General features: G+C 37.8%; 1 protein-coding gene across 8 annotated transcripts; it reads left to right on the top strand.

Moving 5' to 3' along the window:
- Positions 1–24,131: 24,131 nt before the first annotated feature.
- On the top strand, positions 24,132–85,436 carry PTPRC (protein tyrosine phosphatase receptor type C). 8 transcript variants are annotated; one of them, XM_080623966.1, is made up of 32 exons: positions 24,132–24,190; positions 24,276–24,393; positions 57,369–57,464; positions 59,289–59,315; positions 59,766–59,903; positions 60,679–60,765; positions 62,106–62,138; positions 62,942–63,160; positions 63,727–63,834; positions 64,693–64,839; positions 65,610–65,735; positions 67,093–67,248; positions 68,201–68,397; positions 70,313–70,373; positions 70,951–71,059; positions 72,156–72,187; positions 73,177–73,292; positions 73,823–73,913; positions 74,010–74,086; positions 74,360–74,396; positions 74,750–74,847; positions 75,801–75,926; positions 77,050–77,207; positions 77,684–77,819; positions 78,538–78,687; positions 79,158–79,248; positions 79,606–79,739; positions 80,728–80,862; positions 81,191–81,313; positions 81,853–82,031; positions 82,668–82,803; positions 84,024–85,435. In XM_080623966.1, the coding sequence occupies exons 2-32, from the start codon at positions 24,327–24,329 to the stop codon at positions 84,294–84,296; spliced, it is 3,663 nt and encodes a 1,220-aa protein (XP_080480092.1). In that variant the 5' UTR covers positions 24,132–24,190; positions 24,276–24,326; the 3' UTR covers positions 84,297–85,435. The 8 variants fall into 8 exon arrangements, with proteins under 8 accessions (XP_080480092.1, XP_080480095.1, XP_080480096.1 ...); XM_080623969.1 differs by lacking the exon at positions 59,766–59,903 and having other exon boundaries at positions 84,024–85,434; XM_080623967.1 differs by lacking the exons at positions 24,132–24,190; positions 24,276–24,393 and adding an exon at positions 55,294–55,408 and having other exon boundaries at positions 57,372–57,464; positions 84,024–85,436.
- The last annotated feature ends 30,929 nt before the right edge of the window (positions 85,437–116,365 follow it).

Genomic DNA, 116,365 nt, shown 5'->3' with positions numbered 1-116,365 from the left:
TAAAGCTTTAAAATCAGCGGCATGTCAGGCAGGGCAGCTGGCATAGATGCTTTTGTGTGTCAGTGTGTGCCTTTTGTTTTGTTGCTCTAGAAAGCCCCAAGTAAGGAAAAGCAGGGTGCACACCTGCATAGCTTCCTACATCACGATGGGGACTGCTTTAATTATGAAAATGGAGCATCTTCAAACAGGGTAAGATCTATCACGTTGAGAAAGAGAAGTGGGCTTCTGTTAGGGTTAATGTCAAAAGGTCTTTGTGCATAAATTAAAATGTATGCAGTAAAAACCGTCACACATTTCTCAAAGGCATGGTCTTTTTCCTCTGAATTCAACAACTATGCTTGTATTAAAAGAAAAATAGTGACAAACTTTGTACTGAAGTTGTAATTATGTCTGCAAGCTAGCATTCTTGCTATAGCATTTTCTGACAGCAACATTCTCACCCTGTTGACATTGGCGCACTTGACCCCAGCAGCCTGAATTTCACCCAGAGGCCTGAAAAATATGGGAACAAATAGGTAAGTAAAGATAAATAAACATTAAAATATTGCCAGGGGTGGGTTACTGCCATACTGTTCGGGTGAGCTTATTGACTGTTGGCCAAATCTGTCTACACAGCCCCAGCTTCAGCTGGCATAGCAGTCCCTATATTGAACACTTACCTATAAAGCAACTCATATTTTTCCCTAAATTGGGTCTGTGTCTAGATATGACTCATTATGTTTTCAACTGTGTTTGGGTTAGCATTCAGAGAAAGCCAGTATGAGCTGTGTGTTTAATTATTTTTTTTCTAAAAATCTCTTCAACTCCCAGGAGGAAAATTAAGGCAAAAATATGTATCCGTGTATACTTTTTTCCTCACTACCGATGTGATAGTTCAGCTAATGTTAATAATAAGAAAAAATGTGTGGGAAAAGCTGTAGTCTTTAAAACTTTCATATTAATTTATAACTTGACCAGCATTATAGTCATGATTATTTCCTGTTCTCAGTGTTTGGTGTGTTCATCCCACCTAGCATATTGCTCATTCGCTGCCCCAGTGGCATAGGGTAGGGAATCAAAAAAGCAAAAGTGAGAAAACCTGTGGGGCAAGATAAAACCAATATAAAAAATGAGGGGAAGAGGTGAGGGTGTGTGTGTGTGAAGTGATGCAAAGGCAGCCACACATCACCTCCCATGAGCAGAGCAATGCACAGTCAGCCTCCAAATAGTGACTACCGTGTAAAAATCCCCAGTTTTATTGCTGAGTCTGGCATTACATGGCATGCAGTATCCCTTTGGTCAACTGTCCTGCAGTATCCCTAGGTTGCTGTCCTGGCTGTTCCCCCTTCCAGCCTCTTGCCCACCCCAGCCTGCTTCCTGAGGTGGCAGAGTGAGGAACAGAGAAAGCCTTGACACCCTGCAAGCACTCTTCAGCAACACCTAAGACGTTGGTGTGCTATCAACACAGTTATAGTGACAAGCCCGCAATGTATGGGCTGCGATGAAGCAATGAATGCCATCCCAGCCAGACCCAGCATGCAATATTGTTTAATTTAAACCAATATTTCCTCTTTATCTTTTTTTTTTTTCCTGTTTTTGCCAGTGCAGCTATTTGCTGTCTTCTTTCCCACCTTTCTGTGCAAAGAGCGTGCCTCTTCCCGTATTACATCCTCTTGAAGATTTTCTAATATTGCTGCCTTCCGCAAAAGACTTCTGCAGCCTCACGAGCTTATGTGTGCAGGCGGGGAAGGGAAGTGGGGAGTCATGTAAGTGTATTTTGAACTATGTAGGCTAACCAACAACTCGCATCCATGTTGCAGCTCAACATTTGCTTGGAGAAAACCAATCAGAAAACTTCAATGCTGTGCTGTCTCAGATTTACCGAGATGAACAAAGAACAGGTCAACTTTGCAGCCTAGAGGAGCTAAACCTGTACTGTAATTATGTGCTACTGCTTTGTATATAGCTCAAGGTCATTTAAACAATTTGCTGACCTTTGATAAAATCTTAATTCTCTACTCAGTCATTTCATTGTATTTCATTCCAGCTCTGAGCAACTGGGAAAGAAAAAAAGGAATAGAATTTCCTTTATTTTCTACTGAAAATATTAGTACTACAATTGGAAGAAGGAAAATTGGTTGTGGGTTGTTTTGTTCTGTGTGGGTCTTTTTTTTTTTTCTTTCATTCTTCATAAAGCAAGTGAGTATTTAGAAAGGTAAAACACAAACCTAGGGTGGAAAAAAATATGAATACTGACTGTTTTTAAGGGCGGAGTAGACATTGCCTTAGCTAAGCTAGTGCCTGACATCATTCCTGATGCAATTATGAAGGCGAAGGAGGTGTTTTTCTCCTTGTTTTATAAGGTCTCTTTTGAATTAGTGCTCCTAAAACAAGAAATGTGTATATGTACTTGTGCTATTGCATGTGTACGTAAGCAAGCAGGAGTTTGTGCACTGAAATTTCAAATCTCTGTTTCTTCACTTTCCAATGCCTTCTAGGATTTTTGGTTTAATTATATATATATATATATAAAAAAAAGAACCTCCCTTCATAAAAAAAAGGAACATTGACTAATTTTAGCCTATTCACCATCTTACATCATGTCTCCAGTATTTCTGTTTCTCTTGCTGCTCATGTGGCTGTGAGAGGCAAGTCTTGAGAGTCAGGCAGTTCCTCATCTTCAAGGGGAAAAGACTTGTCAAGCCCTCATGCAGTAAACACACTTCTTTTGAAGCAAGTCTGTCAGTAACTCATAGGGGCTTGAGTTTTGCTTTGTAAAAAGTAATTCTGCTGATCAGGATCTCTGTTTTATGGAAAGCATTTGTCCCCTTTACGGGCTTGGAAAAAGGGTTGAAAAATTCACCATTAGTTTTGGTTTTCTGTCAAAGACTTCACTTGCAAGTAATATCAGATCTTGGCTAAACTAAGCCCAATTATCGCACATTAAATGTGTCCTGACTTCTAGTGTCAGACTTTAAAAGCTGGGTGATTTGTGTTGCTGCATGCAGAGTGTGGAAAAGCACCAGCACATCTGCATGCAGCACACTTCACATTCTACCATGAGGAATATTGCTCTTTTATCCAGCAAGGAGATGTACCTAAGGCCTTCCTGATAGGTTTTACTTATATTTTGAGGGCAGCCACTGCAAAAATTACCTCAGATTATCTTCTGTGAGCCAGCGCTGGTGAATATTTTGGGCAATGGCATGATGCGTCATCAACCAGTGTTCCCAATCCAGTACTATAATTTTTTTTAAGCATTACTTTATACATTCTGTAGTCCTTCAGATGCAAAGATTATGGCAGAACTATGCAGAAAAACATGGTGATCATAATCAGAGAGTTAGGGCTAGCTAATGCATACAGAAAAGCAGCACTGTGCACGGGTGGCCTTGTACATGGAAGAAAGCCGTCACCAGTAAAGGCAAGTAAAGCTTGGGGTGCAGTAGAGCCCCCTTCTCCTTGTGTTACTTGTGCCTGTTGCTTGTGCCTGCTAGTCAGGCCTCGAGCTGTCAGGCTAATCCCACCGATGGGGAGGAAGATGTGAGGTGAGGGAGAGAGATGTGAGGTTATGAGCCTGGTTTGAGGTAGGGGGATTGGGAACGGGAAGACAGAGCTGGTGGGAGCCAGATGCAGAGAAATGGGGACCTTCACAATGCCTTCCCAGAGGAAGAGTGAGACTCGGCTCTAAACCTTGCTTTTGGCTCAGTGTTGTTTGAGATTGTCCTTAGTGTGGGATGAAAAACAACAGGAGTGGTGATCAGATGTAGGTCAAAGATGTCATGTGTCATTGTCCTGGAAGCGTAGAAGACTGAAAAGGCACATTTCTGACAGGAGCTGTGCTTTTAATGGTGGATCTTGGAGCAGGGCCCACCATGGGAGAGCCCCTCCATGTCTCCCTCAGCTGCTGTGTGGAGACATTGGGCCTCTGTTTCTGTGATTATTGGACAGAAGTTTTAGGGGTCAAACTTTGTCTGGAAGATGCAAAGAACAAAGAGGAACTAAGTATTGTACAGCAGGAACATTTTGGGAGTTCCTTGTCTACCCACAGGAACTATTTTCTGGCCCTGTGGAGAGCCATGGGATTTTTGGTTTCATGCAGCATTTCAAAGGGGAATTTCTGACTACGGATCCATGCTGTTCTGAAGTCATCACAGGAGCAAGGCAAGTGACTTTTTTTTTAAATAGCTTTATTTTTGATATACAATGGATCTTCATTAACATGCAGTTATTGTTAATATGAAAAGTTTTCTCTAGGAAACACATGGTCAGACAGGAGCTGCTGGAAACGACAATATAGACAAATTATTATCAATTTGGTTATTCTGAGCAGCTGCCCAATTTATCTTTGAAATAAATACCTGAAAAGATTTCTTTTCCTAGAGAAATAAATGGAATTAGACTACCATGAAAGCATCAAAGTGTCTCTGTATTTCTGTCTGAGGATATTGTGAATATTTGCATTGCTCTTTTTTTGACACTATGGGTAACAGCAGAAGCAGCATGGATTAAACTTTCTCTTGCAGAGCACAGGCTGTAATAGGAGCCTCTCAAAAGGAAAAAAAAACCATTTCTTTGAAAAACCTCAGAAGATACACTAAAAAAAGAAGCCTCACGCTTATGGTAAGGTAACCCTTGATAAAAGGCTACACAATATTAGCTCCCGAAACCCTCTTGAAATTAAATTAAATCCATTGAAATTCTTTAGTAAAGGCCTAGCAGGTAATGGCTTTTATTCTGTCAGTGTGCCCTACTGGATCTTTTCCTTCCAAACTGCCTGAGATCCTCCTCTTAATAGCAGAGGTGATTGTAGATATGTGTCCTAGAATTCAGAATATTGCAGCAGTTCAGCTGTCCATTTCACTTCTCTCCCTTTACTAGGTAGGGGTGAGCTCCTTATGCCAAAGTACTGAGAATCTCAGAAATTCTTTTTCTACCTCTTTCTGACCACTTGACTCCTCCTTGCCTTCAGAACAAAAATGACGTTGGCTTTATGAAATAACCTGTGATAGTATGGAGAGCAATGCCTGTGTTTTGTTGGTGCCAGCAGCTCCCTCAGTGCTGGCTGTCCAGATCCTCGTGTTCAGTATGACTTTCAGACAGGCTTCTGCATGCATAGCACTGCCAGCCCATTCACTCACCCACTCATGCAGCTGTGTCTTTATCAATCCCACTTGGAAAGGAGAGGGATTGAAATGGTGATGAAAAGACAAGGCTTTCTACCTGTGAGCTTAAGTGAAGTGTGATGGGAAGCACTCACCTGTCTGCATCAAATAACTGTGTTGTTACAGCATCAAGCTTTTTGCATGTTGTGCAAACTGCCTGTAATAGCAACAGGTTGATATATTTTTCATAATGTGCGTACTATATCCTGTGTACTCCAGGAAAAAACAGGAATATGTTTTATTATGCTGGGGACTATTTTGAAGAATTACAGTTAGAGCACTATAATTTCCCTGCAATTTCCCAGTATAAATCATCTCCTCTATCTTCAATACCAGTGTTTTCTTCTGACCCTCTCACATTTCTGTTTTTTGCAGAGCTGCAGTATGTGAAACACTCGTTATTACAAGCAATGATGATACTGAAGAAATAACAAGACTCTACAGCATAGATAGTTGTGTCAATAGGTATGTGAATTAAAGGGTGGGAGGGGAGCTGGCGGTAAGAGAACTGACACTTTACAGTAACTTTGACTTCCTTTATACAAGTTTTTGCTGTTTTGAAGTTTGAAGATTAAAAATACAAAGGGATGTCTTGCTTATGGGAACCTTCACCCTCCCCAGACAGTATCTGATAGGCTTGTTACCAAAAAGCCAAAGGTTTGTGTGAAATTATTCTTATGCCTGTGGCTAGATGTATGTTGTGCTGTTAATGGGCTCACGAATCTTAATCACATCTTAACACTCTCCCTTGTCAAAGAATGTGTGTTTATTTTGGAAAACTGACCTGAAAAATAATTTTGCAAGGGAAACCCTCAGTAGAGCATGATATAAGCATACTGAATTTTAGCAGCATTTAAAAATGAAGATTCTTTAGTCCCTTGTCTATCAGCAATTTGAGGTCTGAAGGAGCAGATTAATAGTGTTTGGCAAAGTGGTGTCCTCACTCCCCAGAGGCAAAACTATAGGTGATATGGCATGGCAAAACCTTTACCACACAGTCCATGAACAGCCTGTCTGTGTCCTGGTCTTGAGATGCAGGTATGACCTGGTTTTTTCCTGTACTGCATGATGCCTTTCAAGTTGTCTAACAGCTATAGGCAGAAGTGGGTAACAAGCAGTGCGTCCATGTTACTTTAATGAGTGAAGTTTCATTTCTAGCATTTGTTCAAGGGACATAAAGCAGCATACATCTAGCCTCTAAATGCTTCCTAAAGCTAGCACTCATATTCACGTGGGAAATGGAAAGGCCTGAGAGGCTGTATTTCTTCCTATGAAATCACCAAGACCTCAGTTAAATGCTTTCAGGCCTATGGTTTTCAGTAATGTTACTAAATCACAGTCTCTGCACAGAAACCTTAGAGTGGAGCAAAGGAATGGTTGGAAGATTTCATTGCATTTACTGCAGTGATTACACAGACTCTTAATGCTCAGAGTTATAGTATAAGGTGAGTGGCAGTAGGTTCTGCATTTGCAGGAATTAAAAAAATCATTAAAAAGAATGTTTCACATTAAAAAGAATGTTTCAAAGCAGAACTATTTCAGATTTCTATTAAGGATGGAATGACGAGGAAAAAGGCAGATAGGGTCACTCAGGAGTAGCATAAATGAAAACCTTTCCTTCTCTTCTGAAATCATAATGTAAAAGATTTCTTCTTCATAGATTGTTCATTCCAGAGGTGGTGGTCTTGTTTGTATTTTATTCACTTGGCTTTTATTCTTGTTTGTTTTCTAGTGAAATGTAATAAAAATGGAAAGAATTTCTAACAGTTTTGGTATGGAGTGTGCCTAGGTCTCTATCAGTGATTGGTATTGACTTTAAAGATTGTTACCCATCTTTTTCTCTCTCCCTATGATTTGTATTGGACTGTTCTGTTAAGTCATATGCCAGGATTAAGAGATTAGTTTTGAAAGCCCTCCCCCCACACTGCATAGTTTGAAGTTCCTCTGCTGTCTTTATATTATCATCCATGGTATTACTATTGATAAAATAATGGTATTGGAAGTATATACTTCTATTTTTGGAAACAAGAAATGCTGGAAATATTATTATGTCAAAAATGCCATATTAAATAGGCAGGAAATATCTATATTTATCTGTAAAAAAATAACAAAGCAAAGTTTAATGAAATTAAAAAAAAAAAAAAAAAGCATTGCATTAAGTATGGAGGTCTGGCTTTTCAGAAAAAATACATTTAATGTGCCCCAAATGAACTTCATGCAAAATTCTGCCAACTGCTTTCAGTTATAGCTTGCATGTAAATCTGTAAACTCTAGATATTAAAAGTTGGTTACTGGTTCATAACCATCCTTAGAAGTCACCATCCAAATGTCTACAAGAAGTAATGTCACTTCAGAGTTGTATCATTTCAGAGCTAACTTGTTAATTACATGGAGAATAATTAGGTGATACTTATGTCTGTAATCTTCTTAGTCAGCTGTGTAGATCATTGCAACTACAGAACCTTGATTTTTTTCATAGCATTTGAATGCTGCACATGATGTATAGAAAAATGGATAATTATATTTTTGCTCTTCATATATACATGATTTTAAACAGCATGAAGCATTCAGCTAGTGTAATTCATTCTGTTCTTATCTCAACCCACTGGTTTCACCTTTTCTTTTTGATTCTCTTCCCCATCCCACTGTGAGGGGGAGTGGAGGGGAGTGAATGAGCTGCTGCAAAGTATTTAGTTGTTGGCTGCGCTTAAACCATGACTCAAATCAGGGAAGAATCCTCTGTGAATGTGCAGTGGTTGGTGTGTACGTGTGTTGGTGTGTACGTGTGCTCGTGTGTACGTGTGCTCGTGTGTACGTGTGCTCATGTGTACGTGTGCTCGTGTGTGCATGTGCATACACGTGTTGATGAAAAGCTTTATCACTCCTACTCTGTGCTGCAAAAATAATTTTAAAGTGTCCCCCTCTCTTCCTGAAGCATCCTTGGGCTAATTCCAGAGATCAGAAGAAAACATAAAGGTGGGAGGCAGAAAGCAGAAGTATTTATACATAAACCATAAGGGGGGGGAAAGGTTTTTTAAAAGAAAAACTAAAAAGAAATGCAATGATACTGCTTATCTGTATCTTTTATCTTTTCTGCCCTTCTGTTCCTGAAATACAGTTTTAATATGTTCACAAAGTTGATTTGAAACATGACGCAATAAGAGACTATAGAGCACTAACTATCTCAGTGATACCAAAGAGTATGTAGGTTTCAATGGGTTCTGAGTAAAAATAACAAGACGTAGGCTTTTTAATCTGGATAGCTATTTGTGGAATGAAGTGTGTATATACATGTGTGTGTATGTGTCTGTATAGACATGTACAAATAGTTATATAAGTGTCAGCAAAAGCTGCTCAATTACATGCTAATACATCTCTAGTGTTTATTGAGTGCATTTTAAATGAAGTTTTTCTTTCCATATGGACTGTATTTTCAAGCTCCTTTTCTTTCTGCCCTTCACCTCATTGGAGTACTCATTTTCTTTGTACAGAAGACCAGCAGGAGGTCTGTAAAATGACTTTTTTGCAGTAAGGACTAGAGGATTTGGCCTATAGTTTTAGTGTAGACGAAAGAAATAATGGATTTCTTTAAAAAAAACCCAAAGAAAATCAGGACCATTCTGTTCAATACTACATCATTGTTTCCAGTAATTGCCTTGTACAGGTTACAAGTCTTTCCAGTTTATGTAAATACATTAAGTTCTAAAAATCCCTTATAGCTGTGAGGTGGGACCTTTTGAAGGTGTTCTTTTGAAGGCTCATGGGTCTCTTAAACACACATTTTTTTTCTTGAAAGTCAATCTTGTAGACTCTCTGTCACAAATCCTTCTTGTTAGGAATTCTGCTTGAAGAGCTGTTTGAATTTCAATATCAGGTATTTCAAACAAATGCATTTAATGCCTCAGTATATGTTCTTGTGGTCACTCATTGGCCCAAAATAAAAAAGGGAACCTCTGATAATTTGAAATCTATTTCTAGCAACCCTTTGAAGAAAAAATTAAAACAAAATCTAAGGTTTTTATAGTTACTCCTGGAAACTAGGAAAAGGGAAAGTAACTGTAAGCAAACTTCCAATTTTTGAAGCTGGTGAAAACAAAAAAAAAATCCCAATTGTACAAAAAATACCCAGATTTAGAAAGCAACTTTCCATACCTTCCGCAAGCACTTGGTGAAACTCTTCTGGTTCATATTTATGCAATGGTGTTACAAAATAACTTAGGCTAGGAAAGCTCTCAGGACATCATTTGCCTCTATCCTTTGATTAGAGCAGGGCTTACTTCACCATTGCTCACAGCCCTTTCTAATTGAGTTTTGACTCTGAGGATGGTTGTTCCACGGCTGCTTTGGGCAGCTCATTCTATTGGATGACTGAGCTTGTGAAATTTGGCTCTTAAAGTAGCCATATTTTTGCTTGATGTGATTGGTGTCTGTTCCTCATCGTTTCAGTTTGCACCTCTGATAAGCATTTGACACCATCTTCTCTATAATCACAAACCAGGTAGTTGAAGACAGCAATAACATCTCCTTTTGGCTTTTTTTCTTTTCTGCTTCATCATGTGCTCCAATTCACTATACTTTTATAAATAAGATAAATGAGAGGTGCAAAACTCTGTAACAGAAAACAATGCAATAACATATAGGTAGGTTTGTCTTGACTCCTAAATAGAGCAAAAAATTATAAGCATATCTGTCATTATCAGTTTAAGCTGTCAAGTGAATAACAGTTGTATTTAAGTTTTCTGTAGTGAAATTTTAGTCTAGCAGATTTTATTGATCACAGGACAAACGGTCTGGTTTACACATTATGCAGGAGTGAGGCCATAAGGTTCTGAAGCAGTTACATCTGAATTTCTTTCTGTATGGCTGTTTTGCTTGATGTAATGCTGAAAATTCTGATATGCTATAGTGCAAAGGTTTTGTGGGCTACAAATCTGGAAAGAGAAAATCTACTTTTAAAGATTGGATATGGAGAAAAAAATATAATCTCAAGAAAGTGTTTTAATAAAAGCTAGCCTTTTTGCTCAGTCTCTCTGCACTTGTGGACTTAAGGAAATACATACCACAGATTTAAAGCCTTTAGCTGTAAGACAATTGAGGGAGCACTTAGATTACTTGAAATCTTCTCTGGCTTATGTTGAATTGTTACAAGATTCGTACAGTTCAAGGACACCATCTTGTTGTTAAGAAAACCAGACGTGAACTTGCTTCTTGAAGTCCAGCCACATTTTTATGGTCAGGGTCTCCAGGAAGGAGAATCATAAATCTGGAATGTTATAAAATATTTTCCCATAATTCAAGGTCAATCTATAAATCTGAGTTACCAGGTCTTTTGCTAGATATGAGTTTTCCCTGGTTCTTAGAGCTTAAAGCTTCCAAGAGGTGACCCTTTAAATGCTATCAACATTAATTTTAGCAGCAAATGTGAACATTAACCTGGCTAAGCTGGGTAGTATGAGTTGCCTAAAAGTAGTATATGATCAAAGGTTTTTCATGTAACATGGAACCTAAAACATATTCCATGTTACACAAATGCAGAACATGTAAAATATCCTCTTAGCCTGATACTCTTTCCATCTAAAAATGATAACTATTTTGCAAATTCAGACGTGTGCATACTCATGTACATGTTCCTATATACACACTGAGGATCCTGTGTATCACTGCCCCTTTGAAATACTCCTTGGTATTTCCTACATGCCTATAGAACCAAGTGTAGAGCACAGCAACCTGGCACCTAAATGGAGTTGCGTGTAGTGAAGCACATTGTACCAGCATTCATGCTTTCTCTGCTGAGATTATTACCAGCATCTTGCTTTCATCTGCAGTGCTCTGAGTCATCACCAGTTCTTACTTCATGATCTACTTTTCTCCTCTGCTCTCCTCCTCCCACTTCCTTCCCACACACATTTGCATTGTTCTTCCAGAAGACCTATGCTGCATTGAGCTGGATTAATCAAAGTGTGCATTTCCCTGAACAGTAGCATGGTTAGGTGACATCCGGTGAAAAAAGAAAGACGCTGTCAGTGCTTGTCCCCAGTTTAGGTGAAGGACAGCATAGACCTCTGTGCTAATAATACAGTATGTCTTCCAAAGATTAAAATGTTCAAAGTATTCCAAAGAATGCTGCAGAATTTGCCATAAACAGCTTTGGCTTTCTAAACACAGAAAACCCAACCTCACTCCTCATTAGCTGGTAAGGGAAGGAAGAGACACTAGCAACTGTGTCTACAGTAAGTAGATTGAAATGTGTGGCTAAACTGCAAGCCAAAACACACTGAGACATAACATGCATCCTATTGAATGCACTATGAAAAAGTGGTCTTAGGGAGGGTTGTCTAATGAACCATTTTGTTCTGTACAACATATTCAAGTTCTATCATGTCAACAGGAAGCCATCACTAAGCTAAAAAAGCAGCTGTGGCCCAGGCAGAGGGAAAGATGTGCTCTCAGCACTTGGACTGGACAGAACTTCAAATTTCTGGACACTTCTGGTAACCCCTCCACTGCCCTGGAGTAGGGTTCATTGGTCCTTCAAGGACCTGGAAGTTAGTGTCATGTATGCTTTAGTTCAGTGCAAACTTCACATCATCCAATGTATCATGACAAGAGCTAAGAAACCAGCTTATCAATTTTAGAAGGACCTGAGGCAACTGACTGAAAAAGTTTTACTGGATCTTCAAAGTAGTCTTTAGATGAGAATTTGTGTAGTATTTATCTGTCACTGTGCATTTCTACTTTGAGTAAGAAAGTGCTGTCTCCTGTGGCACTTCAAATACAAAGCCAGACTGGTGACAAGGGGCTTGGTACCTCTGATGTACACAGTGAAATCAGAGATACTAATTAGATTGTCCCCAAAGGACCAGTGTTTACAAATCAAAGGTAAGAATTACAATCCAAAGGTAAGAAGGCATGCACTGAGATAAAAGGTGTCAATATGTTAAACTGAAGTTGGAGAGTGTGGGTTTGGATATTAACACCTCTGTTTTCAGCTCCCAGAATATTTCTTAACTTCAGGGACATTCAGAAAGTCCATCTTTAAAGAGATCTACCAGAGACAACTTGAGTGAAAGCGTTGCTTCACCGATGTATCTTGGATTTCACTTAGCCAGAAAAGGTGGTTATATTCAGGCCCCAGTTATGAATTTGTAGCTCTGCCCAATTGCTGGGCTTTGGTAATTATCATACAGGAACCAGAAAGTGAAACTGGCTCGGAAAGCTGAGAGCAGCATCACTTTGCAGGCTAAGCTGAGGCAAAAGCAGAAAGCAGCACTCAGGAATTTTTGGTGATTTTCAGTTATATCAACTTCAATTACAGCTTTTGGGGTCCTAACAGTCCTAATCTGACAGTCTTGAAAACACTATTGCTGATCTTTCATGGCGTAATTGACAGTAAAGGCATTAAACGTATCTAATGTTGCAGCTAAACAAAACTTCCTTCCAATACGTGAAGTACTGATAAACGCAGCATAAAAAGTAGTACCACCCATATTTTAAGTGGGTATTTGCTTGAATTTAAAATAAATAATCAATTTGACAAAGCAATTGTTTATTATTTTTCCATTTTTGCTTTTACTTGATCAATAAACAATTTTAAGAGGTTTTGAAGATTGGTGTGTATAATTTATGACTGTTTTTACATAATCTAACTGTTGTAGATTGTGAAAACTGTTTTTTTTTCTTAATGAAGTTGAATATGAATGAAAGCATAAAACTCTTTAAAGTAAATAAATGGGTAAAGATGCATGATCTTCAGAGTATTCATGTGGTTGGATGGTTGTGCAAAGAATATGCGCATTTTCAGCTTCTCAACTTTCCAACACTGAACTAGGACATATGTCATACTTTCTCAAAAACACTTTTTCTACTTCCTGTTACCCCTTAGAGCAGAGCAGAGGCCACTGTGGAAACAGCAGAGAAAAGCTCTTCCCACCTTATTTTGGAACTTCTCTTTTCTTACCCTGCTTGTGTTTCTCATGCAAAGAAAAGGGAATAAAGACTGAACTCCCTACCTAACCCCAAGCGCCTCAAAGTCAAAGGTCTGATTGGAGCTTGGTTTCCTCAGGACTGTTACTTGGCACTCTCACTGTCTGAGTATTGTAATAGTATGCAAAAGATTTTTTCCAGGAAGTGTAAGTCTGACCTTAAATGTTGATGATTTAAGAAGATGAGCTATCTGTGAAGAGTAGTGAGCAAGTTTAGATATTGGAAGATATTTTTTCAGGCAAGTGTGGGGAAACCTGGAGAAAGGAAGGTTTCAACGCAAGGAATAGCATGAAGGATTTTCTGGGTCAGAGACAGTGGAGGGCAGGCTGGTCTTATCTTGAATTCAATAATCATGTGTTTTTAAATTTTGTGCCTGTTTACAGTAGAAGAAGAAAAGGAAAATGAACAGATCACTTTTCTTAGCAAAACTTCTTTGTGAATCTCTATTTTTCCATACTGGTTAGTCTTTTCCACCTAAAATGACAGGGTACTGGAGGAGGGGATAAAATCTGTCAGAAACTTCGCCCCTCTAGAATGCATTCCTTTGATGAGTGTGGGCCATCTTACTGAACATCAGCAAGCTGAAAATAAAGGTGGGATGTCAAACTGGAATGAGGTTGATATCTTTGTCGGTACACTTTTTTTCTGAAGGACAAACCTTAATTTTTGTTTACCAGTTTACAGGCTTGATAGACTAACTTTGCTTTAGGAACTGTAATGTTTAGCTCACAACTCTGGGTTTGTTTGTTTGTTTGTTTTTTTGAATAAAAACAATTTTTAAATGATGCCTTTATATTTTAACCCAGAATTTCATAAACTCTAAAGCGGATCTTCTTATGAGTAAATGACACACAGAGCCTCTTGCTAAATAATTCTTGCATGGGGTTTCATCTTCTGTGATATTTCCTAACTTGCTGACTCTAGGAAATAGCACTTATTGTAAAGCAGAAAGAGGATGTGTATGCTGATTTTGGGAGGGGAAGAGCACATCACATTACCTCACTATGTCAGCCTGAGTTTGATATTGGAAAAAATGAGCTATTCTTGCTGTGCCAAAATTTAGGTTGCTAACCTTTTATCACGTTTCAGAACAAACTGAAGAAATAATAGCAATAGTAGGCCTTTTTATTTTTTTTCTTGTTGACAGAGATTGGATTTTTGGCAGTGTAAACTTGAGCACATAGAAAATTAGCAATTGTGACATTGTGATATTTCTTTGAGATACGTGAAAGGATTTTTTGTCTTGAAACAGAGGAATCTGATACTGTTTTAACCCTGTTGCGATCCAGTTGTTACATACTCTGAGAATTCTAGGTGTTTTGGGAATATGGACTGTTTCAGCATGATAGATTACAAGCTTTCCCTCTTACCATCCTCTTCTGGCTATTTTTTGATGACTTTATTGTGTTGCATGCAGCAAATGAATTGTATGTGTTTATAAGGTCCCAGCAATATTTTTCTTGAGCTTTTCTAACACATTTTTCTAACACAAGGCCAGGTTGGATAAGGCCTTGGGTGGCATGGTTTAGTGTGAGGTGTTCCTGCCCATGGCAGGGGGGGTTGGAACTAGATGATCTTAAGGTCCTTTCCAACCCTAACTATTCTATGATTCTAATTAAAATGACCAATTTGTTCTAAATGTCTTTAAGCTTTTATTACAAAATATCCTACAGTGAAATAGTAATAAGCTATAAAACAAAAATAATGAAACAAATCTTTTTATTTCAGAGTGTTTAATTTCCCTGTGCTGTCTTTTCTTTTACCTGTCTTTAAATCACTCAAGCATTTACTTGGCGCTTTGCCACAGTTTGTCTCATACAAGAGCCTACTGTTTACCTGGCTGTTACTTTAAAAGCATATATTTCCACTATTTCTGCACCTCTGTTTGCTGACTTTAATTATGCCCATTAACAAGAGGTGATAGAGCAGCATTTGAAGTTGCATAATTGACTTTATATAAAACTCATTTTAGTCCTTTAAATGAAATTGAAATGCTTGCTTAATTGAGTCCAACTTTTGCTCAGATTTACCTTCTGCATTTCTCATTCAGACCCTCACCTGTCTACCCAACTAGGGTGATTTTCACAGAACTTTCTGAATACGATAGGAGTTTGGAAAAGGCCAAATTAATATTTATCTAGAAAGACCAGCCCGAGGGTCTTAATTTTTTATTGACTAATCTAGTATTGTCTTCAGTTTTTCTCTTCCATTGTTGTTTTTAATCTGCAGTAAATGTTTTCTGTGTCCTAGGACAAATAACATTCTTAATTAAATGAAAGGATAAAATCAGTTTGGAGGTGGCAGACAAAATGAGAAGGCTGATAGTTTTGTAAATTTGGATTTAGTGTAACTGTTATTGCAGGCAACTAATCAATTTGAAATATTTTGTCCATGAAGTGCATCTAATAGGCAGCACGTAACTTTTTCCCATGCTACTGCAATGCATCTCACATATTTTTTACTTCTGTTCTGTCCCCTCTTCCCACATTTCTTACTGGTATTGTGAAAGTTATTATTATTTTTTTTAACTTTGACTCATTTTATGTCAGTCAAGGAAGATGGATGGTAATATCAGATTCTGTTATCACTTCTACTAATGGAGCAAATAAGCCAGATACGTGGACTTTCAGAAGACTTCATAGAACATATTTCTGGGACAATACTTTTAAAAATATATTTCAAAATGTATGTTCCAGGGTGTAGGTTTTTGGGATTTTCACTGTTACAGGAATGTTTTGATGATACATAAACTTCTCAGAAAAAGTTGCGTCTGCTTATAGTGAACTGGTTTTCAATCTTTCCTTCTATTATTTTATTTATATATTTTATATTTATATTATTTATGATATTCTTTCTAACTATTTTTCTGTAAAGAAGCTTTGAATTTACTGCCTGTTCTAATTACTTTGTTGTTTTTTATAGTGTGAGAATAAACAAAGCCAGCCAGTGTATCTTTGGACAGACTTTTTCTGAGTATCAGCATTATGAACATTTAAAGATGGCTTAGAGTGTGTATGTGTGTAACATATAAATTGAAGAGCTTACAGGCAGGGAAACTGAGGGAGAGAGATGTGCAAGACCCTGATGTGCAAGGTAAGTCTATGGGATCAGTCTGGTTTCTTAACTGTTTCAAACTACAAGATGGGTATTATGAGTTAAGATTATAAAAATCTTCTGGACTCTTGTAGCTTTATGGCAATAGTTTCTTGACAAGCCACTGAGGGAGAAGTAATGCCTGCCATGTATGTTCCTTGGAGACTTCTGGCTAACCCATTTGGACATCCCCAGAGAGAAAAATCATGTCAAAATGTGGAGAAGGGTAAGAGATGTGCTATCAGAAGATGACCGACAGCATCGCTGTAAGCAGACCAGCCTTCTAGGTAAATATTTGTGGTTTATGCTCATAAATACCTTGCTCAAAGGCATTTTTGTGCTTCCATGTCATGATGACTGCTATCAGCTGTGGGAATATATTTCTATTCCAAAAATAATCATAATTTGGATGTTAGGAATATCAAATATGAAGTTATCCTGTATCTTATTGGAAAAATTAACACAAATGCTCTTGTCATCTGACAGATAGCAAAACACTGGGAGGACTTGCAGACCACAGCTAATTGTGTATGACAATGAATCTGGCATCCTAGGTGGGAAGCAGTCCATGTGGAAGCAGAAAACTGTGTTAGAATCAAACAATACAGAAGTTAATGTCACATAAGATACATACTGGGGAAAAACTGAAAATGGACAGAGAACCTGCAGAAAGCAAGCTGATTGACTCGTTAAGACACAGACTAACCAGCAGTTAGCTCAGAAGTATCATATTGCAGAAAGATAGTCCAACATAGAGGTTCAGAAGCCTACCCTGACAGTGGTCATGGCTTGCTTTAGCTAAAGCTGTGTTTTATATAAAACAAAAAAAAAAAATAGAAAAAAAAATCCTCACCCTGTGATTTTGGAATGAACAGGCATGTCTTTAAGTATATTATAGAGCACACAGGAAAAAACGTCCAAGAGATAAGGGAATGTCCTGTGAACTGCAGTGAAGTACGTGAGTGCCATTTTGGAACCAAAATGGAAATACTATGGGAAAGATTGTTTCCGTTGGCATTTTCTTCTTTTTCTGTGTGGGCTCTTTTGTGTTGGCTGGCGTTACTATTGCTTTGACTCTAGTTCTGTCAGGACTTCTGCAAACGTGACACAACTATGACTTTCGTATAGTGTAGGTAAGACAGCATTTACTGCAGAGTGTCATATAGTCATGTGTGATTTTGCATGTTATTTGGGAAAATTAACTAGCAGACACAGCTTCACTGGTAGGAAGCAATTAGTGAGCAAGTAATCTGTTTTGCTAAAGGCAGGGTGGATTTGGTAGAGGTAATAGGGCAGATCCCACACAGAGGGAGCTTGCTTAGTACGTTCTTCTGAGGTGGTAGTCCTGTTTCAGTGTGATTGCGCAGAGCACAGCTCCCCGCCTGGCATTCACCTCATTGCTTTTTAAAGCTGTGTTTGTTCATTTGCTGAGACAAAGTTATATTAGTGTCTATAAGAATCAAGAAGTTAGTACTAGGAAAAAATGAAACTGGAAAAAAGGAATATCAGAGTAAAAGAAGGAAAAATATGCCATTGTTGAAGGGCTCTTCTGAATGAGATTTGCTGTCCATGGGCAGCAAATATTCAAATAAATGTTCTCTCTCCTTTTCATTTTCCCCTTTAAACCGGATGGTGGAAAGAATTGAAGAAAAGACACAATGGGTAAGAATGTTTATTCGACATTTCATAGTGTAAAATGAACTCATTCATTGTGCAATTTTTGAATGCCATATAAAAAGCTAAATCCTGAGCTGTTCTCAGCATCAACCATTCCTGCAGAACCATGAAGAGATGTTTAGCATAAATCTGACTCTGTGCTTATGGGTGTGCTGCCACCATCTAAGGGCACAAAATTATAAGGGGGCATGTTATAGCTATTCCAGGACACACAATTTCAGAATAACTGTGCCCAGTGTTTTTCTGAAATGATTTTATGTGTAAGCAAGAAATAAGTGTGTGGCACTTCTGAGAGCTTATCATAGATTTATTGCTCATTTTGGGCCAGATAGTGAGTAGTGCCTCAAGGATACCAAAATATGATCCCTGTCCTGAACAGGTACAGCTTAGATCATACAGGCAACCTATGAAGCAAAAATGTCAAATCATCATTGCCTGAGGGTTGATAGCAGCATAGCAGTATGCCTGCACAAAAAGCTGTATTGTTTACTCTTGACCTTAAAATAATTTGATCTGATTTGACAAATTAAGGAGAAATGTTTTCTTTCTTCAAGTAGTTCTTGGCAATTGCAAACAAGCGAGAAAAAGTATGTGCAAAATAGATTCCTTAGCAAATATTCAATAACAAGAAAAGAGTATTATATCATATATTCTCTAGCATGAATAATGTTTTCACAGTAAGGCTGTCAAATTTATTTTACAGGATGAAATGCATTATGGAGGTAGTTTCCTTGATTTAAACAGAGTTGCCCTTGGGATGAATTTATCTTGTGTCTATTAGGGTTTTCTAAGGTGTGTGCCTTCAGATTCTTTGGAACTGCTTAATTCTGATGTGCAGCCATGCTGAATATCAGCGTAACTGAGCTGAGCCATAAGAGCTGACTTCCATGCAAGGAAAATTATGCAAAGCAAAGAAAGTCTGCATAATTTCAAGTCCAAGTGATGTATGGAATATGCAGAGAAATTAATATATATTTTTTTTTAAATTTCATGCTCTGTACTTTGTTCTTTCAAGGCCCCTGGACAAGAAGAGACCAAAGATTGGTTTTCGAGAATACATTTCTTGAGAAAACTAATTTATACAACATTTTGTAAACACGTTAAAATAAAACAGCATCAAGTTTAAGTACTGGTGGAGAACATCATTGTCTGAATTAAAAGACAAAACCAACAACAAACAAACCCAGCCAAACAACACCACTTCCCTCCCCCAAAATGTAATCCAGTTAAAATTCTTTGTGATAAATGCCAAAGCAACACCATGTTGACTTTGAAAATCTGGACTTGGAAGTTGTGTTGGATAAGGCATGCTGCTATTTGAAAATACTTCTCTGCTGAAGCTATTATATATTTGCAGATAAATTAACCACCCAGATCTAGTTTAAAACTTTAAAACAAAGAAAATGGAAAGGCAAGCAACAAATGAAACAAACTCACAAGAAATAACAGAAACATAAAGCAAGTTGCATTTCAGAACTAGCAATCTAGCTAATATTTTACAGGGATATATGCAGGCTATAATCTGCTTCAGCACCTAAAATACATCACAACTGGCTTTGATTGACAGTTGCCAAAACCAGCTTGGCTTTACTGTGAGAGTGAAATTAAGTCACAAAGAAATATACTATTGGAGTCTGTATATTCAAATACTCTATCCTTGCAATAGATTTCTGAAACAGATGATATAAGGAGGGAGAAAAATCAAATTACTCTATGGAAAGATGCAATGAAAATTCTGGTTTTTATTTGCATTGATTTACATGCCACATACGTCCCACATGACATATGCTGCTAATGACACTGCAGCATTAGAGCACAGAGTTGTGATCCCCAAAACAGTACACACGCCTATCCTCCTGCACAGTCTCTCATCACATCAGACAAAAATGCTGTAGTTACTCAGTGACTGACAGTGCAAAAACTCTGCCCAGATCCCAGACAATCTTAGAGCTTGCTGAGAGAGACCAGGACCTCTGATAGCCTCCACAATCACTATCACCTTCATTTTTACCAGGAGGTATGTCTGTAGCTTGGTTTTGTAAGTTGTGCTGCACAAAGGCATCAGATTATAGAGTGCACTGGGCATGGCATGATCCTCAAACACTACTACACAAAGCGTGTCACATTTTTTTCTTCTGAAGGTACTTAGCAGTGGTCCTGCTTGGCCAGGTCTTATGACACTGTGTAGGCAAAAGCAGAGCAGAGGAAGAGAAAATTCAGCTGAACATGCTTGATTCTGTGGTCAAGATTTCGTTTTGCAGAGTATTTCACCAACTTTCAAACAAAACCAAATGGACAGCCTGGGCTGTACTTACTCTTGCAGGAGCTCACAGGAAATGAAATCACCCATGAAGGTAATTTCATTCAAGTGGGAAACCTGTAAAAAGGGGCCACAGCCTTTTTAATACATCTAAGAGGAAGGATGAGCAACAGCTGGAGTGTAAAAAGGTACCCACATAGGCTAGATAAACATAAGCGCTTCTCCATAGCTACCTGCTCTACAATAGCTTTACTAAGAGGCAGTTCAGGGTGCATGGCATCTTGCCTTTTGCAGTACAGACTCCTGTCTTCTTTCCTCCATCCAAGCAACAATGACATCTGTGTCTGTCTAAGGCAAGGGAGAGGAAGGAGCACACATGACACCTGTGCCCCAGAACAACTCCATCATATGCTAATGAAGCTAAAAAATCCCCTACTACTCTTTGGGGAGAAGCCAAGGTGTTGGTTCCTATTTCAGTGAAGGGTAGAGAAAACTAGAGAACAGCCATAAAAACCACCACCCTCTACCCTAGAGGCTGAGAAAGCATGGACTCTTCATCCTTTTAAGCAACTTTGACACTCACCTTTTGTACCCCAGAGTGTTCCCTCTCTCTGCCTGGAACCACAAGGGAACAGACTGGAAAGATGAGAGAAAGGCAAGTGTAGCAGTAATCAGGGTATGAGCAGCAGTTTCATACAGCCACAAGCCAAATAAATGTGTCCCAGCTTGGATTGTTGTGAATTGCCCCCAAAAGATTGGGCATCTGCCCTCAGGTATCAAACAACAGCCATGCTTACCCTGCACACTAACACTTACTGGGCCTGTGCCACCCAAAACCTACCATTCCACGGTGTTCAATGCCACAGGAACTGTTACTGAAAGCTGTCAATTTCATATGATTTCCACTACGAATGTAGCCTGCATATATCCCTGTAAAATATTTATGCTCAGTTCCACCCTGTGTTCATTTCCCCAAGAGTTTAGTCAAATAACAATGGGGCAAGGGTAGAGTATCTGAATATACAGACTCCAATAGTATATTTCTTTGTGACTTAATTTCACTCTCACAGTAAAGCCAAGCTGGTTTTGGCAACAGTCAATCAAAGCCAGTTGTGATGTATTCTAGGTGCTGAAGCTGATTGTAGCCTGCATATATCCCTGTAAAATATATCTGCAAATATATAATAGCTTCAGCATAGAAGTATTTTCAAATGGTATAATTAGTGTCATATAACAAACATTTATGTCTTAAATCACTTTAAATTCATATAATATTAATCTATTTTCTGGTTATTATTTCAGTGTATTTTCATGTAAAATTGTGTGAATTGCTTCAGACTGATATACACAAAGTTTTGGTATGAAGCAGGAGGCATATATTTGTGGTATCTTCCAATGGCTTCACATGTAAATTGAGAGGGAAACTGATTGTTATTGGCACTTTATATTTTAAATTTTATTGCAGTTGTGATATAATTATCCTTTGAGCTGGAATTTAACTGCACGGAATATAGAGATATTTATGGTAATTTAACAAATGACTGTATTGCAAGATAGTTAAATTGAACAAGATTTAACCTTCTTGCAGGTGGGTTGTTTGTTTTGTTTTGTTTTGCTTCTTCCTTTGGGGTATTTTAGCTCTTCTCGTAACTTACAAAAAAGTGAAACTTCCAAAGAGATGGATAATTTAAGCATTTACATATTTTATAATGCCATTTTAGGAATCCTTAACAGTACAAATGCTGGTTCTGGTTTTGCTTCTTTCCAGCACAAGGGAAGTATACCACTATAGTTATGACTGACATAATTATTTGGTTGATTAAAGATTAAGGCTGTGTCCTGAGAAAGGGTTTATTTTAAAAGCCCATTTCTTAATCTGCAATAGAGTGAATTAATTCGCTCCCACTCCTTCAGAAGTTGAGGTTCAGTCTGCAGCTTTTGATAAATTAATAGATTATGGTTAGACCAGTGTATTTACACCCCATATATTATTTTCTATTTGTGGCTTACCCAGAATTAATCATAAATGTTTTTAAGGCTATTAGAACACATAAAGTCTCCTTCCAAACATAAACTGCAGTCTTCTTCCGAAGGATAAACCCAAAAACCTGATCTCATCCTTCTGCACTATCTCTCATAAAGCATCAGGCAAAAATGATGTGCAGAGTGCACTGTAGGAATTTCCCCTTTAAACAGTCTTCTCTTTCTGGTCCAACTGCTTTTATGGAGCATGTTTTCCATTCAGCAAGTCTACAACAACCACTTTCTGACCTTCCTGTGGCTGAGAGGAACTGAACTGCCCTCCTTCGTTAACTAGTAGAGCTGAGATTACTCAGTGGGTTCTGAAGGCCTGGCATATACACAGCTTTATATCTTGTGACCTATGATCTAATGCAAATGCTAGCAGAGTACACTGATTCCCTTTGATTCTATGCTTTTTGCTTAAATCTGAACTTTCTTTCGTGTAAATTTCAGCTTTGTGTATGTAGTTGATAATTACCTGCTTTCAAAGGGTCATTATCAGGGGAGGAATCTTTAGAAAGTTTGCTTTTTGTAACATATATATTTCCTCCTCCTTCTTAGACCAGGTCCGCAGCAGTTCTGAGGACTGGGGGAGGTCAGGTAGAAATGGCTCCTGATTCTTGTTGGAGCCTGGGTCTTGTTGAGATCCTTTAAGTGAAATTCTCCACAGGATAACTGTTGTACTCTATTCATCAGATGGAACACTTCAGTCCTTCTGTTATCCTGGTTTTGTGTAGGATAACAGGGACTAAGATGTCAGTGCTGCAGAAAATGTATGGCTACAGTCCAAATTCAATTTGTGACAACTCCAGGATGATGAAATTACTGTATATGAAAGTTGGAGTCTCTGGAGTGTCAGAGTGCTATCTCTATGTCAGTTTTGTTCTGAACACATTTACAACATAATTATTATTACAGCTATTTTGCATAGATACATACTGCTTAGAAAGGTAAGCTAAGATTTTTGCCTGTGTTGTAAGGCTTAACTCAAAGTGGGATGTAAAGAAAGCTGGATTTAATCTTATGAGGAGATTGATTCTCTTATGTCATCTGTGAATTGTTATGTGAATTTGTGCAACGTTTTCCTATGTGATACTTAGGAATTCTTTCTCTTAGGAAGGACTTATGATATGAAGAATAAGCACAAATATATTCTCCTTTATTTGTCTTGTGGCAGGATTCTGCTTGTTCTTTTAAAACTTTTGAAAACACCAATAAGAGAGGCAATCCAAATGTTTATTCCATTTGTAATGCACTGTACAACAGACATGCATCATCAAGTTGTTGAATATTATCTCAGGTCATGCAGTGAGAGAAAATGTCTTTGGTGTACCTTGCATTGACTCCAGAAAAGGGACCACAATCATCTGGCACTGTCATGATAAAGAATTGCACTGAGCTATCTAATTAGGAACCAAACATTACAGAAAACGGGACTAAATTGCCTCCATCCATTTGTTGTGTATTATTGTTATATGTAGGATTGCATGCATCCTTGCAGAAAGATTCAGAAATATATCCCACATTTAAAGGGTTTTCATTGAATCAACAGTCACTTCACTCGATGATGCGTCTTTTTATGAAGGCCTTGTTGCTAGTATAAGGATTTTGTTGACTGATGGTTTGGGTTTCTCTTTCTCTCAGAAATCTTAAGAAGCATCCATAACATAGAATGTTAGTTAGCTTCCATAACATAGGTGCTCAGTGAACATGTGTAATAAAAAAGTGAATATGAAGAATGATTTTGTTAAATCCAGATCTTTGCCAAATCTTGTTTAGCTCCTCAGTAGAAAGAAATAGCTGAAAAAACCCTGTTTTGTTTGAATTAAGGAAGCTGAGCATTACTGCAGCAACTTGAGAAAAAACCTCTTGACTTCCTGGAACTAAAAGAATTTTTTTTTTTGAAGAAGTAATTGTCTCTGACATCACTAAACTGCATAGTGAGTTTGCGAGTGGTTAGTTCGGGGTAACAGAGGAAGCAACTCCTTCACAGATAAGCAGGCAGTGCAATGTAGGTGCCTAGTTATTCTCCTTTCTGGTTCAAGTTTTGCAGAGAAATTCTTTTGCAGACAGATAACACTTATTTTGCTTTCCAGAGAGACACACATGCTGTTTCATAAGGATACGCCTGATTTCCAGAAATAACCATGTTTTTGTGGCTTAAACTCTTAGCATTTGGTGTTGCATTTCTGAGACAGGATGCTTTTGTCAAAGGTAGGTAGAAATTAATATATCTTTCTCACCTTTTGATCTCTGAATGTCCTCTGTAGAAGTAAAAGAAATGAAAGCTTTGCAAAGTGGAGGAATAACAATTTTTTTCAGAAACTAGAATGCAATTGTATGCAATGGTGTCAGAACGTAGAAGATTGATGCATAATGCACAAGGCTAAAATGTCTTCCGCATGGTCATACATGAGAGCTGTACGAACCATTTAGAAAGAAAAAAGATTTGTAGTTGTATTTGAAAAAGAATACATATAGATCGCTTATGAACGTGTTCAATACAGTCTTTATGTTTGGTTTGACCTCATGATGCAGAACTTTGTTTTCAGTGTTTAAATCTTTAAGAAGAAAATCTTCAAGAAGAAAATCTTCAAGAAGAAAATCTTCCCTTCCATTTTAGCCACTCCCTGATCTCGGATTCTGGTTACAGTTCCTCAAATTTTGATATTTATTGCAGTGGGGTTAGTAAAAAAAAAATCTAAACATTGTAGGTTAATCTCTATAGTTGGTATTTTTTATTATTTTTTCAAAATATAATTTATTTATTTTATAAAAACCGCTTCTTAAAGAGCCTTCAAAGTTTTTAATTGTCTGCTCAATTACCTCACTGCAGATGAGTTTGTCACTTTTTTAATTTTCTGAGAGAATGGTAGGTCTCAAGAGGCTGATCTTGCCAAACATGTTAGGTGTAACAGATAATGTGAGTAGCAAGAAAAGCAATTAATTTGAGGTAACACTTTATATAAAGACAAAATGCATCTATGTTTAAGAAAGTCTTTTTGAAAGGAACATGCAGCATTCTATATATTTGTACCCTTCATCAGTTTTGCTAGTGAATGTAATTTGGGATAGTTAAGGCAGACACAAAAGCTTTTCTCTAAAGTAATATTCACCCTAAAAAGTGGCTTGAAACATATATTCTGAAATGGCAGCAGATTATATGCAGGGCTGAAACCTTTTTTTACATAAATTGAATTTATGAGTGCTTCTATCATCATGTCACTATGGTAACTCCAGGTTTATACTGATGTAAGCAAGAAAATGATCTGCCTTTAGCTGATAACCAGCTAAGAAGAACATTTGAAGCATGAGCATTAGTTCTCTTGTCCTCAAAGTCTCTGAAGAGAGGCAGCACTGAATAAATCTGATCAGTAGCTGTTGGATACTGTAAGAAAACAAGTGAGTGCTGTACTGTAGAGGAAAAGAACAAAATCTCTTGCTTTTCCTGTCCCCATTTTTTTTTTTTTTTATTCTTTCTTTTTTTAATCTGCTGTCCTACTTTCCATTTTATCAGTCTTTCTGAGACTTCCCACTGCTCCCTTTTCTCCAGAAAGGGCAGGTTACTGTCTGCTCTCTCAGCCACCTCCACAGTCAGTTGATGTGTTAGCTAACAGAGAGGGTAGCAGTATTTTATTTCAAGTAATAGTTATTTTCTCTGTCCACACACAGTGGTTTAGCTTGAGCCAGTTCCTCTGTATATGCTTCTACTAAACTGAAGAGCCTCAAAGAAATAACATTTTAACTCTTGTCTAGTATGGTTAAAGCAATAAACAGCCTCACACTGTAGTATCAAGTACTCAATTTCACACCCTTGTTTTCACCATGTAGTTTGGCACAGAGATCGATTCTCCTGTCAGGGTGCCAGAACCTTTATATTTCATCTTTGCAGTGTAGATTACTCTGCCTCATAGCTATAGGTGACTGGTCTTCTAGGGAGGGGTTTGTTAATTGTGGAGCAGCATTTGGAAAAGGTGATGTGGTTTTATGGCAAGAACGATTTTCAGGCGCTCGTTAGTAAGTGTTGGGTGAGCTCTGGGACTTCAGTTATTACTCTTATTATTATTCTCCAAAAGCCTATTGTACCTAGTGATTTTGAGGACCTAGCAGGAGAAATTTTAAGGGTGTCTGCCATCTACCACATGCACAGACATCCTATAAAACATCTCTGATTTCCTGTAATCACCAAACCACTTTTCAGAGCATCAAACTACATTTAAACAACAACAGAAAAGTTAGGAATATCTAGAGCCTGCACAAACATGTGTTCACTATGTAAATCCCCTGGCATGTATCCAGCTGATTATCCTGGTAATAAATAGACAAGTAATGTTTTTTGTGGGTGTACCTATACATAGCAGTATATGGTACCAGTAAATACCAAATTTGGAGTTCAGTCTGTCCTTCTAAATATTTGCATTGCTGAAACATCCCATTAAATTCATCAGTGTTTTGTGTACTGTTAGGCTTTCATCTCTACATACATGGAATAGCTAGCTTTAATAAATCTTCAGTTGTCAAATGTACGCTTCTTAAAATCTTTAGTGTAAGATTGATAACGCTTTCTAATATCTGAGCTGATCTCCCAATTAAAAAACTTATCCTGACATACCTGATGCAATGCATGTATGCCTGTTTATAAAAACAATCCAACAACCCCCAAAACAACCCAAATGAAAAAACCCCACCTCTAAAGAACCCAATAAAAAAAACCCCAACCCAACACCAAAGAAAACCAACCCAACACCCTGCCCACCCCCCAGAAAAAAACCCAACAAAACCTGAACTCATAAAAACCTTCTTGCCTCCATTTAGGAAAAAAGAAAGAGTAATGCTTGCAGGACAAACACTGTTTTTTTCCATTAGATCATTAATTCATCTTCCTCCCCCACTCTCCACAGAAGTATTAGCAATTTGACAGCCTTCAAAAGCCTTCACCCACTTCTGAGCCACTTCCTTTATTTCAGGAAACTAAATAATTGCTTGATAGCTCTGGGTGTGGCTTTTTTTATTTTCCAAGTTAAAAGTACCAAGCTTCAGCAGGCACACGGTGCTGGTTTTGGCTGGGACAGTGTGAGGCAAATAAGCTCCATAGCAAGCACAGGAGCCTGTCCAGTAATGCCTAAACAGCAATAACAGCCATGAATTTGATCCAGCACATTCCAATCAAATCTGTTATTACCTCAAACCCTTTGAGCCTCATGTTGGGTGCCAAAAAGGGACTGTTGTGTTTTAACACCAGCTGGCAACTAAGGACCACACAGCCGCTCACTAGCTCCTTCCGCAGTGGGATGGGGGAGAGAATCAGAAGAATAAAAGTGAGAAAACACATTGGTTGAGATAAAGACAGTTTAGTTAGTGAAGCACAAGCAAAACAAGACATTCACTCACTACTTCCCATTGGCAGGCAGGTGTTCAACTGTCTCCAGGAGAACAAGGCTCCATCATGTGTTACTTGGGAAGAGAAAATACCATAACTCCAAATGCCCCCTCCACTTCCTCCTTCTTTCCCCAGCTGAGCATGGCTCTGTATTATCAACACTATTTTAAGTGAAATCCAAAACTTAGCCACATACCAGCTACTATGAAGAAAATTAATGCTGTCCCAGCCAAAACTAGCACTAGGGGAATTGAGCTGGCAGGAGGATAGGTATTAAGGTAGATGAAAGTGAAGTGAAGGCTTCAGAGCACTGCCTCTGTTTTCTTCTTATGGAGGCCACACTGCAGGTTCTGATTAGGACTGTCATATTTTTTTTTTTTTTTTAGTGCATTTGAGGCTTTCTGAAATACATACCTCAGAGTCCTGCACTCAGGGACCTCAATAATTTGAAACAAATTGCCTGCTTTTCACATCTTGCACAGTACCAATACTTTATTCAAAATCAACTGAGAGAATTTGTGTATGCACAGAGGTGCAGGCAGTCCTGCTCATTTCCTGGGCTGGCCAGATGCAAGTCAATATTCTAAGGTGGAAGCCATTCAGTTTCATTATGATGTTGTACCTAAGCCACCAGCAAGACACATGTTAATCAGAGCACAGCAGCACACTAGCATAGCTACATGGTTTCTGGACTAGAATTAGCTACTGATTTAAACTAAACGTAATCTTCTTTACCTGTTCACCTAGACCTGCACAGACATAACAAGCAGGTAGCTGGATTGGTGACGTGGTATGTAGGTTATAACTGCAGATAAGGCAAGAGATGTTGATTCTGGTCTAATGAGTCTTTCTTATACAGTATGGAAAAGAGATTTGCTAGTCATTCTGTATTCACTCACATCAGTATATTGACATACTGAGACTTAAAACTCCAAAACTGCCATGCAGAGACAAGTTATAAAGAAAGTCCAGCTCTCAGTGGCATGGTATGTTGGAACTGCTTCCTTTAGTTTCAGTTTTAACTTGGTGAACTTACATTTATATATTTAGGTACTGAGGAAGAAATCGACAGTGAGTGGATTAGAAACATTGCATATATAATGAGATAAAGCAAAAGAAATGTGGGGGAGGAAACAGGATGAAGTGACTTCAAAAAGTTCCCAGTATCAGGAATCTAGCTCTCTTTTTCTGACTTCCGTGACCTGTCTGCAGAATTGCCTGCCTCCCTGGAAGTAAAAAAGTAGACAGTCTCCAGACTGAAATTGTGAATGTATTGTATATAGCACATGAAAATTATCCTGTTTTCTTTTGCTGTGCAGCTGTGTTGTGGTATATACTGTACCATGCTGGGAGCAAGGGAAGGAGAACAGCAGGCCACGCAAACGTTCTGTCCTCTGTTTACGTTCCTGATCTAGTTTTAAGAGTTAATATTCATATACATGCATCTGTCCCACTGGGAAGGCAGGGCAGATTAACCCACAATGAAATGTCTGCTGTTGTGACTTGACTTCTCTTCATACTCAAATTTAACTACCTTGCTCAGAGTTTAGCTTGAGTGTCTCTGCATTGCCCTGTGTTTTTTAGCACAGGCTTGCCCTGAGTCTTGCCCTTCTGTCATTCTCCTTCTGAGTGGCTGTTCCTCTGGTGCTGCCAGCCCTGGGGGTGAGTACCACAGAGGAACACAGCACAGGGGTGGCTGCAGAGATGGCACCCGAGACAGCAGAGGAGTGAGAAGCCATTGCAGGAAAGTATCACGTGCTGGGCAAGGCTTCCTAGCATGAGTTCAGCTCTTCATGGCTGTGAGCGAACTCCTTTCAAACCCCAGCAAGGACAGATGTAACAGGAATGTAATAGCTTGGATAGGGCTGGAATGGATGTCTCTGACCTGCGTGGGACAGATAGGCCCTTTGAGCTGGCTGCTGGGGCTCTGACTGCCAGCACTGCCCAGGAGACAATGACTGTACCAGACCTTTGCTGCTTTCTGCATTGTGTGGAGATGTCCAGTGTTCACATTTAATCATCTTTAATTGTATATAACTAGAAATCAAGCAGTTGTTTCTTTCAGGCAAGCTATGAAGTACAGAACATCCAATACATTTGGGGGGGGAATAATTTGCTCTCTTCAAAGCTCAGGTTAGGCTCTGAAGCACTTCTGTACAAAAGATGGTAATAAGTTTTAAAGTGGTAAAATTCTGACTTCCTCCTGTAACTATCAAGATTAAAATAACATTCAGTTGTGGTAGCTGTTTTTTTCCCCTGCAACTTTACTCAGATTCTTGTGCTATGATTCTCTCAGACTCTTGTGCTGTGTCTCCTGATGCATTCCCAGGCTATCCATACACTTGCAAACAGATCTTGGTCTACTGGTGTTTCAGTAACTGTTACTGCACTTTATCTATTTCCAGGCTGCTTTCCCTTCCAAGTAAAGCAGTTCAGGGGCTTTAGTGCCAGGATTTTAGAAACTAGCTGTGAGCATTTCAGTGCCAGCTTATATTATCCATAGTGTTGTATAGCTAACAGAATCCACTTCTCTTAACTTCTTCCAGTTATTCCCTCTGTGCCAGGGCCTCCTCGTCTAGCCTGCAAGCTTAGCTTTCTATTCTCTGATTCCAAAGACTTCTCTTACAATCTGTCTATTCTTCATTCATAATCCCACTGCCCTGCACAGAGCTCTAGAGGTATCTTTTGTTGTGTGTGAATGACATTTTTTGTTGTTGCAAAAATGTGGACTCTGTGGAGCAATATTTTTAATTTCCTTTTGAAGTACATTCTTTTCCTGACAAAGAGAGAAATAATCAAACTAGCTGTCTAATAGAAAAATGAAGCCATACAATGAAGCTTTCTGTACAACATATAAGGAAATAGTAGTTCAGTAAATGAAGCATCTATGCCCTAGATGAACTGAAAGATTTTACACTTGGGGAAATATAGTACAATACAGAGCCTCATCTAAGGTGGTACAAAAATATATGGCTAGTAAAGCCTTTCCAGGTTATCATATATATTGCAGAAGCTGTGACTAGAATATTTAAGATAGTATTAGTCTCTGAACTGTTTCTGGATGCTTGTGAGTTAAGACATGTAAGTGGAAAAAAGCATAAGATAAATGGCATAGTCAAGCTTCTAGAATAAGATCTAAGACACAGATGTCAGCTGCAGTCTAGCCTGTCTCAGAAACCCATGGTGTGACGTGTTAAGTCATTTTTATTTCTCCAGATCTCAGTTTCATCATTTGTGAAGTTGAAGGTAGTAATGCTTACCTTGTTGCAAAATATAGAATCATAATTCCTTAAGTATTCTGAAGGATGCTTGTCTTTTGCAACTTGTAAACTGCTACAAGTTAATCTGAAGGAACTGGTTGTGTATTGAAGTGTATAATGTAAATAGTGTATCTGACCAAGAAAATGAAAACTGTGAAACAAATGACTTAAATTTCTACCTTGTTCTCAGTGCTAAAGCACAGGTGTTGTCAATGGGGAGCTGATACTTTAGTGTTAAGTAAGAAAAACCCATACTGTGCTTAACTTCAGCAAATCTGAAATTCTCAGAAACATGGTCATGTCAAATGTAGTCTCTATTTAAGCCAATGTAGCTGAAGTTGGTCGAGTCATTGCGAGACACAAGAACAGGAGTGCCAGCTTTTGGCTTCCTCTGTATGTGGATGAGATGAGAAGGTGTACTAAATGGACCATAGCTGCAAAAAGCTTCACGTTAAAAAGCACTGTGCACACTTGGCGGTGTAAATATAATAGTGAGCCTGTATAGCAGATTAGGTAGTTTAGGCATCTTAGTGATAGCATTTATAAACATTGACCAACAATTCTAGAGAAATATGGGCCAAGCTGACTGTCAGCATATGATTTAAAATTATGTACTGGCGTAAGTGAAGGAAAGATGATTAATGTTGCCACTGCAGCAATTTATTTAATTTTGAGATAGACTGTCTGAAATGAATGCAGAATCACATACATCTTCACCTTAGAGAAATCTTTTGGTTTTAATGAGTTTTGGATAGAGTATGAAGGATTTCTTTATTCATATCACACTTTCTTGGAAAAAAAAATTATAATGAAGCATATATATTTAAAATTATGTATATTTTTTTTGTTTGGTCACTGATGGCAGTGAAAGAATATTGTACTAAGTCCCTTGAAAGTGATATAGAAGTTCCCTCATCCCCAAATAATATGTGTGAATGTGCATGCCTGTGCCATGTATCTCTGTATGAGTGGAAGTTTAACCTTTATGACACCTGAGACTGCCCAATAAGTGCACAAAAAGACTTGGCCTTGTTTGCAGTTTCATTAATACTTCTGTACTCAACTGTGTTGTCTCAACAGAACTGAAAGACTTTTCTACATCATCCACACACCTGCAGTCTAGTTTGTTAGTCTGAAGTATGAAATGTGGTTGGGGTTTGAGGGAAAGATGTGAAAGGGTGGTAAGAAATACGCTTTAGTATAACTTAGCAGCACTTCTGATTTTGCTGTCCTAGTCTGTTAAGAAAATGACTTACAAAAAATGTTTCTGAGAGCCACTCAGTGCAGCTTCTCACTCTTAAGAAACATCAGGAATAATAACAGCTTAACACAGTGTCAATTTACATACTTACAGTTTAGGAGGTTTATAGTGGAATGGTGCTGAATGCAAGGGAGGCATTTCAAGGAGATGAATGTGAGATCTGTAAAGAGTTATTTATCCTTGATATTAATGGATCAAGGTTTTGTGATACTTCAAGGTTTCATAATACTTATAGGTGAAACTTTCATAAAATCCAGTGATGTCTGGCCTCCTGAATTTAGTGCTTTATACTTTTCTGAAGATTGGCCAGTTTGGCCATGAGGATTTTTAAGTGAGAGAATAGATACGTTTCTGTATGTAGTAAGATTAATAGAGGCATACTGTTTATGAAAATCTTGCCTACATATGCCTTTTGAATCAACACAGGATGTATTAAGTTCGTTAGAAATCATAGAAGAGTTCAGGAGAAAAGATTCCACAAAAAATCCGAGATTTGAGGGTCAGATTATTCCAAAACCTAATCAAAAAGCATTTTTTTTTTTTTTTTTAATTCTGTGATTAATCCTGGGTTAAAGGGTCTGCTAAGATGCAGGTTTGCACCACCCTGAATAAACGGACAAGGGTATGGAGCAATAGCTGGTTTAAGGTGTCAGTGCTGGGGAGAGAGCCATTTGCAGTGTGGAAGTGTTTCTGCTCCAGAGATGTCAGCAAGTGTGTTGTCATTGCAGGAGCATGCCTTAAATGGCAAGGGAAGGATTGTTTACAAACCACAGCTTCTGAAAAAACTCTCTTCATTGAGCAATGAGGACATTTTAATAACACAGAGCATGTCAGATACGGCATTTTTGGCTGCTCTCTCCGCAGTTTATGCTCTCTGTTTCTCTTTGCAACAAAATTGCTGCTCACCTAAGTCTCACCTCAGTGGTGACATCAGTGGAAAGTCTGAAAAGGCTTTCAAGTGTCTTACAGGGTTTATTTTATCTTTGTGGTCTTTTTAGAGTGTTTTGAATTTTCTTTGGCTTTATATTAGAACAGGAAAATAAAGTCCACTTTTATTTTTTTTTTACATACTGGAGGTATTCAGACTCAAAGTTCTGTTTTCCTGTGAGCTGCCCTGAGAAAGCTGTTTGGAGGAGACATCCCTAGATTTGACTGTAAGCTCCAAAACACTTGAGAGCTGTTTTTTCATAGAAGAAAATGACCAGATTTTCAGAAGGCCATCCTGTGCTCATCACTGAGGTGATGTGAATAATAGGAGGGTGCAGCTGCAAGTTAATTTTTTCTGAAAATTTTTATGAAGTTATGAATACTAAAGGCTTGGAAAGTCAGGAAGGAGCTGTGTATAGGTATTTCTTAAAAAGGAATGGTACAGGGGCAAGAGGAAAGACACATAAGGGAAAAAGTAGCAGTAGCATATGTGCCCAACCAAAGAGCTTGCATAATCTCCTGTGCTATTTATTTACTTTTCTGAGAAAGGGACATGCAACATCTCATTCAAAGCAGCATACAACTGAATAAAGTATTTCCTGGATATGAAATAAACTCTCCTACATAGGTCCATGTGTTGAAGGTCTCTCATTGTGCTGTTATGACTTCTTTACGTGACAACAACTGATGCACATATTTCTGGAAGACAACTCAAAAATATAACTACTGCAGGTGAAAACTTAAGAGTGGTCCAAAGCTCCTCTCTTGCTATAAAGAAACAATAAAAAATCAGGTCACATACAAAGATACTATATTTATTTGCAATTATTATTTTCTCCAGCTGTTTAATCCTTTTATTAACATATTACATTCTCTCAGCAGTGAGTGAAATACAGTAGACGAGCAACAGAATGTGTAGATAATGTGTTATATACACACACATTCACTCTTGTATGGGAGAGCATATAATCTCACCTCTCTGATTTTTAAGTATTGTAGCAGATAGTCTACCCACAGGAGATGAGCTAACATGAACAGCATCTGTATATGAAAGAGAGGGACCACGTTCTGTTCAGTTCAGAGAATTTTTATGTTGCTTTCAGCATGCTCATATCTAAGTGCTCATAAATAACAATAATAAATTAATTTTGACCTGTAATTGACCTAACAGGTTTATTTAGACTGGGAGAAAAAAGAGGCATTCTATAACTCTTTTCTCTTAAAAAAAAGCAAGGAGAAAGAAATATGGAACTTATCCTCAGGGTTGCATAGGATGACATCATGTTTCCTGAATATCAGATGAACTCTGTAGACACAAGCCCTGGGAATTGTTTGCAATTAATTCAAGTGTGACCTGGATCCATATTACAGTATAGAATATTTTTTGAAATATTTATTGAACTCCACATTTTATTTTTTTTTTTTTCTTTCTTTTTAATTGGTTGTGATTCATTTGCTGAGTTGTAGTTCAGGGTCATAAGAACTTGGTTTCTAGATGGCTGCAAGTTTGACTGAAAGGATTTTGTTGTGAAATGCTAAGGGTTTGGAATAGCTGTGTTTGTTATTACAGTAGTTGATGATAAGGTACATCTGTGAGTAGAGTCTTGAATGAAGCTGATGTATTGTGTAATAACTATTGAAGGATGTTTTTCTGTATCTGTTCTTAATAATAACTGTCCTTTCGTAAAATCTGAGCTCTGTTATGTCAGCTTGTCCTTGTGGCAGTGAGCAACCACAGGTAGCAGGAAACAGGTACATAACCCCACATCCTTTTTAAAAAATCACTGAAGATCTTTTTGGTAGTCTTTGAAAAGCACTGCGATGATTGATAGAGTGATAAGTCTTCTAATTTATGGTTGTTGTCAGATCTTTACGATGCTAGTGGATGCAGTTGGCATCTTTAGTGAAATTTTTTAGTAGTTATGAGAGTTAACATTCAGAAAAAAGTGTGGATCAGATATGGAGCCAAACGGGGAAAATGAGACAGGGAGTCAGGACGTGATGGTACACCTATTGCTACCCCAGAACGTCAGATGAAGGACAGCGAAACTGGTTTAAGAGAAAACAGATTAAAAAGGATGAAAACCTAATATCTCCAGCATTTCTTCAGTGGTAGCATGAAGAAAGCCTTTCTTATTTTTTATTTTTTTATTTTTTTCAACTAGCATTTGTGCCTCATGCTCCCTAATTGACCTCATACTTTTTGACAGCAGACAGAACTAGTGCAGAGCTTAGCTGACTACTGACTGGTTTGCTGTTTGGTCCCTTGTCTCCTGTCACCAACTCCAAAGCCAGGGAAGAGCTGGAATGAAGGCCTACAGTGGAAGAAGCTGTGGAATCAAATATGATTGTAATTCCGAGCACACTTATAGTCATGGAAATAATGTCCTTCACTTTCTTAGTGATTATATCTGATTTATATTGAAGGAGAAGCATTAACACTCTTGCATTGATTCATCAAGATAGGTAGCATCTTTGTCTCTAGATGAGTGTGGAAAATTACCTGACCTTTGATGGATATTTTGATAAAAGCATATCTGCTGAGTTTCCAGGAAGTGTGGGCAGAAAACTATCATTCTTCCACTTATAATAAAGACTAAAGGCAATTCTTAAAGGGGAGGGGAGGAATTCTATCTCAGAGAAGTAGGTGAGAATGTCTCCCTTCTCTGGGGAGTAAGCATATTATGCAGAACGAATGCAGGGGGAAGAATATCTAGTTAAGAAAATACATAATTTTTCCAGTCAGGAAGGTATCTCATTTGTATCTTAGAACTGCACTATTGAAATGATTATAGTGTCCCTTCAGAAAGTTCTTACCTGTAGAAGCTTTCAAACTATGTTGTGAGAGTTTTGCCTGAGAAAATACGTCTTCTCAGTGAAACAAAGAAATGTAATTCCCTTAAAACAACCATGGAACATTTTTCATTCATGGAACATTACCTTGCAAAATATTTGTGTCATTACAGGGAAAAGCATGTATTTGTGGAAATCAGACCATGTATTTATTTTAGTAAGTGCTACTAAACATTAGTGCTTAAAGCAAATGCAAAAGAAAAGAGCCTTGGGACACATGTTCATCATAGCAAATTGTCACCTTGTAGAGCTAATATATTTCTGCTTTGTAAATGGACTTCACTGCACCTTCATAAATATCTTGCTGTAACACAGCTCAAAACACTTTAGTAAAGAAAAGTCATTATTCCCAGGGTAAATGGAAACAGATCCAGAAAGCTGATTTCTAAAAGATCACCTGAAAAGTTGTTGGGCATGAAAAATACTGTGGAACTTTTGCAGAGTAAAAAGGGGGAAAAAAAATAAAAGAGAGGAGAAATGAAGACAGAAGGAGCATTTCTGAATTCAAACTTTTAAGTTGGTTGTTCGTGACTGTTATTTCATAAAGGAAGTATTATTTTGTAGCAAAGTCAAGCAGAAGGTCAATACTGAACAATGCAAAATGAGGAGAATGTAACTTTGATTATTGTAAACAAGAAGCCATTCATTTAGTGGATCCTGTTAGTCAGTCAGCAGAGTGGTAGGAGGCCTGTATATCACCTCAGCTAGTTGCAGAAATTCTGTGTTAACCTTCTGTGTAATGTACTTGTCACCCTACCAGTGGGTGGACATAAGAACTTAATCTGATGTTCAGCAAAGGTTAGTGGAGGAAGACATGAAGGTATTAATCCCTCTTCCTGGGAGAAGATTTCTGTCAGGTTCAAAAGCAAATTTCTGCCTACATCCAGGCAGGGGGATCATATTGAAGTACAAATGAAAGGGTTGCTTGGGCAGTTGGAGTAGATCATAGGGTAGCACCTTTCAGATGTTCTGGAGCATGAGCAAGAGTAAATCAAGAGCAGGGAAATAACAATAATGCACTAGTAATTTTGCATCAGGGGTCAGTACATTTAGCAGCTGCATTTAACTTTATGATCTCTATATACTGTGGTACTGCAGGAGGCAAATGCAAATGAGAATTAACATGATCAGGACTACAGCAATAGACCTTAATGAGGCAGGTATCTGTGAAAGTTACAATCTACTCTCCTTATAAAAGAAATCCAAAATCAAAACAGTTCAGCTATGCTCGTGATGCAGACTCCCAATCTATGTCTTAGGTCAGAGTGATATATCTCTTTGAGTCCTGTTTCAATCTGTGCACATATAATAGCATTTTCACTGGAGCTGGAAGGTGTTGCAGAGTGCGTGTGGTTGCAGTGCTGATGCAGTCATAGAGGCAGATGAGAAGACTCACTACAGGAAATGTGATCATTAGGGAAATGATCTGTCATGAAATTCATTGTAATGCCACATTTCAGAACAAAAAGTGCTTCAAAGCTTTTAGCTAAAAAACAAACTCAAAACCAAATCCCCATGACTTCTTCTCATAGCGAGACAGGAGATTTAACTCATAATGAAGAATGCTGGGAATGACTGACAGTGTGTGATGCTGAGCATTTGAAGTGTTAGATGTTGGTTTCTTGTCTGCAGATTCCATTTAGAAGCTTCACAATGCAGTTGCTGGAGAAGAAACCAGTTTGACTGCAAATAGATCCCAGCTTGGTCTCTCTGCTCATTATCTTTGTGATACACTTGCTTTTCATATGCCTGCTGCTGTTACAATATTCAAAATCCTTTCTGGATTTTAGTTCTTTGATGATTCTTTGCTAAAAATAATTAGATTTAATATTAGTTAAGTATCCAATGCTTAAAATCTTACTGTTGCATGTTTTTAATATTGCTTTTGATGTATTTATTAATATAATGATCAAATTGGTGAGCAGTAGACCAGCTCATGCATTTTCCATAGGTGACGCCTTGCTATAAGGAAAATAGAAGAAGTAGAGAAGTTTCCTTAGAGTTTCTCAACTTAGGAGTTGTCTGCATGCTACAATGAAAAAAAACCCCAACCACGAGGTTTAAATGTTACACAGTACAGATACTCTAGATCTGGGGTAGTTAAAGGATTCTCTGGAGATGCAAGGGTTGCACATCTTCTGCAAAACCCAATTCCTGCCATTTTCTTGGCTTACAATGCCACAGGCATTTCAAGGTCACATCCAGGTCCATAGCACTTTGTACTGTCAGCAGACTAATAATCTATCAGAATGAACTGTGTTTCTTTATATAAATATACATTTAATCCACGGTATGAACCCGTATTTTCAATGGCATTTATGATCTTTCTATCAGGGCAACTTCATTGAAATCAACTGATTTTTTTTTTACTGTTCTTAATTTTTATAATTCTGTTAAGCAGACAGAAAGAATTGTTTGTTTGTTTGATCGTGGGTTTCTATAATATTTAAATTAAAGGAACTGCTTTAATAGGAATCTTTTTTAAAAGTTTCATAATGCAAGCTATGAAATAAAAAAATTAAAATTTATAAGGAAGATGTGAAATGCCCAGGTGTAAACATCTTTGACTGGATCTCTTCTGCAGGTAGTAATATGCTCTAAGCTGTCCAGCACAGCCTTGGCCCTCTGACCATCCTGGGAGACATCCTGGCACATGTTGTTGCTCCCTTCCCTCCTGCAGATTTAGGCTTCCTTCATGTAGCAACCAGAGTATGGCAGATGGAGGTGCTTCCCCTTTGGTGTCTGTATGCTTAATCTGGACCTGTCAGCTTGGAAGTGTTTACAGGTTTGTTGGTATAGAGATAGTCATCCATTTCTATCAGGGTGAAATCTGAGGCTACTTGGATGCCTCTTATCATACTGTGTCCAAACCTGTTAGGCAATGTATAGTTTTTCCAGTGATTGCATTGCTCTCGTTGCAGTGAGTCACCACTTTTTAAAGTAAATAGTGACTTAGTTTAATGTCATGTTGTGATACTTTTTTACAGAGAATATATTCTACTTTAAGAAAGCCACAGGTAACAATGTGCAGATGCAGTAATTTGTTTTTACATCTGTCAGTTTTAAAATTGGCCTGAAAAATCCTTCTCTGTTCTTAGTACTTTGGAAGTGCACAGTAATCAAGTTTTTCTTTGTGAGGACAAGGCATGAATTCACAGAGTCTTACTGCAAATACTACTAAGTTAGACTGGAAAATGGGCATACAAAGAAGCAAAGTTAATTCACTCGGTTGTATTAAGCTTCCACTATACCAGACCAAAGGACTTGCACAGTTTAAGGGCTTGGTAGAGACTTACCATGAAGAGCTCCTATCTTATAATTAGGTATTTTGAATTAGTCTTATACAAATCTGTGTGCAATTGATATTAGAAAGTGAGAGATGTGAGGATGTTACACAAATGCAATGTCTTGCAAAGAAATGTGGTATCTTCTAGGTATAATTTAAACGGTAAAACTTACATCTCCCCTGAAATCCGCAGTGCTATTTCTGCAGAATATGAGCACTAGGGTTCTCTGGGACAAGTGGTGTTTGAAAGATGCCTCTACGATAAAGCATTTTAGAATGAACTGAAAGAAAATATAAAAAAATTAACTGAAATACTAGAATCTGTAAAGAAATTATGTTAACACTCTTGCAGAGTGTGTGCCTGAACCTAAAAAGAGAGGGAACCGTAAAGCCAGAGAGAAAAATAAAAGCTGGGTTACGAGTGTATGTTTAGATACTAGAGGTGTTCTTCTGAAGCTGGAAATCCATCTGGAGTGATACTAACTAAAGATATTATCAACTGCCATATGTAAAATTCAAAGTAATTATTACCAAAATGAAGAAGAAATTAGTTCAGGAAATAACATAAACTGTAATAAAATAACAATTGATTCTAGCATATGAGAAAAGCTGTGAATAACTTGGTGGGTCTGCTATATTGTTAAAAACTAATAGAAGCAATGAAACAGAAGACTAAAGATGCCTTTTCACAAAGTTTTCATGCAGTTGGCCCCAGAGAGATTCCTGTTCACTGCCTGAAGGTGTAAGGCAATGTGAGAAACCAGAGTTGACTACAGTCTGTTAGTGGTGTGGGAAAGGGGGCACGGCAGTTTAAAAGCACAGGGTGTTTGCTACAGTGAGCAGTGGGAAAGAGTGTGACCCGTTGCCTGTTTTTCGTCTTGATGCTAGATTTTCTTTCAGGAAAGAACTATGCATAAAGCTTGTTGAAGTTGTTTTCAGGAAGTAACCTTCAGAGCGGAATGATGTGGAATTCACCCAAAAGTTCTTGAAGGACTTACGAGTGTGAACTTACAATAAAAATAGAAACCAACTCCCTAAGCATGAGTTTCTATTGTGGAGGTAGTTAGTGTGCTACAGTAATCATCTTTTTAAAGGTGGCTCTTCTTTGGACTTTAGTTCAATGAACCTTCAGTAATTAAAAAATACCTGAAATAGCAATAACAGAGCTAGAAAAGCAAAAAGTATTTTGGATGTTTGTACTGAGCACCTCAGATTATCTTGATCTAGGATGGTCACTGAATCTTCTGTATACAGTGTAATGCTCATGGAAGATAAACTACAATCAATCTTATTTCTTAGATAATTGTCTCATTCTGTGATGTACTATGAGGCTTGTGTCATTGTAGAGGCTGCTTTGTGCGGTGCTTTGTAACTAAAGAAGCATGCTAAAAATGAAAGGTGATGCATTAAGGCAACTAAACTTTCTGGTAGTTTAGTTTTGCAAAAGTTTTTAAAATGATGTAGGCTGAAGTGTTAATATTTTTGTACATTGCTACCTTACCTCAGTTGAGGAAGTTTACTCATTTGTGGGTTGACAGAGAGCCTTGCCATGGGAATGGGAAAGTGCTTGCTTACAATGCAACCTGAGAGCTGGTTTGCTAAGTACAGACCAGTGCTCTGCAAAGTGGAGATAAAATTAAGGCACCCACATCCTGTGACACCATATAGTTCTTGTAGGCTGCCATTTACCAGGAAATTGAAAGAAGTCCATTAGTTCCAAATGCTGTTAAAACACAAAATGCTTGACTAGTTATGCTTGATTTACCTTATACTGTGTACACTTGAAGGTGTATCTTGTGAGCTAGATCGTCTGGTGATGGAACTCAGTCTCTTCCTGGTGGTGTCAGAGGAGCAGCAGAAACCAGGTCTGGCTACTTATCTGCCATATTAGTTTTGCAGGTGAACATGAGTACATTCCTGTAATTCATAGCTAATCCAGCTCTTCTTGTACATCTATAATCATCATTTGCTGTTAGTTCCTGTGTCTGTTCTTATCCTTTTTCAAAAACTGTTAAATATGCAGCTTTAAATTATTTTCAAAAATCCAACTGTGTTACATTTCTGGAATACATATACATTTCAGATGGAGTTATAGACTAGGTGAAAATGAACATTTTCTTTTTATTCTTGTGTTTGGCAGCAATAATAGTGGGAACTTAATTTCTTATTTATCTTTACCAATAAATTATTGAACGGGGCTGACTCCATCTATTTTGGAAATTCTTTATCATCTGAAAAGAAACATAAATTTTCATTAAGTTTGCTCATTACTTGCAGTCAAATAATATTTCCCCAGTGAAATCTGGTCAATACTAAGAAGATAAACACAGTGCCATGGTCACATGTCACAGGTTTGCTGGGCAAGCAGATCTAAATTACTGTCTCTGTAGAATGCTGAACTAATCTCTTTAATCTTGTCATCTGTGAATCGCAGACTTAGATTAGAGATATCAAACTGCCAAGGCGTCCCAAAATAAGCAAACTAGATAGCAATTCTGAAGCAACTGCAAGTTCATAGTGAAACTCTGGTGTAAGAATGGGTCAGTGTTTAGGCTATGGAGAGTGCACATATCTTTTAGATGAGGATATTTGTGCTGTGAAGTCATCATCAGAGTCATGGATCAGTTTCCTGGAGCGTGACATAAGCAGATGCATGATAATAAACAGAGACAGATCAGAACAGATCAGCCCCTTGAGCACGAGACCACTGCAGTTTAGAGGCAGACTGCTGAAACTGCTTTAGAAGCAGCAGAGAATCAGGAACTTCTAACCCTGCGGTGGCGGGGGGGAGGGCTGGGTAAAGACAAAAACCAAAAGCAAGCAGTAGCCAACTGCATACAGCTTTTGCAATTTGAGGCTTCCCAGGTAGCATTGTCTGGGTGCATGGGCAGGAAGCAGTGGAACCCTGCAGGACCTGCAGTTAGCCCCAGGTGCTTCTCTTAGCCCCTGGATGTATCAGCACTGCATCATAAGCTGTTTGTCAGCATTAATGCAGAGCCTGGGAAAGAACACAAGAAGGTATTTCTCTGGATGAAGTTACTACTATAAACCAAACACATTTGACAACAGTTTGGTTACTTTTTAGGTGTTCAAATAATTCTTCTGTCCCTTCCTACCAAAGTGGTGAATTGCAGTGGGTTTTCTTCGTTTTATGTGATATCTCTATCTCTCTGCCAAACCCAGTAAGTGAAACTAAAGCTAGTTAATGGGTGAACACCAATGTTGACCTCTCAGTTTTGTGCTCTAAGGTCCAAAGACAGAAACTTAACAAGACAATGGGAACACCCTGACATGGTTAAGCCACTCAAATCTAAACTGAAGTTGAATTATACTGAAGTGGGAGTTTAACCATGTGACTGATTAACTGTAATGACTCATAGCCCCAAAGGACATGACTTCAGGGTGCAGCAAAGGAAGACAGAGAGGCCCCTGATTGAGAAATAACACAACTACCTGCAGAAGCAGGATTTTTACAACCACATTTGGTAGCACAGTGCCAAAGCTCATTAACATTGATGAGGCAAAAGATGACTTTAATTAGCAACTGCCAGTAACTTAAAACTGGAAACCAAAACATGCTTAGTGATTAAGCTGTTTTAGCATTGTGTACCTTTAAGCAAGTAAAAAGCACCTGCACTCCTGGCTGGAAAGCAGATGCTCTGGCAAGAGTCCCACGTTCCTCATGTAATGTAGACCCTTATTCACAGAGAGAAAGCCATGGTCAAATAGACTGTAATTGGTCTAATCTGAGAAGTTCCCCATGATACCAAGTGCAGTGGGATCCCACTCAGCCATCAGCCACTCACCTCTGCAGAGCCATCTCCTCCCCTACAGCCAGTTTCCCAATCATCCATGATGGGGGACTGAGCAGGTGAAATGTCATCTAAGTGTAGGAGATGTTTGGGACCTCAGTGCCATTTCTTGTATTCTTTGGAGAATGCTTTGTAGAAAACCATATTCCTTTGGTGCAGCTATCTGTCCCAGACATCTGCCAAAATGAATTGTCAACTTTTAATTCAATTGTCTTTTATACCATCTGCTGTGGCCCTAGAGGATTTGTTACTCATCCCCTAACAGAATCACATTATGTCCCAGGTGGGGAGTTCTATTCCCTGATCACTGTGTTCGTTATTTTCTTGGGAGTTTACTAATCTTTGTGAAGGTTTTCTTTGGCCCTTTCTGCCTAAAGAAGGCTGGTAGTTTCCTGCCTTATCTTTCACAACACTATTTCAGACTGCTTTACACCGTCATTGCTGCAGATGTTGTTTGTCTGTCCTTAATTTCTTTGGGTCTTGGTTATGTAAATGTATGTAAAGAGCATAATTTACTTCCTGAAGGAAAGAAATTGCGTTGTTTTAACAGTGCAGAATCGATTGGTTTAGCAGCAGACATTACAATGTGCAGAGCATCATGAATTCTTGACCATGGAATTTCCTACAAAAAGAATTTTACTATTTTCATAGATTTTTCAAAGTTTCTGGATGTGAGGGTAATCTTGAAAATCCTAACTGAAATGCTGCAGCCTGTTTGAGTCTTTGGGTATAGTGGTCTCAGTTGCCTTGCTAACGTTTGGCACCATTATGAATTGCCTTTCATAATTTTAATATGAAGGAAACTGCCCTGAAATTTTCAGTTTTCCTGTATGAAGTGTTATGAAAACACACAAATTGACACAGAGTTTGGCTGTGGGTGCTGTAGATTGTGCACGTTTTTGACTGTAGTTCAATTTATCCAAGTACTCTTAACAGCATATACATTAGGGCAGAGCAGCCCATGGAAAACCAGGTTATTCCACACTGGAGCTGGTCTACATGAACAAAGTGGCAAGGACAGAAAAGGTGCAGGTGCCTTGCCAAGCCAGCAGAGCTGAATGCTGAATTAAGCACTGTCAGTCCCCACTTCCTATTAATATTTGTTGCTGGGTTTGTATTGGGGATCTGTTACACGCTTACAAGCTGGACTCTAAGCAGTCCTAATTCGGAGCATCATCTAAATTTAAACTATGGGCTTAATTCCTATTGAAGCCAGTGATGAATTTGTATGCAGAAGTTCTTTATTGAACACCTGGCAGGACTTTCTGTCTTCTGTTTGGTTTGGTCATATTATGAAATTTGTGCAGCATATGTATAAAATGCTGTATAGGTGCTAAATAATATCTTCAGTTGTAATCTACACAACTGAAAAATTTCGGATATATTCCTTTTGTTAAAAATGAAAGAGCACTTAATTTTAACAGGTCATGTGGTCATAAATTCCACTAAATGCTGTTAAAGTATAGACTTTGAAAGAATAAAATCTTACCCACATTAGCACATACTGTGTCTTTCAGCTACAGCTTTTCCATCTGTCTTCACAGAAGACATTTCACTTGCAACTTCCAAACTGCTCCATCTATGTGTGTGTACAAACTCAGACTTGTTTTACAGATCGGGGTTTCTGACCTCCCACTTCCAGCTGGGAGTTGTTCTTGCTATTGTCATCAGATTGTAATGCTACCATATACATCTATCTTATTAATAGACATCAGAAATGTTTACAGGTCTGCTGAATTTGCTGGCTTGTGTATTGCTCTGCCTGTATAAAGAGTGTAAAATTATTTGGAGCATGAAATTGGATGTTCTCTTATCTTTGGCCTAAGGGTTTTCCCTGGGTCCCTGTATTTTGAAAGGTCCATAAAATTCTTTTCTTACATGAAGTCTTGTCTAGCATCTTTATCTAATATCTTTGATTTTACTTTTCTTTTCCAGACTGCTAACTACAAAAAAATTAAAATGAAAAATAGGAAAAAGGAAAATATTTATGAAATGCTAATAAAAATTGCTTGCCACATACAAAAGATAGAAACATAGACTGTTTATGTTCTTTCTGCTTCGAATTATTTAAAATGATACTGAAATTAGTTTTATTTGAATCCTGAGGAAGATGAGCTTTAGATTTCACAGGTTCCTTCCTGGAATGTGGGGCACCACAATCCCTGTGAGAAGAGTAGCTTCCTTGCATTTTGAGACTTTATTTTCATCTCCTGAAACATTCAGAATACATTGTCTCCTAGAAAAGCATGGCCAGCACAGGTTTTATAGCAAAATCAGATGACTCATTTTCCCCTCTTTTTGTTCATGATTATCAGATAGTCAAAGTTGGGGCTCACATCTCCAGTTTCTTGTAATGAAAATAGCAAAATAGAGGAAGAGAAAAAAAGGACACATTTAAAAGGCAGGTTACTGCCCAGAATTGCACACCAAAATTGATGATCTGATTTTCAGGAGAAAAATATAGAAGGAAAGGGGACTGAGAAACCACTTTCACTCAAAGCTTTTATTGAATTCAAGAGGGGTTGAGCGTGCCTATCTCTCCTTTGAAATCTGTTCATCATTGCTTCTGGCATGACATGAAGTACAGGTTTCTTCTTGATAGTGCTGGCTCAGCTTCCCGTAAGGGGCAGAGCCTAGGTTTTGCATCCAGATTTTGAGATAGGGAGAGGCTTTTGTATGTGCATGCATGGCATTCTGGGGAGCTCATGTTCTAGGAGCTTCTTTGCAGCTCTATGACTGTTCCTATTTATGCAATAAGAAGGATATGAGCATTTTTGTTTGTGTGGTTTTTTTTTTTTTTTTTTTTTTTTTTTTATATATATACAGCACTTTCAGATCCCTTGTCTGCAATCTTCATAATTTTAAATGAATTTCAGTTGCAATATTCTGGTCTAGTAGGATAGTGCTATTATCTCCACTTTGCAGTGGATGTTACAGGGCTACTCACCTAGTAGTAAAATGTAGAACTTCTGAATAGGACTTGGTCACAGTCTCAACTTTCCTTACGCTGGCTGAGTACAAGCTTAATGCCAGGTTATATATCAAGTACAGGAAATTTTGATTAAATGGTGATAATTTCTGCTTTTCAATTAAAATAAGAATGTTTCCATATTAGATTATACAGGAAATACATATAAATAATTTGTAATGGGCAGTTTTCCTAAAAGATATCGATATGTTTCACTGAATGATTTACTTTACAAACAATTCTTTGCATGAGTAATGGTGGTAGAATCTGACCCTGTTTCCTATCAACATTTTGTGTGTATATTTTACTGTGTTTTAAATGGTACTCTAGCAAGTATACAGTTGATTTAGCTGCTGATCAGTGAATATGGTTTGTCACACCATTTCATGACCAAAAAAAAATGTTGTTCAGTAAAATATTTGGTGGATGATATTAAATTCTGATTATTTCTGGCCTGAATGTCTGGAGAGAAAAAGGACAGTAACCAAGTAAAATCACTCTCCCTTGAAACACAAAGGGTTTGCTGGCTGCAGCTGACAGCCTCGGGAGGGTGAGGAAGCTGCCCAGCAGGCAGAGTTGGTATGGGAACAGTTCTCCACTGAGCTGGGTGAGTTTTTTATCCTCTGTACTCTCTACCCTTTTAAGAAACAGAAGCTAGATGTCTATCAGCCAGTACTGGTTAGGATCTCTTCATGCTAGAAGAAATCCGGGTCATAGGAGATGACTGAGGCTAGCAGGATAGAGCATTGCTCCTTGGAGATGTGAGGCTGGGACTTTGGCTCATGGAGCACAGGGACTGCTGGGAGTCCTGTTAAGCTTGGAGCAAGAAGCTGTAGAAATACAAATGACAGTTCACTGGAAAGGGAAATTTTTGTGCCACATCTTTATTCTGATTTGTGCCTTCCTGCTGTAAAGAGTCTTTCAAAGGCTGGGGCTGTGCAGGCAAAGTAACAGCACAGTAAAACCCAGTGCTGTGAGCTGGAGGTACAGAGCAATGACATGTACGTAACTCTGCTGCAGAATAAAGCAGCTAGTTTTCTTTAAGCCTGAACTACACAACCATCAGAGAAGTCAATTAAACAGTCATGTCATTCTTGTGAGTAGATAAAGTCAGATCCTCACTCTGACTCCAGTGTGCTCATCTGAACCACGGGATCTGTTCTCTTCAAAGACAGTAGCTGACTCTCCTCAGCCTCAGCCTGTAGTAGGGATGCTTCAGTAGCAGCAAACATCACTTCAGGCCTCAGAGCACCACTCCTGTGAGCCACTTGGCATCTCCTGCAAGTGTGAGGAATTTTGTGTTCAGGGTACTCTTTGATTTTTGCAGCAATACTGAATTACTGGGAGTTTCACCCTGTAAGGGGAAGAACTGTCCTGTGGGAACAGTCTATGTTACTAAACCAGAGGTATTCTGCAACTGTGGAAGGACTTGTGGGCCTCTAGGCTGCTGCTGTCCCCAGCCTCTGCTGCCAAGGGTCACAATAGCCAGGTGCTGCCAGAGTATCAGAGTAGCCCCTAGGAACACCCCACTACACCTTTGCAGCAGTACTGACATTGCTCTCTGGTGGATTGTTGTGTTTTATACAGCATACATAGAATATAGGACTTAGGAGTTATGGTTGGGATTGAGGAAAACTGGTGGTTTTGCATTATAAATATAATTAAATAAAGAGGAAGCAATCTCACTGTAAAAATAAGACTTCTATCTAAAACCTCTTACCAGCTCAGAATATGTAAGGTTACAAAAAAGTAAATTAAAGGAAATGTTATGGTCTTTTTTCAGAACCTGTGTGTTTTCTTTCCATTTTTGATTGTGCTTTGATCTTATTTTGTAGGAAAGCTAAGTATTTGTAAATCCAGGTGATGTCAGTTGGAGACATAGATGTTTAGAGGACCTGAATATCAATCTATTTATCTGTGTCATCTGCGCTTCTCCCTCAGCTCCCACAGGCCAGTTTGCTACTTTTGTTTGGGTCTTTAGCAGAGCAACAGATCAGAGAAAAATCTTATTACACAAAGGAAAAGCTCACAGACAGATGTTATTTCTTGACAGGAATGTTCATTCCTTTTTAAAAATCACTGGCTGCATCTTTTTGAAAATCACTGATTAGAGTCCCCACTGACATGATGCTCCCAGCAGGTACAGAGCTGTTGATCCATGGACTTCATGCTAATAGATTTCTACCAAACAGAAGATATGTCTGATTTCAGAAGGCTTTATATTATCAGTGGCTAAAATGCTGCTAATCATATGGTACTAAGTTGTTTATGGTTTGACATTTGAGCTGATTAAAGGCAGTTCAGAGACATATTTCCAAGTTGTTTCTTTGCAGAGCAAAGGACCCATTTGCTATTTCTGGCAAAATTAGGTAAAAAGCAATGTGCAGTCAGGAAGGAGAAGCAAGTCAGATGTGTAAGTAAACCATGGTCCAATGAGACAGTCTGAGATGAAGAAGTTTGCCCCTACCTCAAACTCTCAGCAATAGTCAATTCTCGGCTGCAGCCTCCTTTTCTGATCAAAACACTTGAGAACTGAGCTGCCCTCAGCAGTGCTCAATAGCTCCCCAGGACTAATGGAGTTGACAATTGCCAAAACATGGGAGTAGGAATTGAGAGGATAATGTAATAGTTGCATGTTCTTTCCTCCTGCTTGCCACAAACAATATACATCCAGCAAATCCAGAATATGCCTGTCAGTATCATTAAGCAGAGCAATATGGACAAAGTGTTTCTTTCTGCTCATGGTAGATGTGGGAAAGAAAGATGAAGGAAGTTACAGGAGGGCTAGAAAAGTCATAGGTAAAGTTAGCGGCTGGTGCTTGACAATGGGCAAGTTCAGCATGGTATCAGTGTGAGTCTGGCTCCTGACTTTATACATGCACAAATACTGAAAATATACAAAAGGCAAAACAAACATTAACTCAGGTTTTATTTTGCATGTAGCACAAAATTGCCAAGCAAATATCACAGCCGATCTTCCATTCCTCATTTATAGGTGTTTCTTAATGACTGCGGATAGCAGCCAATATTTCACAGTTGAAGTAACTCTTGCATCAGGGTTTGATGATCTCCACTCTTGCAGACAATTCACGTGGTGACAGGTACTCCCTGCAAAGCAGCCTGGACTGCATCCCTAAGATTGCCACCCCACACTGTATCATATTAAGGGATCTGTACAACTGAAAATAATTGCAAATGCAAATTTGGTGAAAAGATGTTTAATAGGGAAATTTCATGACTGCAGTAGAGAAGTTGCGGTTTAGCACTAAGATAGGTCCGATTGCTTGAGCATGTGGGTGCTATGGTAACTCAGTTTCACCATTTGGAAGCACTTAAGCTCTAAACCACAGTATGCTGCACCCTCTTCCTTTTGAGTAGGGTTCTGTAGAAGAAAACCAGAAGTAAACAGCATGAGAGAAACCACAGAGCAGCAAAGGCGTCATTAGCTGTAGTCATACAAGTGGGTTAGTGTAGTTAAAGTCCCCCTATGAAGGCTCATTTAAAGTGCAGAGTGATTGATAGAAACGCTGTCCTTCTGCCTGCTAAATACACAACATTCCTGGACATTTATTTTAAGTTTGCAAGAACTGTGTACACAGCAAAAGTATTTGAATTGCTGCTTTTAGTGTTTGTTCTACTTCAGGTTTACAGTTTTGAGAAGTCCTAGATATCATTGGTAACAAATGTTGCTTCCATATAATTAATATTTCCTGAGGGGAATTTCTGTTTTTCTCTGTGATTTTATTTTTCTCTGGAAAAATTAAACTCTTAAATTTATTCTCTCTGATCAGAATCAGAAAATTCGTTTTTCTAGATGGTCAGAAATGTTTCATTTGATTTCATGTTAGGTGAGAAAAAAAAACCCAGTATTTTTCTTTTGACTTTTTTTGTTGTTTTTTCCTTAAGACAAGCTCTCTGTGTTAGCAGAAGTTAGGCTTGTTTTTTGTTTTAGCTGATGAACGTTGTTGTAACCGATGATTGTTGACAAACTTTGATGTTTGTATTTCCTCCTCTTTCCTGAACCTGCAACATTATGTTTCTCCTTGTATCTGCCAGCTATAGATTCTTCTTAACTCCATCTCTTTCTTCTGGCTGCTGCCCTTGTACTTAACTGCTGGTTAATTTGATTTTTTTTGTGCCTTATCCAGTGCTGTAAATGCTGCTTAGTGCTTATAGTTGACACCGAAGTTCAGGAGAAACACAACTCCTGCCCTGGAAGCTGGACGGCAAGGAGAGGGTCAGAGATGTTGGGAACCAAGGACAAGAATAAATTTCAAGCATAAATTTGTTTTAAAAAAATATAATATCACATCTTATATTTAGCCATAGTGTGGGTCTGTACTTACTCCCGAGATGTGATTTGCAGGAAGACTAGGCCTTCCATAATGCAATTCAGGTTTGAGCACTGATATGTGTCTCAGGAATGAAAAAGCCTTTGGCTCCCCAGATATATACTTTAACCAAAGATTGAAAGTGGTAGGAAAGAGTAACAGAATCAGGCTTTTACGTGATGATTGCGGTGTTTTGGGGGTGGGCTGGTGGGGGGGGAAAGAGGGGGTGCAATTATTAATGAATTTGTATAAAAGATAATATTTTGAGAAATTCAAAAGGGAAACTATTTTAATTTTAGAGTTGGAATGAGTGTTACATCCTGATGTCAAAAGGAAAGAATTGGCATTTCTTAATCACAACATTTTAAATTTTCTGTTAAATTAGAATTTACAGTTTCACATTTTTATCTCTAATTTCTGGTGAAAATAAATATTGTAAATATTGCCTGTGGGAACAGAAATTCGAATATTTATTTAGTTTTAATTCTCAGCTACTGTAAATGTATAACATTCCTATGACTGCTGTAGGGCTATGAAGGTTTTACCGATTAGATTATGGATTACTTTGAAGTGATCTCGTGCCTGCATCTTCAATGACCAAAAGCGTAGGCATTGTTTTTGTTAGGACCTCTGAAATGTCCCAGTTACCTGAGAAGTTTCTACGTGTTCAAGTCAAATGAGTAATTTCCCTTTTGACTCGGAGCATGAAAAGTTTCACACATCTTTGATGTGACCTCTGTATGGTGTTCTTTTAATCAATTTTCAAAAAGCAGCAGTTTGTCCAGAAACTGGGACCAGTTTTGTTTTGTTTCTTTCTTCCCCAGAGTTGGTGATAAAGAATTAAGTGTAATTCTGCACTCTGTCATTATGAAAGCACTACAGCATACATGATCCAACCTATAAAATTTGAGGGGTCCTCTGTGGTGTAGAATTACTCAGATGTTTAAGTGTTTGCTAGCCTATTCATAGGTCTGGCCAGATTTATTTGTAAAGTAGGAATGAATCCCTTTATTTCATGTTAGCAGCAAAAAGTAAGCAGTAACATCTCTGTCCTTGATGCTCATTTACTTGGTCTTTTTAGCTAGTTCTGGCAGCACAAGGGAGCCTTAAAGTAAGTGTGAATTACATCCCATCCTACTTGAAGTTTAAAAATAAATCAAAGCAGGGTGGCTGGCAGAATTCTGTAAGGCTCCTTGCCTTACTCACCCTTCACCTCCCACCAGGAACTGTTCTTTTTCTGCAATTTAGTATTGGCTTGCAGTGGAGCTGACTAATGTCTGTGCTGTTTGCTAGAAGACCCCCTCAAAGAGCTTTACTCTATCTGAACAAGTAGACCACATCCTGTTGCTTTCTGTGCAGATGTGAAGAGCCCTGACCTTGCTGAAGCAGTGCTGTTCAGCTGAAAAAAGAGGGAAGACAGAATCTGGACCTACGCTAGTTGTTCTGTGTAAAGTGCTGCTTGGTGAGGGTTGTTGGGGTCTGTGCAATATGCTGAAGGGTGAAGAGATCCTGGGAAAAGGGCAGCACTTCTGCAGAATCACTAAGCATTTCTCCTGGCAGAAAACCCCAGCTGCCACTGGTTTTGCAGACACGAGACTGAGAGGAACAATTACTTCCTCTGCCCACTCCCCAGGTCTGGCACACCCACTCAGAGTGCAGCTGGATGTGAAGAGCCAGCTGATATGGTACCACTGTAGATAAAACCCCAAATGCACGACTAGCAAAAGGACATCCTCCTTCTCACATTTCTCTATGCTGTGTGCATCAAGGAATGCAATGCTGCAGCACTACTGTGCTCAGAGGGAACAGCCTGAGCTTCTGGCATGCAAGTGCAGTCCCCTGTGCAGCCCAGCAGGAAATACAAAACAGGCTCCATTTAATCCACTGTGCAAATTAAGCAGCAGAATGGAGTCAAAAGGCATGTTGCCTGTCATCAGATAATGTATTTTTGCTTGTATAAACATGGTAATGTTTTTAGGCTTTTAATCCAGATTCAACACCACCTTCATTTTGTCAGCTGGAGTTTCATTTAATAACGTGCTCATAGGAAATTTGTGCTGGTGCTTCCTTCTGCTTGAGAAGATCAGACCCCAGACTTCCTTGGAACACAGTGTCTTTTAACATATTCTAGGTCTGAACTATCTTCTGTTGAGTTGGGAAGCATTTTCACCTTAGCCTGTCTTTCGTGAGAGGACAGCAGTGAGCAGTTAACTTCTTGCATATGGGTGTGATCATAGTTCACTTCCGCAAGTACAGTCACTACTACAGCAGCGATATAGCAGCTCCTGCACCTCCAAATGTGGCCTGTACAGCTGCTGTCCTTGGGGTTTGAAGTGTTTGGCTTTTTTTGTGGCCTAGTTTCTTTCCCAGTTTTTCAATTTACTCTTCCTGTTGAACGTTGAAAGATTTCTTCAAAATAGAGTAGTCCCAGGACCTGTATGTCTTTGAGGTCTCAGGAGGAAGGGTGGTCAGCTCATACATTTTAGGTGTATTTTGTTGATAGACTGCAATTCCATGAAAATCTTTTCTTTCATGCAGCAGCTGGACTCTCCCTGCCAATGGGTAGCCAAAGAGGAAAGAGAATGAAAGTGATTAGCCAAGCTCCCATCTGCCCATGGGTTGTGCTGATTGAATCTTTATGGGGTACCAGACTAAAGCCAGATCAACTCAAATACTACTGATGAGTTGTAAATCTTTTGGGTAAGTCAGCAGGAACATAGTGGTGACCAAATCAAGAGAAGGGAAATGGAAACTTATAAAAGTTTCTTCATTAGTAGGAACTTGATGTACACTTTAATTCTACCACTTGGGTTATCTCAGCCTATCCTACAACTGTTATCTTAAAAATGTCTTATGGCTGGATGCAGTTTAAAATCTGTAAAAAGATTTGGGATAGTTCCTGTTTAAACACAGACCTACTTGCTTAGTTTTGTAATCATCAGGCTTTCATACTACACAGCATGTTTTTTCGGGGTTGGACATCCTTATTAAATTGTAAAGATATTCTTAGATTTCAGCCTTCAAGTTTCCAGAGTTATGTTTTAGAATATAAACATGAGCAGGTAGTTTCGACTTTGAGGTTAATTTTGTTAACCCGAGGTTAGCCCAGACATATTTGTTAGCTGTGGGACATTTGGCGAAAATAAATTAATTGTAGCAATATGACAACTAATATTGGAGTACCAGTCTGGTATGTTGGGATTCTTCTTTATTTTCCTTCAGTTTACCCAGTACCTCTCAAGAAGGTTATATGGCAAAATGTATCTGCTTTGCTGGTTGAGATTTTTTTAGTGTTCTGGTGCCACCTATTGAATTCTTTTCAACTGTGTCCAATTCTATGGCTATAATAAATCATATAATAGAATAAAATCATAAAAGAGGAGGAGACCTTTAAAATGCTTAGAAGAACATAAAACTGCCATGAAATTCTGCTAAAATGCCAGTGCGTATTTGGAGGGAAAAAAAGGCAATCTAGGACCATTATTTTTCAAACTGTTTTAAGTGATCTGCTCTAGTTGAACTGGTCTGAGCAAAGCGGACTAGATGATCTCTTGAGGTCACTTCCAAGCTTGAGTTCTATGATGTGACTAAAATTCAGCATCTGTCATGAGTGAGCAATAAACCTCATGCTATATTTAAGCTAGTAGCATTATTCCTGACTTTACAAGGAAGAGGATGGGGAAAATTACTTTCTCATGTATCTTAAGGAAGTGAATGAGGCAACCAGAAGTACAGCACTATGACAAGCTCATGAGCATTCTTTTGCTCATATTGTTTTACTTCTCTTGGAAGACAGAATCTTGAAGTATATGTGTTTGCATTAGAAATCAGTAAATAGCTTGAAGAATATTTCTAAATGTTTCACTAATCTCTGAGTGGAGTTTCATTTAGGACCTTTTCTGCAACTCCTTTGATTCTTTTCTTGGAAACAGTTATTTAAGTGATAGTTGATCTGTGTAGATGACCAGAGAAAGTTAATTTTGGGCTTGAGGTGTATTTAATGTGCTGAACCGAAGTAAAATTTGGGAAGGAGGGGGAATAATTGATTTTTCAGCTGATAAGCCAGTTGGAGAAAGAAAAATCATATTATGGAATTTAGAGCAACCAACCACCAGCTTTCAAATGCTGAATTTAAAAAAAACCGTGAAGATAGAGTGAAAATTAACGGTTCATGGCAAATATGAATGAATATATATGTCATGTTTTCTAAACGTCATTGGCAGTTTAATTGTATAGTCAGATTATAGAATTTCTGGTAATAAATGTTCTAGTCCTTACCAGAGAATTCAGATGCTGCAGATACATTGATAGATCAAAAGATCATCTGTATTTTTGTATTTTGACAGCATCTGTCAGGTTAAGTTAACATTCTGTAGCTCTGAAAAGTGTAGGTGGTCCTGCGTTTCAATGGAGATACAAAGATATAAATGAGTTAACATACTAGAGCTGTTAATATAGTAGCTTCTAAACCTGTGCTATTAAGTCTCTTGTCAGTCTACTACATTTTTTACAGATTCTATTCTTACAATTAATGTCAATTTTATTTTGAAAGTTTCTTATGATTTCAGACAAACTATAGGCAGGCCCATATCCTCATCTCATGGATCAGATTTTAGGTAACACAATCCCATCCTCTATAAAGAACGGAGTAGCTAGCTCTGTGTTACTGTTTTTAGGTGAGCTTCATTTGACTTCTCAAGATACTTTTTCTTTAAAAATATCAGACTTCTGGATTTTTCCAAATTTTAATTTGTAGGAAGAGATCTTGAAGAATGTACAGTCCACAACAAATTCAACTGTTCACTAGAAAAGTACTTACAAGATTTTAGGATTTGTTTACATTGATTTTTATATCATGGCTTATACATGTTTCATGGCAGTTCTGAGCATAAAGAAATTGCTCACTCTCCACAGGTGTCTTTGTCATCACTGATCATGTTTTTTTAATGGCTGTTGTTGGTCTTCTGAACTGTCCATACAGGGTGCAGAATCCATGGTGGCTATTTAGCAGCCAACACATGTAGCACCGACTGTTGGAGCACTGAGCTTTGGAGTTCTGGGAGATCTGCCTATCTTGAGCAGGGCAACAGAACATGTATCCTTCATTAAGTACCGCAGTTTTTCACAAAACCCTGGATTTTTGCTTTAAAGGTTGAAGGAGTTTATTTTCAAAAAAGTAGAGCTACATTTGTGAAGTACCGTGTAGGGAAGCTGAAGAAACAGAGAAATTAGGAACAGTGAAGTACTATCTGATAAACACAGATGCTCCCAATCTCCCCCCCCCCTAAAAAAAAACACCCATAAAACAAACCCAACCAACCAAGAAACAAAAAACCCAAACAAAACTAAAAGGAAATAAGCATTGTAGGAAGGAAGTAGTAGAAAAAGGCAGAAAAGGAAAAGCCAAATAGGCAGATAAAAGTCTGTGAACAGTTACAACAAGGCATATGTGAATATATGACTTTATTCCTTGATGAAAGCATAGCAAGCTGTGTTAGAGAGAGATGTCTTGAGGGAAGAGGCATTGCTTTGGGATGGATTTCATAGAATCGTAGAATGGTTTGGGTTGGAAGGGACCATAAGGATCATCTCTTCCCAACCCCCTGCCACAGGCAGGGACACGTCCTTCCACTAGACCAGGTTGCTCCAAGCCCCATCCAGCCTGGCCTTGAACACTGCCAGTGTTGGGACTTTCACAACTTCTCAGGAAAAACCTGTTCCAGTCCCTCACCACCCTCACAGTAAAGAACTTTTTCCTAATGTCTAATCAAAGTTGACCCTTTTTCAGTTTGAAACCAATCCCCTTGTCGTATCAATACATGCTCTTGTAAAAAGTCCCTCTTCAGATTTCTTGTAGGGCTCCTTTAGGCACTGGAAGCTGCTCTAAAGTCTCCCCAGAGCCTTCTGGTCTCCAGGCTGAACAATCCCAGCTCTCTAAGCCTGTCTTCGCAGGAGAGGTGTTCCAATCCTCTGATCATATTCTTGTCCTTCCTGGGCTTGCTGCCACAGATTCACCTCCTTCTTATGTTTGGGTCCCCACAGCTGAACACAGTACTCCAGGTGTAGTCTCACTGGAGTAGTGTAGAGAGGGAGAATCACTTCTCTCAACCTTGCTCCTTCAGATGCGGCCCAGCATATGGTTACCTTTCTGGGCTGGAAGTGCACACAGCAGGTCATGTTGAGCTTCTTATGAACCAAAACCTCCAAGTCTTTCTCCTCAGGGTTGCTCTCAATTCATTTTCTACCCATTCTGTATTTGTACTTGGAGTTGCTCTGACCCAGGTGCAGGACCTTGCATTTGGCCTTGTTGAACTTCATGAAGTTTGCACTGGTCTACCTCTCAAGCCTGTCAAGGTTTCTTATGTTAAAGTGGACTTCAGGATTTTTATGTCAAAGTGGAAGCTTCTAATCCTCAAAACGAGTAAAGGATATAGTGCTGAGAACAAACTCATGGTGCCAGCTATTGCCATTTTTTTTGTCTCTCTTGCAACATAAATTTTATATTACACAAATACAAAATGCTTTGGGTCAAGATTTCAAAACAGAATGTAAAAATGAGGCTTGTTTTTATAGGTATGAAAAAATCATAGCTCCCAGTTCAAGTCAGGAGGTAATTTATAACCTCAGTATAGGAGTTATTAGGAGAGATTCTTAAATATCAGCAGGATGGTCCAGGAAGGGCACAGCCACTTAGAAATTAGTAGTAGGAAAGCAGATGGCTTTCAGGAATGCTGAGGATTGGCTTTCCAGCTCTTGTATAGTGAGGATTATAGACAGGTTGGATTTTTCCTGACAAAGAATGTTGGTATCTCTTCTTAGAAACAGTCATTCTTCATTCAGTGAAAAGTCACCCCTATCTGTTGATGTTGCTTGTACATGTATACATTGCTGTGTGATGATGCAAAAGATTTCGAGAATTTTAGCTTTTGGTATTGCAAAATACATCAATAAACATAAAAATATTTAAGTATCCCCAGAAAATATTTCAGTATCTGTCCTGGGAAATGTGGTTCAGAGAAAGCTGTACAAACTGTTGGACTTTTTCTACTATAGATGCACTTCTTCCTTACATGCATTGCTCACCTGGTGATATCTTTTCCCCACTGTGCAGCAGGAGATGAAAATCTGGCAAACAGCAGCTCTCCCTCCCTTATGTCACCTCCACCTGCACACTCCACATCACTCTCACCTCCAGGCACCACTGAAGGTAACGGTGAATTCAGGACCATGGCATTGCTGCTATTCTCCTGTTTCAGCATCTACTTCTCTCGTGTGTTTGTTAACTCTATTGCTGTGAAAGCAATCTTGTCATTTATGTTGTCTGAAGTCAATTGTATTACAGAAAAAAATTGTTAATTCGATGAGGACATATTTAGGGCTCTTTTATTTTAATTAAATCAAAGGTGGGGATTCGAAACGCATTCTTCAAAGAATTCAGGGTATAACATGCTGTTGTTATGAGTTCATGTGTTCTTTATGGACACCCCTTCCCCCTGAGCTCTCAGATAGGCTTTTGATGCTGTTGATGCTGAGTTGTCACAGTGGCACTTTCCTGCAATTCATGCAGACACCACAGCAGTATCTGATGATTGTTGGAAGAGGGTATTTCCTGAGTCAAAAGCACAAAACAAAACCACTCCAGTCAGTCTGGGCTTTTTGCAAACTGTACATCACACCTTTCAGCTGGCATTTTGAAACACCTGAAATCAGTGCATGCCCCACATATTGCTAAAGAATGATCAAATCTCTTCCCCACAAAGGCATTCTAGACAAGTTTGTGGGAATTTGGAGTCGGTGGTCTTGCACACCTAATTGCAAGCCGTGCTCTTGCAATAAATCCAAGCAGATCTATTGCACAGCCTGTACAGGAACTGAAGGGGAATTTTAAATTTGTTCTTTTTTTGCCAGTGTTGGAGAGGGAAATATAGTTCAGAGAGCAGCTGCTTGTGGTGAGCTACTCACCTTCATACATTGCTCACCTGATGGTATCTTTTTCCCCACTGTGCAGCAGGAGATGAAAATCTGGCAAACACCAGCTTTCCTTTCCTTATGTCACCTCCACCTGCACACTCCACATCACTCTCACCTCCAGGCACCACTGAAGGTAACGGTGAATTCAGGACCATGGCATTGCTGCTATTCTGTTTCAGCTGAGCTAGCATCAGGTACAGACTTCCTGATGCTGTCTCCACCCCTCAGGCTGCACAGCACAAACTCATGGCTCAAGAAAAAGTGATTTTTAATGTGGACAGTATCAGTCCACATATATCATATGTTTGTGTTGTGGTTTAAGCCCAGGCCGTAAATCAGAACCACGAAGTCCACTTCCCCCCCCCACCTTTCTTCCCTCCGCTTCTGGAGGGACGGGGAGGAGAATCAAAAGAATGCAACTCCCACGGGTTGAGATAAGAACAGTTTAATAACTAAGGTATAACACAAATCACTACTACTACCACTAATAGTAATAATGATAAAGGAAATAACAAGCAAGAGAATACAACCACTCACCGACTGGTACCTCACCCCCACCCTGCCATGATCCAGCCCTTCCGGGGACTCTCAGTTCTACATCCTGGGCATGACGTGCTGTGGTATGGAATACCTCTTTGGCTAGTTTGGGTAAGGTGTCCTGCCCCTGCTTCCTCCCGGCTTCTCCTCCTCCCTGGCAGAGCATGAGACTCACAAAGTCCTTGGTCAGGATAAACATTCTGACCAGCAACTGAAAACATCGGCTTTATCAATATTTTCCCAGGCCGAAAGTCAAAACCACAGCGCTGGACCAGCTACTAAGAAGAAGAAAAACTGACTGCTGCTGCTGAACCCAGGACAGTTTGATATTTTGAGAGTCTGGTTGTTGCTACATGCCACTAAATATTACTTAAGAGCGTAATTACTTAAAAATGTGTAATTCACTGGGGAAAACTCAGTTGATTGTTGGGAGGAATGAATGTTTCTTTTTTTATTTTTGGCATATGATTGTGTTTAATTCCTTGAAAGTTTAATTTACAGTTTCTCTCTTTCTCTTTTAAAGGAGATGAGTCAGCAGTGACTACGCCTGGTAAGAAACTTTTGATTTACATGACAGAACTGCATTGGTGTTTTTTACTGATAATTTTTGCTTTCCTTTTCCTGTACACAGTTCTCTCACAGAACGTGTCATGCCTTTTCATTCAGGCCAATGAGTTGAAATGTGCTGTTGAAAGAGGCAAGAATATCAGACAAGTCTGGTTTTGAGTCATGAATTTGAGTATATTTTAAAACACAGCAAGAAAGAGGTGTAGTCAGCGCCATAAAGGATTATACTTGTGGAATGCTCAGCTGACAACTGTTGGACCTCCGAACACCCTGAGCATTTGGTGTGCTTGTGTCTTTGCTTGCAAACAGATTCACAGTGCCTCAGTATGAGAGTGCTCCAGCACAGCAGTCCTGTGTTGTGTGGAGCTTTGTGTCCTTCCTTGATCAGGAAGCCTCTGAAGCATTAATGAAACTGCTGTAACTCCCACCACAGGTTTCCCTCCTGCAGACAGCACATACCTCTCCATGCACGCAGGCTCCATCCCTGGCACGGCACTCAGCAATCCACCACGCAGCAGCACTACTTCCTTCACCACACACACTCCCACTGCCTTCCAGAATGCTTCATCAGGTTTGCCATCTTCCTTTAGATGCCACTTGCTGCTCTCTAAACTGTAGTGGGAAACTAAATAATTCAGCCTCAGGAAAGCCTTTTCCAGCATTTGGTTTGTCAAATTGAAAAGGTATCTGCAATTTGGCAAAGTGGCAATACCAGAACTATTTCCAGGATGTGGTATCTGATAGCCAGTTCTTGTAGTCATCTCAGTACTAGCAAAACTCTAGCTGCTGCCAACGAGGCCATTGTCAAAGCAAGAGCAATAGGAGTGGACCTAAAAGAGAATATAGAAATCCGTCAATGATTTATAAGCAGGAAGGTAAATACTGATATATAGTGAGTAATATAGCGCAAGGTATGTGATCTGACAAATGAACACTAATGAAGTGCTTGTTTCTGAAAGAGCACAAGGACTATTTGTAATTGTTTTTTATTGTAAGAATATAGCAAAATGTTACAGTTTTTCCCAGTTCACAATTATTAATGCCATTTTAATGTTGATTCTATCTGAATTAAGCCTAAATAAAGAAACAAATCTGCTTATACATTGCAAAATTCATTAGTAAGTGGTATATTCTTAAAAAAATGCTTCTATTTAAATAATTATTTTCTGGTTTATTTGATATAGTGACATGATTTTTCTTTCAGCACTCTCCTCTCAATTACAAAAGTCCTGGGAAGGAAAATATAAGCAGAGAAGGGCTGTAGTATAAGACATTTCTGATGACAGAGCCATACGAAATAATGAATTTTACTTTTTAATGCTGATATGTTTTTTATTTCCTTACAGATGATTACAATTCAACATCCTTGCACAGCACCATCTCACCAGTCAGCATGCCAGCAAACACTGGGATCATCCCCACTTACACAATAGGTGACAAACTTGCACACATTTATCACAGTTATGATGCTGCAAGCACAGAAATGCGCTAGAATGAGGGAATTCATTTTGAATGTTTTTATCAAACTTAAGCATACAAATCAGGCATACAACTGCATTAAACTTAAGGATTTTTAGAAATCTTATTAATAGTTTATGAGTAGCGTTAAAGATACCAGATTTGCTACTTGTCAAGAAAGTGAAAAATAGAATTTCCGCACAGTGGCATAGCACAAGGGTAAAACTGTCAATTACTGCATCAGTACTTCTCTTGCTATTCATAGAAACTTGCCCAAGCAGCAAAAATATATGAATACATCCAAGATCTATGTGCTTCTCTGTTTTCTGGTGGCATCCGTTTTGTTTCACTCAGCATTAACATTTTCTTGGGATCTAATATTGCAGACACTTATGCACATTATTACTGCAATTGGGATGTTAGGAATTACTCAGGTCAGTAAAATACATGTGTGTGCTTGAGCAAAGTACACTAGGAGTCAGACTCTCACCATCTTTGTAACTACCCTTCAAAGTAGCTATATCATTCTGTCAGCTCTTTGACTAAACTTAACTTTTACTTGTGGGTCTTCTGCCCCTAATCATCTTGGTAATTCTCCACTGGACTCTCTCAGTCTACCTTCTCTTTAGGGGCACTACTCAGCCAGATGACTCCCAGCCTGGAGGGATGCAAATCTAGGGCCTATCTTCTTTGAAAAAAATTACGTATCAGTCTCTTTTGGTAATACTTATACCTTAGTACATTTTCAGTAATTGTTTTAGGATGAAGTTCTTTGCTCAAGCATCTGTACATATTTTCTAAATACCAGCTTGTAATTTCTTTTGAGTATTTTGATGTAAAAATATTTGTAAAGCAATCTGTACTGTTGCAGAAATCTCTTTCCAGATAGTATAAAGCGTAGGTTAATTTTGTTTCTTTAGTGACATTGGATGCTGTTCAGTTAGCCGTGCCGCAGCATATGTATCCTGGGAAACCGCTATCACATCATATCGCTATGAGAATGTGTGATTTTGGAATATTCTTCTGTAACTTTGTATGCAGCAATGTTATTAGTAGCCAGTTTGATTCCTATGCAGCTATGCCATTGGAAAATTATGAAAGACACGTGACGCCTAAAATAATTAAAAAATGAGGTTCTATGTAGCTGATGTTTTCTTCACTTTTTTAAGTGTGTGTGGAGTGCTAAATATAGTTACTTGTATTTAATATACTTAGTGAAGTTTTGGCCAGTATCAGTCACACTCCTCTAATGCTCTGTGGAAAAAATCCCCAAGCCTGCTGAGCTACACTTTCCTTTTATCTTCTTTTCTTATAGAAACTCCCCCAGTGACAACAGACGAACCTTGTGGTAAGAACCAAACTACTTATTTTATCTCAGCCTTCAAATGTGACCAGATCAGTAAACTAACACATGAAGAGTTGATCAGTAAAACCGATCAATTATAGCATCTCAGATTATTTTGTAATCTATTTTCTGATTCAGTAAGTGTAGGTTTAATATTATCAACAGTTCTGGTCTTCTCATCTCCATTTACAGTTCTATTAAATTTCCCTGCACTAGACTGTTGATATCAGGGCTGCAGAAGAGATCTGCCTTCATTCTACTCTCTAATTTTTACCCATCATAATGATAGCCACATGCTGCAATCTGCAATGCAAAACTAAAATAAAACTAAAGTTTGGATATTTGTTTTTCTCTCTTCAGAGTTAGAGACCTCTCCTTTCTTATCTTCAGGAATAGACTCTAGCCATTATTTGCTAGATGGTGATGAAATGCTTTGAATAAGAAAATTTGAAATGTCTATTCAAACAAATGATTCAATGTGTCAAAACAAAGTATTTCACTTTGACTGGACATTTTAAATGAAAGCAAATCTGTTTCTGGAACGTTCAGCTTGTTAATTTTTTAGTTTTTCTAACTGAACAATTACTTCAAAGAATATTTTCTGAAGGAAATGTTCTGTTTTGACAAAACAGGTTTTTATAGTAAAAGATAAGTAAAAACTTAAAATAAAGAATAAGAGGCAGATAGTTTAGTTGTATTTCCTTATTCTTAAAATGCGTATGGTGCTTGGGGTGCCATGAAACATTAAATGTTTCTTAAAAATTGTCATAAAATTATTGTTTACTATTTTATCTTTTTTCTTTTAGATGATGGCATTGACTACAGCATAAAAAGTGTAAAAGACAAAAATAACATGGCTGAAGTTACACTGAAAAATCTCAGAAAAAACAGAGAATATGTAATTTTGGAGACTAACAAGAACTTCAGTGTGGAATCCGGCATCTATACAATAGAACTTCAGAGATGCATGAGATACACAGTTAGTGTTAAAAATTGCACTGACATGTATCTTTCTGTTCCACCTGGTAGGTACAGAAGGGGTTTGGTAGTTTTGGGGGGATTTTTTTTGTCATGCAGTCATCCAGCTTTCCTGGGTGTTTTAGTCTATTCGTGTCTCTTTTCAGAGACTCAGACAGGTTTTCATGTTTCATGCTTGGTTTGTAAGATATTTTGAAGTTGCAGCTTAAAACCTTTCAGTATTTTCTTAAAGTAGGATGGAAAAAAAGGTAATTTTCTCATTGTAAAGGCAAAAAGGTAACTTGATATATGTTGGTCATGTGCAGCATGGTTAGCTATAGCAAGATGAATCAGCACTTGAAAGCTGCTATTTACACTGGATATTTTTTTCACCAAAAAGATAGCTGGATTCAAAGTTTCATTTATTATTTGAATGCCAGCAGTGTCTTTGTATCATGTAAGATTTTTCATTTTTTTTTTACTTTCTATTTCCTGTTAAACTTTTTGTATGTTATTCTGTGCCAGTTACATCTTCATATTGCAGAACAAGTCAACCAATATAAAAGAACAAATTGCTATTTAAAGGATCAATATAGTCAGTGTAACAGTGGCATATAATGTTAATCTTTTTCAGACATTGACAAGATTCCTTTCACATTTAAGGATCGAGCCAACACATCTGTAACGTTATGTTGGGAAAAGCCATTTGACTGCTTAGCTAGCGTGACTGTTCGCTGCAAAGGTAAGACTTATCTAAGATATTCCAAATATTGTTTATTTATTTATTTATTTTAAAAAGCAATGTTGGTGATGTCTTTTGATGACAGACTATCAGATTTAAATTAATTGTGCCAGTCTGAGGGGTGGACTGCTCAGAATTTCCAGGATCACCAGGATGGGGACTACTGTCCCCGCACACTGCAGATCTGGGGAAAGTTCAAACCCAGAGATCTCATTTCCTGAGTTTACCAGCTTCACAAATTGCAGACTTGTGGAAATTTTGAGGTCCTGCTTGATGGTCTGATGGAGAGCTGAGAATTTGGAAATCCTGCAATGCGCGGGTCTGCTGTGAGCTGACCCCTTGCAGGCTACCTCAACAGCTCTCTCTGCGGGTTCCTTGAGGCAAGAGGCCAGGCTGTGCTCCTGGAGCCAGCCAGTGGGAGGAGACAATGGCTCAAGGGCAGCTGATGTGGTAGGGAAGGTACGAATGTTGGAAGTCCTCATGTGTCCCAGAAAACTGTGTGGTGAATGTCCGGGCCTGAAGGTTTCCTGTTTCAGGGAGCTGAAGAGCTAAGAAACCACTCCAGGGTCCTACCAGACTCCCATGAAATGTTTTGATTTCTGTGGAAAAGTTGTTTTCTTAGAAAGTCAGATCATGTTACCTTTGCTGATAAGAATAAAGATCTATGCAAACTAAGTTAGAATAAAAGAACCCATGCCCTAGTCATTGGGTTAAGTTGTACACTTTTCTGTTTGGAATATCATGACAGTTTATTAAAAATTATATTGAATAACTGTGGTAGGCAAATCCCAGTTAAAATGTTAGAATGTACGCTTGGAGTTGTGAAAAATATTGGTAAAATTCTTTTTGTGTCTACAGATTTACCAGTCTTTACAGAATTAAATCAGTCTTGTAAAGAACTGAATAATTTATCAGCCAACTCTCAGTACAACTGCACTGGTACCATACATTTTTTTGAAAAGAAGATTGCCAACCAAGAGTTCATCATAAAAACAGATTATGGTGGTAAGTGGAATGCTTATTTTTGTTCCACATATTTCTAGAAATTCCTACTATAAATCCCACTATCCATGTTTCCTGGGGTTGAAGATATATTTTGAACACTGTGCTCAGCCATTCTCTGGTTCTGCTCCAGCTCCTCCCACCTGGTATCCTGCCCTTGTGGTTGTTCTTTGACTGAAGTCCCTCTCCAGCTCCAGTCTCAGTCTTCCATTTTGATGCCTTCCTTTCCTTCTTTTGGAGAGTGTGATTTATTTTTGAGGATGAGAGCATGGCAAAATATAAGGAAATTTTACTTGAATGAAAACAGAAAAAAAAGGTGTAGGCCTAGTCAAAATCAAGTGTTAACTTCTTGATTTGAAGAAAGATGTGATAGAATAATTGTGAAGAATGTTTTTGTGTGTTTTTCCAAAGCATTGTCCTTGGAAATAGCTTGGGGGTTTTCTTTTAGGGGGATGGATTGTTTTGGTTTGTTGGTTGGGTTTTTTTCCTAAATTAAAAAGGAAATCAACATAAATCGATATGTTTATAATATTTGGAAATGCTGGAAAATTTTAGTAATATGTCATATTGCTGTATTCACCTTGTCCTGAATTAATTAAATTTATGATATTACTCTGTGATGCTTTTGCATATACTCCATTTATACTTACGTATAATTTCTTTGAATGAAATAGACTACAAAAAATATTCATGTTGTTTGCATCTTGCTTTAGTATCCAATGAAATTTAATGTAATCAAAGTAGGTAAAAAGAGGAATTTTCTTTTACAACAGCTCCAGAAGCACCAGAAAACCTTACAGTAATCTCTGAAGCCAGACATGTATCTGTTACATGGAAGGAACCTAGCGACATTTCAAAGGGTCCTGTAGATGGTTATATAGTGACATGCAATGACAGAGGTAAGTATAGGCCCCTTCAGTATTCAATAATTCAGTGCATGTTTTAACATTTACAGAGCACTAAGCATGATGCACTGTCATTCCATTTTGGTATCTCTTCAAACTATGCATTTTTATTTTTTTCTTTTGGTACAAATGTTTTTTTTCCTTCAAGGATATTCCAGTTCAACCTTGTGGCTATTCAGTTTACCATTTCAGGACACAATTCTGTCACCATTCAGTTCTCATGCTTCTTGTGTTAAGAATAAGTTGTCATAAGATTAGCAGCAGCTTGATTAGTTTGTAGCATGGTGCTCTTTGTCTCAGAAAAAGCAGCCAGTGCTGATTAATATATTCTCTGAGAAGTCAGGGACTGGCCTGCTGAGTAACAGCTATGTATATAAAAGTTGGGTCCCAAGTATGACAGTTAACGTAAACATGTTTAGACAGGTAAAGCCAGGTTGTTGGCTTCTACTAAATGGTCACTCGTTTCAGATATGCTGGATTAGGCCACCTTGCATCTAGATGGACAAGCTTGTATCCATTATACTGGGACCATATTTTTCAGGTCTGAGGTTTTCTTCAAAACAGGACGGAAAATGATGTTTTGAAAATGAAGAGCCTGATGGATGATTTCAGGAAATATATGTCAGGTTTAAGCCAGTCCTTAGTTAATTTATTCTTTCTCTTAACATACTATGTGTTTTGTAAACCTGGACTGCCTCAGAAACCAAATGCTGTCATGTTCCTGTGCTTCCCAGATATAAATCATCTCTTCCATTCTTTGTGCCCTGAATTTGATCACTCTGTGAAAGAGTGGCAGCCCCATGCACCAGTTTCTGTAGCTGGTCTGGCTTGGCCAGTGTAGGAGATCAGGGTAGTATGCTGGGGTGCAGGGAGGTCACACCTGAAGCAGCCAGAATGAAACATGGATAGACCATTGCTCCCCAGTTCCCCAAGCCACCAAAGCCCCACACTTACTGAGTGTAAAGAGTGACTTTTGACATCTCTTTATGAACCCCTTCCTAAGCTGAACACAGACAAATGTATCAGCGTCTCCTTATCAGTCTGTTTTATGCTAGTTTTTAATTACAGCCATTTTAATGTCATACTGAGAAACTAAAAAAAAAAAAAAAAAAAAGACAATAAAATCAAACAGAAAAAAACCATCAACTTTCTATCTTTTTAACTGGGGAATGTATTTTTCTTCTTCCTGAGCTTTCACTCAGCATTAGTAAGCGAGACTAACAAAGTACAAGGGAATTGAAATAGAAGTACACATGCTAGTGATTCCAGGTACTTCTGATTAAGTGTGAGGGTTCCTGTGCTACTAACATAAATTTCATTCATTAATTTAATTTTTCATTTTTTCTCAAAGAGGAAGAACTTATCCAGAAGACTAGCCATATTTGCCATGAATTGGAACCATACACCAATGGTTCTGTGTCTGTGACACCATATACAGGAAGCAAATTTAATAGAGGACCATATAGAGGAAAACCAGGAAGATGTAACTTTAGAACCAAATCAGCAGGTAAGTCATTTGCTAACTGTTACGAACAAGGCTGATAGCAACACAGAGAATATGTACTTTCTTTCTGTACTTCATTATATTTTATATGTGTTATTGTTATTTGCCAAGAATCTTCAGATGTAGAGCCTCATACTGATTTAATTCTCTCTTTGAAGTAAAAAAAACCCCACAAACCACCACAATCCCCAAACCCACCCAAAACCCCATGTTTATCTAAAATCTTCCAGTACTTTTTTATCTCTACTTCCACCACCTCCAGACTCAGCTAATATACAGTTACAGCTATAAGGGAACTATGATGGTTTAATACCTAGTAAGATACTAAATTTTTCCTTTAAATAAGGAAAACATTGGGTTTTTTTTCAGTGAAAAATAAAATATTACTTTCGTGCTAGTGATGTAATTATAGTTTGTAGAAGTGGTTTGTTGTTGGGTTTTTTTGTTATGCTTCATTTCTTCCTCTCTCTCAGCTGTTTCAACAATTGATAACATGGTATTATTTCAGATACTAAATATGCAAGTAACTGCTGGTAGGAAACCTCATTTACAGACGTTCTGAAATATATACTGAAGTTTTAAAACATATACTCACACAAAAAACTGTTTGTTCCCCTGTCTTGTCTGTTGTCCCATGGTTCTCAAATGAGAAAGTGATGTTAGATGCAAAAGAGAGAGTTGAGATCCTTATCTTTGCAGCCTGACTGTCAGTAGAGTTCTGATCTTCCCAGCCTTTTCAGTTTCACTTCAGATCTGTTCCAGTTTCAGTTAAACCTAAGATTAATTCAAAATTGATTTTATTGATCTTGTTAAATTGGGATTGAAATTTTTGAGGAATAAAATGTTCAGAATTATTAAGAGAAAAGATGACAGACAGACATTAATGGACACAGCTGTTGAAATGTTTGGTTTGAAATTATGAGAATAGAATCAGTAACACTTTATTTGTTAACAGAACCACAGCAAGTGATCAATGTTAATGCAACATTGACAGCTGATAATGCTGTCCAAATTAAATGCAAAAGTCAGCAAGTGAATGGAGCACAAAAAATATTTGAATTGACTTGGGAAAATGATGGAACAACTGACTCCAGACACGAATGTGATTTTAAAAAAGAAAATCTCTCATACTTAACAAACTATACATTTACGGTAAGTAGGCTTATTAAATTAAGTATATAAAATATTGCTGTATTTTCACTGTTTAAGTGTATTATACTTGGGTTTAGGAAAAGCAAATATGATGTCAGAGGAGTTAATTTGTGAGTCTGTAGGCCACAGATGTAAAGAAGTAGCTATTGCCTTGGAAACAAAATGCATATGTGCCTAGCCTATCAATCAATCAATCGATCAGTCATTCCCTTGTGTGCTATTCCACATAGGTTCTGACTGCATGAAAAATACAAGCTGAATAGATTCTTTGTACTTGGGACAGAGAGAAATTTGGGTGTTCCCTAATTTTTAAAATAGTTTCTTAAGTATAAGTGATATTTCCGTGTTTAAAACACATTTCACTTAATGTCATTTCCATCAGGGGATAAATATGGGATTTAGGTCTTGAGATAATTGCTCAGAAATAAATTGTTCAGTATTTTTCACTGTGACAACTTTTGATGCTTCGGGGACTGGTTAGTGTAAAGCAGTTCAGATCCTTTCCAAGCTGTTGTTTCCATACAAAATATATCATCCTCTGTTTACAAGCTTCACTTTCGTGAAGGCCTCCTGCTATTTTCTATTCTTTGAGGCATTTCATCCTTTTGGCATTTGTTGTTTGCGAAGCCAATGGTCTTACGTGGCCCCCATAATGTGGCCACTAAGAATATTCTTCATATCCTGGTAGCAATTCTCCATAAAGTTTAAATAAAAAAGCAGGAATGATGGTGTTTTATTACTTTCAGGAACCAGTTTCATTCGTTTTTCACAATCTTTTCCTCTTTTCTCTATGTTTTCCTGAGAAAATGCAGCATCAGAGAACTTGAATAGTTTAGGTTTTGTTCCAAGACTTTGTCAGTATTTTTTCAAGAGATTCTGCTCAGAAAGCTTTTTATTTGGAAAATAAAGATGAGGTCCTGTAAGATCAAGAAATGCTTGCATTGCCCTCATAGTACGAGACCCCTGCACTCTTTGAAGCTTTTTGTATACCAATTGCAGTGAGCAGTTTGCTTTATAGAAGAAATTATCTTCTGCTTGGCTCTAACCCCTGGCTTCTGCTTTTACCTTATTTTGTCCAGTTCTCACTGGAAAAAGAAAGAAAGCTTTATGGCCTTAACTAGTAGTGAAAGAATTCTGGGTCAAGTTATAGAATGCTCAAGAAAAAAAACCCAAACAACAGATCGCCTGTGAGAGTTGGCAGATATCACGATTTCCTTCTGTCTGGACTGGATTGTTCAGGGAATAAACAGGAGCTTACCTAGGATACTTTTGGTTTAGTGATGTTTTGACCCTAACTGCAATTTAAAAGATTCAATAAATGTAATATGTATTATGAAATATAAACACATCCACACAGAGTTAGTGTTTTAATGCCAATTAAAGTACCTCAAAGTTAACGTTACAAGACAGCAGCTTATTTGAAAATTTATTTTGGCTTCTATAATTCAAACTTTTATGAATTACTTCCCATACAGGAACTTTTATTAAAAATATCTGACTCCATTGACTATTTGTATATTTACTGTTGAAACAAATAAAATAATGATGTTTAAGTATATATTGCATCGTTAATTTTCAGATTTGAGGGATTAGGTAAGAGATAATTTGATTTCTCCCTTGAGATACCCTTAGTACTTATTTTGTAAAATGTTTCTCTTATTTCACTACCTAACCAGTCATCTACATATTTTTTGATTTAGATCTTGCTGTGACTTAGGTAGAAATCTGAGCTGCACCATAAATGGCTGTACAAAGATTGACAGCTGATCGTGCTGTCAATGAGGTTGAGTCATTGAAAATAGACGGATGCATTTTGAATATCCATTGTACTTCATTTTTCGTAAAAAGCTTTATGCGGAAATTTTGACTTGTTATATCTTAACTTATCTTTAATATTCTCACCCACTGCATGCAGATCTTGGTGTTTAATGGAGAATATAGAGGGCGGCCAGTAAAGACAAGTATAAAAACCAGATGTAAGTAAATATATATACAGCATTTTTACTTTTGGACTTTAGCGTAGTATGAATAGTGTAAATTGTGAATTCTGTTACAATTGCTCCTAACTAAAAGTCCAAGCTGTCTGTTTTTATGCTTAGTAGTTCATCTGCTCTTGAAAAAATAATATCCTCACTCAGCATTAACAGACCATGTTGACAAGTCATTAACTGTAATTCAGAATTATTACACAGCTGTGGTTTCTTCAGGAAACATTCAAGTGCAACTAGAAATTAATTTCTCTAACTTAAATTATTCACTTCAGGAATATTTTCCTGTGTTCAGATCTTATATTTCAGGAGCTGAACATCTGAGAGGAGACAAGCATGGTAATGCTGAACCAGTGACTGAGTTGTAGCATTTTGACAGGTGGATATGGATAGTTTAAATGAAAGTTTTCTTAATGAAAAAATAAAATTACCTTATTTTCTTCAAGCTTAAAAGGTTTTGGCACTTTGGAATAACAAACTTAGGCTAAACCACTGAAAAATAATTGTTTCGTTCTATTAATTATGTATTGAAGAAATAATAATTGTATTCTTTTTCTGTTGTTAGATAATTCTAAAGCTCTGATTTTATTCTTGGTGTTCTTGATCATTGTGACATCAATTGCTTTACTACTAGTTCTGTACAAAATCTATGGTCTTCACAAAAATAAGCTTAGGTAAGCTTAATGTTTCTCGCTCTGATATAAATGGGGATGTGGTGTGTGGGCTTTCTGTTTTTCCACAAGGTTTCCCAATTGGTAGTGCAAAAATGTTACAAATTTGATATTTTATTAAAATGGGAAAATACATCCTTTTAGCTTTTAATTATTTCAAAAAAACCCCACAATTTTTGGTATTTTGTCTGGCAACACAAATACAACAAAGTAGATTTAAAATCTCTCTGCTATAGCCTTCCTCTGTGCACACAAGAACTGATATGCTAGAACAAAATCTTTTGTCACTAGGTTTGTGAAAAAATATGCAGAAATACTGGAAAACCTTTCCTTCACATTTTAAGCTAAAAGTATTGAAAATAATGCATGCTTTCTTGGAACGCTTTCAAATGCTTATTGACCAGAAACAATATCTCAGGAAGGCGTTGGTTACTATAGTCATCTAGGTGATGTGGCAGTTCTGTAGGTCAGAGAGGATGGTAATAGAAAAATGGTTGTTGCCTTCCCTGATAACTGGGCCCTGGAAAGCCAGGCTGACTGCTACTATTGCTGTGGAAGGAGGTGGTACAATGTATGAGAGGGCATTTTCTGCTGGTGGAGACAGGGGAACTAGGGCAATTTTTTTCAGGAACCCCTCAGCCCTCTGGCAACAGCAGAACTTTGGGGATTCATCTCTTCCAGCTCCTTTACCACCTCTTCACCTACCCCCCAAGAGAGTCCGGCTTGTTCTTGGCTACCTAGCGTTTAAAATTAAGTTTGTAATATTTTATGTATTAGGTTTCTGTCACTTTTTTGGCAAAAGAAACAAAGATGGTGTGAACAGTTACTCCAGTGAAAAAATTAAAGAAGTACTTGCTGTAGGTGATACAGACAAAAATTATGCAAGCGGTTAAGCTGTTTGATGTGGTTCCCTTGTTTCTCCCTCTCCTATGTGTAGGGCCTGTAAGTCCCAGTTGTAGTACTCTTGTTTCACAGACAGTTTGTAATGCAGTCTGCAGGTTATAAGCAGTCTTGGTGTTCACATACAAACCTGCTTTTATTTAACTCATATATATGTGTTACTAGTCAGAGCTTTTACAGATATTTTTGCTTTTTACAGCAATTCTTCTGAAGGCGTGAACCTTGTTACAGGTGAGTATCTTTATACATTTAGCAAGTGGAAATAAAATTAGCCACATGTCTTGCTGCTGCCTTCGGATTACTTAAATTCTAGGTTGTATATGTAGATTACAGATATCAACATAATAACAGCTCAACTGGAGGAAAAATAGCCCAAGAAAACTTTCCTGGGCACCTTTTTCAAAGCAAGAAACCAGTTGGTTTTTACTGTAAAATTTTGAAGGATTTCAAATCTCAAAGACTGAAACCAAACATTATGTATAATATTTTCCCAAGATTCCAAAGCCTCTGAAGAAAGGCAGAATCACTCAATATCAGAAAGCTTCAAGAAAAAAACAATTTATGACATTCAAGCCCACAGAAATTAACTACATTAAATGGGAATTAATTCTGTGTTGATATTCAAATCCATTTGCTTAGACAAACAGTTGTTAAAAATAATTAGATCTTTTCAATATAAATGAAAAGTGTATTAATGTCTAGTTAGAGATGTTAGAAGTTGTTCAATCATTGCTTTATTATTAAAGATGGTATTACATGTTATTACGACTCAGAGAATAGGTTGGAGAAAATTTGGAAAAGTAGACATGTTGTTACATTTGCTGGTTGTTTGCACAGTAATGGATTTTACCACTGACAATAAGTGATCAGAATTGAAGTAGAAGGCAATGACTTGCAACTATTGTGGGTGTTGGAGCTGTTGCTGTGACCTGAATATGGCAATTGCCACTTTGTACAAAAGCGCTGTTAACAGAGTGTCCCTGCAGGTGTCCTCCCCACTTGTCTCCAGTCAGGCATCAGAACTGAACAAATTCTGTTATTCCCAGGGCCTGTTTGTTCACAGCTGGCTCAGTCAACACCATTTTTTTGAAAAGTAAATGTGCATGATTAAAATAAAGAGGTTTTCCCTTTTGTTAATTTCTGTGACAATTCGAGTATCGTGTTTACGGAAATGTAATTTACAAAGTCAGTAACAATAAATGTTCTATGTATCCACTCAGTTAAAGATGATGATAGGCAACTTCTGAACATAGAGCCAATACCTTCAGAGCAACTGCTGGACACATACAAGAGGAAGATTGCTGATGAAGGAAGACTTTTCTTAGATGAATTTCAGGTTTGTTATTGACTCAAAAAATACCACAGATTTGTAGCCAAGTGGTTGGAAGACTTCTGTTCAAAAGCATGTTTGAAGTATTTGCACTGATTATAAATAAATCTAGAAAATTAAGTTAATTATTAAGATCAAATAGGCTTCAGTTAATTTTGTTACCAAGCTCTCCTCATTATAAGGTGATATTTTTCTAAAGGTGTTTTTCGGCAAAAGTATAAAATACACAGTTTGAATACTTCTCATTCTAAAGTACTGTTTACTACATTTTTTTTTAATGCTTTCTCTTACTGCATAGCCATACATAAATTAATATGCAGGGGATATAAATAATATATAATTCTGAAGATATATATTATTTATATTAAGGGTAAGAAATTTGTTTGCTTTAGATATAAGAAACATATGAAATAGTAATGCATTAAACAGAATGTTATGTTCAAGACTCAGTAGTAGTAAATTTCTTCCATTTGACTGCAAATAGAAGTAAATTTAAATATATGCTTACCCAAAAAAAGAAACATTGTATTTTACAGAGTATTCCTAGAGTTTTCACTAAATTTTCAATAAAGGAGGCCAAGAAAAGCCATAATCAGAACAAAAACCGTTATATTGATATCCTTCCATGTGAGTATTTGCTACAGTTTCTGTATGTTTTATAAATATTTATGTTCTCAGTGCTTTGAGATAATTTTTAAAATTGTTTTTAAATGATTTAAACAGATGATCATAACCGTGTTGAGCTCTCAGAAATCCCAGGAGACCCAGGATCAGACTATATCAATGCAAGTTATATTGATGTGAGTGATTTCTGCTTAAAAAAAGTCTTAGGCACTACTGAAGAAATTCTGTAGTCTGTGTGTTCATGCAAGGGGGTTGGAACTAGATGGTCTTAAGGTCCTTTCCACCTCTGACTATTCTATGATTCTATGATTTCTATTTGAGTTCTTTCCATCTCTGTAATGTATTCAGTATTATTGCACTGTTGCATATTGAATTTATTTTTAAAGTTGCAAATCTTTTAAATTGTCCATACTTCCTTTCTAAGTTGATAACATTGTACTTTGTTGCAGGGCTTTAAAGAACCAAGAAAATACATTGCTGCACAAGGTATTTTTTAACCTTAAAAGAATATGCTTTATTCACCCATTTTTTGTTAGAGAACAGTAAAAAAATATTAGTAATTTTATAGAAAAATTGAAAATCTGAAATTCTGAAATTTAATATGAAAAAGTTTGCCAATGAGTTTTTGCTTAGGCAATTTTATAAAGATGGTAGACTTCTTATGATGTATAATTTTACACCATAAGTTTTCAGATTTCACAGCTATGCAGTAAAGATCTATATGAGGCTTCTAAAATGTTGTAGCCTAATGGCAACAGTCATAATGAAATCAAATATGTGGCTGTTATTTTTTCATGTAGCTGCACTCTGAAAAACTCCCTTTTAATACCACCCGCTAGGCCCTAAGGATGAAACCACAGATGATTTCTGGAGAATGATCTGGGAACAGAAGGCAACAATTATTGTCATGGTGACTCGCTGTGAGGAAGGAAAGAGGGTGAGAAATATCCATCCATCCATCCATCCATCCATCTTTTGTCTGAAAACTGAATGGGTTGCTGTCCTGTGGTGAATTACATTTTCTTCTTAGTACTTTGTTTTCATTCTTTGCTGTTCTCTCATTGTGGCAGAACTTATTTTGGAAAGCATGCCAAAATATTGTGCTGTCTTATGGAATTACCAGTCTTACCAGAAAATGTCACTTTAGTCCCAGCTGTGAGTAGCAGAGGGTGAGCTTCCAAATTACAACTAATAAATCCAGAAAAGGGCTCAAGATAGGACTGTAGCTCCTCATAGACCTGTCATAAAAGGTATTGTTTTTATTTTTCTCCTGTCGACTATCTTCTGATATCCTGGCAATGCCCTCAGTAAGTTCTAGACAGAACATATATTTTTGTTTAATCTGTTGTCTTTGCTCTTCGTTTAACTGAAAGGTTGGGTGTTTCTTGCTTGTTTTTGTTCCTTATTCCATGTAAAACAGGATGAAGAAGAACTGCTGTTTTAACTGCTTTTAAAGATTAAAATACTGGCAGCATGCAGATTTACAGCATCCCCAGGCAGATGTTTTAGGCAGACAGGGGTGACATCCCTCACTGAAGACTCAAAAAGGAGCCATAGAAGTAGCTGCAAACTTTTCTACAGCCTTCAGGCAATAGCAACAATGGCTGTTCACTTTTTCAAGTAGAGCACATTATTCTTTTCCTCATGATATTTTCCAAGTTAAATTCCAGGGGCATAAACTTCAGGTCAGAGACTTAAATTTTTTGGTATTTGGAGTTATTTAACACTGACATCCTAAGCAGTGACAGCCTTTTCAGGAGAGGAAAATACCTGAGAGAAGCTGGAAAAACTATACTGAATTGCCATCTATTTTAAATCAGACTTTCTTCTAGCTCTCAGCTCTCTGCCAGTTTGCTATAGTGCTGGTCAACTAACTTCATATCTTCATAGAACAAATGTGCCCAGTACTGGCCGTCAATGGAGGGTGGCTCTGCAACATATGGGGACATCATTGTGAAGATCAATGAAAGTAAAACGTGTCCAGACTATGTCATTCAGAAACTACATATCACAAATGTAAGTTGATTCAAAAATGTAAGACTGGCATGGGAGCATCTATTTGGAGTCTGTAGGTATTGTTGAGAGATCCTTCTAGGAGAAGAGTCAGCTATCAATGGACGATGCTCTGCTGTTTTTTCCTAAGCAACACATAATTCAAGAGGAAACTTTTTAGATGGTGTCATTCCTTAAAGAAATAGGAGTTAGACATATATTTCCAAACTTAAAAATGTATTTTTCTTAGTACTCTGGTATCTATATTTAAGAGGAAACTGTTAATATGCTGTTAAGCATGGAAAACTTAATACACTGTGGTTCCCTTAGATATTTGGCTTGTGCTTTAATTTTACTGGTTTATGTGTATCTCGGAATAACCTTCTGCAAGTAAAATCAGTGTGATTCACAGAGCACCATTATCTACCCTAGTGATAATTATATAGTGGGACAATTACAAATTCTGGTAATCCCAATTGCATTTATAAACATAAGTGTTTAAAATTGCCATTTGGCTATGTGTAGAATCATTAAGGCTGGTTAATTGCTTTGTTTTAGACATCTGAAATCACATTTATTTTTCTGTGTGTAATTTGTAATTTGTGTGTAAAAGTCTGAGGTGCAGTTTAATTAATTAATTTATTTATTAATCTATTGTAGCCTTGTCAGGCTACTTTTAAGAGACATAAGAAAATTACCAACCTGTACCCGTTGAAGTAAGCAGGGCTATACACTGGCCAAGTTGTTTATGAATACAGTGGGGAGATATATATGTGGAACCATAGGCTAACCTGAGAAAAAAGTATTTTTAGCAACATTTTGAACCAATTGCTTGTCCTCTGTTGGAGTTATTGTATATCCTTGATTCATGGATATTTTAAAATTAAAATTGAGTATGAAAAATGTCATAATCTGAAGTCCATTGGGATCATAACATTACAACACACTGAAATTTCTTTTTCAACATTTGACAACCGTTGTTCTTATTTTTCTTCTGCTTTGTATATCTGCACTTGATTTTGGCTTTCTGTATCTATATACATATATATGCATATACTTTCTATAGAATATATATATATTTTATATATATATTTATATATATTTTTATATATATATATATATAAACCCCACACTTCACTTTGTCTAGGGAAGAGAAAGGACAGCTGGAAGAGATGTCACTCATATTCAGTTCACAAGCTGGCCAGATCATGGAGTCCCTGAGGATCCACATCTCCTTCTCAAACTTCGACGCAGAGTTAATGCTCTCAGCAACTTTTTTAGTGGCCCAATAGTGGTTCATTGCAGGTAGATATGTTAAGTTTTAAAAGTGTTGTTAATGTTAAATGAAGTGATGCTGTTCAAAAAAGACCTGGCAAAGGTATTTGGCTGATCTCAAATTTTGTAGCTTGATTATTTGAGAGTGAGGCATTCACAGATGCATAAAAGGGCCTCTTTTCTGAAGGATATTCAGATCAATAAAATCTGAGAATACACAGACTTTTGGACTTCTGGAAAGCGAGCAGATAAACATTGTGCTTTTCTGGGTACAAGCATAACAATTGGCAGTATTTGCCTTACTTTCATTAAAAAATACTTAAAATACAAACTCGTCGTTGCTTCTGTTGCCAATTAATTTTCAGCAAGAACTGTTTCCAGTTGCTTCATATCCTGTTATACTTCTTCACTCCCTCACTGACTGTTCACTTCTCAGGAGTGGGACTGGGACTTGATCACCCAGATCAAGTGATCTCTTGATAATCAGATCACTTTCTTCCTTGCAGTGCTGGTGTTGGACGCACCGGGACGTATATAGGAATTGATGCCATGCTGGAGGGGCTGGATGCAGAAGGCAGAGTGGATGTTTATGGCTATGTTGTGAAGCTGCGTCGGCAGCGATGCCTTATGGTTCAAGTAGAGGTATCTTGCTAGAACTCCTGTCACTTAGAACTCTTCTCTAGGGCTTCATCAGTATTTCTCAGAAGTGCACTGTTCAGTCTTGGGTACTGCTATAGTTCATTGGAAATTGTTCATAGAAAATACAGCTCTGAAAAATATTGAGAGATAAAAACTTCCAACACATTTTTTAGTTTTAGAAACTTCAACTTTTTAAGTTTAGGCTTTAAAAAAGGAAAGCAAGAAGATCTTAAATTTGATAATCCAGCTTTTGCCATCCAGTTCACAAATGCAGAATTGAACTTGCATAGTTAAACTTAATTTTCAAATTCTAAAAACTGTCTAGGTGGGATGTTCAGTTGAGTTGAGAATATAACAAAAGTTATGAACTGATGCAGTGCATGTTTTTAACTTATTTAAGCATTTTGCAGATTTTTAAGTCTCAGTTGCGTATTTCTTGAATGTCATTACATTTGTTTGCAGGGCACTTTTCATCCAACACACTAAATGTGCGCCATAATTTGGATTTTTTATAGATCCAAAATGTCTGATTTTTTATATTTTTCTTTAATGCTCATTTAACATTAATGCTTAATATTATTATCACTAATACCATCATTGAAATAATAGTTTATCATAAGGGTTTTAAAAAGTGGTATGAATTTGTTTTTTTTGGTTTTGTTGTTTTTTTTCTTTACTCTTTAACAACATCATTTTAAAACCTTCAAATGGGAAACACCAGTCACAGTACATCCTTATCCATCAAGCACTAGTGGAATACAATCAATATGGAGAAACAGAGGTCAGTCTATCAGAACTGCATTCCTATCTTAACAATCTGAAAAGAAAAGATCCTCCGAGTGATCCTTCTCTGCTGGAGGCAGAGTTTCAGGTAAATAAGCATTGCATTCTGGTGCCGTTGCCTCCCACTTCCACTAGAAAGTGCCTTGAACAATAGTGAAAGAGAGATACCACGCTTCATCTATCACTGCTGTGCTGTTTTATCTCTCTGGCACAGAAAGTCTCTTTACCTTAATGAAAAAAAAAAGTAAATTAATAAAATTTAATTCCTGCTTTTGATGTTAATATTTTTAACAAAGATATTTATCTTTGTTTTATAATATATAACAAAGATATAATATATATGCATCTATGTGGAGCATGGAATGATTGCTTATATCTATGTGCATGATTTCCTGTGCCATTGTACATGGTACGACAGGCATTTTTAAACTATAGTACAGATGTGACCAAAGTTTAAAGAATTAAAAGTAGAAGTGACTGGATGTGGGTGTCCAGAGGGGACAATTATCCCAGGAGCCATTTTAATCAAGCATAATACCAAACATCCTCTTTCTTTAGAGATTACCTTCCTATAAGGGGTGGCGGACACAGAACACTGGGAATCGTGAGGAAAATAAAAGCAAAAATAGGAATGCCAACATAATTCCATGTAAGTATTTTTCATAATTCCTCTTATTCTCCCTTATTTTATCTGTAAGAAAACCTACTAAATTTTGAAAACAATTAGGACAGTAAATTATCTTACTGAGATGTATTTGATTGTTTAATTTTCTCAACACTGTAAAATTAGAAACTTCTCATAGTAATTTAAAAAAGAAATTAGTTTTTTAAAATGTGGATTATTGATAGTATATTTTTCAAACAAAGCAGCCTTTGTTCTGCACTCTGCTTTGAAGGATTAGCCTTTTTCTATATATTTCCCCCCCTGCACATGCAGGGACAGCCCCCGTCTAACACTACACCTGAGCAGCAGTGTGGTGTGATGGTGACACTTTGTCTCATGCAGATGACTTTAACCGAGTACCAATCAAGCACGAAGACGAATGCAGTAAGGAGGGTGAACATGATTCAGATGATTCCTCAGATGAGGACAGTGACTGTGAGGAATCAAGCAAATACATCAATGCTTCCTTTATAACTGTATGTATTTAGAAGTTCCACTATAAGTATTTCACAGATTTTTAGCTAAAACTGTATCGCAGCTTGTGCTCTTACTCTTTTGGCTTCACATACAGAATAGATTTACCTGAATGAGAGAGAAAGTTCTGACAGTCAATTGGCAAATCCATTTATAGTTTTAATCATCAAAATCTTCTACATTTTGCTGCAGTAATAAGATGAATCTTCTCCCTCTACATGGTCTTAGTCTGTGCAATCTTAAGTAGTGAAATTAAACACAGAAAATGCCTTTTTTTTTTCTTCCCTTTCCCCACGTGTGTTATGTTTAAAACCACTAACTTTCCAAATGGCCTCACGATAACAGCTATTTCTAGTAGTGCGCACCTGCCTACAAGTTATTTCATACTGATATTTTCCCTATTAGTATATGAGTATAGTTATTCACATATACAAAACTTTACTACTGAAAATTGGGGCCATCAGTTTTTCGGTATCATGAATACCTCCAAAAAAAGGAGAGCAGTGATTAATCATGAATGGCGTAACTAATTTTAATAGAATTACTAGGTAAATTGGGTAAAACTGAATGCTTTAAAATGCTTCAAATTTATGGTGCTCAGAGTAAATACATTTTTTTACTTTTGGGTACTTCAGTGTGAACTGACTGGTGCTCCAACTTTGTGTGGTATAAGCTCAATTTCTTAGTGGTTTTAGCCCTTAAAAAATACGCTTTGCAGAAAATGACAGGGTGAGGTCTCACCCACTGCAGCATGAGTATACCTTGTTGTCAATCTGGAAGTGATACTGTTGTTAATGGAATTGAGTTTAATGTCATTTGGCTCATAGAATTCATGTAAAACCATTGCCTGCTGTGATAAGCATATTTTCCCTATAAAGAAAAGGGTTCAGTAGTTTATTTCATAGGCTGTTCTTTAAATGATGAGGTTCTTTTGCTTGACAATCATATTTCATATTAATTTAAGAAAAAAATTAAAAACTTCTTTTATAGGGTTACTGGGGTCCAAAATCTATGATTGCAACACAGGGACCACTGCAGGAAACTATCCCTGACTTCTGGCAAATGGTCTTCCAAAGAAAAGTCAAAGTCATTGTTATGCTGACAGAGCTGAAAGAAGGAGATCAGGTGAGGGTGTTCTCTTCACACTGGCACATTAAGGGTCCTCTGTAAGCAAAGAAAACACTGCACAAGGCTCTCTCATTCCTTTCCTCCAATCAAGTGTTTCATAGGATGAGGAATTTGCATTTCCCATATTATTTGTTCTATTATTTACCTTCTTAATTTACTTTCTAATGGCTTTTTTTGAGGGGAAGAGTGTATGATGGTATATTTTAAAATACAATGACACTCCTACTACTTTGAAGTCAATACCATCTGTAAGTGCATGTGAAGGATAAAATAAAAGGAGTTTTGAATGGTGGTAAGCACTAACTTGTATTTTTACCCATTTTAGGAACTCTGTGCACAGTACTGGGGAGAAGGAAAACAATCGTATGATGGCATAGAGGTTCAAATGACAGATGTCAACTGTTGTCCTAGCTATACCATGCGTGCATTTGATGTTACACATCTGAAGGTAGAAGTTTCTTTACAAATTCAAAAAGGAAGTTTCAAATTTCTTTCCCTGTTACAAACTTAACCTAAAAAGCCCAGAAAGGACAATTCCCACTGTACTTGTCTCCTGCTTTAAGAAATGCAATTATTTTTTTTCTTCCAGACCAGCAGACAATCATGATAAGTACTATAAATTATCTCAGATTTCCTGTTTAGTGAATTGCTCAGATGGTGCTAGTGGAGTCTCAGGAGTTCAGCTGTCTTTTGCACTATAAGCAAACCTTGGATGTCTACCTGCCTCATGCTCATGAGGTAGAACTTGCATCACCATGCAGTTCCTCAGGAATATAGTTTTTCTTTTTTAAATCAGCTGCAATAGATGTACTATTTTTATTTTAACCTGAACATTATTTTATTTTAATCTTTATTTTAATTCTATCTTTAGTTTATTTTTAATCTTTATTTTAATAATTTATTTTTTAATTTTATTTTTAATAAAATTTTTATTTTAATCTTTATTTTAACCTGAACATTGACTACAACTCCACTGCCGTTTTTCAGATGAAGGAAACACAGAAGGTGTATCAGTATCAGTATCACAAGTGGAGTGGCTTTGAAGTTCCAGAAAACCCCAAAGATTTAGTCAGCATGATTCTTAACCTTAAACAAAAAGTTACAGTCAGACCAGTCGCTGAGGACAAGAAGAATACCCGCAGTGTCCCACTTGTCGTCCACTGCCGGTGGGTCCGAATTTAGCACATATTTAACCTAGCTCTGAGTTCTGCATATACATAGCAACCACAGTTTTGGGATGCCTACCTTTTCCCCAAAGCCTTAAATTGCTCAAGCTTGACCTTTCTGATTGGAGTGATGGAAAGTGAGCACACTTTGGCAATTGTGGGCTGGAGTAGGTGTTCAGAGCTAGCTGCTTTTCTCTGGTACACATGTTCTGAGAATAAATGCTAGGTCAGAGTGCTCTTGTAGCGTACCACTCATGAGGATCCAGCAGAGCTTTTAGGTTCATCTCTTGTTTCAGTACATAAGCTTACTTTTTTTAGGACCACTTCCAGGAATAGCCTTGCATACCATCTAAAACAGACATTAATCCTGCTAACAATTGTGACTGTAAATCTAAAGCTTCTGATTTATCTCTTACCCCTTAAGTAGCCACATAAGATCCAGGTAGCCTCTAGAAAAACTGTCTTGTGTATATTCTTAATATTAACAATATTCTTAATTTTAACAATTTCAGTACAGCAAAAGATATTTTTGAAAAGTAATTTATTATGTAGATTTTTATTAAATCTAACATTTAGTTAGAGGACTTGATGATTTTACGTTTACAATTCATATGTACATTTTACCTCGTCTTCTAGTGATGGATCACAGCAGACTGGTGTATTTTGTGCTTTAATGAATCTTTTGGAAAGTGCAGAAACAGAAGAAGTAATAGATGTTTTCCAAGTAGTAAAAGCTCTTCGTCGCACCAGGCTGGGGGTGGTCACCACCTTTGTAAGTAAATCATATTAATTACCAGAAAAAATTATGGGATTACTTATCACAGTCACTAATATCCTTGTAGCCTTTCTCATTGGGAACACCACTTCTAATGAAGTACATTCAGGTACATCTTATAAAATTACAAATTGCATAAATTGATGTTTCTGCAATTGCTTCAGGGATGGACGTGCACAATGTCCCTTAACTCCTGCAGGTAGGATGCTAGCTCTATTACACAGGCTAGCAGCCACAAACTTGTTTTGTTTAGGTCACTCCAGACAAATTTTGTCTCTGTGGCATACACTGTGCATTTACTAACAATCCAGACCTAGGTGTTACAATACGTGTTGTTTACAACTTGGGTACTCTAAAAAAAATGGGTTTGGTACTTGTGAACCAAGAAGGTGCTAAGTGACAACTTGTAAGCAGCTACAGAGACATTGCATACTGTCATGGCTTAACCCCAGCTGGGAAGTAAGCACAACACAGCCGCTCGCTCATTCCTCCTGTGTTGAGATGGGGAAGAGAACCAGAAGAGTAAAAGTGAGAAAACTCGTGGGTTGAGATAAAGACAGTTTAATAGTTAAGCAAAAGCTACACACACAAGCAAAATAAAGTAAGGAATTCATTCATCACTTCCCATCAGCAGGCAGGGGTTCAGCCAACTCCAGGAAAGCAGGGCCCCATCATCCTTAATGGTTATTTGGGAAATAAAAATGCCATCACTCTGAATGTCCACCCCCCTTCCTTCTTCTTCCCCCAGCTTTATATACGGAGCATGACACCATATAGAATGGAAAGGATATGGAATATCCCTTGGGTCAGTTGGTGTCACCTGCCCTGGCTGTCCCCCCTCCCAGCTTCTTGTTCACCCCCAGCATACCCGCTGGTAGAGTGGTGTGAGAAGCAGAAGAGGCCTTGACTCTGTGTAAGCACTGCTCAGCAATAAAGAAAATGTTCCTATGATATCAGCACTGTTTTCAGCACAAAACAGCCCCATAGTAGCTGCTCTGATGAAAATTAATTCTACACCAGCCAAAACCAGCATGACATGAAATCAGAAAACATAGGAGCAATACTGTACACCAAAAACTGTGGAGCTGGCTTCATGTGCAATATTCATGTTCAACTCCATGTTACATTTATAAAATTTAAGAAAACAAGGAAAGAATGGGTTTATTCTTGGGGTCTGAGAATTCCATTTGTACTAACTTTTTTTCTTTGTATTTAAGGAACATTACCAATTTCTTTATGACACCATTGCCAGCTCCTACCCTTCACAGAATGGACAAATAAAGAAGAACAGCCAACAGGAAGATAAAGTTGAATTTTGCAATGAAGTAGAAAAAACAGATCAGGAAACCGATTTGATCACTATCGATCTTACCCCACCAACACCAGAGGAAAATGAGGCTTCTGAAGTGTGTGATGAATCTAAGGCTGGAGATAGCACTAAGGGAGCAGAAAACTCTGCAAATGGCCCCTCAGCTCCAGTTGTAACTTAGAAACTATGTTAAAAAAAAAACCAAAACAAAAGCTTTTTCATGTACAAAAAGATTTAAGCAAAAGAAGAGGTACAAGATTTCTTTTTCTTCCCACTTTTTTTTTTAAATGAAAACTGTTATATCAGTTTTTCAAAGTTAAAAATTTAAAGGATTACTTGAAACTTGGTGAGAGTGATGAAGAACTGTGAAAATTTAAGTTTTGTGTAGGTTTGCATTTAATATTTCTTCAGAAACCTTTTCACTGCTTTTATACCTTTTCTTTTCAAAATATGTACAGTGTAATACTATGCTGAGCAGTGGGAAGGAAATTTTTTTACTTCTGTAACAAGGAGAAAACCAATTCAGAACAAGATGAGCGTGTTGCAACAACAGGTTTGTCTTCAACAGTATTAGTAAGTAAATTAACCTAATTGGTAAGCATGTATTCTAGCATTTCAGGAGTCCTAACCAAGAACTGCTTTCATAATACTCTGCAACTTGTGGAACTTTGCCAAATAGTCTGAAGAGCTAATCATTTACAGCATGTGGCACTTCCAAGGAATTCAGGCTTATGGAGAATCTGCAAGTCCTCCCATTTCAATGTGGAATAGAAATTTCTTGCATTTTTCTAAATTGCCTCAAGGTGTCCTTGTTGCTCCACATATATAAATCAGAGATTTCAGCGTTAGACTCGAAGAATTTGGAGATTGGCACTTGAATCATGGCAGTCATTCTGATAGAAAACACTTCATCTTTATTCTCACAGCTTATAATACAGCATGCTTGCACATCTGTTTCTTATGCTTACTGTTATTTGAAGGGACTCCCTCCATGAATGCATATGACCTCTTTTTAGAATTGGAAAATACTTGGATGCTTTTCCTCCAAACCTTGTAGATTTTAATTGGTACAGGATTTTTTTTGTTTGTTAGTTTTTCATTATGAGGTTTTATACGTTACAGTTGTGATATTTTCACTATTTCTTGCTGGATTTTAGCTTACTGTTTTTAGAACAAATAAAAAAAGATAATAGTTGACAAAGTGGAAATTATTTTGTTCTATTTTATTCTGCAAACTGATAATTTTCTTCTAGATGCACAAAATCTTGTGCTATCCCATACATGGATAAAATTTACACATTTCAATAGGAAAACATAGTTTAATTCTTAAAAAACTGTGTGTGAATCCAGGTAAGTGTGATGGTTCTTTCATTACAGAGGAAGGACACTTCATTTTCTTTTTGCTTGAAGTCATTAAAGGAACTGTCACTCAACAGATTAAGTGCTCCTAGTTTATCACTGCATATTCCTAATCTCTCCTTATAAAACATAATAGAAAATACTTAGAGAGCCATGTAAATGTGTGACTGTGACATGTACAGTCACACTTGGTAAAACATTAATTGAATTTTGCTGCTACTGTAGATCAAAGATTTAATTCACAGTTATCAGCTCAGACAAGTGCTTCCTGTCAGTCTTACTTGGGTAAGTGGCAGCAAACGGCCACAGAGGCAGTGGGATTCCCCTTGGCTGTGAGCTGAACTGCCTTTTCCACAGAAGCTGTGTTAGTTGGTAAACTAACAAAGTTGAGGGGGTCACCTGCACAGAAAAAGCTCTTCAGACTTAATGTGAAGATAATCTAAAACAACTATAGGAGCAAATCCTGTTGGCTGTTTTTAGAGGAACATGTCAAAATTGCAGCTTTAGCATACCTTTGAAGATCACACCTTAGATGCAGATTGACCCACTGGTGCTTATTGGATGACTCAGAAACATTCATGTATTTTTTTACTCCAAAATTTTGCCACTGTAAAGCCTCTCTAGTTCAAAATAAAGAGGTGAGTGCAGCTACCTATTGTAAAATTGTGGAGACTAAGCCACACTTTTAGAAATAACAGCAGATGTTTCCCAAATCAAAAATTAGGCCCAAATTTTCATTCTGTGTTAAACCTGAGGGCACTCATATATTTCAATTGTTTGAAAAATGTTTCTGCAGATTTTTAGCTCCTGCAGCACCTGGGCTGTAAAACTTGAGGAGGATTTTGTTTTGCTTGAATTGTTTTCTAGAATGATTTTAATGTTCTTTTGACTGCTTTTTTATTTTATTTTATTTTGTAATGCATCCCATGTTAAACTTGATTTGTGCATGTGTTTTGAAAGAAAACCCCTGAACTATGTTAAACTTTGCCTTGCGCTTGTCTTCATTATTAGCCTAATCAGAGAAACAGAGCCTTACATTAAAACCGCCCTCACGTGCTTAGTGTAAACCACTTCTGGAGTAAGTGCCTTATACTCACGAAAGGATAAACCGAGCTCTTGGCATTTAATTATTTTCAAATTAAGTAACACTTTGTGCAATTAAATCTCATTAAATCGCAGTGTGACAATTGATGCAGCCAGTCTTAACATAGGTTAGTCTAGGAACTTTCTATGTTCCTATATACATACATCCCCATGTATGTACCAGGGATGGGGTTTTCTCCTTCTTTTGCCATTTGAATTTCCAAAAATCCGCAAGGTGGTGACACAGAGCTTGTAGGAGAAGGTCATTACGCTGGATGCTCCGAGGTCACTTGGCTTATTCACTTGCAGGCTTAATTTGATGTCTCCCAGGAACTCAGTGAAGCATAGTACAGGTGAGGTGTGAAGCCCAAGCTAACAAGCTCTGCTAGGAAACTGCTCTGGCTGTTAAGGCGAGAACAGCATTGTGGCAGGCTGGAGACTTGGCATAACCTGAAAGCTGTGAAACAAACATGAAAAGTAAGATGCAGAATGTTTATTTTCTCAAGTAGAGCTAAACTGCACAAAGACTGCTAGCCACTGCTTCAAGCTCAGAGGTAGGTGTTATTCCAAAGTGTTTTATAATCTGAAGTCCAGGATAAAAATAACAAAGAAACAAATCAGCTGGGAGAGGACTTTGGTCAACAAACCACCGTAATCAAGGGCTTATGTGACCAAAGCGAGTGGATTTCACCCGCAATTTGCTGGGTAGAAGCTGATAGAAAAGTGGCTATGGAAAAGTGACAGAGCTGTATTAGTGGAGTTCAGTGTGGGAAGACAGGGGAGAGGAAGGATCCACAGGATTCTGCTTGGTCAGGTAACAGCAGTGGGGAATGAGCTCTGTGCTGGCTTTTGTTTAGATTTGTATGTTTCTTGTGCTCTGTAACAATCAAGGTAAATATATTAAAATCTTTCTCAGAGATTGTACATTATGAGTATCAGCAATGTTGTGATTCTTGAGATAAATGTCACAAAACAACCATGGTGGTCAGGGGTGCCATTCCAGGAGATGACAAAAGCACCATTGCTTTCCTACACCCCAGCTTCCACTGCTGCGTTTGTGCCTGCTCCTTTTCCCACCCTTGCATGCAGCCAGCATCTGTGAACTCACCCCTTTCCACTTCTGAGCCGGGAGATGCTGTTGGAGCCCACAGCCCCTGGCATTAACGAGTTCCTGCGCCACCTGTCACTGCTCCTGTTAGGACGTCAGCTGCGGGGGGATGTTTGCTGCAGGAGTGGAGCAACCAGTAGGGCTCAAGCTTTGCTGCAAAACAGGAACATTAAGTTAGATCTCGCGTGAGAGGCACAAGCAGAGCCAAGTAGTGAGTATTGAAGGTAGGAAGGAGCTGCAAAGGAAAGTAAATATGAACATCACTGGCTGTTTGTTTGCGTGAGATGGCAAAGGAAGTAAGAAAGAATAGTGACTAAAGACAGGTGTCTCATTAAGTTGGAAATTATATCCTTTATTTTGCATTCCTCAGAAAAACTCTCCAGTAGCAATACTTACCTCTTTGACAAGGCATCTTGCTTTTGTAAAAGCCCATTTTTTTCAAGTTGTACACTCTCCAGATGGCCTCTAAAAGAGTATCAGAAATTCCCTGAGGGGTTTACACCGCTGTACCGCAGCTATTTTTCCATACATAAAGCAACTGTTTGCCAAGAACCCATGTGCTGTGTTTTAGACTAGGGAAAACCAAAGCAGAGGAAAAGGAAAGTTTCAGTTACACTTACAGCACACTCCTATATGCATCAGCTCTACTTCAGAAAAAAAATGAGGTTTTGGAAGAAGAACAAAATCAAATAAGTTTTAAGGTAGAGCAACATAGAAATAAAGTTTTATACAGAAGCTTTACAAGTCAATCAACACAAATTGAAGAAAGATGATGACTACAAAAGTACTAAGTTTATACTAAAAGATCTCCTTTCTAGGGACAAAAATGATTATTTAGGAAGGATACTTAGTACAAGTTATTGTAAAATATTAGTCTCATCGTTTTACCTTAGTGAAAAGCAGGGGTTTATTAAGTAGTTGTGTCCTTAAACTCATGATTGTGTGAAGCAGCAATGCAAAATGTCACTGAATTTTTTAAATTAACAGAATATATCCTTATTACTTATTCAGAGGAATAGGCATAAAACTATTTACAGGGGAGTTGTCTCTTGAATCCCACAGCTGCACCCTTCTGTGGCTGGCAGTACTAATGTAGTCATGACTGTCTAACATGCAGAGGGAAAATGAAAAAGAAGTTTACTTTGGACCAATTTTAGCACTCAGTACCAAATTTTCGGGTTTGGAGACGAAACTTCATGATAGCCTGACCTTGCCTTGCAGTTAGCAGAGACCCAGCAATACTGAGAGATTCCTTGTAGCGGACCTGATGTACTTTCAGAGCTTACCCGCCAGGCTGTGCTGAAACTCTTCAAATGCCCTTTGCTCTCCACAGCACTCCCGCAATGTATTCAGCTCTCTCCATTTCAGTAACGTGGAGCCATTCGAGGTAACGAAGGTGATACTTGTTTATACAGCACTGCAGAGATTGTGTCTGTCCAAGACCAAACACTAGTTCAGAGCGAGAGGGTGAGTGTGCATGTGTGTCATTCATAGCCTTACGTGTGAGGTTACATTCCCAAACAGAAATCAATGAGTTGTTGACTTGGCAGCTGCTCAGCTTAAAAAAAATTAGAATAGAAGAAAGAGGGATGATGTGGTGGCCTGTGCTAACTTTTTAGTGGGTCAGTGCAGCACTGAGACAATATTGGACTGGGTGGCTGATGGGCTTTATATGAGTGATTTTCAAAATTGAATTTGCAAGAAAAGCTACAGATGAGATACAGGAGACTGCATGCATGCAGAAAGCTCCTCTTGTCACAAAGTTAATCTGTGCTGGCATCAGTGGCTGCTAAAAAATTGTCAGCTCTCCTGATGTTGCAATAGAAGTCAATGTGCATGTTTTTCAACACAGAAAAGTGGTAAAAAAAGGATAATAGGTAATAGAAAGTTGCCACTGAAAGGCAGAGTTTCTGCCAAATGTCTACATTTGGTGAATTTTTATTTTGGTGAATATTTGTATTTTATTTGGTGAATATTTTTTTAAAGTGTCAATTTTTATTTTTTTCTTAAAGAAAGAAATAATGAATCATTTTCATCCTATTTTACTAATGTTAATATGTCGAATTGAGACTAACAGCCTCTTGTTCTAAGTTTAGCACTGTACTTTCTTTTACTCCTGGTCTTTTCTGAAATATTTAAATATATTATTTTTAATATATCATTATGTCATTGAAACCACTTCAAGACTAGAGCAGCTCAGTACCATTAAGTGTTTCCTTTTTCTATACTGCTTTCTTAATATAATTTCTATTCAGCAATAAAATGAAATTCTGACTTCATGTATTGATTTAACATTAATAAAATTCTCATGGAACAGGAATTCAATTTCTTAAATGGTATTAATAAATTATTCCATGAAGAGTTATGTCTCCTCCCAAAAAGAGCAAGGCATGTCCCCTATCAAATAATGCCATGTCCCACTCCAGTCCCAATGGAAAGGCTCTTTCTGTGGCCGTGCAAGGTAGAAAAGTCTCACAGCTCCCACTGCTTTGCAGGTAGCCCTACTCACATCTTCACAGTCCAATTAGTCAAAGTCTCTGACTTTTCCTTTTGTAGCTCTTGCTTCAGTTACTGAGGGGTGGCCTTAATCATGAAAACCTCATACCAGGTTGGTAAGTTAGGAGATGTCAGCGTGGCATCTCATCAGCTCAGCTGTTGTATCATAGTGCAGCATTCCATGGGTTTTGTTATTTCTGAAGACTGCTAATATTTTAGATCATATATGTTTAGATGATAGGAAAGCCATTGACCCCGGTAAAATCAATGCCACAGGCTGAGCATCACCTGAATATATAGACTAAAACTGGAAACTTTATTGATAAGAAGTGCTAGTTTATGGTGGTCTGTGCAGAATTTAGAGTTAAATATATAAAGCTGAGAGAAAAGCAAGCTAGATGAGTCCATTGACTTACAGATTGAATGGTCATGCATAGTTTCACTCAAGGCCCATTTCTACTTTGAGAGCTACATCTGCATCTTCTACATCCTAAGTGTATTCCCCTATCATCTGGTCAGCTGAGGTTTTATTTTGAAAGTTCATCACAGACAACATAGAAAAGAAATATCCACAAACCAGATATCTTGTTCTCAACATTTCCATCTTGTAGAAACAGCTTTCTGACAGTGTTTTGTAAGAGTCACAGTTGCAAGCTTGCTAATTTTGAAGACCTAATTCAGTACTTCTTGAAGTCATGAACTGTGTACTGCTGCACAGAAATGTATTAACAACCACTACATATCATTTTGCGGTTTCTTGTTGCAGGACAAAGCTATATAAAGTGCTGTGTTAATTGCTATTTTTTTCTGAGGGGCCTGTCTCTCTCTTTTTGTTTTTAACAAATGAGTTAGGATGCCAGTTACTCTTTTTTTCTCATCCACACCTAAAGAAGGAGGAAAAGATTCCTTGTTCCAACAGATGTATGTATCCAGACAACATCACAACTCATGACAGGCTACAGTACAAATAGGTGCTTAAGTTTTGGTTACAGTCATTTTTTTGTCTTAGCTATTTTGAGTTTTAAAGACCTGGAAGCCTGGGCCACTGTTTTAGTCTAATGCATAGGTAACAGGCGTGATTATGAACTGATGATGTGTGTAAAATGGTGGTCTTAGTCCTATTCACATGGGAAAAGGCTGATTCAGTGTTAGAGCAATAGCAGCACTCTGCAAATTGAACTGCTTGCTGTACATGCAACTAGACAAAATAAATGTAGATTGGTTTCAAGAATATCATGGCCAATTGACTAGGTTTTGTGTACTTACAAGTGTTTGGTGAATGCACTCCATAACCTTCCTGTAGGCTCCTCTTTGTAGTGAGGAGCTTCACGAAGCCAAAACAGCAGGCATGAAGCCAGCAGTGGTGCTAACTGCATGACAGGATGCTTTGAGGAGGAGGCACTGTTGGAGAAGGAGTAAGGCAGCTTGAACTGAAATGGCCCCACACTCATATGCTCGTTTTATAAAGAAATGCTCAGGAGTCATTGAACAAATGCTATTCAACAGCCGTTTCAATCACTTCTCTCTTTCCTCCTCCAAAGTGTTAGGATGGAGCAGGTGGGTATGTTTTTCCTTATATTCGTGGAATTTTCTTTTGATTTCATTCCTTTCTGCATTGCATATAGTTTTAAATTGCATCTAGCACTCTATTACTTCACTTCAAGCTTTTGCTTGTAGCTAAAAATATAAATAAATCAAGAGTTTGTTTAGTTTAATTCCTGGTGCTGCGATTTTTTTCATCCTACTGTCATTATGAATTAGTCATTTCTTTGCTCAAAACCATCAAGTGCAACAGCATCCAAGGTAAATACTTCAGTAAATCAACTCTGATAAATTAAATAGTTTTAACTTCAAAAATCTAAGATAAATAGGAAGAAGAGAATATTTTTATAAGGTTTATTCAGGTTTCCTTGGCAAGAGCTTGATCTTCAGTAGACATCCCAGCCAGTACTTTCCCCTGCAACCTGACACTCTTGGCTGAGAGACATCACAAACACAAACGAGTGACCCTGTGATGGTAACTGCTCTGAACAGCTACAACTGTGTGCTGATGGCTCCTCTGAAGTGGTTCACAGGCAGAGGTAGCTTATAAAGGGCTGTTAGAAGGCAGCATGAGCAAACCAGCCCAGAAGCTAGAACTGGGTATGCCTCCCCGGCAGAGAAGTGGGCTGTATGCAACAAACAAATGCAGGTGTCAAGCTGTTCTGCTGGACTTCTAAATTGGAAAAAGGCACACTAGATTTAATGAGGAAGATTTTTTTTAGCTAATTATGTAATTTTATAGCAGCATTTAAGGGAAAATTTGCAGTGTGCATTAATCATTTCTATGGCAAATTAATAAAATCATGATAGGAAGGAACACATTCACTCCCTTTGCTTCCTGGTACTGGCTCCCTACATGTTCTCATGTAAAACTGAAGCACACATTACATAAGGCTGCCCCTGCTCCTCAAAAGATGGAGGCAGCTTTCTCACAGAGGACTGAACTTTGCCGGGCTAGCAGTACATGTTATAACAAATATCTGAGCATCCATTGTTTATCAAGGACTAAGGAAAGCAGAAGGTTATATTAAAGAAGAAAAGACCACATTTTCCTGCTGTGATTACTTTGAGGTAAAGGACGAGCCCAGTGTGTCAGAGTTCAGCACTAGAAAGGAGAGCTCTGGAAACTGAGGATGTCTTTTTCTGTCCAAAGAGGGGATGCTGTGACAGTAAGTGTGTCATCTTAGTCCTCTGTTAAAGAACATTTTCGATGACGTTAATCAGACTTTGGAGGGCATCTGTTATGAAGCACAGCTCAAGAAACTGTACTGCCTCAAGGCCTTGGAGCAGCCTTTTTACTTTTATGCCTTGGCTAATGAGTAGACTGCCCTTTGGCAACTGTTATATAAGCCAAGAGTTTTTTAAGCCCAATGCATTTCATATTCTCTTGAAAAACAAAATTTTTGAGGATAATGTGTAAGCAATTCCCTGATAGCCTTCCCCGAGTTTTCCCAGTGTGGGTTTTTTCTCCACAAAGCACATTATGATCATGGGAAAAGCAGTTCCAATGGACAAACTGCTTTTGCACTGTTGTTTGAAAGTGTCCAGTGATGTCAATATGATCACACCATTCTTCTGAGCCAGGACTCTGTCTTATATCGACTGAAATTAGTGGGATTATTTCCAATGATTTTGCTGTGCAGTGAGCTGAGGCCTAAATAAGAGAAGCAAGTATGAATAGATTACATTCAATGTTTTTTTTCTTTGCCCTTCAGTACCAGAGATACTGACGCTCACAAACACTGCTTGTACGCAGAAAGTTTCCCTCCTGTAATAAGCTCTTTATTTTCTCCCTCAAACTGAGGGGAAAACAGAGGTCATCTACATAAAAATGTGCATTTGGCACACTACTGTGCCTTGAAACAATTCAGTCTTGGATTCTGCTGCCCTGTAAGTGGAGAACAGCACAGGGTATGTTTTTCGGTGGGTTCTATCAACTTCCACATTCTGCTCCTTCAAGGAAAAAAAAAAGTACAAATAATAAACTGTTACCTGTTATCTATTTTACGTTTTACCTGGAGCCCACTGGTAAATTGGTCCTCAGCCAATGGCAAGCTGAGAATATGCTTTGCTGATAATTTGGTTCAGTGATAAGATCCATGCCAGCGATATGTATTGGGGAAACTGTATGTGGTTAGCCTTGATTCCTTGGCAAACAGGCATACAATTTGAACAGCAAGTGGGAAATTCCTATTGACCTGGTTATACTGTTTTTCAGTGCCTGTTTCTTTTCCGCTGCTCTCTTCCTGTGCATCAGCTGTTTCTTGGGATTTTTTCATGTGTGCGTAAAAGATCAAAGCAAGAGGCAACATGAATTTGCTCTTAGATGTGGCTTCTGTTCAGTCCACTGGATTAAAATTTGGCATATCATAAAAAAAATCCCCAAACCATCCTCACAGATACAACTTCTGGTACTTCATGGTTTATTTTTGGATAGGGCCAATTACATGAGCATAGTTGGAGGACACACAAGTACTTGTTACAGTGTCATAGTTAAGCAACAGAGAAGTGTAATTAAATGTGATGTTCTGGTGGGCTTGAAACCTATTTTTAATCAAGAAAACCACTGAGCTTTTCAGCACATCTGGCACTCTCCCCATCAGAAGAGGTCCAGTACCAGGACAGCAGCCATATTTCACTGCCTCTCCTGACCTAGGTGCATTGACAGAGACATGTGTGAGAGTTTACAGAGGGTCCACTTGCACCAAACCTTGCTCTGGCCAGGATTAATCTTTCATTTTTATGAGTCCTAAATTTCACCAACTTCTACCCCAAAATAAAAAAAAAAAAAAAAAGAACATATTACAAAAGCAAATAGACTTTTTTTTTTTTTTTTTCCTGCAAAAATAAATGGGAGTCTTACTTAATCCTTTCTGCCTTGGATGAGGAGAACATGGTATTAGGTGCCAAATCTTTTATGGCCTCCTGGCAGTACCTGAAATTAACTCTTTCAGAGGAAAATGGAAGTGTTGAGTGACACATTGGTTTGCAGTTTCGTTTTATCTCCCATATAACTAGGACAAAACTGTCAAAAGCTTGAATGTTATTAACAGTCTATGCACAATGAATGTTCATTGAAATGCAGTATCTGAGTGGCAGCTAAGGAGCTCCTCAGCTAATATTGAACCAGTGATCTTGGAGCTATGAATCAGATGCAGCGTACCCATGTTATTCCAGCAGTCTCATTAGAATTAATTAGCCTGGCTGAAAGGCAGGACAGCTTTGCCTGGGCAGATTGCAAAGACAGAGCAGCTTCAGAGCCCAGTACCTGGGTGAGCTTATTTGGAGCAATACGGATGTGTTATCAGTGCTAAAATTATACTGATTTAAATGGGTGCCAGATCATACTGTTTATTAGATCAGTTGTCTCAAAGAAACATGCACAAGGCTGTATCTGAAACAAATAGTTTTGCTCCTACGCTTTTCCTCTTTGATACAGCTTCAAGAGAATTCTGAGTATGCTTGCTTGAAAAGCCTTTATGAATTTATCAAAAAAGGTGAAGTTGTAATAAATTAACTTTTCTCATATGCATGTACAAATATTAAGAATGGAAACGGAGATAGAAACACGTAGATGTGTATTGAGGTATCAAAGTGGAGATCTCTAAGATTGATCTGTACACTCACTAATCTATAATAATTAGATTTTACATTAGTAGAATCCTTTAAAATATGTTTCGCAATCAGTATGTCTGTATTTTATTTCTGAAGTCTAAAAAGCTAAGTAATATTTAAGCATATAAACTCACATGCATTAGCTTCCAGGAAAAAGGAATTTGGGAACATAATCTGATGTTAAGACTTTCCAGGTAATGTGAGACTTCCATCTAATGGGGTTCTCTTGGATCAGAGCTGTTATTGCCAGGCACTGTAATCCCAGCTTCGAGGAAAGAAGACTAATTTGGGGAGATGTATACCCACCAGGGAACACTGATGCAGGCTTAGCTCCTTCATCTTCTGTGATTGTGGGCAAGTTACTCAGTGGAAAAAGACACACAAGCTATTAGAAACTGGGGAATATAATACTTTGAAATTGTGTTAAGTTATTGAGAAAAAAAAAAAGCATTGAAAGACTGTTAGGTTACCTCCAGTAATGGGGAACAAACAAGCATTTTAGAAAAAGAAAGTGTTAAGCGGCCTTGCTTTATGGGAATCAAAGAGGAAGCGGGATGTAAATGTGAGTAAGTGGAATTGTTCTATATACACATACCTATAACTGATGGGATCAGGAAAGAGATGTTGCACTGGTAAGCTAATCCCTGCCCATATCTTTCACATTGTACAGTTATATCTTGACCCTACAACAAAGTCTGTGTTTCATAGGTGAGAATTCTATACATGCCACGCAGCTGCTGCTGTACGAGAAAGTACCATGAGTACAAGATGCTGCACCAGTTTGACAGAGTGAGTACAGAATAGTAATTATGACTTTCAGAGCTATCCATTAAATTTACATGTCTGTTTCAATGCAGTTAATGGAATAAAACTCCGAGACTGAACATCTTAGCCAGCAATCTCTGGAGAATTCCAGGACAAGATTTAGGTAGCTCAGAAAGTAGATAGTGTCTTTCTGTGCAAAAAAAATGGGCTGCACGCATTCTGTGTTAAAAAAAGAAGAAAAACCCAAACACTTTTATGAGAAGCAACACTAATGGGGAGACATGTTAACAGGAGTGCTGATTCATATCGTTAATGTGGGCAGGCAGGAACTGTGGAGCTGTTGGAACATGCTTTTCTTGAGAGCACACCTAAATTAAGAGGCTGTCAGAGACATGTGTTTCATAGTGTTGGCAACCCAGGTGTAACAAATTTCCAAGATGACTATTAGTGAGTACTAACAGCTAAAAAAGCATTCCTAATTTCTTGCTGAATATGGAGACTTCAGTGTCAGGAGGAACAGGGAACTGTGAGCAAAAGTGGAGGTCAGTTGGGATATATGTGCAAAGTAATGCCCGTTAGCAGGGAAAACATAAATGACTTCCAGACATGATGGAGTTCAAATCAAGTGATTTGATTTAAGAAAAAGAACTGGGATTTGAGAGAGTAGAAAGATCATCTCATACTTTCCTAGTGCAGAATGGTTTTTTGCTTACACTGTTAAGCTTTTGTCTGTAACAGTGGATCTAGGATCTAGTTTTGATATGGCAATTCCCATCTTCCTGTATTTGCTTTTCTTTTGATACACTTTAGAATAATGCTAATTGCACCTGGAAAATACACACACAATCTCCTATTATTTTTCTGAGTGCTTCATTATTTTTCATTCATGGATCCCTTTCTCACTGTAATGGAACCAAAGAGATGATAGGATTTTATTTCCAGAATGTGGCTGATCAATGCCTGAGAATATTGTGGTTTTATTTCACTGGGGCTGCTTTGCAGAACAGAAGCGGGAATTAAGCATGACTTTCAAGAATTTTTGTCAACTAACATCTAACTTTTAGGTATTTTGTTAATAAAGCATTCATTTGTTTTGTCTTTGATTTTTTTTTTTTGTTTTTACTTTTTGTAATATTCTTTTTTTTTTTTCACCTGGAAGTTCTCTCCGAGTTTTAAGTAAGGGTTGAGGAGAAAAGGTAAAACTTTTGTTGACAAACATCATGACAGGTATCAAGGATGCATATTTTACCTGTTAACTCATTATATGCAATACTTATTATGAAAAGTTTAAAATGGTGCTCAGTTTAGCTCTGGACTCAAAAGTATTTTAAAAGGATTTTATGATATATCCCTCCTAGTACTTTATGAAGCTATTTATAATACTTGAATGTCAGGAGTTCGTGACTTTTTAAAAAACAAAGCAATTCTAGAAGTAGCCTTTCTTTTATTCAATCCTGTGGTTTTACGGCAGATGGATAACATGGAGTAGTCATATTACTATTTCAAATTGGCATGTTCTGTTAAAGCGAGTCAGGAGCTAGCCTGTAATGTCTCCTGAACTCAACACAGCTAATGCAGATTTACAGTAACGTTACAGAGGGGAGAAATTGGCCATTTTTGGACATTATTTTCTAAGCAAAGGAATACATTGCACATCCCATCAGGCTTCATAACCCTTCATTAATGGGATTTATGAAACTTAAAGAGAAAATAGACTGTTGGGCAGCAACTTTATCCTTTTCAATCTGTGCAAACTAGTGATATGTATCTTTTATACTTAATGACAAAATAACTGTCCAGAGCACCATTTACACTTTCCTTGTGCATGCATTGTTTCAGAGTATTTTATTTCTATCTGATAGATATACTGTCTGTAATAAATTATGTTATCCATGAAGAGTTTTTACAGTGCTTAGTAAAGTTCTGTCTCCCTAAAATTGGATTTTGGAGTTCTCAAGTAGTGCATTCTCTGCAGTAACTTTCCATCATCCCTTCCAACATTCTTTTTCTCTTTTGAAAATCATGGCTGATTAAAAGTCTAATGCAACAGCTGTTTGTGATCATATGATTGATATGTTTTCTAGGCAGATGCCGACTATTAGAAGCAGAAACATTCTGAATTCTTTGCAGTGCTCACAAAATTGTGAATTGGTACTTTTTAAAGTCACAGCAGGACAGAGCTGCCAGGCAGTGCAGACTCTTTACGTACTTAGTTAAGAATTGGTGCAACTTAAAAGGTTGATCACACCATACAAAACACCCCAACCCCGTAGGCGTGACTTCAGAAGGTGGAAATCTTTGTCTGCATGAATCAAAAAGTGCTCTGAAAACTTTTAACAGCTCACTATACCCATAGATTTCTGTGCAATTTCTTCTTCTGCTGTTTATTATCTGAATTGAAATCCCCTTGTGAAAAAGCCTGTTCGTTAGCTTTGCCTTAGCTGACCAGTACATAACAGCTATCTGAAGGGTGGTAAAACCAGCAAAAGCTGCAGGAGGGGCAAAGGCAGTGATAGAGCATTTAACCAATTTAGCACAGAAGGCATCAGGCTTTGTAATTGCCTTTAAAAAAATCCAAACCCTTGTGGTCAATCAAGGGCAGAAACATTTCCAGTATCTGTTTTACACAGTCTCTGAAGAATAAGCAAGCCTGCCCAGGCAGAGCCCTGCTGCCATCCCTTTGGTGACGTGTCCCCAGTTAGGTGATGTGCACAGATACATCCCAAAGGCTGGCAGAGCAAGCAGCTTCTTCCAAAGCCTGTCCTGGGCATTCCCAGTGAGTTGCACATTTAGGAACCTGGTAGCACAGCTGGTCCATGTAGACAATTCATGTTTAGACACTTCAGGCAAATAGCGTAATTCCATGCTCTGTATTTCCCCACCACAACCACCCAAGTGCCCAGGCCAGCTCCCTTTTGCAACCACAGTAGGGAACAAAGGCCTGACACAGGCCCCCGCCAGCTGGCAACCATGATAGTGCTGCCCATCATCATCAGGGGCAACACCTGGGCCCTGATGGGCAGCACCTGAGCCTGCTCTCCCCCAGGCCCAGAACCTTCCCCTCAGCGCCATATAGGGCAGTCTCCAGCCAACAGTAAGCTCTTGGGGAAAGAGCTCCGGCAGCAGCTTGGGAAGTGCTGGTGTATGTACAGGTAGGTTGCTTCTGTTAATATCCATTTTTTACAGCCTGGATCGGCTGTGGGAGTGTGGTGTGGGTGGTGGGAGCAAGGGGAAGGAAATGTTTCCTTCTTGGCTCAAGGCGACTTGGAGTCTGCAATTTTAAGGACCCTTGCTTCGTGTCTGTGGTAAAGTTGCTCTTGCAGCAGTTGTGTGTGCTTGGGGGAACTTCCCTGTGTAAATGCAATCTCTGCTCTGCTGTTCCTGGGCTTTGTTTCATTCAGCCACTCTTTTAGTTTGAGGATATTGTGGCTATGCGGCTGTGCTGTGATGCAGAGAGGAGGCTTGGGCATTTAAATGGTATGTATAGGGAAACTAAGGAAAGGTTTTGCTGAAGCAGTGCTCTAATTGCAGGGTCATTGCTCGCAAACATTCATGAGAGAATTCTGAATAGTGCTGTTATCTCTTGTATGGGCTCTTGGTATCAGTTGTCTCACAGGGATTTATTTTTCTGGTTGTTGTCTCTGCTTTTTAAAGTAGAGAATTCTTCAGTGGCTTGGCTTTCCTTCTGTAATGTTAACAGTCCAATTGCATATGCAGTATGTCTGTCTTGGTACTAGAAAATTGTCCCTTTCTTTTCCTTTTGTTATCAGTAGGACCAGAAGTTCTACTTAGATTTCTAGATCTTTATCACTTATTTCTGTAGCATGGGTGAAGAAATGTGAAGTAAGTGCATAGTTTGCATTCACATCCTATCACAGCTTTGCCTTAAATTATTCATTGGTAGTTGCTTGGATTAAGGTGGTGGGAAGGTGTGTTGGAGACAGCTAATTCCATTTTGTGGAGTTTGGTGTTTTTATACCCCAAGATGAAGGTCGACATCAAGTCAAGTTTAAGAACCTAGTCTTGCAAATAATAATGATCTTAAATAAGGTGATGTTCACTTTGTGTACGGGACAAAATCTACTTATATCTTCAGGAAGATTGATTTTTGTTGATAGAAGAATTCAGTCATGAAATGGTTGTCATAAAAATTGGAGAAGTAAAAGCAATATGTTAACAGAAATAATCAGTGAAATTTAATTTATGAAAATAGAGCAATAGTTTAATCTCTTGGTCATCAAACATTGTATGCATGCTATGGGAACAAATAATAGGCAGTATATAAAATGGACATTACCAAAAAAGCCTTATTCCCTATGATATGCAAGACAAACATCCTGTGTCTGTTAAATCTGTGTCTCTTTAACGTAGAGCTTCAAGAAAATTTCTGTTCATGGGAATCTACTTTTATTTGATGTTGAGCCCAGTTTGTTAGTGATAGCTTTAAAAGTCTGATTCTAATGCAAAACCAATTGAATTTGTTTTCTGCTTAGCACAAATTAAAGGAAAAAAAACCCCAAACAATAACAAACCTCAGCACCTGAAGAGGGACAGGAAAGAGCTCTGAAAAAAAGAGGAAACAGGGATTAAAAGAAAAATCAAATATATAACTTGAGTATTCCTGTATTTGTGAAAGCTTGCTTTTGGGACAGTAAAGGCTATGCCTCTTTGGTAACCATTGTAAGCTTCCCTTCATCTAGAAACTGGGTATGAACATAAACTACAAAAATCTGTGTGGACAAATTGGTATGCATTCAGTTTGTCTCAGTGTTACAAGCTGTTATAGTAAAGAATGGTCAAAAGAATTAGCCAGGATTTTGAAGCAATGTACATACAAAAATAGCCTAAATCAAATACCAATTAATTATTTCATATTGTTGTTTGCCATAAAGGAAAGCAATAGTTTTAGATCAGTTTGGATGATTAGCAAATGTGTACGAACTGCAAGTACCCATATGTCATCTGGCTCTTCATATATCTAAGTTGTCTACTTCATTAAACAGGGTGGAAATACTTGTATAGATTCCTAAGCTACAGAATAGTCTCAAACTGGGGCCTAAGTGACACTTTGATGGTAGTACTTGTACTAAACCTAAGTATATGCATTAAAGGTTTGTTTAGCTGATGTGTTTTGGGTTTTGGTGGGGGGTTTTTTTGTTGTCTTTTTAAGATATTTCTGCTTATTTTACCCAAGTGTCACAGTTTTCATTTCATTAGATCAGACCATAGGCTATATCAGACTACATATGAACTTGCCTTTAATAGCAGAAACAAAGAAACCTGAATGATGTCACTGAATTCAGACTGCATGACTAGAATGGTGTGTAATATGTCATTGTTGTCTCTGTAAAGCGAGCAGAGCACTGCCTTTGTTGGTATCAAGAAACCCCTTTGGAAAGAATGCCAAGCTGCCCAATAATTTATATAAAGCATAGCTTCCCTGAGAAAGTTTCAACAGTTTTACTTCAGTTTGGCTTCTCATCATTATAATTTCTTTTAAGCATAAATGCAATGGTAATTTTTACAGATTCATGGGACTACTGTGCATGGATAAAATGCAATAAGTCTGGGGGTTGTTTTCCATGTAGAGTAGCCATTAATTGTAAAATCCTCATAACACAATCAGGGTTGATTAGCTGGTTGATTAGTTGTCTTCTAAAGGATCATGTAAACATCTGGGGAAACAGGTGGTGCCTCTCCTAAATGCATCTGCAAGAACTGGAAAGCTGCATTCAATGTCTGCCCTGCTTGAATCTGGAGACTTTGCGTATTAACATTTTCCTCTAGCTGGTCCCAGCTTCTGACTCAAATGGGAATGTGTCTATATCTGACACTGTGACCATTTAATGGGCCATCATGTTCCTGGTGCAATAGTAAGAGCTCCAATGGTTAAAACTTGAAAAGCCTCTTCCTAAGAGCTTTCTTAACCCCTAGTGGGGTTAGGGTCAAAACAATTTAAAGCAGATATTGGATTTAGAACATGGATGAACAAACTTGAAAGAAATGAAGAGATCCACAGCTATGTTCTCATAGAGGAGATGGCCAAACTGATATGAAATTAAACATTTTATCACCAGGCCTCCTTGTGAATATTTGCATCCTTGTGAATATGCATTTGCAGTAGCCTTTAATTTATATATGCACATTCTGGTAATATAGGTGCAGATGTAGCACAGCTATTTTCATTAAGCAAAAGTGACTTTTGAGGGAGATATTTTATTCATAAAGACAGCTTTGGCATAAAGCTGACTCTGGGAATTTAAGGTGTATGTTTGTTTATTAATGGTGTACTTTGTACTATGGATATAAAGAAAGACCATGAAAAAGTTAATTTCTTATTTGTAGCTTGAAATTCAGATCTTCAATACAGTTTGTTTCTGTTCCAAATAATTGTTCATAAAGATGTATGGGTTTGTGTACATCTTGGATATTCTCAGATCAAACTATTGAAAAGAGGCAAGCTTGACTGCTTTGTTTATTAATGGGCAAAAGCACTGACTGAAAATTTTACAATGGAAGAGTAGTTCTAGACAGACAGCAAGGCACCACTGTGAGACCTGATTGTTCATTATGTTTATAGATAAACATAGAAGCAATATGTGAAAGATTGCTTTAAGGGGTGAAGTTTTCTAGTACATGATATGAAGTACCAACCCCTGTTTCTGAAGGCTGGTGAGAATACAGATTTAGAAATGGGACCCTGTCTTTAACAGCTGTTTAAAGATACCAAGTGAGAATTCTTTCCTTTTAGAGACTTTTTTTTTGGTTTGTTTTTTTTTTTTTTTTTTTTTTAAGTTGCAACAGCTCTTGTTGTGTAAGTGGGGGCTTTCTTAATTAGCACCTAACTCTGCATGCCTGATGAGTGATGAGGAACTTGTAAGCTCTTGAATAAAGATTTATTGGAATGCTGCATTATCTAAAATCTGGCATTGATAATAATCTGCAGTACTTTGACTGAAAATAATTCATTATTTGATTCACTTTAAATAATATCCATTTGAACTCTGGTGGGCAATTCAATAAAGAGCTGGCTCCCCACTCAACTACTTCAGTGCACCATGTATTTAGATAATACTTGAAAGCTGAATGATCAATATTATACGTGTGTTTTAATAGGGTCAATTTCAGTGCCTGGGAAATTCTTAGACTTATCAAAGGGTAGTAATTTATTCTTCAAGAGGAAGCCTTATGTAGCATTAACTGTGATTTTGAGACTTCAGACTTTAATTTTCATACTCTCTTGAACTTAACATGATTAATTCAACTTAAAAATTAAACTTTTTTTCCTGAATCTTGAGCAGCATTAAAATTGCTGAAGCTGACACTGAAACTTTCCTGTGTTTTCTCTATGCAACTTTTCTTATGGTGTGCATTTTTCAGCCACTTCTCTAGGGGAAAGCTATTCAGGAATATCTTTTTTTTCTCCAATGACATGTTAAAATATAGGCTTAAGTGTACCACACAAATTCTGTTTCCAAATTAACATTCTGTATTCGATGTGCTCTTGCTTCAGTATGTCTGTTACAGGTTTAGAGTTTGTTATCGATGTTATATGGTTGTGTGGCTTCTTGTTAAAAAGCTTTGAAGCTTTCTCTAGAACACAAGCTGTCAGCTTTATCACCTCTTGTGGTTTGTGAGCTGAGTGAATGGCTAGCAAACCCCAAATGTGTTAAAATACTGGTGCTGTTACTGATGGGCTGCAAGGGACATCTTCCAGCAACGGATCTGGACAACTCTTTTCTGTTTTGTATATGGGCTGCGACAGATGCAGCAAAAGGATGCCAGTTAGTGACATCCTGTACCAGGTTCTTGCAGTTACTGCTTTCAGAAGGTCACCATTTGCTGTGGTTCCTTAGTAAGGCTTTTTTTTTTTCTTGTAAGTTGAAGAACGTGGCCTAAACTGCAAACTTATGTCCTTAAGGTCCCTGAATGCCCAAAGTTTTTAGGTGCTGGTTTGTTTAGTCACTCAGGGCAAACTCTCAGCTGATGTAGCTGGCTTTGCTGAAACCAGTAGAGTCACACCTACTTATACCTGGGGCATCTCTTAACTCTCAGAAATGAGTGACATCAGTGTTCTAAGATTAAAAATCTTATTCTGTGTAAGTTTGGAGAACAAGTTTACAGCTTTAAGTAAAGTTTACAGCTATTGTAATGAGGTAATATGCAACAAGTATGCATGATAAATTCTGCATTGCAACCCAAGCTCTGGGTAATGCTTTAGTGTCTGACTTCTGTTAATTTTTTAACATGTTATTTTCAGGTTGCACTAAGGAATTACAACTGCTTTTGATTTATTCATTTTCTTTTGAAGCCATGTTTGGTGATAATTTAAGATTTAAAAAAAAAAAAAAAGAGCCCCCCTAAAAGAAACACCTAACAAGACCACCACCAAAAAAAGCCCACACAAGCCCCCCCCCCCCCCCCCCCCCGCGAACTACATGTTACATTAACCGAGATGTAAATTCTGCTCCAGGTTTCTGATGCCAGTTCGTGCTCTCTTCTGTTTTCTGCTGTGCAGATTTAGCTGTTCTGTGCTCATACGCACTATCATTTTGGCATTTTCACATCAAAAGCATTCAGATGGAATATTGAATTGGATGTTACACATCAGGGAAAAAAAAAGATGCTTTCCTGAAGCAGTGATGAGAGAAGTATTACTGATCCCATTTTGGTTTCCATTTTTAGAGTAAGGGTAACAGCTCTGGAATGAGACTGAATAGGGTATTTTTGCCTTTATAATGGAAAGCAAGCAGGTCATCTTGCCAGTTTTCCAGTATCTGAGCAATTATCTGGATGGAAAAGAAACCTCAAAGACTGGATGTTTGGAGCTAAAATAATGGATTGTGTTTACATAAATTTGTTTTCTTTATTATTACTTAGATTTTTCAAAGGTGACTAAGATAGTCATGTGTTCACTTTTTACTTCTAAAACATTAAAAATCGCAGACCCAAAAGTAACTGAACAAACCAACAGCAAGTTTTCTGCCTCTCGGACCACCTTAGTAATTACAATTACCCTGCAAAATATTTCTCAATTTGCCACCTTTCATTATCACACTATTTGCTTTCATTCTTTATCTAACACAGCAGAACCCTGATTGCCTGCAAATAGCTTTGAGGCATGTTTCCATGCTGCTTCCTGTGAATGATACAAGCTTAGCTCACTCTCACAGGGACACTACTTTTTATAGCTTCTTAAAACTAGCAAACATAGAAACCAAATTAACTTTGAACAAGCTGCAAGTGAATAAAAATGCTGCTCTATACCACCTTGTGCCATGCAACCTCCCCTCAACCTCGAAGATCCATAGAACAATTAACAGGTGCTGTGTAGCTTGAACAGGCTCCTCAGACTTTGAATAAAGATAAGGAAGGACAGACTTGCTTCTCAGTATGCCTGGTTATTTTTGGAAGGGAAAGAGTGGTAATGGGTGGGGGGGTCATTGAGTGACCTTTACCTTTATATCTTCACATTTTGGTTTTCATTGCCTTTCCTGCACATTTTTCTGGGACTCTATTTTGAGTATATACTATTTTCAAGTGTACACCAAAATGCATAGATTCTCGTAATACCTCAGTATAAGGGAAAGTTGAAATGTTGCAGGAAATCTTCTGCATTGACACAATCTTTTTTTTTTTTTTTTTTTTTTTCTGTTTCTGTGCTTGTACACAATGTTTATAAAATACATCTACTTCCCTTTCCTCAGTCGTAGCCTTTGGATCCAATGAATCCGCTTTTGCCATACAATATTTAATTTGTCTAAGAATAGTTCTACCTTTAAATGTGGATGTTGATTCTTGTGCTTTCAGTGGTAGTGCATCTCTGCTTGGGTGAAAAAGGTTTTGGGGGTTTAGAACTGTTATGGTGGCAGCAAGGGTTCCTTCCTTCACTCCAGTAAAGCCTGCTGGAGTGGAAGTAGTGTAAAAGGAGCAAGAGACTTAACTTTGTCTGGATTTATTGTGCAGCAGGTTCTCTGAAGTGACAGTTTTTCTACTGCCAAAATTTCTTTATTGATGTCCAGAGAAAATTGGCCCACATCTTGTTGCCAGTTTGGTGAATGATCTCTGACAACATCTAGTAAAATCTTAACAAATATAAAGATGTTCCTTGCAATGTAATTAAATAGTGCTTAGCAAAAGGCTTTGCAATCTCCCAGTTATATGTGCATCAAAGCACAGATGTTAAATAAAGCTGGACTTTTTCAGTTCAGTGACTGAATTAATGCATTTGAAAAGGAGAGGGGAAATGGTTTCAGGACAAACCAAACCAGACGGGAGAAGGTGGGGTTAGCTTTCGCATCAGTGTTTTAGATGAACCCAAATACATGGTTTGAAATTGTTTTAACATAGAAATTGTTTAATCTTCATTAAAAGAGAGGTTATTCTTTTAGATGAAAAATGTTCAGTGTTTTTGCTTGAAAATACTCAAACAAATTACTCTGAGTTCTGATTTTTCCTGTCTGTTTTGATTCACATTGATCATGCAGTTAGACTGGAGATCATAAATGCTTGTTCTTCTGAGCAAATGTGTATTATGGTTAATTCATTATTTTATTGGGGGAGGAGAGGGGCAGGAAGTCCAGTTGTTATACTAAAGGCCTGTTTAACTGCTGTTATATGTTCCTAAAGACTGTGATCTGATAGAAAAATAATTTCTAAGCTTGAGTTGTACTGAATGTGAATTTGTTCATATAAAAAGATACAAAAAGTGAACCTGTCATACAACCTTATTTTAGTTTTCCCCAATATCTTATTGGTGGGAATTGAGTTTTTTTGGCTCAGCATTCTTTTAAATTTTTTTTTTTGAGATACCAGATTAATGCCTTCTCTACATTGTGTACAGTAATACTAGATTTGGAAGCATTAATTTTTTTATTTCAAGTAGAATTTTTGATAAGAAAAGAGGTGTTAAGTCTTTCAGATCAGTAGAAAAACCCATTGTAATTCTAATTTTGGCATCTCACTTGGATAGATGATAAAGGCAATATTCACAGGTGCTAGTTGGAGCTATTTTTATCCCAGTCAGAAAGGACTTCACACACTGATGCTATATATTATTCTGTTTACCTGGAGCATGTGTATGGACAGTTGGAAAAGTTAGCGCTGTGGTTACTGTACAGAATTTTGTAACGGACTCTGCAAATCAGGATGTGAAAGAGCTACACAGATTGTTTCAAAGAGCAGTGAATACTGTGGTTTTGGCTCAACACATTTATGCCTTTCGAGATGAAAGCAGAACATAAGTTTGCTGGAAGCCAGAAGACTTTTTTTATGAACTCTTAACAGTCTGAGGCGGGGGGGGGGGGAGGGAAGTTGGCTCACAGAAAAGGAAAATGAGATGAAAAGAATTAACTCCTGGTAAACAGTTTTTGTCACTTGCAAGAATATCACAAATGCCTCCGTTGTTCCGTGTGTTTCTGTGTTCTTGCTCAGTTTTGAAGTTGAAAGCAGTGGCAGTCTCACTTCTAATGTCTTAGGACAGAACAACTTGAAAATATTATTTCAAGAGGATGAAAGAATTTAGCCAGGTACTGCTGCAGCTTGTCTAAAGCCAATGGGGTTCACAGAGTATGCTGTCTGGATGAGGCCAATCGTCTTGTGCATATGAAAAGATCACAAAGATTTGCTATAAGAGAAGACTAACTTGTGAACATTGATTACTACAGACACAGTCCAAAAAGTTACTTATTTCTTAAAAGAAATGAGAAAATTTTGATTAATCAAATTGGGGAAGAAAAATGTTGATGACTTGTTTTTATGTGGCAGTGCAGACAGCTCCACTGGAAGACATTGAATCAGCAGCTGTGCCTGGGCATAGCTGTCTGAGCACACTGGCAGGAATAGGATGTTCAAAAAATCCACCCAGAAACAAAACATTTCAATTAATAGAGTAATGAAATGTTTAAGGATTTTATCCTTGGCCTGGCTACAAAAGGGCTGATGTTTATTTGCCAGAATTCACAATGCATTTCTGAGACATTATTTTCCTTCAAAACAGCTAAATTCTTCAATCTGAAAAATGCTCACAAAGAGGCAAAATCTGGTAGTTATACAAGCAAACTTTAATCATATTTTTGATCCTTCTAACTCTCTATTCCTATTGCGATACTAGAAATAGGAAAGCTTATTTTGAAAGTGAGCTAGCAAAGATTCTGTGTGCTATGTTATCAAATGATATCTTACGCTGGGAGCAGGGGACAGCCCTCATTAGCTATATGGGAATAATGTCACTAACATGCTACATATTACCAGTCTGTATTCCAGTACAAATCTACCTTTGCAGTGGACTCCATTCCAGTGTCTGACTTAGAGTCACAGCAAGGCAGCTCAGCCAGATTGTTAACTTAGAAAATGAGGTGATCCTGAGAAGGTGGATATCTAGCTTTTTAGAGCTAACCATCCAGAGGTAAGCCCAGCTGGCTGCCAGTATGTCATAATTTTTAAACAAAGGGATTAATGACTGCAGAGGAATGCTGTCAAATATAGAGGTGAGCAAGAAGGCTACAATAGCTGCATGCTTGTTGCATGTCTCTCTGGGCTCCTTTTCCTGACATGTGTTGACTTGTTTTCCCCATACCTGCGAAATGTCTCTGAATTATATTTTGATCTGTACTGAGATACCCTCTGATGCTTCTGTATTCTCTCATTGCTTTTTAAAGATTTCATTTCACACAACCTTTCCAAACTTTTCCTCCTTGGAATCTATCTATGAAGTGCTCTTTTATTTGCCAGTTCTACATTTCCTTCATTCTGATCATGTGCCTCCTCTTACCTTTCCCTCCTGACTTAATCCCCTCTGTCATCCAGCTGTCTCAGTGATGCCCACAGTACCCAAATCACTCAATCACATCTGTGCTGTCCCAAAGCAAGGCTACCTAAGACCAGCAGTGTTGCCTTCCTTCAAGTTTGCACCATAATAAACATCACTTGTTCCATTTCACTATTGGTCTGTAGTGAGAAACTGGGTTATGTATTTTTGTCTACAAGTTTTTCTTCAGTTCTGGTGTACTTCTGCTCAAGTAATTTTTCTGTTTTACTGCCAAGTGTCCTGTGCTTACAGTGTCAATCATCTGTAAAACTTTTTAGTTTCCTTCCCTTTTTATTTTTTCCTCTGAAAAATGTGCTTCCAAGGAAAGATCTTTGTGGAGGACAGTGGATGGGTAAGAAAAAAAAATCCAAACAATCTCTCCCATCTTTCAGAATTGGAAACAGGTTAAGGGAGTCACAGAATTGCCTGTCTGCTGGCTGAAGTTAAATTCCTTGAATTAATATTGGAATAAATTGTCCAACTTTTTAAAACTCTTGAAATGTGGGGAGAATGACAGCCACCATGGATATGTAAGGAGCAAACTGTCAAATTAATTTCCATTACAATGGGATACCAGGACTTGTATTAAGAGGGTTAAATGTAGTTGTTACTTATTTGTTTTCAAAATGAAAAGTTACTGAATGATGGTATATAAGTTCTGTCCCAATTTCAAGACTATTCAAGAGCTTCACTGAGAACCTGGTTTTGAATGTGAGCGTCTTCATTAGCTTTGTAGATTAGAATCAAATTGGGAAAAGGGGAGCTGTGACTGCAAGTATGTTGGGGAAATTTAAGAAATTGTTGGAAAGCATATCTGCTGTACTCAGCAGTAAGAAAGCATCATCCAACATAAATTCTTGGATGTACAGCTTCCAAAAATCTTAATCCTGAAAGCATCATAGAAGTTATCTATTGGCTATAGTAGAAGAATAATGAACTAATATTATCTTAATGGTATTTTTGTCTTCAAAAGAAAAATCCAAAAGAAATGTTAGGTAATGTAATGGTTAAAGAGATAGCATAAGAAGAATTGATACTAGTGTTTGTCCCGATAGGAATACATTTCACATCTGTTATTTATGATGTGAAGTGCCACTGGGGACAGATTCAGTAACTATGTACATCATAATACCTTTAATTAAACTAACAGAATAAATATTGCACACAGGCTTCAGGGGTCTCATAAAAGCTTTACCATGATGAAGAGGAAATTGGTGCAACTGGAGAATGATAACTCCAAAAGGAACTGTAAACTTGGAAGATCAAGATCTCCTGACTTGTGCATTGATTCTTGTGCACTTATGAATAAACTCACGATTCCTCTACGACCTTTCAGTAAAAACCTTCCTGTGAACTTGGAAAGCTTAAGAATAAAAGTTTCTTTTCAGTCAAATGACAAATCAACTGTCCAATGACCTTCTGCTATCACTGTGCCTATACTGAGCCTTTTTTTTTTTAATCTCTTTTGTAAGCACTGCAGACAGTAGGTTATTGGAACAGAAAAATATCTTTACCTGAGACCATGCTGCCTGTCTTCTAGGCTGCACTGCCTGAGGTATAGAGCTGAAGCTTGGAGGATAGGAAGGCTTTGAAGTTAAAGCATAACAGCCTCTTTGTTTTCTCTGTTTTCCTAGCCATAAAGAGCACATAACTGGAGTGACAGAGTTCAGTGAATAGGCGCTTTACATGGCTGCCCATTGCAACACCTGCTGGCAGCTGTGTGACACCACTGCAAACCTCTACCCATGGCACAGGAAGGGACACAGAAACCCCTTGTTCTGTCTTGTGTTTTATAATAGTCAGAAATATACATGTGGTGGGTTGAGTTTTCCTCATTCTTGAAGCCAGTTTTTCCATGTGTTTGAGCCAAAGCAATACCTGCAAGCATTAAGACTAATTTTCCAGCTCAGTGCTTTAGAAGCAACTATAGCAATGCTATGATTATACTGTGTCATCTTTAGTTTGTGGTGCTGGCTTCAACGTCCTTACAATGGTCTGCAGACACAGCTAGGTGGGCAGGATATGTTAATAATCTGTGACTGTACATTCTGCTTCTGTAGCTTGTGTCTATCTTGAAATAAAAGGCCAAAGAAAGCAGACAAAACAGTGGAACCCCAGTAGCCTCTGCTGTGGAACTGCTTGCATGACTTAACAGTCTCCAGCTTGAACTCGTATTCTTTTGGTGCTTTGCTATCATTTGCATGCCTTGATCCATTAAAATCACTCATTAAACACACAAAATTAAGGACAAATATGTGGGGGTTTTTTTTGGTTTATTTTTTTGTAGTTTGGTTTTTTTTGTTGTTGTTGTTGTTTATAGTACCTCTCTAAATTGCTTAATTTTGTGGATTTTTTAGTTGTTGTTATTTGCTTGTTTGGGGTTTTTTACTAGTTGTCCCTTGAAGAGTTGTGAGAAATTCTCTTGCAAAAAAAGCATATCTTATAGGACCCATCAGATATTTTTCTGACTTCTTTAACATTCATTTCCAAATGCAAGGCTTAAATAATAAACCTTTACACTTTTTACACACTAGAAGCCTCTGAGCCATGTTTGATATGAGTTTTTGAATTTCCAATTTTAAGTTTTATCTTGAGTTAATTTATCTGCAAAAATTTCTATATAAAGTGAAAATTAATGTCTCTTTTGCTGTTTAAAGTTTTATCTGAGACAGAACTAGGGGTTATTTGCATGAGATGCAAGCTAAAACTTTACTAAAAGCTGAACACCCACTGCAGTATTTCATTCTCTATTTAGTTTTATTAATAGTTTAGAGCTTTTTTGATAGAAGCTATTTTGATAATAAGAAAATTCTATACATGCATAAATAAAACTTGGTGATGAAAAGTAGGTCAGTCCTTTAGTCTGGCTTTTAGCTACATTTTGAAGATTTTTCTCTGCAATGATTTGCTGATCCAGTTATTCTTAATATTATAATCCTTAAATTTATAATACTCAGTGATAGTTAATGATTGCTAGCATGTATAATTTTCATCATGCAATGTCAACAGTGCCAGTGATACATTTGGTTGCGTGTTAGTAAGTGCCTGTCTGCTTCAGAATCTGGTATTTAAAGTGTATCTAATTTAATTACCAAACAGCAAATAAACTGTCTGCAGAAGTCACTGACCTAGAATGTTGCCTCTAAGCTTTTGAGGATGGCTGATACTGAAATGATGTAAAATGACATGAAAGATGAAGACATAATTGCTCATTGTGAGTCTTTTTTTTCCCAGTAGCTAACATTATTCTGAAGATGAAAAGTGACAGTTACATATTTTTGGCAACATTTCCCTGTAGGAAAGGAACATGCAACCTACTTATTTTTTGATATTGTTAGGGCTGGCTCAAAATTATACTCATAAAAACTTTATTTACTGCCATTAAGGACTGAATTTTTGAGTGGTCTCTGCCCAAGTACTAATTTAGGGCTCCTACATTTTAGGTATGTAGTCATGCAAAATGAACTGTTAGAGGTTTATCCACAAAATATCACAGGAGTTATTTCTAGGAGCAAATGTTGTGTTTTGGGAGTATAAAAATGAAGCATCCAAAATTCAGACACTGCATCTGAATATCTGGCTGCACAAAACTTAAAAATGCCATCTGGTGACAGCTTTACCTTCTATACAGATTCCATCAGGCTGTGTGAGTGCCTGTGTTCCAATTGCTTGCAAATTTACACTTGTAGCTGATGCAAATTGTACATATGCGAAAGCTTGGAAAGCAGTTAGTGAGCAACCTTATTTTAAAAAGAGATGATAAAATGTAGCAGCCAACAGTCTTAAAGTGAACACAGAGCTTTAGCACATATTGCAGTATTCTGTGCCTGTAACTATGCAGGCTCTGTGTTCAGTTTAACACTGACTGTTAAAGTTTTTGATGATAATAAAGGTATATAAACTGCAGTCATCTCAGGAACATACCAGTCTTGTCTGTGCAATGCAGAGATACCAACTTAATTGCTCAAGGAGTTAGGGGGCCTGTTATAACTGTGGCTCTTTCTGTTATGAGGAGGATAGTGACACCAGTACCCTGTCAGCTCAAGCACAGCAAGCTACTAGTCTTGTTGATCTGGGATTTGTTTGTAGCTGTGACCTGCATCAATTAATTTGTGGTTAGAAAGGTGGCAAAAGAAAAGCCTATTTAATAGTAATGACTAAAAGGAGTCCTTAAAGCATGGTGTATTTTATGTAGGCACTTTATTGAATTACCTTTCAGTTTCAATTCAGCAAAAGCTAATATATCCTCCTGGCAAATAATTTTATGATGGCTATCCTGAGCTAATCTCACAGCATCCTCAGAAAACAAATAAGGCAGGAAGGTTTCTCATTCAGGAAAATATAGAAAAAAAAAAAATTATTCAGGTATGGATGTCTCAGATGTAGTTTACTCCTGAGCGCTGCTCTTGACTAACCGTCGGTGCAGTCGTACCCCAAAATCTCAGTGCAAGGTTTAAAGCAGAAGTCGTGTTCCCCCACAATAACTGTCTCTATAAGGAGGAAGGAAAGCTCCCCCCCCCCCCCCCCCCGAAGTATGCAGTGTCTTAGAGGCCTGTCTGCATCCACAAAGATATTGATTTTTGGTGTTTTGGGTCTTTGACTCCTAACAGTCAGTTTGTGGTATTTGCTTTGAACAGACCTGTGGTTTGGTTATCTTACTCTTGATGCATGTCATATGGTTCCAGAAGGCACTTCCAGTCAGCAGTTACAAGCATTTGTACATATACCTGCCAATGTCTAAAATTTTGCAGAACATAAATCATCTTTTGTAAAGGCTGATATAAATCTGAATTCAGTATATAGTTCTAGGCCAGAGATGGGTGCCAATAGGCACAGCAAGTGAAGATGCTCCTGGATATTGCGACAGAAGCTATTTTAAATTATGTGGTAATGTTTTCCTTGAACTTCTTTTCCTCAAATGCAGTCAATGACTGACAAAGTTTTACTAGCTCTGTGTCAATCGGAAATGATGTGAAGTGCACAATGTGAAGGGAGAGATTGAAAACAAGCTACCATTGCTTCAAGTATGTGCACTTGTGTTTTGGGAGCCATCGTCAGACAAAAATATGCTGCGAGCTCTTTCCACCCACATACCTAAAGCTTCATGAAGCAGAGACTGTCATGTGGTGGCAAAGGCCAGATTATCATAATGTGGGTGTGATGTTTCTGCCCCAAAATACACTCCTGCCTGTTGTGTTCCAAAGTTCCTTATTTGTACCTGCAAAGCAGTAATCTGCACAAATGGAGTAGTTAAGTGTCCCAGTGCTGTGTGTCCAGGGCCACCCACAGTTTATCTGTGGGCAGAAATGTGCTCTCTGTAGGTGAGAACATGTGTTTTTCAAGTACATGTTCTTTTGTTTCTTTCTCTGCCCTCTCAAGAATGACATCTACTTCTGACTGCATTTTTATTTAGTGTAGGATGTGTGGGACCATACTTCTTTCACATTTTTCTTGTGTTGACTTGCCAAATCCTCGGCTTGTACAAATTGCCATAATTCCACTGAAATCAACAAAAGTATGTTGATTAAAACCAGCAGAGAATCTGAACTCATTAGTTTGCAGATCATGATCCATGTGAACTTCTGGAATGACCCATCGCAGTTGTTTTGGGGATGTAGAGAGACCTTCCTGTAGAGACTGCAAAGACTTTAAGATGTTTTGTAGGCCACAGCTGGCTGCTGTCTTCAAAGTACTGTCTTTTTTTTCCTGTCTTCTAAAGTTACATCCTGAATGTCTGTTTGAAAGTTCTTTGAGTTTTGGCATTCATCTAGCAGCTTGTGGCCTCCCACTGTGGTGCAGTGGATGGAGTGGTTTCATCATGTCTATCAGTGTCATATCCCGCAGCACATTGATACTGACAATGAATTGAATGACATTTAATTGTAAATCTATTGTCATGAACTCTAGACTTATCATGGCTTGTTATTTTGAGACAAATGCAACAATTAGCATGGGGTGTACTTTATGATAATTAAGAATGTTTTACACATCAGATGGTGGTGTTGACTTTTGAGGGAAACCACCTGGGCTCAGCTCTCACTAGCTAAAATTAATATTTCTGTATTTTTGTTTCAGTGTTTCAAAATCAATATGATACAATACTTTAAGATCAATCACTAAATAATAAATCCATGCAATCAATCAGCTTAATAGCATGCTCATTGGGATAAGCTGCCATTACCTATTGGGTGAGACTTTAGGTTAGATAACTAGTATATATTGTAGTGGAAGTTTCACTTTGCACTCAAATTGAACTATTTTAATGGCCAGGTGAACATTTTGCAGTTATCTTGCCTTTGCCTGACCTGGTATTTGAACAGTTGTTTTTTTTTTTATGAAGGTAAAGGTAAAATACTGATCTTGTAAATACACTTTGGATGCAGATATCAGGAGAGGGTAGTTAACCATTATGCTTACTATATCAATAGTATCTAATATATTTCTTATTGACCAGGAGTTCAATTTTGTAGTTGCATTCCAGAAACTGCTTTCTTCAATTGTATGGCAATATCTGCAATATCTCCTAACAGTGACAAATTGCAAATGTGTTAATGGTTCCATTATGGTTACGCACCTTGAAGATATTCAAAACTCATTCCTTCTACTAAATGCTGCCACGGTTTCCATGTTTCAAAACCTTTGTGAATATTTTTGATGGGAGAGGAGGAGCTGCATTTTGAAAAACAAATCTTAGTTCAAAAAATTACAAACGCTGCATTTCAAGAGGATGAAATAATCTGTTGCAAATTAGGAAAGAACTTCTGGAGGCTTATGTGTCTATGGAATAATGTTAGATAAATTTAAATGTGCTAACTGTGTGGTACCATTGCAGATGCTATTTTTGGCTGAAAAGGACCAGTGATTGCTTGTGAAAAAGGAGACATCAGACTAGTTCAGCTAGCCTTGCCTGGGCAGTTTGGAATGTGGTCTGTGTTTCTGGCACTCGCACTTAAGGAAGATATATAGGAAGACTAGTAAAAACCAGGAGAAGCTAAGGAAAGATTGCACAAACCTAAATAAAGGGCAAGATATAAAAATTAATCTGGAGTGGGTGGCAGCATGCCAGTGCTTAAAATAAAAATTCATTTTCATTGTTAATTCTTTCAAGTAACAAAGGTATACATCAAAAGAAAAGAAAAAGGGGGTGGTCAGCAAGAGAAACATGGTGTTCACATTAGGGAAAAGTCAGGATTACAGGATCTTTTCTTTTTCCCAGAAAGACACACGATTAAAGTCCAAGATCATCTAGAAACTGTTTCCAGTTCAATTATAGACTACTACTATATTTGACTCTTTAACTTGCTGTATGTCACTTCACCATCTGTAAAGCAAGAAATGTTAGTGTGGTGGTGTTAAGCTGTGCCAGAAAGTGAATCTAGTGTATTCATCCTACCATGGTCTTGAATAGCAGACTATTTCTATCCCAGGAATTCTTTAACTTGTAGTTTTAGAGGTGTAATCAAGTGTCTTTCGG

This window comes from Psittacula echo, assembly GCF_963264785.1.
Source record: "Psittacula echo genome assembly, chromosome: 7".
In the NCBI taxonomy this organism is placed as follows: domain Eukaryota; kingdom Metazoa; phylum Chordata; class Aves; order Psittaciformes; family Psittacidae; genus Psittacula; species Psittacula echo.
The sequence above is the reverse complement of the archived record's forward strand: the minus strand, read 5'-3'. Positions and strand labels throughout refer to the sequence as shown.

What these genes read in the sequence shown, in the direction of transcription:
- PTPRC (XM_080623966.1), top strand. Translation starts at nt 24,327, where the DNA reads ATGTTTTTGTGGCTTAAACTCTTAGCATTTGGTGTTGCATTTCTGAGA. An exon ending in ACAGGATGCTTTTGTCAAAG is followed by an intron (nt 24,394 to 57,368) that starts GTAGGTAGAAAT and finishes CCCACTGTGCAG; the next exon opens with CAGGAGATGAAAATCTGGCA. An exon ending in TTATATTGATATCCTTCCAT is followed by an intron (nt 73,914 to 74,009) that starts GTGAGTATTTGC and finishes TGATTTAAACAG; the next exon opens with ATGATCATAACCGTGTTGAG.